Raw genomic sequence first — 144179 nt, forward strand, 5'->3', positions numbered from 1 at the left:
AGGGGGCGCTACAGTCGGGGAGTCACTTGTTGAGAAGGATCTGGGTGTACTTGTAAATCATAAACTAAATAACAGCATGCAATGTCAATCAGCTGCTTCAAAGGCCAGCAAGATATTGTCGTGTATTAAAAGAGGCATGGACTCGTGGGACAGGGATGTAATATTACCACTTTACAAAGCATTAGTGAGGCCTCATCTAGAATATGCAGTCCAGTTCTGGGCTCCAGTTCATAGAAAGGATGCCCTGGAGTTCCATGTAAAACCCCCTCAAAAAACAAGGGGGCACTCCCTCTGTCTGGAAAAAGAAAGGTTCAACCTGCAGAGGCGACAAGCCTTCTTTACTGTGAGAACAGTGAATTTATGGAATAGCATACCGCAGGAGCTGGTCACAGCAGGGACAGTAGATGGCTTTAAAAAAGGCTTAGATAATTTCCTAGAACAAAAAAATATTAGCTCCTATGTGAGAAATGTTTTACTTCCCCTTTCCCATCCCTTGGTTGAACTTGATGGACATGTGTCTTTTTTCAACCGTACAAACTATGTAACTATGTAACTGTGCGCATTAAATAATGCTATATTGTAATAGTTCAGACTTTTACGGATGCAGCAATACCAATTTTGTTAACTTTTTTTTATTTGTTACATTACTTTAGGTGGAAAATGTGTAAACTTTTAATATATTTTTTTTAGTACTAAAAACTTTTTTTCACTTTTTATTTACACACGTTCTTAGCCCCCCTAGGGGACTTGAACTAGCGATCGTTGGACTGCTGTTACAATACACTGCAATACTAATGTATGGCGGTATGTTGTCACTTTTTCAGGCTTCTGTTGAGCCTTGCAACAGACAGGTCTTAACAGAGGCAGAGTGTAGGTAGTCCTGTGGGCCTACATTAGGCCCCTGGGCAGCCATAACAACCGTTGTCAGCCCCTGATCTCATTGCGGGGGTGGGGGGGTGGGTGATGAGCTGTCGGAGGGGGCCACCCCCTCTTTTCAACGCCTCAGATGCTATTCAAACTGTTTCTACTATTTGCTATCTTCTATAAAATTCACCATTTGAACACCAATACTCTGGCGATGGGATGTTTCTCACACAGGTAAATTCTTTCTCTAATGTATTTATTTTAACTATGCCGGGCCGTTAAATTCCAGCTTGATTCTAACCTCTTTTTATCGTATTAATATTTATATATTTTTTTATGCTTCTAATTTTTTGGAAAATGTATCTGCATTGTATGTATCCCAGTTGGTTTTCTGTAGATTTTTTTCACATGTTTTTTTTGTATTTTTAACATGTTCACTTTGACCTCCACTGATGAGTCTATAAAAACTACCATTGTACCCACTGTTTCTTATGTGACCTGATGATAGGGTTAATCCATCCCCAAAACGTGTTGTCCAGTGGCGTAACTACCGCGGTAGCAGCCATAGCAGCTGCTACGGGGCCCGCGGCTTGAGGGGGCCCGTGCCGCCAGCCGACACGCCCCCCATATTCTCGGAGGCGCCGCTAGCAGCCGTTATGGCTGCTACAGCGGTAGCGCCGCTACTATGGGGCCCGCTCCGCCGAGCCTCCAACAAGTATGGGCCGGGCAACACAGGCCCTCTCATGCCTGTAGGCGTCGCTAGCACCGGAGGGGGCCCCGGTGCTAGCGTCAGCCAAATACATGCATTAGCACTGAATGGCCGGGCATGTTCAGCGATTGACGCTGATTGGCTAGCGGCGCGATTACGTCATCGCGCCACTTCCATGCTTGGAAGGCGCTGATTGACGGAGCAAGTCATTCTGCCCCGCCAATCAGCGTCATTGGATGACGCTTGTTCAGCTCCTGCAGACCCGCTCAGAAGAAAGCAGATCTGCATCGCGAGAGGACAGGCATGGGATCATGTGAGTATGTCAAGTTTTTGGTTTTTTTCTCATAAAACTGTGAGTGGCATTATATATAGTGGGGGCTCTAGCTACAGGGGGTTGTCTATATGTGGGCCACTATTTACAGGGGGGGTCTATATGTGGGGATGTGGGGCAGTAGCTACAGGGGTGGTCTGTATGTGGGGCACAATCTACAGGGGGGGTCTATATGTGGGGATGTGGGCCACTATATACAGAGGAGTCTATATGGGGATGTGGGCCACTATATACAGGGGGGTCTATATGTGGGGATGTGGGCCACTAAATACAGGGTGGGGTTTATATATAAGGATGTGGGCCACTATCTACAGGGGGGTCTTTACAAAAAGTAAATCCATTTGCAAATAAGTATGTATATATCTATTTTCCCCAAGGCAATTACCACAATTTTGTCAGACAATCAAGTCTTAGAAGAAAGAGTATATTTACATAGACAATTCAATGAGAAATATATAACAATAAATCACAAGATATCATTTTTCACTTCTACAGTTTGTGGATGATCAGCGGTGTGCTCACCAAAAAGAATCAAAACAAACTAACAAATAAAAAAAAAAGAATTGATTTTAAGGTTTGCTTCGGGGGTGTCAGGGAGTCAGTCCGAGGGCATTCTTAGAGCAATCGGACCGGGTCCCCACCAACCAAAAGCAAACCAAATATTCTAGTGGACATAAATGTCCTAATTGTCCCTATTATGGAGGAAATGTGTATCTTATTAGGAAATTTGATTTGAGGTGGCAGGGAGTTAGTCTGATGTCATATCCATGGCAGTATTACCGGGTCCCCACCAACCAAAACCAGACCTTGCAATTTACTTGACAAAAATTACCAAAATTGTCCATATTTTGGAGGAGATGTATATTTTATAGGAAGACTTATCTTCATATAGTTACTTCCTCTTTATGAGGCAAAGTCTTACGACACTTAAAGCGGAATCATTTCTTAAATATTGCAAGAATACTTAACCAGATAAACAATCAAAGAGAACTACCTTCTGCTTCAGGTCTCTATTTGCCGTCACGAGACGACACCCAGTCTGTTACTTCACAGTGCCTAACGCCTCTTCCATACATCTCCCACCTTTTCATCAGACGTCTATCTCTCTTTCCTCTTGTATCCTCTGGACGCTCTGTCTCCACCTTCTGGCCCTAACCTCTAGGAGCCGGTGTCTCCCTGTGTCACTGAACCTACACTTCAAGGGTTAGTCTTCACAGTCACAATTCCCTGCCTTTCAGGGATTAAGTATCTCAAGGGCAACCACTGTAGATTCTTCACAGGCCTGCCAATACAGGGATGTCTCTATCCCCCCACTGTGTTTGAGCACAGTACCACTTACCTGCCTGCTGGTCCCCACTTCCAGGATGATTATATCCACAGCCCAAGCAGACTTCTGGAGCTACCCCTCAGGCTGACACTAACCTGCCATCGGCACTTCAGCGATGGCCTACAGAGAACTTCATCGAGCCACCCTCCTCCACGTCCTGCCTGTCAGCCCCAGACTCTCCCAGTCTCCCAATAGCTCATAGTCTGCTCTGTGACACCTACTTCTTGGTTTTCCCTGGCAAAGCAGCCTCAATGTTTTTCTCACTGCTCACTGCAATCAGCAATCTCTAATTACAGCTCCGGTTAGGACTTCACCACCCCTCTGGCTCTTTATCCCACCAGTTGCAGCGTCCAACAACCCATAACGTCTAATTGTCATAAGCCACAGCTGGAAATCTATTTGGCAAAGGATGGATGGTCAATATAGGAATTTAGAATTCCTGCAGGCAGCATAGTAGCTGTAATTAGACGTATATGCCAAAAGATAAAAGTATATTGGGAAATTGCTATATAACTTTAATTGAGTGTAACTGCATAGTGTATTTTCACTTGCCATTGAAAAAGTCAAATTAAAGTTTCCTGCCATACAGAGTCAAGGTAAAGATTGCTACATCTGTATCTTGACTCAACGCAGGGGCGTAGCTAGGGGGGGCAGACGGGGCATGTGCACCGGGCGCAACATAGAGGGGGGCGCCAGCGCCACCTCCTCCTGCACTATAATTGTACCTGTGTCTATAGGACACAGGTACAATTAGAAGCAATGAATGGCTGGGTACGTTCCGTGCCCGGCTATTCAGTGCTTTTGTACCAGTGAAGCGACTGGTACCTTTTGTACCAGTGAAGCTTCCGTCGATGAAAGGCGCTGACTGACTGACAGGGAAAGTCATCCCGCACAGCCAATCGACGCCTATCATAGACGCTTCGTTCAACCCCCAGTAGACCTGCGCAGAAGAGAGCAGGTCTCCATTGCTGCCGGCCAGCGTGGGAGTGGGATTAGGGTGAGTTTGAATTGTTTGTTATTTTATTGTAATAAAAAAGTGTGTGTCTTTATCTATGGGGGTGGGGGTGGTTATTATTATTTAATGCACCTGTTCACTCTCCTTCATCAGCGTTTCTGACCTGTCTGTGTCTGTGTAAGTATGGCCTTTTTCTGTGTTTTTGTGCATATATGTCCCCTTGTTTTTATCGGTTTGGTTTGTATATCAGGAACAATAAGTTCCAGTTAGGGAGTTAGGGACTCGCAAGTCTGGGGATCCTTGTCGTGGATTGCGAGCTTGCGTCCTTTTGGCCAAAATGATTACTAATACCCCAGGTATTTTTCATTCTTACTGTTAAGGATCTGCCAGGCACAGCTTCTGTATCCACGCCCATAGGTAATCAGTCTGCACCTGCTTCTATGTCTGGGAGACTGACTCCATCTTCCACCACTCAGGATGGCAGGCTTAGGAGTGGGAGAGCCTATCATAGCCTGGCCAGACGGAGCTAGCTCCCGCCCTCTGTCTATTTATACCTGCCTTTTCTGTTCCTCCTTGCTTGTGATTCTTCTCATTTGGTTTCCTGGCCCTGCTGCAGCTTCTTGATCTATTTTGACCCTGCTTCATATTGACCCTGGCTTACTGACTACTCTCCTGGTCTGCGTTTGGTACTTCGTACACTCCTGGTTTGACTCGGCTTGTTCACTACTCTCCTGCTCTGCGTTTGGTACCTCGTACACTCCTGGTTTGACTCGGCTCGTTCACCTCTCTTGTTGCTCTCGGTGTTGCCGTGGGCAACTGCCCCTTTTCCCTTGCTTCTGTGTACCCTTGTCTGTTTGTCTGTCATGCACATATTGAGCGTAGGGACTGTCGCCCAGTTGTACCCCGTCGCCTAGGGCGGGTCGTTGCAAGTAGGCAGGGACTGAGTGGCGGGTAGATTAGGGCTCACTTGTCTGTTTCCTTACCCCCGTCATTACACTTACTTATATTTGCTTCTTTTGGACACAGCCGGGTCTTTGATGCTGGGAGAGTATGGTGTGCTGTTGTTTGGCATAGCAAGCAGGGTAGCCCGCTCAATGTATTATCAAGGCGTCACAAATAGGCTTTTACCTGGCTATACACGCTGCGCCTCATGACTTACACACTATCCCTCCATGTTTCACACACTTGCACCCCATTATTCATTTATTTCTATTTAGGCACTTTACTCATTACTGCCCCCTATATTTCACTTATATTATTATCACTTGCACATACACTATTCATGCACTATTCATGCACCACACGCCACTCCCCTCAATACTAGTGGGAGTGGCTATTATTATTTAATGCACCTGTTCACTCTCCTTCATCAGCGTTTCTGACCTGTCTGTGTCCATTTGTAAGTATGGCCTTTTTCTGTGTTTTTGTGTATTTATCTATGGGGGTGGCTTTATCTACAGGGGGGGCTTTATCTACAGGGGGGCTTTATCTACAGGGGGCTTTATCTATGGAGGGCTCTATCTACAGGGGGGCTATATACTAGGGTGGGCTATCTATGGAGCACCATATACAGGGGTGGGCTATATCTACAGGGGGCCTATATACAGGGTTGGGCTATATATGGAGCACTATATACAGGGGTGGGCTCTATCTACAGGGGGGGCTATATACTGGGGTGGGCTATCTCTGGAGCACCATATACAGGGGTGGGCTATATATACAGGGGGGCTATATACAGGGGTGGGCTATCTATGGAGCACTATATACAGGGGTGGGCTATATCTACAGGGGGGCTATATACAGGGGTGGGCTATCTATGGAGCACTATATACAGGGGCGGGCTATATCTACCGCGGGGGCTATATACAGGGGTGGGCTATATCTACAGGGGGCTATATACAGGGGTGTGATATCTATGGAGCACTATATACAGGGGTGGGCTATATCTATAGGGGGCTATATACAGGGGTGGGCTATCTATGGAGCACTATATACAGGGGTGGGTATATCTACCGGGGAGATATATACAGGGGTGGGCTATCTGTGGAGCACTATATACAGGGGTGGACTATATGTGGAGCACTATATACAGGGGTGGACTATATTAACAGGGGGCTATATACAGGTGTGGGCTATCTGTGGAGCACTATAGGGGGAGCTATTTGTGGGACACTATATACAGGGGTGGGCTATATGGGGGCACAATCTATGGGGGGCACTATCTACAGAGGGCTCTATGGGGGGCACTATCTATAGGGGGCACAGTGTGTGTGTGTGTGTGTGTGTGTGTGGGACACGATGTATGGTGCTATTATAATTAGAGGTGCAGTGTATGGCGCTATTATATTTAAGAGCGTAGTGTGTGGTATAATGAGAACTTTATCTTTGTTTATAGGTGTAGAAATGTTGGAAAAGTGAGAATCTGAAGACATCTGAGCGGCAAACTGCAGAAATGGGCTGTGACCGGGAGAAGTCATCATAGAGGTCTGGACCAGATGGAGAAAAAGAACTAGAATCTGAGATGTCACCGGTGAGTCACTTAATGTAAATGTTTATTCTGTCTCTAATCCGCACTGTATGATCTGCAGCGAGATGATTATGATATGATTTATTTTTTGTGAAACAGAAACTCCCAGCATATCCTTATCATTGTTCAGGCCATGCTGGGAGCTGTAGTTTTACGCCGTACATATCTATACGGCAGGGGTTGCACTAAATTGAGTTGTATTTGTGCTGGTGTTGTATTTATGTACTGAGCTTGGTTCTGGTGTTGTGTATAGAACTATATTGCTTGTAAAATGTACAAATGTTTTTATGCTAGAGTTACATAAAAAGAAATGTGGAAAATAAATGACACGTCATTTATTGGTAGAGAAAACAAACACGGCGAGGGGGAAGGAAATGTCGGGAAATAGGTGGGGGGGGGCGCCAAACTGAATCTTTGCCCCGGGTGCTGGAGAACCTAACTACGCCTCTGAATGCAACCTATACCTACTGCATGTAATTCCATTACCTGGACATATGGTCGGCCTTAGGGGTGTACGACCTGTGCCATTGCACAGGGCGCATCACTCCAGCAGGTGGAAGGGGGTGCTGTGCTGGCTCCCTTCCCCTGCTTGTTTCAGAAACGCCGGGGCCCGGCGACTCAGCAGCTTCCTTTCCGCCCGGGCGCTTCTTCTCTCAGTGGCATTGCTGCCGCTATAGAAGCCATAGTGGCTGCTAGCGGCAACACGGGCATGAGGGTGCCCATGCTGTCTGTCAGGAAGTCCCCACACTTGGCCGCCGGCGCCGCTAGCAGCCACTGTGGCTGCTACAGTGTTAGCGACGCCACATTCAATAGTATTTGCATCCTTAGGACAAAGATACTATTGAACACTATAGCAGGCCAAAGTGGTACCTCCCTGCTCTTCTATCTACTAACGCCACTGAAGGAGAGGAATCCCCGCGTGGCCGGGGATTCCGCTCCAGAACGGAACGCTTGATGTCTCTGTTCATATATAGACAGTGACATCAGAGGCAACTCCTGATGTGGAATCCCTGGCCACAGTGTTCACGATGGCTGGTGATTCGGTTCCAGGAAAAGCCCCTGATGTCACTGTGCATAAATGGAAAGAGACATCAAGTGCTTCGTCCAGGAGCGGAATCCCCGGCCGCAGGGGGATTCCGCTCCTTCAGGGAGCTACAGTGGCGCTATGTACAGGAAAAGGGGGTGCTATTTACAAGGGGGCTCTATGACACTTCCTAAGGGGGGGTGTGGCACTACCTACAGGGGGGGTGGCACTAACTACAGGGGATCTGTGTCACACTACCTACAGGGGGCTGTGTGGCACTACCTACAAGGGGGCTGTGTGGCACTACTTACAAGGGGGCTGTGTGGCACTACCTACAAGGGGCTGTGTGGCACTACCTACAAGGGGCTGTGTGGCACTAACTACAGGGGGCATATGTGAGTGGCGGGCTGATGGTCATTTTACTGTGAGTAGGGGGCTGATGGTAATTTTACTGTGAATGGCAGGCTGATGGACATTTTACTGTGAGTGGCGGGCTGATGGTCATTTACTGTAAGTGGCGGGCTGATGGTCATTTTACTGTGAGTGGGGGACTGATGGTCATTTTACTGTGAGTGGGGGGCTGATGGTAATTTTACTGTGAGTGGTTGTTTTATTGTGGGGGTGGGCCAATGGTTATTTTACTGTGAGTGGAGGGCTGATGGACTTCAAGTGGTTTCCACCTCTGACCTCCAATTGAAAATATGAGGCAGAAAATACCTTGTTTGGAGTGTGAGTGGCGGGCTGATGGTCATTTTACTGTGAGTGGAGGAGTGATGGTCATTTTACTGTGAGTGTTGTTTTTTTTGTGAGTGGCGGGCTGATGGTAATTTTACTGTGAGTGGGGGGTTGATGGTCATTTTACTTTGAATGAGGGGCTGATGGTCTTCAAGTGGTTTCCACCTCTGACCGCCAATTTAAATTAATAGGAGGCAGAAAATACCTGCGGTGCTCGTTTGGAGTGAGAGTGGCTGGCTGATGGTCATTTTACTGTGAGTGGGGGGCTGATGGTCATTTTACTGTAAGTGGGGGGCTAATGGCTATTTTATTGTTAGTGGCGGGCTGATGGTTATTTTACTGTGAGTGGAGGGCTGATGGTCATTTTACTGTGAGTGTTTTTTTTTATTGTGACTGGCGGGCTGATGGTAATTTTACTGTGAGTGGGGGGCTGATGGTCATTTTACTTTGAATGAGGGGCTGATGGTCTTCAAGTGGTTTCCACCTCTGACCGCCAATTTAAATTAATAGGAGGCAGAAAATACCTGCGGTGCTCGTTTGGAGTGAGAGTGGCTGGCTGATGGTCATTTTACTGTGAGTGGGGGGCTGATGGTAATTTTACTGTGAGAGGCGGGTTGATGGTCATTTTACTGTGAGTGGCAGGCGGATAGTCATTTTACTGTGAGTGGCGGGCTGATGGTCATTTTAAAGTGAGTGTTTTTTTTATTGTGAGTGGCGGGTTGATGGTAATTTTACTGTGAGTGGGGGGCTGATGGTCATTTTACTTTGAATGAGGGGCTGATGGTCTTCAAGTGGTTTCCACCTCTGACTGCCAATTTAAATTAATAGGAGGCAGAAAATACATGCGGTGAATGTTTGGAGTGAGAGTGGCTGGCTGATGGTCGTTTTACTGTGAGTGGGGGGCTGATGGTCATTTTACTGTGAATGGCAGGCTGATGGTCATTTTACTGTGAGTGGGGGGCTGATGGTCATTTTACAGAGAGTGGGGGGCTGATAGTCTTCAAGTGGTTTCCACTTCTGACCTCCAATTGAAATTAATACGAGGCAGAAAATACCTGCGGCGTTCGTTTTGGTGTTTTTTTGCTTGCGTCTTTTGCATTAGCTTCAACACCTTAAAGGGAATGTGTTGCCAGCAAAACATGTTTTTTTTTTTTTAGTTAAACAGTTGGATTCAATTTATAATATTTCCCAGCACTGGTCACTAGATGGAGCCATTCCCAAAATTGCAGCATTGCATGTGGTAAAGCAACCACATTGCTTTATGCTGCAAAATTGGGTAAAAATCCCTCGCTCTAGTGAGCTCTCAGAATCCCCCCCTCCTTTATCCTGGCTAGTGCCGAGAGAAACGAGGGGTTTGAACGGTCTAACCTCCTACACTGTGTGTCGCCATTTTTTGAGCTAACACACAGTGTAGTAGGTTTACATACAGTAGTAAACACACACTGAAACACGAACATACATAGAAATAACTTACCTGCTCCAGTCGCCGCTGCTCCCTCCGGTCCATGCGCTCCGTCTGCTGCCGCTGCTCCATGTGCACAAGTCCGGAAGCCGCGACCGGAAGTAGTAATCTTACTGTCCGGCCGCGACTTCCGGTCCACAGGAAAATGGCGCCGGACGGCGCGCATTTCAAATTGAACTGTGTGGGAGCGGCGCATGCGCCGTTCCCACACAGCGGCGTACACGATAGTGGATGGAACGGGCCCCGTTCGCAGTCCCTATGGGACTGGAGCTGCCGTATTCCATGTCTGTATGTGTCGTTAATTGGAAAAAAAAATGGCAGCCCCCATAGGGAAGAAAAAGTGTAAAAATAAAAAAAAGTAACACACAAACACACAAATTAATCCAAACGTTTTTAATAAAGCACTAACATCTTTAACATATTAAAAAAAATTTTGGGGTGACACTGTTCCTTTAAAAACACACCAAAAAAAAGTTAAATAACTCGGTCAATTCAAAATCTGCCTCAAAATTCCTGAGAAATAACACACAGACGCTGCTGGTATGCTCAAAATACTCCTCTGGGGGTTTATTGCCAAACGCAATTTCAATAATATCATTCAAAAGGGGTGTAAGCTTGAGGTTAACCAATCAGAGGCAATGTGACAATAACTCTTATTCTGCCAATAGCAGACCATAAGACTATTTCAAATACATAATTATAATTCTTCATTAAAATGCTGACATCAGGTAACACCTGGAAAGAAGCGTACAATAGAGTGGTGTTAGATGTTCTTACCCATGAAGGAGTTTGTTGCGATAACAACAAATAGTTGCAATTTATGTCTGGCCATTCAGCCAACCCGCTAGCCATGGATGCATGAAGACCACACAATGAACACAAAGAGATGACACATTTCTTTGAGACTTGAGCAGAACTATGTAGAGGAAAGGTCATTAAAATAATGGAGAATAAATATCTTCGTAATTCGGAATCCTGCTTGATAGTTCATAATGTGATTTAATACAGAGAATATAAGCAAATGCACCATCCTTCACAATACCCTGAGGGATTATGAGCCTGTTATTTTCTTGTTTTATATTTTACACTTTGGTGTCTAATACCAACAATCCCAAACAATAAGGTAGGATATACTATGCCATAAATGTCAGACTGGTTAGGGTCGACCACTGATCTTCAGAATAGGAGGACCCAGTCCGTGTTCCCAGTCAAGAGGTGTGAACATACAATGCTGTGAACAAGTATTTGCCCCTCACATGATTTCCGAATTCTTGCTAATTTGTTTGTTTCAGATCATCCAACTAATTTTAATCTAAGATAAAGACAACACGAGTAAACACAAAATGCAGCCTTGAAATGATAACTTCATTTATTGAGGCCAAGATTTATTCAAAACCTATATCACCCATGTGAAAAAGTAATTGCCCCCTAAACCTAATAACTGGTTGTGACCCGCTTGGCAGTAACAACTGTATTCAAATGTATATGATAACTTGTGATGAGTCTTTTTCATCGCTATGGCGGAATCTTGGTCCACTCTTCTTTGCAGAATTGTTTTAATTCGGCCATATTTGATAGTTTTCGAGCACGAACTGCCCGTTTCAGGTCTTGCCACAGCATCTCAATAGGATTCAAGTCAGGACTTTTAGATTCGGTCACTCCAAAACCTTAGGAAAATTAATCGAAGTGCATTATAAATATTATTTTTAGTAAATGTAGTATTTGGCTTTATTTAGAGTTCCCCACCATTTTCTTGGGGTAATAAGTCACACCCCCTTGTTATGACACTGTATATTCCTTATGGCCACTGCTCCCGTCCATAATATGGCCGAGGATGGAGGAGCATGTGACTGGATACGTCCCTCTGCATCCTCCATTGTAACACACTGTGCCTGCGCTAGTTTACAGGATGCACTGTGTTACAATGAAGGATGCAGAGCCATATTGGAGACCTCTAGTTAAGACTTTTAAAAGGGCACTCTGTCTGGGAGAATTATAAATGCTCATTTCAATGAGAGTTACGGAAATAGTGTAGTACAGTGAGCCTTGTTTCTGTAATTCCCGGCCACCTTACCACTGATTTTCCAGCGGCTGCCTCACCAGTTGGGATGGGAAGGTGAGACCAGCATCTATCAGACATTTACGGCACACCTGCGGCTATGCCATACTGTAAATGTCTAAGATAGCAATACCCCTTTAAAAGGATCACCTGAAAAAGTTGTCACAACTCATGTTCTTGTCTCTCTTTCCTAACTTCAAAGGTTAGGGTTTATTGCGTTATTGCGGTGTTGAGAACTGTGAGTGGAATTTACCAATGTTTCTACTCCAGTTTTCTAAAATGTGAAATTCTGAAATTGCGACTTCTGGGTAGTTTGCACCGACCTTGAAGCTTTTAAAAAAAAATTGGGCAGAGCTTAGTGGAAATGCGTTGGCCACCTGCAGCTTGACGCATTTATTAGAATTTACACCAGAAGCTGGTGTAATTTATAGTGGAAATAAACGTGAGCTACTGGCTGGTGTAGATCTCATTCAGTGGCTAATAGACTGCTGAAGATGCGACATATTTACTAAGAGTCATGTGCTTCTTAATAAATTTGTCATATCTTAGTGCTTAGTGTCCTTTTACACCGGCCAATTTTGGCTGTAACAACGAGTGGCGATCAACGAGACAGCTTACTAATCGGCGCTCGTTTGCTCCTTCACTTACAAGGCGCTATGAGCTGTAATGAATGGGGACGAGCACTCGTTACTACGATCGCTCATCCCCATGTATTACCATCATGTCAGCAGTACATCTCCCTGTTTACACAGGGAGATGTGCTGCCGACAACGATAATATTTTCTGTTGCAGAAACTATATGATCAGCTGGTGAACGAGTGCTCATCGGTTGATCGTTGCTCTGTTTACACAGGGCAATGATCGGGAATGAGCGTTCTGTGAATAATTGGGCCATGTAAAAGGGCCTTTACTCAAGCTAGATTCTTAATAGACTGGCAGAATCTTAAATAAATCTCTGCATGTCTTGATTTACTTGGTGCTGCAGAGTATAGAAACCTTTGCCAGGACTTCCCTTATTCTGGGAAATGACCACGTGATATCGGCATCAGAAGTGAACTCAAGTGTGTAGTCCAGTGGGTGGTACTACGCACTTGTGCTAAATCTGACTTGCGTGAAGCACCATAAGCAAAGCCATGGAAATGATTGTAGAAGGTAAGTGTCAACTGGGACTCGTGTAATTCTAATGCATACAGTATCTAAACGTTTATTCTTACTATAAGGGAAGTAATTAAAAACAGGCGTAGCTGATACACTAAACCAGACATCAGAATGCAGTTCAACAGCTTTGTAGTCTCTTATTTGTTTTCCTAATTTTCTTCGTCTCACCACTCTTAAAGGGACAATAAACCTAAAGTCTGCCTTAATCTACATGTGCTGTACAGATACATACAATTAATTGTTTCCCTGTATCAGCCGTTAAAGGAATATGAAAGTACTGTATATAGAAGGATTTGGGTGTAATTATTCATAATAAACTAAATTATGTCACACAATGCCAGTCTGTTGCATCAAAAGCTAACAAGATATTGTTTTGTATTTAAAAAGACATTGCTTCTAGAAAAGAAAGTATTTTTTTTACCCCCTTATAAAGCCCTGGTATGAAACTTGAATATCTAGTCTAATTTTGGGCACCAGTCCATAAAAAGAGAGCTGGAGAGAGTTCAGAGAAGAACAAACAAATTAACAAGATGTATGGAAGATTTCAGTTATGAAGAAAGGTTATCTAAACTAAATGTATTTACCCCAAAGAAGGAGGAGGCCGAGGGGGTTATATGATATCTTTATATAAATATGTAAATGGCCACTATAAAAACAATACAATAAGTTTTCATATTTGCAGATTGTACAGAGAACACAGGGTCTAGTACTGCGGTTAAAGGAAGTGCAATTTAATCACAAAGTGTGGAAAGAATTACTTTACTATTTGAACCATAAAGTAAGGCCCCATGCACACGAACGTGCTTTTGCGGTCATAATTCCCCCAAAAATCCACTGGTGAATTGCGGCCCCATTCATTTCTATGGGCCCATGCACACGACCGTGGTTTCCACTGTGCGTGCATGGCCCAGGAACCTGGACCGCAGAAAGAATGGACATGTCTTATTAAGGCCATGTTTTGCGGTCCAGGCTCATAGAAATAAATGCACGCGGCCATGTGCACAGCCCGTGACTTGCGGGCGGCCCGTGGGTGACCCACCACGGCCGTCCGACCCGAAAATCACGGCTGTGCACATGGCCTAAGGCTCTGTTCACAAATCCGTTACTTCTTTTCTCTCAGGCTTCAGTTGCTTTTTGATGGTCAGAGTAGTGTAGCATGCTGCAGTATTGTATCCAGCAAAAAAACAACTAATACTTGACAGAAACAGAACTGAGCCATTATGTTAGGCCCTGTTCACATCTGCGTTGGAGGCTCCGTTAGGGGCATCCGTAGCAGATTCCCCCAAAAATACCAGAAATAATAGCGCAGCATGCTGTGCTATTGCTTCCAGTAAATTAACGCCCCCCCCCCCCCCCCCGACGGAACCCATTAATGTCAATGGGCTCTGTCGGATGCCGGTTATCTCCATTGTTCAATGGAGCCTGCGCTTCTGGCATTTTCGTTGTTCTGCTCTTCTGACAGAGCAGAACAATGGAATGCCGAATACAGATGTGAACAGGGCCTATAGTCAATGGAAAAGAACGGATCAGTCATAACTGCTCATGGCGGATCTAACAGATCCATCATGGCCCCTGTAAAAATTAAATTTATGACGCAAGTCCGACACAGCCTTATGGAGCATGTTCCCACAGGATTTGGAAATAGCTATGTGTTTACGTCATAGTCACTACGCCATTTATAGAGCCACAGATGTAGTTTATGCTGATGCTGGTGCTGTAGTTCAGTTTTTATTTTCAATTTGTGGTGTTAGATGGGTATTTCTACCTGCTGGTGGCTTTGATAGTGAACCAAGTCCAGTGTTTAGCACAACTGGATTACTAGTGTTTTAAAATATCATAATATTTGAAATTGTGCCACCCTGTGGGAAGCGCAGCCATGTCTTTGAACTGCATAGTGGTATGGTCAGCAACTTTAGTTGCATATTGGTATGGTCAGCCAAAGCCCTTATTATTCCAGCCAAAGGCTGTCAGGGAATGCTGGAAATTATAGTTTTAGGACAGCTGATGTGCCAAAGATTGCTGACCCCATAGTCCACTGTCGTGTCCTGTTCTTTAGCAGCTAACCTGTCATCACAAAAGGTGTAGGGGTGCTGCGATTCCAATGCAAAAATTGCAATCAGAAAAAACAACTTTTTTGGGTTTAAAATTCATGAAACGTTAATACTCCCCCCCCCCCCCCCCCCCCCCGGCGTTGTCATAGCCGAGAAGCGCTTGCTTGGCTGTTTTCGTAACTCACATTGAACAGAATTGTTGTTACAGAAACAGCCTAGCAGCACTACTCATCTGTTTCTGGAATGCCATTGTACAGAATGGAATGAGTCGCACATGCGTGACCCTATCTCCACTAATCCACTCCCTCATTCTACGGCCAGCAGGTGTCGCACCAGGCGAAACAGGTATTGGGAGATCCCCGTTCTTAATATTGGTGCGGGTCTAAGAGGTGGGACCCGTATCTATCAGACATAAATGTCTAAGATGGAAAGAACCCTTTAAGGCAATCTATGTATCATTCCGTCTGTAACCCTATCCTAATCCTCTTCTCCCAGTACTCAGCAGCACCCAGGCTGCTAGATGAATTACCCTTATCCTACCCCTACCATAATCCTGCACTATAGCAACTGAGCAGTAGCTTCATGACTCAGCTGCACATAACACTAAGCTGCATTAATGAGGCTCTGTCACCACATTATAAGTGCCTCATCTCCTACATAATGTGATCGGCGCTGTAATGTAGGTAACAGTTGTTTTTATTTTGAAAAACGATCATTTTTGACAATTCTTTTTAATAATAATAGACAACTGGGCGTGTTTTTACTTTTTACCAATTGGGCGTTGTGAAGAGAAGTGTATGACGCTGACCAATCAGTGACCAATCAGCGTCATACACTTATCATTGTTCCAGCCCATTGTTACAGTGTGATTGTGAAGTGAAAGAAGCTGGGCTGGAACAATGAGAAGTGTATGACACTGATTGGTCACTGATTGGGCAGCCTCATACACTCCTCTGTACAACACTCAGTTGGTAAAAAGTAATAACACGCCAAGTTGTCTATTAAGTAGCTAATTAGCATAAATCTAAAATTTCTCATAACTTTGTATAAATTATCTACAGGGGGAAGGGTGGCACTATCTACAAAGGGTGTGTGACACTATCTACAGTGGGGCTGTATAGCACTGTCTACAGGGGGGCTGTATGGCACAATCTACAGGGAAGGGCTGTATAGCACAATATACAGGGGAGAGCTGTATAGCACAATCTACAGGGGAGGGCTTTATGGCACAATCTACAGGGCAGGGCTCTATGGCACAATCTACAGGGGAGGGCTGTATGGGACAATCTACAGGGGAGGGCTGTATGGCACAATCTACAGGGGGGCACTATATACAAGGGGGGCTGTGTGTGGCACCACGGGAAGGGGGGTTGGCCAAGTCAAAAGTTTGCTATGGATCCCAGTCTTTCCTAGTTACGCCCCTGCCTATACCTCTTATTGTTAACCCCTTAGTTACAGGGACAATTAGAGCCAGGTGGGGGAGGGTCGCATAGGTAAGCCTGAGTGAATGTTATTGTATTTCATATGTGTAATTAGGTACTTGGGTGGGTACTGGTATAGGAAATTATTGTATGGGTATTGTTAATTTATTGTTGATAGTGTTCCACGTGTAGTATTAGTATACTTAAAGGCTATGTACACCTTTGAAGACATTTATTTTTTTAATATACAGATCAGTCAGTGTGATTAGTGTAACTTTGTAAATAGATTTTATTAAAAATTCGTTTTACTTTTTGGAACTACAGGTGTTCTGTATTCTCTATACAGAACAGCTGTATTGCTTGTTTTACACTGAATCCGTCAGTCCCGCGGACCTGACGGGCCCTGTGTCTGCAAGTCGTGCGTATCTGTGACACGAAGGATCTACCGGTAAACGATCACATCTAAATTCATAACTTAGTGAAAGCAAACGATGAAAAGCAAACAATACAGCTGTTCTATATAGAGAACTATATCTCCAACGTAAAACAAATTTTTAATAAAAACAAATTAGAAAGTTACACTAAACATACTGACTGATCTATTTATTTAAAAAATAAATAAAAAAAAAGTGCCTTCAAAGGTGAACATAGCCTTTAATATATATTGAGAGTTATTATGTGTATTGAGGTATACTGATAGTACACCGTGTTTATATATATCGTGTCACATACTATGTTTTATATTTTGTGTTAGTAATAAACCTCGTTTCATTTACTATACACTTGTAATGTGAATCATCGCGTACAAACTTAGTTAGGCTTCGTTCACATCTGCGTCAGGGCTCCGTTCCGATATCCTGTCTGAGCTTTCCGTCAGAACGGAGCCCTGACTGACACAAACGGAAACCATAGGCGTTTCCATCACCATTGAATTTCACGGTGACGGATCCGGTGCGGATGGTTTCCGTTTGTCTCCGTTGTGCAGGGGTTCCGTCGTTTTGAGCATAGGATTTTCCATTATTATGTAAAGAAAACGTTATTACTTTAATAGGAAAGTTCTGCAACTTTTTAAAACACAAATTGCAATTTTCAATTCCCCACCTTTCTGGTGTTAGTAAATATTCTTGTTTACATGTAGAGGTGAAAAACTATCCCAAAAATGTGCACAGTTCATTAAACGGATTAGATGGATTGTAAATGTTCTTATTAACCCATAACTGATATGCGATAACAGCTGGATCCTGCGTGTCAGAGACTCCCTTTTTTTTTCTTCTTCTTTCTCTCTGTGTTTTTTTTTTACCTGGCTTCTCTGCTCTAACGAAGGACCTCCAACAGTATTTTGACACGGGAAAGTGAGGCTGGGGATGGAAAGGAGAAAAGGAAATTATGGAGTTGGTTCGCTCTCCAGAATCCCAATGGACATGGGTCCGGAGTAGAAATAAGAGACTCTAGCGAGGGCCAGGAATCCCCAGTTAGAAAATGAGTAGCCCGCCAGCGGATACCCAACTCTGAAATATGGGATCCAATAAGCCCGGTGTAAAAGAAGGGTGACCTAATATCGGAAGCATGGGGAGGGGGAAAAGTAGGTAGTAATTGGTTTTCTGTAGAGCTTTTGAGCATCGCCAAAGTAGGGGAGATTGTGGGATGAGAAGGGAAGAGTGGTGGGAAGTTGGGTAACCATGAAAAAATCTGGAGAGGCAATGTATAGAAATGGGATTCCATAGGGATCCAGAGTTTGGTGTCAGCATGACGATGCCAATCTACCAGCCTGTTGGGATGTGTGGCTTTGTAGTAAGCATACATGTCAGGTAGTCCAATTCCCCCTTGTTGTTTAGGTCTATATAGCAAGGATTTAGCTACTCTAGCTAGTTTGTTATTCCGCACGAATTTAGTAAAGAGGGAGGCAAGTACGTTAAAGAAATATGAAAAAGGGAATATGAATGGCCTGCAGCGGGTAAAGTATTCTAGGGAGAACATTCATTTTTAGTATCGAACAACGGCCGAACCACATGAAGGTACCTTGTGTCCACTTATTGAAGTCTTTTTTGACAGAGGATAGTAGTTGAGGAATGTTGGCTTGGTGCGGAGTAAGTTGAACCCCTAGGTATTGTAGTGTATTGTTTTTACGGGACAAATTGTACTTTCTAATGGCACTATATAATATTATGTGTGATGTACTGGGAAGCTGGAAAAAAAATCAGAATGGGGGGGATTTGGAAAAAAACAACAGTTCCGCCATTTTCTTATGGGTTTAGTTTTTACGGTGTTCACTGTACGGTGAAAATGATACATTATCTAAATTCTGCGTGTCAGTATGATCATGGTGATACCAAATTTAGATTGTTTTTGTTATGTTTTAGCACCTTTAAAAAATTGTAAACGTTTTATAAACACATTTTTTTTTTTAATTGCCATATTGTGACCCCCGTAACTTTTTTCTATTTCTGTGTATAGAGCTGTGTACGTCATCTTTTTGTATGGGAAAATATGCAGTTTTTACTGATAAAATTTTGGGGAATGTCTGTCTTTTTGATCAAAGTGGCAGATTCCACCATAAAAACTGAAACAATAGCGCAGCATGCCACGCTTTTGTTTCCGGTAAATCACTGACACCCTGATGGAAACCCGGCAGAACACATTAGAGTCAATGGGTTCTGTTGGATGCCGGTTGTCTCCATTGTTCAATGAAACCTCTGTTTCCGGCATTTGTTCTGACGGTGCAGAACAACAGAATGCTGAACACAGATGTGAACAGGGCAAGTAAGGTAGAAATTTGACTATTATAGGAATTTGTCTTTTATACACAAGTTGGAACTGAGATTGGGGCAGCGTGATCTTTAAAAAGTCCCTAATGCACATAAGTCTCTGGGTGAAATCAAGCCCATGTCAGAGCACTGCATGACAGCAATATGGACAGTGCCATCAATAGAAATCTACATTGATCAGGGAATAACATCATATCTCTAATTTCAAGGTCAAATGTATATATATTTACAATTCTTGAATATCTATTGCATTGATTTTACAGATGCAGGTAGAGACTCAGGTGTTTGTACAAGTGAAACTATTAAGAACTGTCATGGGAAATTCTTGGACGCTAAGCCTGCTGGCTCTGATGTACTCCTTGTTCATCCAATTACAGGTAATGAAAGTTTCTTGTTTCAAGTGCATTCTCAATATTAGATTGATCAAGTAGATTTGCTCCCTATTTAAAGTGTGACTGTTATTTTAAGACTTAAATAGGTTGTTCACTTTTGAAAGCCATTTTTTCATATACCCTATTTGGTAATTCTGAGTTAATAAAGGGGTGTCCACTGTTCAGGACTTCATCAATTGGCCAGAGTGGAGAGCGGTTATAAAGAAAGTCTTTTGCTCTCGAAGACCTGTCCTGTATTACACAGACAATTAATTGATATGAATGGACACTGTGTAATGCTTAATTCCTTCTGTGGTGGCGCTGTAGAGAACGGGGAATATGAATGGGGAGGGCCTGCAGCAGGTAAAGTATTCTACGGAATACATTAATTTTTAGTATCGAGCAACGGCCGAACCACATGAAGGTACCTTGTGTCCACTTATTGAAGTCTATTTTGACAGAGGACAGTAGTTGAGGAAAGTTGGCTTGGTGCGGAGTAAGTTGAACCCCTAGGAATTGTAGTGTAGATGGAGACCATTTGAATGGAAAAGAGGAGCACAGGGATGCAAGGGCCGACTGTGTTAGGGAAATATTAAGGGCTTCTGACTTCTGGAGGTTAATTTTATAGTTAGAGAGGGCTGTGTATTGGGATAGCTCAGAGATAAGATTAGGGAGAAAGATTAATGGCTTGGATAAGAAAAACAGGAGGTCATCAGCGTAGATGGCAATTTTATGTCCAGTGCTTTCAATTCTGACTACCGCAATGTCAACATTCTGGCGAATTAGTCTAAGGGAAGGTTTTAATGTTAGAATGAAAGTGAGAGGGGAAAGGGGACAGCACTGACGGGTACCATTTGTGATAGGAAAATAACCGGACAGTACGCCATTAACGTTTACGGTAGCAGAGGGGTTCGAGTAGAGACTACCAATCGATCAGAGGATGTTGGATCCAAGCCCTATATGTTTTAATGTGTGGGTAAGAAATTTCCAATCTACCTGGTCAAAAGCCTATTCGGCATCAGTGGATAGGAAGATAGCCGGGAAAGGTGAGATGTTTAGATAATGTAGCACATTTATGGCCCTAATAGTATTATCTCTGGCTTCTCTGGTGGGTATAAATCCAACCTGGTCTCGATGGATGATATGTTGTAGCAAGGGGGTAAGAGAGGTAGAGAGGACTTTAGCAAACAACTTAAGGTCTACACTCAGGAGGGAGATGGGTTTATAGTTCGAACATTGGGAATGATCTTTCGCTTCTTTTGGGATAACCAATATGTGTGCCCTGAGCATATCTGGTGGGAGAGAGACAGTCGAGGTAAGTGAATTATATGTAGAAAGAAAGTGATTGTGGAGGTCAGGGAGTAATGTTTTATAATATCATAATGTGAGGCCATTCGGACCTGGGGCTTTACCTGCTCGGGAGTCTTTTATAGCTAATTGGTTTTCGGGGATTGTCATAGGTTCCAGGGCCCTGGCTAATGTTTTACTCGGATTGTTGCCGAATTCAAAAAAGTGACGACGCATTTGACCAGGGAGGCTTTGGCATGAGAGAGGGATATGTCTTTAAGCTGTTCTCTGAGTTGGCAAAGTTCAATTCCAGTTTGCATGGCGAGGGACCTTTTATGAGCTTTCTCCAGAGTGCTAATTTTGGAAATTAAATCAGTAAACTGAGAGTTCCGCAGTCATTTGAGCCAAGAGCCATATTTAATAAAGGTTCCTCGATTAAAGCATTTATGTGTTTCCCAAACCACGGGGGAAGAGACATCCTGTGTTGTGTTACTGGAAAAGAACTCTTGGAGATCTTTACAAACACTATCCACCACAGTTTGGTCCTGTAGCAAACTTTCATTAACACGCCATTTCCAAGAACATGGTTGAGAGAACGGGAGAGACAGTGACATGGATATTAGAGAATGGTCTGAGAAGGTAATGGTGTCTATGTGAGCAGACTGACACAGGGAAAGGTAATTGTGGGTAGAGAATAAGTATTAAAAGCGTGAGCAGTCATCGGCATGGGCATGGGAGCAATGTGAGTAATCCCGCATGGACGGGTATAATAAGCACCATGCATCTATTAGTAGAAAGTGCTGTAGGGCGGGTTTGGCCTTTCAAAGGTAAACAAACGGTAGGTGAGAAGAGCCATTCGAGGTGTCAAGTAGAGGATCTAGAGCAGTGGCGGATTAAGTAGACCATGGGCCCTGGGCTGTTACCCAAACTTGGGCCCCCCTTCCTCACCGCCGCCCTGCCGCACCGTAACTATTTTTAACACTACTTTTTGGGGCAAGCATTAACAGTGTTACGATTCCCCTTGTCACAGGGCTGTGTCCCTACATACTGACAGTATCACACTGTGCAGGGACACATCCTCCTGACAAGGGGAATTGTCTATCAGTCCTGGACTGCAGAAAGACTTTTTGTGAAATACAAGGATTTCCTATAATAAACATGTCAGGAGAGGTGACAGATTCTCTATAAATCTAGTGACTCACAGGTGACGACGTAGTTTTTTTCCTCTTCTCCATCCAGTCCAGACTTCATGACCACTTTTCCCAGCCATTTCTGCAGAATTTGCCACTCAGATGTCTTTGGCTCCTCACTTTTCCAACATTTCCACACCTATAAACAAAGATAATATTATAATGGTGCCACATACTGTGCCCCTAAATATAATAGCACCAAACACTGCACCCCTGAATAAAATACTACAAACACTGTGCCCCTAAATATTATAGCACCATAGACTGCGCCCATGAATATAATTGTGCCAAACACTGTAGATAGCACCACACACAGCCCCCTGTAAATAGCGCTACACAGTCCTCTCCCTCTGTAAATAGCGTCACATAGCCCTCCCCCTCTTGTATATAGTGCTACACAGCAATCCCCCTTAGATATAGTGATACACAGCGCTCCCTTCTATATAGTGCTATACAACAATTCCCCCTTGTATATTGTGCTACACAGCGTCTCCCCCCTTGGACCTGCAGCTCTTGTAATTGCTCAGTATAATGTCCCCCATAGCTGCCCCCACAGTATATTGCCACCCATAGCTGCCCCCACAGTATAATGCCTCATAGATGTGACACAGTATAATGCCCCATAGCTGCGACACAGTATAATGCCTCCATAGCTGCGACACAGTATAATGCCCCATAGCTGACACAGTATAATGCCCCATAGCTGACACAGTATATTGCCTCCATAGCTGCGACACAGTATAATGCCCCCATAGCTGTGACACATTATATTGCCCCCATAGCTGCTACACAGTATAATTCCCCATAGCTGACACAGTATAATGCCCCATAGCTGACACAGTATATTGCCTCCATAGCTGCGACACAGTATAATGCCCCCATAGCTGCGACACAGTATAATGCCCCATAGCTGACACAGTATAATGCCCCATAGCTGACACAGTATATTGCCTCCATAGCTGCGACACTGTATAATGCCCCCATAGCTGTGACACATTATATTGCCCCCATAGCTGCTACACAGTATAATTCCCCATAGCTGACACAGTATAATGCCCCATAGCTGACACATTATATTGCCTCCATAGCTGCTACACAGTATAATGCCTCCATAGCCGCAACACAGTATAATGCCCCATAGCTGACACAGTATAATGCCCCATAGCTGACACAGCATAATGCCCCATAGCTGACACAGTAGAATGCCCCATAGCTGACACAGTATAATGCCCCATAGCTGACACAGTATAATGCCCCATAGCTGACACAGCATAATTCCCCATAGCTGACACAGTATAATGCCCCATAGCTGACACAGTATAATGCCCCATAGCTGACACAGTATAATGCCCCATAGCTGACACAGTATAATGCCCCATAGCTGACACAGTATAATGCCCCATAGCTGACACAGTATAATGCCCCATAGCTGACACAGTATAATGCCCCCATAGCTGACACAGCATAATGCCCCATAGCTGACACAGCATAATGCCCCATAGCTGACACAGCATAATGCCCCATAGCTGACACAGTATAATGCCCCATAGCTGACACAGTATAATGCCCCATAGCTGACACAGTATAATGCCCCATAGCTGACACAGTATAATGCCCCATAGCTGACACAATATAATGCCCCATAGCTGACACAGTATAATGCCCCATAGAGGTGACACAGTATAATGCCCCATAGCTGACACAGTATAATGCCCCATAGAGGTGACACAGTATAATGCCCCATAGCTGACACAGCATAATGCCCCATATGTACGTACCTAATAAAAAAAGAAAACATAATTGCTTACCTATCCCGGTTCCCACGACGGTGGGGGATGCGATGCTTCTCCTCCTCTGCACTGTGCTTTGCTGTGAGTGACTCCGTGCAGGCAGGCGCGATGACGTCACTACATCGCGCCTGCCTGCACCGAGCCGCTCACGGCAGAGTGAATGCTGGAGCGAGGCTCCAGCATTCAACCAAACTGAATCTGCGTCCTGCGGATGCAGATTCAGTCGGAAGCAGGCAGCGCGGTAGCGCTGCATAGTTTTTTAAGTTTGTGTGCGGTTCGGGCCGCGATGGGCCCCCTGGCAGCCTCGGGCCCCGATGGGCCCCCTGGCAGCCTCGGGCCCCGGGCGACCGCCCGAAACGCCCACATTATAATCCGCCATTGATCTAGAGCCATGTTCAGGTCCCACTCCCTCTAGAAAATCATCAACATCCCTTAGCATGCTGTCTAGAAAATTAAACTGTCCAGTGTTGGGGAGACAGGCCGTACCAAATGTAAAAATAAAATCTGCCATCTTACCTTTGACAAAGGCAGCATCATGACGACAATCCATGTAAACCCATGGTGCAGTGCAAGCAATGAGGATTGAAACTCCTTTAGTTTTAGAGGCAGAAGAGCAGCTGTGGAAGACATCCGAAAATCATCTATCTGACAGTCTGGGGATCTGGTCTTGTCGGAAATGAGTTTCCTGCAGGAAGGCTACAGAAGCTCAATTCTTCCACAGGAGGTGAAGCAAGGAGGACCTCTTCTCAGGGATATTAAGACCCTGAACATTCAGGGACACCGTTGTGAGAAGATCCATCCATTCGTTAAGAGTGGAGAGGGAAAAAAGGGGGGGGGGGGAGTGTTAGAAATAGGAAAGAAAAAAGGACAGAAGGCAGTCCTGTGGGAACAGAGGAAAAAACCTAGAGATCAGAGACTTTTCAGCAGGAAATCCGGCAACTGGACAGTGTCTGATAGAATTGCCAGGAACGTAGAAGAATGAACGAAGCAGGTCACTCCATATTGAGATAGAATGCGGTTGCAAGAAGAAATTACAGTGCATAACATACATACATATATGAACCTGAGAACAAGTTAGAACAGCATACCAAAGGGGGGAGTATACACTGAAAGAGGGACAATGAGCAAGGTGATCGATAGGTAACAAAAACGTATACAGTAGGTGCTCCTCCATCATAGTGAGCTAAAGAAGAGGCAAATAGGAGAATCGTAATGGCCATTTTCTTAGGTAAAAATGAAAAGGGAGGGGGGCGTTGGGAAGGAAAAATCAGAAGAGCATACCACCAGGAAGTAAGCAAGTATAATCACAACGCATAACAGGATATTATAAGTCATGTATGCAATAGAAACACAGAGTAGATGAGAGGAATAAACAAGTGCATCATTAGAGCAACACACCAATAGGGAGGAGCATACACTTATAGAAGGACAACTAGCATTTGTGTAATGATACAATACCATAACTATACTTTAGGAGCTCCTTCAGCAAAGTTATCTATAATAAAGGCAAATGAGGGATTGGTAATGCCCATTTACAAAGGTAAAAATTGGAATGGATGGTGGGGTATGTAGGTAAAAATTGGAATGGGTGAAAGGTGGGGGTAGAAAGCGACAAAAATATGAGAGAATACTCGAAGGAATTAAGCAAAAATCGTCACAATGCAACACAGTATAATATAAGCCAAAAAAAGAACAGATTAATGTACCCAAACGTCAACCAGTCAGTCAGATTGAGCTGCACAAATCCATCCCATAGGAGAGTTCCTGAAAAAAACCCATCTGGCTAGGGGTGCAGTACCCACAAGATCATGTATGTACGGAACATGCGAAGACTCATGCCGTCGGAGGAGTAAGGAAGGCAATTGCATTGCGTAGGTCGTCCGGGGATCTGACTGTAAATTCATTGCCAGCTTTGCGTAAAATAATGTGGAAGGCATGTCCCCAATGGTAAGAAGCTCCCGCTTAATGGGTCTTATCCAGAATAGGTTTCACCAATCTACGCATATTGAGGGTGTACGGCGTGAGACAAACGGTAGCAGACTTATAGACGCACCTTCATGTGCAATGGAACCCATCTACCACGCTTTTAGGAGAAGAGCTTCTTTCTGCTGGTAAAAATGGACAAGGCAAAGAACATCATGTGGGCTGCTCCTATTCCAGTCTTAAATTCTAGAGACGCGGATTCTGTGAATTCTGCCGAGTTCGAGATCATCGTCCTCATTTAGGTCCAACATCCTGCGAAAAAGGGCAGTAACGGACCGCCATAACTCCGCATTACCCACCGATTCTGGGAGGCCTCTTATTTTTATAATATTGCAGCGGCCCCGATTCTCCAGATCATCTATTTGGAGAGTGGTGTTACACAGCAAGGTAGAGTGTGACTGTACGGTGGATGTGAGAGTGGATACGGAGTCTATCTAGGTCTTGGGTTCGTTGTTGAACCTGAGCCACTGCAGTTGAGATCTGTTGGACGGTCTGCTGAATGGTGGAGATACCTTTAGCATGGCATTCCTCTAGGCAGGTAAATTGGGCCTCTAAGTCCAAACGTGTAGATAGGGACTGTAGAATTTCCCGGAGTTCCGTGAGCAGCGGAATATCACCTGGAGCATCCTCAACATCTGCAGAATCGGAGAGTGATGATCCTTGATTTTGGGAGAGGAACATCGCTGGTATAGGTTGGCTGAGATTACATGGGCTGGGAGGCCTACGTGCAGGGTGTGGTCTGTTTGTCCACAGCGTGGGCGCCATGACAGGACAAAGAGAGGAAGGAAAATCTCCTGTAAAGTGATGGGAGACATGTGCTAATGAGGTATTTGGGGTTTAGGGTCCGTTTTTTTCCTCTTCGGCATGCTTTTGGAGAGAGCTAAGTGTTGAAAAGTCACTGCATATAAGCCGTGGTCTCGGAGCTCAAGAATAAAGCAACCTCACTCTGCCAAGTCCAAGCCATGCCCCTCTCTCTGTTTGTCTTTTCGTTCATGTCTTCTGTCAGAGGAACAGACAAATGGAAAGACAAACGGAAAGTATAGTTTCCATTTGCATTATCATTGATTTCATTATTTTTTTGTTTCAGTTTGATTCAGTTTGCCTCCGTTCTGCTAGGTTTCCGTTTTTCATAGAAACAATAGTGCAGCACAATATGCTATTGTTTCCGTGAAAAAAGCAGAAACCTAGCGGAACGGAGGCGAACTGGAACAAAAAAAATACTATTGAAATGGTATTGCAAATGGAAACTATACTTTTCGTTTGTCTGTTCCTCTGACAGAACAGATGAGCGGAAAGCCAAATAGAAGCCAGTGATGATGTGAATAGTCACCTTGTGTCATACTGGCTGTTGCAGCGGCTGCTAACTTCTCATATTCTTAAAAGGAATAACAGTAAGTCCTCATGCATACGGCTGTAGCTGTGTGCACGGTCCATGATTACGGCACGGACGGCCGAGGAGTGTCGTCTGCGGCCTGTCCACAAATCATGGACCATCCACATATTGATTTCAATGAGCCCAGACCGTAAATGCCATGACCTATTTTTTTGCGGTCCAGGCTCTAGGCAATACACGGTCCGTGTAAACCACGGTCATGTGCATGGGAGCATAGAAATGAATGCGTCCGCAATTCATCCGCATTTTTGCGAATGAATTGCGGACGCAAATACACGTTCGTGTGCATGAGGCCTAAAGATAAATAACGGTAACAGCAAGTAAATAGGGTGGATTATAATACGGAGAAAAAAAGATCTGCTGGAGTTTTCGTTCACACTCACAAAATTACCTTTTCTTTATGGATTTCTTTCTCTGGAAAACTCTGCAATCTCTGCAGTTAGCATGACAAATCTCATAACTTATTATATATTTCTAATTATATTGGGAAATATGGTTTATTTTATTTATGGCCAGTAGTATGCAGAACATTGATTTAAAGGCGATTAACCCATGCAGCACTTATAAAGTAAAATCGTCATTAATTTCATATAACTGCTTAAGCGTTTCAAACCTTTCTGTTTTCATAGCATGCTATGACTTCGAACCGAATGGTTCGAAACGCGTAAGCAGGTATGAGATCTCTCTATCCATCGTGTTAGCTTGCAACATGCACTCAATACAATATGGACTTAGTATTTATTGACGCTGACTCCTATCTCATCCCAGTGAGCTCTTACTCTCTTCATCCATATTGTAAGCATTGAAAACTTTTGATGGAGACACTGGATACTTTGTAGCATCAGCATTGATAAATTGAGTGTAAGGACACTTTCACAAAGCAGTATTTTGGTCAGTATTTTGCATCAGTATTTGTGAGCTGGAATCAGGAGTGGAACCCCCAGAAAAGTCTCCTTTGGCAATGGGCAACATTAATAGGCATAGTACAGAATCAGCCAACAGAAAAGAATAGTTGAGGGAAGTCGGCAGAAGTGCACTCATGGTTGGTAGAGCTGTTTTTCTCGTCCAAGATGCACCCGTGCTGGACGCGTTGTCACAGATCCCCCTCATAGACTAGAGTCTATGGTGCGGGATGTGTTACACGCAGTAAAATGTCCTATGACGTCCTATTTTTTCACGGATTCTTCACACGCTCTGTTGAAATAACGGTCGTGTGAACTGCCCCACTGAAATACATGAATCCATGTGACGGCCGTTGTTTTAATGGCCATCACACGGAAAAGATACACGTTCATCTGAACAGCCTATATAAATCAATGGTAATGCAAACGGAAACTATACTTTACGTTTGTCTTTCCGTTTGTCTGTTCCTCTGATAAACCACCCTAATAAACCACACCTAGTCTGTCAAGATAGTTTATAAGACTTCCTCCTACGCATAGTCCAAAAGGGTAACTAGCAGTCTTCAATGTCAGTCTACACATGCAGACTAACACGTTCACTAACCCTTTCAGGACCAGAAAATTTTTCATTTTTTTATGCTTTTGTTTTTTCCTCACTGCCTTCAAAAAGACAAATCTTTTTTATTTTTTCGTTGACATAGGCACATGAGGGCTTAATTTTTACGGGACAAATTGTACTTTCTAATGGCACTATATAATATTATGTGTGATGTACTGGGAAGCTGGAAAAAAAAAATCAGAAAGGGGTGGAATTGGAAAAAAACAGTTTCGCCATATTCTTATGGGTTTCGTTTTTACGGTGTTCACTATATGGTAAAAATGACACATTATCTTTATACTGCATGTCAGTACGATCAAGGTGATACCAAATTTTGATTGTTTTTGTTATGTTTTAGTACCTTTAAAATTTTTTAAAAATGTTAGAAATTTTTATTTTTTGCATTGCCATATTGTGACTCTTGTAACTTTTTTCTATTTCTGTTTATGGAGCTGTGTACGGTATCTTTTTAATATTTTTATAGTTCGGGCATTTTTGGACGTGGGAATACCTAATGTGTTTATGTTTATTTTTGTTTCTTTATTTGTATATGTTATCTAGGAAAAGGGGGGTGATTTGAATTGTTATAATTTTTTATTTTTTAAATATTTTGTAAAACTTTTTTCACATTCTATTTAGTCCTCCATAGGGGGCTTGAACCTGTGATCATTAGATTGCTTATGCCATAGACTGCAATATTACAGTATTGCAGTCTATGGCAAAATCAGTGCATTGCTATTGAAACCTGCCACAGCCAGGTCCCAAGAGCAATCTTCCTAGAGCAAGGCTGGGAGCATTTACACGACTCCCAGCTGCTATAGGTATACACTGGCTCCCGCGATCATGCCGTGTGGGAGCCGGTAACCGGCCACAAACACAAAATGAAAGTGAAAACTCCTCATATGCCGGTCGTCACACTAACACTGGCATATGAGGGGATAAACGCTTGCGCTCAGAGATGTCTCTGATCGCAGGCATTGCCGCTGGGTCCCTGCTGTGTAACACAGAAGAGACCCGGCGGATATGGTGCCATTTTTAAAGACCCTTTCAAGACGTAAATCGCCAGTGCAGCGCCGGGAAATGGTTAAAGAGGATGTCTCACCTCAAAGACTTTTCATATGCCCAATCAGAACAAATAGACATCATGGAATAAGAAGTGCTGCTGCTTTGGGCTTTCTCTGTGAGCAGAACTGGAGAGCTGCTAACAAAGAGCGGCTCACTCTGGTGAAACAGGCCCGTCCATCAAACATCCGATTTGATCCACAAAAAATGACTGTTTACATCACTTTATAAAAACAACATAATGTAATTGAATATGTGTAGATAATAAATGGTAAACAGATACTGTAAGAGTAAAAATAAACTACCTGCAAAAAGAGCCCCAAAAACAGTGGGGTGGTAAATTTACCAGTAAAGAAGATATTATAACGACACAACATCTGTTCTGGACATCAGACCAAGACACTAATATGTCTAACTGGTATTACTCAGGTGATTATAATATTGACATATTGTTCTTTACTAAGTTATTATAAGTTTATTATGTTTATTGTACACCTGTTTGCATAAACATTGGGAGCTGCTGTCCTTATCCTCATTATGGCCTAATTCACATGTGTATTAGAGGCTCTGTTAGGGGCAGATTCCACCAAAAAAAACTGAAACAATAGTGCAGCATGCCACGCTATTGTTTCCGGTAAACCACTGATACCCTGATGGAAACCCGGCAGAACAAATTAAAGTCAATGGGTTCTGTCGGGTACCGGTTGTTTCCGTTGTTTAAGGGAACCTCTGCTTCCGGCATTTGTTTTGACGGTGCAGAACAACAGAATGCTGAACACAGATGTGAAGAGGGCAAGCGAGGTAGAAATTTGACTATTATATAAATTTGTCTTTTATACACAAGTCGGACCTGAGATTGGAGCAGCGTGATCTTTAAAAAGCCCCTATTGCATGTAAGTCTCTGGGTGAAATCAAGCCCATGTTAGAGCACTGCATGACAGCAATATGGACAGTGCCATCAATAGAAATCTACATTGATCAGGGCATAACATCATATCTCTAATTTCAAGGTCAAATGTATATATATTTACATTTCTTGAATATCTATTGCATTGATATTACAGATGCAGATAGAGATTCAGGTGTTTGTACAAGTGGAGCTATTAAGAACTGTCCTGGGAAATTCTTGGAAGCTAACCCTGATGAGCCTGCTGGTTCTAATGTACTCCTTGTTCCTCCAATTAGAGGTAATGAAAGATTCTTGTTTCAAGTGCATTCTCAATATTAGATTGATCAAGTAGATTTCCTCCCTATTTAAAGTGTGACTGTTATTTTAAGAAATAGACTTAAATAGGTTGTTCACTTTTGAAAACCAATTTTTCATATACCCTATTTGGTAATTCTGAGTTAATAAAGGGGTGTCCACTGTTCAGGACTTCATCAATTGGCCAGAGTGGAGAGCGGTTATAAAGAAAGTCTTTTGCTCTCGAAGACCTGTCCTGTATTACACAGACAATTAATTGATATGAATGGACACTGTGTAATGCTTAATTTCTTCTGTGGTGGCGCTGTAGAGAATGGGGAATATGAATGGGGAGGGGCTGCAGCAGGTAAAGTATTCTACGGAATACATTAATTTTTAGTATCGAGCAACGGCTGAGCCACATGAAGGTACCTTGTGTCCACTTATTGAAGTATTTTTTGACAGAGGACAGTAGTTGAGGAAAGTTGGCTTGGTGCGGAGGAAGTTGAACCCCCAGGTATTGTAGTGTAGATGGAGACCATTTGAATGGAAAAGAGGAGCACAGGGAAGTAAGGCCCCACTGTGTTAGGAAAATATTAAGGGCTTCCTACTTCTGGAGGTTAATTTTATAGTTAGAGAGGGCTGTGTATTGGGATAGCTCAGAGATAAGATTAGGGAGAAAGATGAATGGTTTGGATAAGAAAAACAGGAGGTCATCAGCGTAGATGGCAATTTTATGCCCAGCATTTCCAATTCTGACTACCGCAATGTCAACATTCTGGCAAATAAGTCTAAGGGAAGGTTTTAATGTTAGAATGAAAACGAGAGGGGAAAGGGGACAGCACTGACGGGTACCATTTGTGATAGGAAAATAACCGGACAGTACGCCATTAACGCTTACGGCAGCAGAGGGGTTTGAGTAGAGACTACCAATCGATAGGATCATGTTGGATCTAAGCCCTATATGTTTCAATGTGTGGGTAAGAAATTTCCAATCTACCTGGTCAAAAGCCTATTCGGCATCAGTGGATAGGAAGATAGCCGGGGTAGGTGAGATGTTTAGATAATGTAGCACATTTATGGCCCTAGTAGTATTATCTCTGGCTTCTCTGGTGGGCATAAATCCAACCTGGTCTCGATGGATGATATTTTGTATCAAGGGGGTAAGAGAGGTAGAGAGGATTTTAGCAAACAACTTAAGGTCTACATTCAGGAGGGCGATGGGTCTATAGTTCGAACATTGGGAATGATCTTTCGCTTCTTTTGGGATAACCGATATGTGTGCCCCGAGCATATCTGGTGGAAGAGAGACAGTCGAGGTAAGTGAATTATATGTAGAAAGAAAGTGATTCTGGAGGTCAGGGAGGAATGTTTTATAATATCATAATGTGACCCCATCCGGACCTGAGGCTTTACCTGTTCGGGAGTCTTTTTTAGCTAATTGGTGTTCGGGGATTGTCATAGGTTCCAGGGAGTCCTGGGAGAGAGTGGGAAGGCCTGAGCTTTGTTGATAAGCGTATATGGAGAGTTGATCAGTAAGGGCTTGTGGAAGAAGGTTATGGATTAATATTATAAAGTGTGGAATAGTAATAATGGAAGGTGTCTGCTATGTGAGAGGAGAGTGTAAGTCTATGACCGTGTACATCAGAAATGTGAGGAATGAATGAATGCGCCCTCCGTAGGCACAGGGCCCTGGCTAAAGTTTTATTTGGCTTGTTGCCGAATTCAAAAAGTGACGACGGCATTTGACCAGGGAGGCTTTGGCATGAGAGAGGGATATGTCTTTAAGCTGTTCTCTGAGTTGGCAAAGTTCAGTTCCAGTATGCATGGCGAGAGACCTTTTATGAGCTTTCTCTAGAGTGCTAATTTTGGAAATTAAATCAGTAAACTGAGAGTTCTGCAGTCATTTGAGCCAAGAGCCATGTTTAATAAAGGTTCCTCAATTAAAGCATTTATGTGTTTCCCAAATCACGGGGGAAGAGACATCCTGTGTTAGTTTAGTCCTGTAGCAAACTTTCATTAAGACACCATTTCCAAGAACATGGTTGAGAGGACGGGAGAGACAGTGACATAGATATTAGAGCATGGTCTGAGAAGGTAATGGTTTCTATGTGAGCAGACTGACACAGGGAAAGGTAATTGTGGGAAAAGAATAAGTATTCAAAGCGTGAAAAGGAGTCATGGGCATGGGAGCAATGTGAGTAATCCCGCATGGACGGGTATAATAAGCACCATGCATCTATTAGTAGAAAGTGCTGTAGGGCGGTTTGGCCTTTCAAAGGGAAATAAATGGTAGCTGAGAAGAGCCATTCGAGGTGTCAAGTAGAGGATCAAGAGCCATGTTCAGGTCCCCCTAAGGACAACCACTCCCTCTAGAAAATCCTCAACATCCCTTAGCATGCTGTCTAGAAAATTAAACTGTCCAGTGTTGGAGAGACAGGCCGTACCAAACGTAAAAATAAAATCTGCCATCTTACCTTTGACAAAGAGGTAGCGTCCTGCAGCATCATGACGACAATCCATGTAAACCCATGGTGCAGTGCGAGCAATGAGGATTGAAAACTCCTTTAGTTTTAGAGTCAGAAGAGCAGCTCTGGAAGACATCGGGAAATTGTTTATCTGACAGTCTGGGGATCTGGTCTTGTCGGAAACGAGATTCCTGCAGGAAGGCTACAGAAGCTCAAATCTTCCACAGGAGGTGAAGCAAGGAGGACCTCTTCTCAGGAATATTAAGATCCTGAACATTCAGGGACACCGTTGTGAGAAGATCCATCCATTCATTAAGAGTGAAGAGGAAAAAAGGGGGGGGGGGGTGTTAGAAATAGGAAGGAAAAAAGGACTGAAGGCAGTCCTGTGGGAACAGAGGAAAAAACCTAGAGATCAGAGACTGTTCAGCGGGAAATCCGGCAACTGGACAGTGTCTGATAGAATTGTGAGGTACGTAGAAGAATGAACGAAGCAGGTCACTCCATATTGAGACAGAATGCGGTTGCAAGAAGAAATTACAGTGCATAACATACATACAGTATATGAACCTGAGAACTAGTTAGAACAGCATACCAAAGGGGGGAGTATACACTGAAAGAGGGACAATGAGCAAGGTGATCGATAGGTAACAAAAACGTATACAGTAGGAGCTCCTCCATAATAGTAAGCTAAAGAAGAGGCAAATAGGAGAATCGTAATGGCCATTTTCTTAGGTAAAAATGAGAACGGGAGGGGGGCGTTGGGAAGGAAAAAGCAGAAGAGCATACCACCAGGAGGTAAGCAAGTATAATCACAACGCATCACAGGATATTATAAGTCACGTATGCAATAGAAACGCCAGGTAGATGAGAGGAATAAACAAGTGCATCGTTAGAGCAACACACCAATAGGGAGGAGCATACACTTATAGAAGGACAACGAGCATTTGTGTAATGATACAATACCATAACTATACATTAGGAGCTCCTTCAGCAAAGTTATCTATAATAAAGGCAAATGAGGGATTGGTAATGCCCATTTACAAAGGTAAAAATTGGAATGGATGGTGGGGTACGTAGGTAAAAATGGGAATAGGTGGAAGGTGGGGGTAGGCAGGGACAAAAATATGAGAGAATACTCCAAGGAATTAAGCAAAAATCGTCACAATGCAAAACAGTATAATATAAGCCACGAATAAAATGCAAATAAAGGGTAAGCGAAAAGAAACGATTAATGTACCCAAACGTCAACCAGTCAGTCAGATTGAGCTGAACAAATCCATCCCAGAGGAGAGTTCCTGAAAAAAATCAAGATCATGTATGTACGGAACATGCGAAGACTCATGCCGTCGGAGGAGTAAGGAAGGCAAATGCATCGCGTAGGTTGTCCGAGGATCTGACTGTAAATTCATTGCCAGCTTTGCGTAAAATAATGTGGAAGGCATGTCCCCAATGATAAGAAGCTTCCGCTTAATGAGTCTTATGCAGAATAGGTTTCACCAATCTACGCATATTGAGAGTGTGCGGCGTGAGACATCCGGTAGCAGACTTATAAACGCACCTTCATGTGCAATGGGACCCATCTCCCACGCTTTTAGGAGAAGAGCTTCTTTCTGCTGGTAAAAATGGACGAGGCAAAGAACATCATGTGGGCTGCTCCTATTACGGTCTTAAATTCTAGAGACATAGATTCTGTGAATTCTGCCGAGTTCGAGATCATCGTCCTCATTTAGGTCCAACATCCGGCGAAACAGGGCAGTAACGGACCGCCATAACTCCGCATTACTCACCGATTCTGGGAGGCCTCTTAGTTTGATATTATTGCAGCGGCCCCGATTCTCCAGATCATCTATTTGGAGAGTGGTGTCATGCAGCAAGGTAGAGTGTGACTGTACGGTGGATGTGAGAGTGGATACGGAGCCTATCTAGGTCTTGGATTCGTTGTTGAACTTGAACCACTGCAGTAGAGATCTGCTGGACGGTCTGCTGAATGGTGGAGATACCTTTAGCATGGCATTCCTCTAGGCGGGTAAATTGGGCCTCTAAGTCCACACGTGTAGATAGGGCCTGTAGAATTTCCCGGAGTTCCGTGAGCAGCGGAACATCACCCGGAGCATCCTCAACATCAGCGGAGTCGGAGTATGATGATCCTGGATTTTGGGAGAGGAACATAGCTGGTATAGGTTGGCTGAGATGACATGGGCTGAAAGGCCTCCGTGCAAGTTGTGGTCTATTTGTCGCAGCGTGGGCGCCATGACAGGACGAGGAGAGGAAGGAGAATCTCCTGTAAAGTGATGGAAGACATGTGCTTACGAGGTATTTGGGGTGGCTGGAGGTTTATGGTCCGGTTTTTTCCTCTTCGGCATGCTTTTGGAGAGAGGTAAGTGTCGAAAAGTCACTGCATATAAGCCGTGGTCTCGTAGCTCAAGAAGAAAGCAACCTCACTCCGCCATGTCCAAGCCATGCCCCTCTCTCCGTTTGTCTTTTCGTTCATATCTTCTGTCAGAGGAACAGACAAATGGAAAGACAAACGGAAAGTATAATTTCCGTTTGCATTATCGTTGATTTAATAATTTTTTTGTTTCAGTTTGATTCAGTTTGCCTCCGTTCTGCTAGGTTTCCGTTTTTCATGGAAACAATAGTGCAGCACAATACACTATTTTTTCCGTGAAAAAAAGCAGAAACCTAGCGGAACGGAGGCAAACTGGAGGAAAAAAAATACTATTGAAATGGTATTGCAAATGGAAACTATACTTTTCATTTGTCTTTTCCTCTGACAGAACAGATGAACGGAAAGCCAAATAGAAGCCAGTGATGATGTGAATAGTCACCTTGTGTCATACTGGCTGTTGCAGCGGCTGCTAACTTCTCATATTCTTAAAAGGAATAATAGTGAGGCCTCATGCATACGGCTGTAGCTGTGTGCACGGTCCGTGATTACGGCACGGACGTCCGTGGAGTGTCATCTGCGGCCTGTCCTCAAATCATGGACCATCCACACCTTGATTTCAATGAGCCCAGAACGTAAATGCGGCCTGTATTATGACATGTCCTATTTTTTGCGTCCAGGCTCTGGGCAATTCACGGTCTGTGTAAACCACGGTCGTGTGCATGGGAGCAAAGAAATTAATGTGTCCGCAAAAATGCGGCTGAATTGCGGACGCAAATGCACGTTCGTGTGCATGAGGCCTAAAGTTAAATAACGGTAACAGCAAGTAAATAGGGTGGATTATAATACAGAGAAAAAAAGATCTGCTGGAGTTTTCGTTCACACTCACAAAATTACCTTTTCTTTATGGATTTCTTTCTCTGGAAAACTCTGCAATCTCTGCAGTTAGCATGACAAATCTCATAACTTATTATATATTTCTAATTATATTGGGAAATATGGTTTATTTTATTTATGGCCAGTAGTATGCAGAACATTGATTTAAAGGCGATTAACCCATGCAGCACTTATAAAGTAAAATCGTCATTAATTTCATATAACTGCTTAAGCGTTTCAAACCTTTCTGTTTTTATAGCATGCTATGACTTAGATCCGAATGGTTCGAAACGCGTAAGCAGGTATGAGATCTCTCTATCCATCGTGTTAGCTTGCAACAAGCACTCGATACAATATGAACTTAGTATTTATTGATGCTGAGTCCTATCTCATCCCAGTGAGCTCTTACGCTCTTCGTCCATATTGTAAGCATTGAAAACTTTTGATGGAGACACTGGATACTTTGTAGCTTCAGCATTGATAAATTCAGTGTAAGGCCACTTTCACACAGCAGTATTTTGGTCAGTATTTGTGAGCTGAAACCAGGAGTGGAACCCCCAGAAAAGTCTCCTTTGGCAATGGGCAACATTAATAGGCGTAGTACAGAATCAGCAAACAGGAAAGAATAGTTGAGGGAAGTCGGCAGACGTGCACTCATGGTTGGTAGAGCTGTTTTTCACGTCCAAGGTGCACCCGTGCTGGATGCGTTGTCACAGATCCCCATAGACTAGAGTCTATGGTGCGGGATGCGTGACACGCAGCAAAATGTCCTATGACATGTCCTATTTTTTCACGGATTCTTCACACGCTCTGTTGAAACAATGGTCATGTGAACAGCCTCATTGAAATACATGAATCTGTGTGACGGCCATTGTTTTAACGGCCATCACACGGACAAGATACACGTTCATCTGTATGAGCCCTTAAAGTGCCTCTATAAATCAATGGTAATGTAAACGGAAACTGTACGTTCCGTTTGTCTTTCCGTTTGTCTGTTCCTCTGATAAACCACTCTAATAAACCACACCTAGTCTGTCAAGATAGTTTATAAGACTTCCTCCTACGCATAGTCCAAAAGGGTAGTAGTATTCAATGTCAGTCTACAAATGCAGACTAACACGTTCAGTAACCCTTTCAAGACAAGACAATTTTTTGTTTTTATGCTTTTGTTTTTTCCTCACTGCCTTCAAAAAAACATAACTTTTTTATTTTTTCGTTGACACAGGCATATGAGGGGTTAATTTTTACAGGACAAATTATACTTTCTAATGGCACTATATAATATTATGTGTGATGTACTGGGAAGCTGGAAAAAAAATAAGAATGCGGAGAATTGGAAAAAAACAACAGTTCCGCCATATTCTTATGGGTTTTGTTTTTTACGGTGTTCACTTTATGGTAATAATGACACGTTATTTTTATTCTGCATGTCAGTTCGATCAAGGTGATACCAAATTTAGATTGTTTTTGTTATGTTTTAGTACCTTTAAAAAATGAGAAAAGCTTTAGAAACAATTTTTTTTTTCATTGCCATATTGTGACTCTCTGAACTTTTTTCTATTACTGTATATAGAGCTGTGTACGGTATCTTTTTTATTGATATCATTTTGGGGACTGTCTAGCTTTTCAATCACTTTTTTTTTATTTTTTTGGGGGGGTTGAAGTGGCAAAAAATTTTTTTTGCCCATAAATACGTTTATATTTTTATAGTTTGGCCATTTTCGGACGTGGGAATACCTAATGTGTTTATGTTTATTTTTGTTTATTTATTTGTATATGTGATCTAGGAAAAGGGGGGGTGATTTGAGTTTTTATAATTTAAATTTTTTTTAAAAATTTTGTAAAACATTTTTCACATTCTTTTACATCTATTTTTTAGTCCTCCACAGGGGGCTTGAACCTGTGATCATTAGATTGCTTATGCCATAGACTGCAATATTACAGTATTGCAGTCTATGGAAAAATCAGTGCATTGCTATTGACATGCGACGCTATTGTTTCCGGTAAACCACTGACACCCTGATGGAAACCCGGCAGAACACATTAAAGTCAATGGGTTCTGTCGGGTACCGGTTGTCTCCGTTGTTCAATGGAACCTCCGCTTACGAAATTTGTTCTGACGGAGCAGAACAACAGAAAGCTGAACGCAGATGTGAACAGGTAGAAATTTGCCTATTATAGGAATTTGTCTTTTATACACAAGTCGGACCTGGGGTTCTGGGTGGAATCAAGTCTATGTCAGAGCACTGCATGACAGCAATATGGACAGTGCCATCAATAGAAATCTACATTGATCAGGGAATAACATCATATCTTAGATTTCAAGGTAAAATGTATATATATTTACATTTCTTTAATGTCTAATGCATTGATTTTACAGATGCATATAAAAACTCAGGTGTCTGTGTAAGTGGAACTATTGAGAACTGTCATGGGAAATTCTTGGAAGCTGAGCCTGCTGGTTCTAATGTAATCTTTGTTAATCCATGTTCAGGTAATGAAAGCTTCTTGTGTCAAGTGCATTCTCAATATTAGATTGATAGTTTATAGAGATCAAGTAGATTTGCTCACTATTTAAAGTGTGACTGTTATTTTAAGAAATAGACTTAAAGGTAATGTGTTGCCAGAAAAACATGTTTTGTTTTTTTTTAATTAAACATTTAGTGTGTAGGTGATTAAACATTGTTCAAATTTTTTTTTTTTTTCACGAGTCAGGAAATATTATAAATTAGATTCTAATTTATAATATTTCCCATCGCTGGTCACTAGATGGAGCTATTCCCAAAATTGCAGCATTGCAAAATTGGGTAAAAAGCCCTCGCTCTAGTGAGCTCTCAGCATCCCCCCCTCCTTTATCCTGGCTAGTGCCGGGATAAACGAGGGGTTTGAACGGTCTAACCTCCTACACTGTGTGTCGCCATTTTTTGAGCTAACACACAGTGTAGTAGGTTTACATACAGTAGTAAACGCACACAAACACGAACATACATTGAAATCTCTTACCTGCTCCTGCCGCCGCGGCTCCCTCCGGCCCGTCCGCTCCGTCTGATGCCGCTGGTCCAAGTGCACAAGTCCGGAAGCCGGGACCGGAAGTAGTAATCTTACTGTCCGGCCGCGACTTCCGGTCCACAGGAAAATGGCGCCGGACGGCGCCAATTTCAAATTGGACTGTGTGGGAGCGGCGCATGCGCAGTTCCCGCACAGACGGCGTACATGTTAGTGGATGGAACGGGTCCCGTTCGCAGTCCCTATGGGACTGTGGCTGCCGTATTCCATGTCTGTATGTGTCGTTAATCGACACATACAGAAATGGAAAAAAAAATGGCAGCCCCCATAGGGAAGAAAAAGTGTAAAAATAAAAAAAAGTAAAACACAAACACACAAATAATTATAAACGTTTTTAATAAAGCACTAACATCTTTAACATATTAAAAAAAAAAATCTGATGACACTGTTCCTTTAAAGAGATTGTTCCCTTTTGAAAACCTATTTTCATATACCCTATTTGGGAATTCTGAATTACTAAAGGGGTGTCCACTGTTCAGGACTTCATCAATTGGCCAGAGTGGAGAGCGGTTATAAAGAAAGTCTTTTGCTCTGGAAGACCTGTCCTGTCCTGCATTAGACAGACAATTCATTGATATGAATGGACACTGTGTAATGCTTAATTTCTCCTGTGGTGGCGCTGCAGGGAAACTGAACACTTACTGACATATTTCCCCACATATTACAGCAGATCGCTGGGGGTCCCAGCAGGGGGACAATATGATCGGCTTATTGTCAAGTGATCCTTCTAACAAGTAGGAATTGTCCAAAGCGAAAAACCCCTGCACTTAACTCTCCCAGGCCATGATGCAAAATCTGTAACAGGGATACCCCACACACAATTTACAGAAGCATGACTGAAACCTCTGTACCCTATAGTTTCACCCCTATCTAGTCAGGCAGAAACATGTAACATCTTCCCAGCCTCCTGACGTGCGACTGCTCTTGGATTCAGCAGACGACCCCTAGAGATACTGTAGGTATGATGTTAACGCTAAGCAGCATCATTCTGCAAGGATCTGTCTACTGAATGCAGATTCCAACAAGAGTAGACAGGCTGCAAGAGGGCTGGGAGGATCGAAACACACACAAAAGTAGGCAGGAGAAGATACTAATGAACGACATGACATATGTTGTTCTGCGTGGTTATACATCAATTTCCTAACTGACTGCTCCAAGACCCCTCAATTTCTTTCGAACCAGACCTTTTGCATCAAATACAATTTTGTGACAAATTTATAGATGTCACTCACTGGCGATACATGACCTGTCGAAATTAATTGGTATCAAGTCCCGTCCTTAGCACTAAATATACAGTGCAGATCATATACGGAGCTGTAATACAGCCATGTACAGGAGGCGTAAGAATTATTGGATTAACATCTTAAAACAAATGTGTGCATGTACTTTATTCTTTCTTTCAGACAATCAAATATTCGATCTTTACATATATAATAGTAGTGAACAAAGTGAAGGACCTCCGGTGGCGTTTTCTTTAAAATATAAAAATGAGAAATACTACATGAGCTGTAAAAAAGACCTAAACTTTTACTTCACGGTAAGACTGAGATAGATATGAGATTACTCTTAAATGGGTTGTCTTCCAGAAACAGCACCAGACATGACTTGTGTCTGGTATTGCAGCATGGCACCATTGAAGTGAATGGGGCTGAGCTGCAATACCATACAAAACTTGCAGACAGGTGTGGTACTGGTTTTTGAAGAAAGCAGCCATGTTTTTCTAATACTGGACAACCCCTTTAAATTGGACATACAGGGAACAATTTTTCTACATGTTAGATGAAAATTGGATATTATAAATCATACCTGCCTACATATCAAGACTATGGACACTTTTGGTGGATTTTTATTATTGAAATTGATGTATTTTAGCATAAAAAGCACTTTTGTAATTTGCTTTAATTAAAAATGTTGTACCGTTTCACTTCTGCAGTTTCTATGTATCAGTGCACATAGATCTTGCAGAGCGCTGTAGTCAGCGGAATCCTTCCGTGAGCTGGTCTGACGAGTCAGTCTGTAGTGTCTCCTGTGTGAACTTCTAAGACTAATACTAATAAAATCATTGTTGATCAACTTTGATTTTATCAGTATTATGCTCCTCATCTTCGAAATTGCAACACCAAGAAGAAAATGTTTTGGAATTGTGTAAATCACAGGATTGATAGGCAAGTTAATGACATGCAAATGATAAAAAGAAAATGGAAACAAAATATTCCAAATGTCTTGATTTATTTAGTATCGGGTATGAGCACCACGCACAGAAATGCACGCACTTACATGACTTAGCATACTATCAATGAGGTTATTAATGTTTGTCTAAGGAAAGTTATGCCACGCTGAATGCACTTGGGCACACAAATCATTAAGATTGGCTGCTAGAACACAAGTCCAGATACTCTGCAGGCCATGGTAGCACATTTAGGCCACGCAGGCTTCTCACAGTAGCACAAGCAACTTTCGGCTTGTTGTCCTTTTGAAAAACGTACCACTGTCTCCACGGCCAAATCAATGTAATGCCGAGCTGTTAGTGTACCTGAAATGAAGACTAGAGGGGTCCGGCTACCGTACATAATGCAACTCTACACTATAATACTGTGAGTAGGACCGGTGTGACGCTCCCTTGTGAAGGCCTCTTCATGGTTTTGCCCACGTGGTCTCCAGACCTATCATTGCGTCCGAGACAAAAGCGAAACTGATCGCTGAAGAAGACAGAACTCCATTCCAGCTTCCATTGCCATCTTGCTATGCACCATGATAGACTTTGAGAGCGGTGGCGTGTGGTCAATAGAAAACCTGTAGCTGGACGTCCAGCTCGTAGCCCAATGTCGTGAAAACCTCTAATGGTTTGTGTCGACACTGGTTGCCGCCCTAGGCTTGGGATGTGATGTCCAATTTCACTTGCAGTACAGAATGGATCACCACACCCCATTCTTCCAATCAGAAGATCCGTTCGTGCAGAGGTTCGCCTCTTCACATCTCTTGCTGTTATTCCGGTTTGTTGTTGTTCTCCCACCCTACGGGACATGCAACACTGTTCAGCACGGTGGCTCAGTGGGTAGCACTATTGCCATGCAGCTCTGGAGTCCATATGTGGGCACTATCTACAGAGGGTTGTATCTGCGGCACTACCTACAAGGGGAGCTAAATGTGAGGCACTATCTACAGAAGTGGGCTATATGTGGAGAACTATCTATTGGGGGACCTATTTGTAGGGCACTATCTACAGGGGTGGGCTATATGTGGGACACTATATACAGGGTACACTGGACATGGCAGAAGACACTGGAGGTGGCAGAAGACACTGGACATGGCAGAAGACACAGGACGTGGCAAACGACAATAGGTGCAGTAGGGCACGACTCCAACACTAAGAGCCTCAGGAACAAGAACACAGCACGAGATACAGGATACGGGTAACAGGGCACGGGTAACAATTGAAACGGGAAAACACTAAGGGACTATTTGCAAGACTCACATGGGAAACACTAACAACGTTCAGGCAAGAATCAGAAGGGCAGGGCCCTTCTTATAGTCCAGTAAATCATGTGTAGTTGATGATGATGATTGTCCACATGTGCACGTGCTGGCCCTTTAAGACCGGGCACCCTACGGGACACCTCAGACCGGAGCGGAAGTGAGTGCTGGCGTCTCCTAGGAAGGAGATGCGAGCCAGCGCTCACTGATCCATGGCTACGGGCGTCGGGAGGTGAGTAAACCCGACGGCCCACAGCCATGGACGCTACAGCAGCGAGATGATGGGTGGTATGATTTTTTTTTTGTGAAACAGCATCTCCCAGCATATCCTTACCATTGTTCGGGCCATGCTGGGAGCTGTAGTTTTATGCCGTACAAACCTATACGACAGGGGTTGCACTAAATTGAGCTGTATTTGTTATGGTGTTGTATATATGTACTGTGCTGGGTTCTGGGGCTGCATATATGTACTAAGCTTCGTTCTGGTGCTGTATATATGTACTGATCTTGGTTCTGATGCTGTATTTATGTACTGAGCTTTGTTCTGGTGCTGTATATATGTACTGATCTTGGTTCTGATGCTGTATTTATGTACTGAGCTTTGTTCTGGTGCTGTATTTATGTACTGACCTTGGTTCTGATATTGTACGTATGTACTGAGCTTTGTTCTGGTATTGTATATATGTACTGAGATTGGTTCCCGGGCTGTATACATGTACTAAGCTTTGTTCTGGTGCTGTATATATGTACTAATCTTGGTTCTGATGCTGTATTTATACACTGAGCTTTGTTCTGGTGCTGTATATATGTACTCATCTTGGTTCTGATGCTGTATTTATGTACTGAGCTTTGTTCTGGTGCTGTATTCATGTATTGACCTTTGTTCTGATATTGTACATATGTACTGAGCTTGTTTCTAGTATTGTATATATGTACTAAGCTTGGTTCTAGTGCTGTTTTTATGTACTGAGGTTGCTTCTGGTGCTGTATATACATCAGAGCTTGGTTCTAGTGCTGTATTTATGTACTGAGGTTGGTTCTGGTGCTGTATATATGTATTGAGCTTGGCTCTCATGCCGTATATACGTATGAGCTTGGTTCTAGTGCTGTATTTATGTACGGAGCTTGGTTGTGGTACTGTATATATATATGAGCTTGGTTCTGGAACCGTATATGTCAGCTTGGTTCTGGAGATATAATTATATAGGATATATTTATAATAACAAAATTGCAGGGCAGATCGAATTGTTTTCAATTCATTGTATATTTAATGAGAACCTGTCTGGTAGTTTTAACTCCTTGAACCGCCACCATGCGGTAATACATGACGTGACAATATTTCCAAATGTATGTTTTTTTCAGATGCAGCAAAATCGACAAAATCAACCTGAAGTGTCACATAGTCCTGCCTCCAAACCCTTTCCATGTTTGATTGACATCCCCCTGGATGATACAACTTTCTCGGATCAGCCATTGCCTTGTACTACTTGGAGGGCTCTGTGGCACTAAACACAAAGGGGAGCTGTGTGGAACTATACACATGGGGAGCTGTGTGGCACTATATACAAGGGGCTGTGTGGAACTACTAAGGGTGGCAGTGTGGCACTATCTACTAGGGGTAGGTGGGGGCGCTATAAACAAGTGGGTGTGACTGTCTACAGGGGGTTGTATGGCACAATCTTCAGGGGGCACTATCTATAAGGGGGGCTGTGTGTGGCACCTGGGGGAGCCCCAGTCAAGACCTTGCTATGGGGCCTAGTGTTTCCTAGTTACGCCCCTGGTGCTGACATCCCGGCCTAGGCGCGTAGCCATCTGCCAGAGTGATAAACAAAAGTCTCTCAGTTCAAGGATTCTGTCCCACTCAGTTTGCGACAAGTGGCGATAACTGGCACGTCGACGAACAGGATTCATCACACAATCATCCCACACCACTTAATCCAATTTTTGAGGTTTCATGTGGCTAAAACATGTTGCTTTCAATCTGGATTTTATACCCCTCTCACATGTGACAGATTGGAGATAGGTGCTTGAAAATGTGATCATTTTCAGATCTTAGCGACACTTGCTACTTCCTCAATTTGCATAATCTTGTGGTTTGCCCTTCTTGTTGTTGCAATTTCAATGTTGAGAAGTGTATATTCAGTATTACATAATAGTTTATTGGTATAATTATCCTAGGAGGCATTTACCATAATTGTCCATTTTCTCCAAAATCCAAAACAATCCCTAGAGACAAAAACCATCTGAGGTCCACCTGAATATTGGGGCCAATCCATAAGGTACCCCAAGGCTCTATTCATACGACAGAGTCCGAGTATCAGCCGATTTGCATCCGTTCTGTTTCCGTTCCATGCCGTTTTTCCGTTTATAAAAGGTGATTTTTACACATTTTGCATCCATTTTTTCCATGTCCGTTTTAACGGATGAATTTCATTTGTTAATTTTATGCGACAGAGTGCCCTCTGTAGCTATTGCCACACACGGTCCTCTGTAGCTAATGCCACACACTGCCCTCTGTAGCTAATGCCACACACAGGCCCCCTGTGGGTATTTCCCCACAGTCCCCCTATAGGTAGTGATCCACAGCCCCCCTGTAGGTAGTGCCCCACATCCCCCTGTAGGTAGTGCCCCACATCCCCCTGTAGGAAGTGCCCCACATCCCCCTTGTGCATAGCACCCTGTAGATGGGACACCCCATAGATGGCACCCCGGTATATGGCCCCCCCCCCCTTCTGCAGATAGCTCCAATGTGGGGGACCGCTCCAGGAGAATTCTCTGACTTCTCCTGGAGCGGAACCCCTGATGTCACTGTCGATATATTGACAGTGAAGTCAGGGACTTTTCCAAGAGCTTCGGTGGAAGCTGTGGCTGGGGATTATGGATTCCGCTCCTACAAGGAGCAGAAAAATCTCCTCCTCCTCCTCACATGCACTTTGCACTGTGAGGAAGAGAAGACAGCGTGTGGCAGAAAGCACGGCCGTCACTTGGATCACATCCAAGTGGCAGCCGTGCTTTACACGGCCCCATAGTCTTCCCTTAGCCGTCGCATGGCCGGGAATCCCTGTCTTGTGAAGAGAGCCTAAGGCATTCAGGGACACTAAGTACTATGCGCCTCAAAGGTTATTCGTTTTATCGATGTTATTACGAGGCATATACATCAAAAGGGGTCCCAGGTTGACAACAATATGAATTCAGCCAAAAGACTATCGATCCACATCAGGGGCGTAACTAGGAAAGACTGGGCCCCATAGCAAACTTTTGACTGGGGCCCCCCCTCCCCTGGGTGTCACACAACCCCCCCCTTGTAGATAGTGCCTTTTTTACAGCCCCCCCCTGTAGAGAACGCCATACAGCCCCCCTGTAGAGAACGCCATACAGCCCCCCTGTAGAGAACGCCATACAGCCCCCCCCTGTAGGGAACGCCATACAGCCCCCCCCCTGTAGAGAACGCCATACAGCCCCCCTGTAGGGAACGCCATACAGCGTCCCCCCTCCCAAAAAAATGCGACCTACAGTGTGTCCTACAAAATACATGTATCCCCTCTCCACAGGACAGGGGATACATGTGTGATCTCTGGCAGCGATAGGGAGAACGGGGGACTGAAAGTCCCCTGAACTTCTCCATGACAAACCTCTGACTATCCCCTATACATGTCCTGTGGAGAGGGGGAGGGGGATACATGTCTTTTGCTCTATTTTGCGCCTTCAGGACCAGACACCGTTTAGCCATTTTTAGCACGTGTTAGTTAAATGGCTCTAACTTTTTTATTTGTTGGGCTAACGACGTGATTTTTGCGACGTTTTTTCCATAGACAATGCAGGTTTAATTTTTTATCGTTTTTATACGCACCTTTTTTGCTATTTTAGAATTTTTATTCATAAAGTTTGAAAATAATAGTAAAAAAGTAAGCTTTTTTACATTTCAGCTATTTTTTTTTTGGTAATAACATAGTCTTACCCTAAAATAGACCTTTTATTTGTGATCGTCATTGTCTACCGTAAATCTTTATATATTACATGTCTATATTAGGGTAATTGGGTCAGCGCTAGCGTTACAAAAATGATTGGCGGGGGGAACGTTTTTTTTTTGGGGTGGGTATTTTATGTGTATTTATTATTTACATTTTTTTTGCACTTTACTTTATTCTTTTCTTATTACTATGGTCTGTCCCCCAAAGGTCAAAGAAGACCTTTGGGGAACTTTATATATTTTTTTTCTTTATTTTACACCATGTTTTTCCACTGTAACTGGGGTTGCACAGCAGCCCCAGTTACAGGGGAAATCAGCCCTCTCATAGTGACGATTGTCACTAATAAGGCTGTGCTGGGTCTAGTAAGACCCAGCAGCAGTCTGCCACTAACGGTACCCGGCGATCATGTGACCAGTCACATGATCACCGGGAGCAATAGAGACAGCGCCGCTGCTGCTGCCTCTATTCCTGTACACAGCGCGCATTCAGCGCTGTGTACAAGTGATCAGAGAAGACAGAAGCAGCGAAAGCTGCTTCTATCCTCTCCTCAGGGTCCCCGGCAGTCACTGACAGCCGGAGACCCGACATTCAGCTGCCCGATCGCGCGGGCAGCAAGTTAAAACCCGAGCCGTAGAAAGTCTATGGCTCGGGTTTTAAGGACCCTGACCGCTGGCCGTAAAAATACAGCCAGCGGTCGGGAACCAGTTAATGGCAGAGCGGGGAGATACCTCCCTGCTCTGCCGTAGTGTTCAGTGGCGTCCCGCTGTAGCAGCCATAGCGGCTGCTAGCGGAGCCTCCGGCCATGGTGGGGGCCCGTGCCGGCGGGCGACACGGGCCCCCTCATGCCGCGGGCCCCGTAGCAGCCGCTACTGCTGCTACGGCGGTAGTTACGCCACTGATCCACATATGTTCTTACCTTGAATCATAAATTATAAAGCTAGTGCCCCTTAGTGGCGGCTGCAAGTAGCCTTTGTGGAAGACTTTCCTGCCTATTTGTTACTTTCAATTGGCAACACTTGTTTGTACTATTTCAAATATCACGTTATGGCACATTGTCATTGAATCTATGTCTAATCTGGCAAAAAAGTGTTCCATGTAAGGTCAGCCTTAATATGCGAGATGCTGAATTAACACAGCCAGGGGTCATTGAAGTTCCTCTGTCTTCAGCTTTTAAAAATTGGAGCCTTCCATGACAAATTACCTGTTCTATTGATTTTGAATAGAAATTAAAAGAGAACCTAAAAGAAGTTAAGCTAAATAAGTACCCGCTGGTGATCAGCTGATATCCCTGGCACTCAGCTTTGTTTGCCTGGGGAAGCTGAGGGTGCAGAAGGAGAAATGTAGAACTACATGGGGCCCATTCAAATGGGAGGGCGACCATATAACACATGGTCACACTGTGTCATCTAGTGCAAGAGCCTCATGTGTGGAAACCCCATCCTAATAGGGCACTTGGACAGGGTTTGTCCTTATGACAACTCATTTCACATAAAGTTCATTATGACATATTTCTAGAAGTGTTAATGTACCATAGGGATGTATTCACACTTGCCAGTTTGTACGATGCTGAAGTTGGTTTCTTATTCGTCCAGTTTGTTATTCAGGGCTGAAGTTGGTTTCTTATTCAGCCGTTTCTTATCCGCATTGTATTTTTGTTTTTTAAGAATATATTAAATGGAAAACTTATATCAATAATAAAATATGTTGCACTAAGCTGCCAGAACTGAAAACACCTTAAAGCAGCCTAAAAACAAAAAGAGCTGGCACAAAAATGGGCATCAAAGTGGGCACTACAAAGTGTGATTTATAGGGTTAAAATTGTTTGGGCCACTCATTTCACACTGCCAACATACAGAGAATAATGCCCCGCATAAAATTCAGTAGAAGTCAGCCTGGCCCGAACAGGTTCTGGACATAAAAGCTGGCATCAAAATGGGTAAACGGACACTTTTTCCAGGTTTCAATAAGTAACTGTATATTTAAAGGGTTAAATGACTTTGGGACACACATTTCACACTTCCAACATACAGAGAGGAATGCCCCGCATCAAACTCAGTTGAAATCAGACTGATCCGAACAAGTTCTGGGCATGAAAGCTGGCATCAAAGTAAAAATGTTAAATTTTTACAGATTTTAATGAGTAACTGATGTTTTTGAAGGGTTAAATGACTTTGGGTCACACATTTCACCCTGCCAACATACAGAGAGGAATGTCTTGCATCAAAATCTGTTGAGATCAGCCTTACCAGAACAGGTTCTGGGCATGAAAGCTGGCATCAAAATGGGCAAATTGACAATTTTTACAGATTTGAATAAGTAACTGATGTTTTTGATGGGTTAAATGACTTTGGGTCACACATTTCACACTGCCAACATACAGAGAGGAATGTCCCGCATCAAAATCAGTTGATATCAGCCTGGCCTGAACAGGTTCTGTGCATGAAAGTTGGCATCAAAGTGGGAAAATAGACACTTTTCACAGATTTGAATAAGTAACTGGTGTTTTTAAAGGGTTAAATTACTTTGACCCACTCATTTCACACTGCCAACATACAGAGAGAAATGGCCCGCATCAAAATCTGTTGAAATGTGCCTGGCTCGAATAGGTTCTGGGCATGAAAGCTGGCATCAATGTGGGCAAATTGACACTTTTTCACAATTTGAATAAGTAACTGATGGTTTTGTATGGTTAAATGACTTTGGGCCACTCATTTCACCCTGCCAACATACAGAGAGGAATGCCCCACATCAAAATCAGTTGAACTGCTGTCATTTTAACTACCGTAATCTGTGCCTATGGGGGAAAAAGAAAAAAGTAAATGAGAAGACAGGCGAGACCCAGACAAACCTATTCAAGTCAAAGAAAAGTGTCCATCTTCACAATTTGTTACCAGCCTTGATGCCCACAACATGTTCAGGCCAGTCTGAACAATACTGAATATGATGAGGGGCATCCCCCTCTGTATGTTGGCAGTGTCAGATCAGTGACCCAAAGTAATTTAACCCTTTAAGAATACCACTTACTTATTGAAATCTAGAAAAATTGTCAATTTGCCCAATTTGATGCCAGTTTTCACGCTCAGAACCTGTTTGGGCCTGGCTGATCTGAACTGATTTTAATGTGGGGTATTCCTCTCTGTATGTAGGCAGTGTGAAATGTGTGGCCCAAAGTCATTTAACCCTTTAAAAATACCAGTTACCAAATCTGGAAAAGGTGTATGTCTAACCACTTTGATGCTAGCTTTCATGCCCAGAAACCACTTGGGCCAGGCTGAACTCTACTGACTTTGATGCGGGGCATTCCTCTCTGTATATTGGCAGTGTGAGATTAGTGTCCCAAAGTTGTCTAACCCTTCAAAAAAAACAGTAACTTATTCAAATCTGGAAAAAGTATCCGCCTACCCACTTTGATGACAGCTTTCATGTCCAGAACCTGTTCGGGCCAGTCTGATCTCTACTGATTTTGATGTGGGGCTTCCCTTTCTGGATGTTGGCACTGTAAAATGAGTGGCCCAAAATCATTTAACACGTGAAAAATATCAGTTACTTATTCAAATCTGGAAAAATTTAATTTTGCCCACTTTGATTCCAGCTATCAAGCCCAGAACCTGTTTGGCACAGTCTGATCTCAACTTATTTTAATGCGGGGCATTCCTGTCTGTATATTGGTAGTATGAGATTAGTGGCCCAAAGTTATTTAAACCTTCAAAAACACCAGTTACTTATTTAAATCTGGAAAAAGTATCTGTCTACCCACTTTCATACCAGCTTTCATGCTCAGAATCTGTTTGGGCCAGGCAGAACTCTGCTGATTTTTATGCAGGCAATCCTCTCTGTATGTTGGCAGTGTGAAATGAGTGGCCCAAAGTAATTTAACCCATCAAAAACACCAGTTACTTATTCAAATATGGAAAAAGTGTCCATCTACTCATTTTGATGACAGCTCTAATGCCAAGAACATGTTCGGGCCAAGCTGATCTCGACTGATTTTGATGCGGAACATTCCTCTCTGTATGTTGGCAGTGTGAGATCAGTGGCCCAAAGTCATTTAACCCTTCAAAAACATTGGTTACTTATTCAAATCTGTAAAAATCGGCAATTTGCCCACTTTGATGCCAACTTTCATACACAGAACATGTTTGGGCCAGGCTGAACTCTACTAACTTTGATGCGGAGCATTCCTGTCTGTATATTGGCAGTGTGAGATTAGTGGCCCAAAGTTATTTAAACCTTCAAAAACACCAGTTTCTTATTTAAATCTGGAAAAAGTATTCGTCTTGCCACTTTCATACCAGCTTTCATGCCCAGAAGCTGTTCGGGCCAGGCAGAACTCTACTAGCTTTGAAGCGGCGCATTCCTCTCTATATGTTGGCAGTGTAAAAAGAGTGGCCCAAAGTCATTTAACCCATCAAAAACATCCGTTACTTATTAAAATCTGTAAAAATTGTCAATTTGCCCACTTTGTTGCCAGCTTTCATGCCCAGAAGCTGTTCGGGCCAGGTAGAACTCCACTGATTTTTATGCGAGGCATTCCTCTCTGTATGTTGGCAGTGTGAAATGAGTGACCCAAAGTAATTTAACCTATCAAAAACATCAGTTACTTGTTCAAATCTGGAAAAATTGTCAATTAGCACTCTTTGATGCCAGCTTTCATGGCCAGAACCTGTTCGAGCCAGGCTGATCTCAAATGATTTTGATGTGCGGAATTTTTCTCTGTATGTTGGCATTGTGAGATCAGTGGCCCAAAGTCAATCAGCTCATCAAAAACACCAGTTACTTATTTAAATTTGGAAAAAGTGTCCGTCTACCCAATTTGATGCCAGCATTCATGCTCAGAATATGTTCGTGCCAGGCTGATCTCAACTGATTTTGATGCGGAACATTACTCTCTGTATGTTGGCAGTGTGAGATTAGTGGCCCAAAGTCATTTAACTCTTTAAAAATACCAGTTACTTATTCAAATCTGTAAAAATTGTCATATTGCCCATTTTGATGACAGCTTTTACGCCCAGAACCAGTACGGGCCAGGCTAATCTCGACTGATTTAGATGTGTGGCATTCCTCCTTCTATGTTGGCAGTGTGAGATTAGCGGCCCAAAGTCAATTAGGCCATCAAAAACCCCAGTTACTTATTCAAATCTGGAAAAAGTGTCCGTCTACCCACTTTGATGCCAGCTTTCATGCCCAGAACCTGTTTGGGCAAGTCAAGTGTGATCTCAACTTATTTTGATGCGGGGCATTCCTCTCTGTATGTTGGCAGTGTGAATTGTTAATTTTCACTTTGATGCCAGCTTTCATGCCCAGAACCTATTTGGGCCAGGCTGAATTCTACTGATTTTGATGCGGGCAATCCTCTCTGTATTTTGGCAGTGTGAGATTAGTGGCCCAAAGTCATTTAACCTTTCAAAAACATCAGTTACTTATTCAAATCGGGAAAATGTATCAGTCTACCCACTTTGATGCCAGCTTTCATGCCCATAAATGTTCAGGCCAGGCTGAACTCCACTGATTTTGATGCGGGGCATTCCTCCCTGTATGTTGGCAGTGTGAGATCAGTTGCCCAAATTAATTTAACACTATATATCACACTTTGTATTGCCCACTTGTTTTCACTTCTGGGCAGCTTAGTGCAACATACTTTATTATTAGTATAAGATTTCCCTTTAAGGCTGAGTTGACACAGAGTTTTTTGCAGGAGGAAATTTCTGCCTCAAAATTCCGTTTGAAATTTTGAGGCAGATTTTCCTCTGCCTGCATGCCGTTTGCAGCGATTTTCGCTGCGTTTTTCACGGCATTTTTTGCTCGCGCCCATTGAGTGCCCTGGGCAAAAACACCGCGAAATACGCTTTCTCTGCCTCCCATTGATGTCAATGGGAGGTCAGAGGCGTAATCGCCCGAAGATAGGGCATGACGCTTCTTTTTACCGCGAGCGTTTTTTACCGCTCGTGGTAAAAAAAGTGTCCATTTTCGGCCGTTTTTTGGAGCGTTTTCCGACACGGTTTCCGCGCCAAAAAAACTCTGTGTGAACTGGCCCTAATATGTTCATAAAAAAACAAAAATACTGAAAACTCGAATAAGAAACTGCTGAATAAGAAGCCAACTTCAGCATCGTCCGGTTTGTGGCATTTTTTTGCCCGGGTTATGCCTTGAAAAATGCCATAGGTAAGTACAGCCTTACTGTCTATTTACTGACATAATTTGACTCGTAAAAAACTTTAAGGACATTTCTAGATCTTTGTGTTATATTTTTGGAACGTCTTAGAGAAGGGGGTTTTCATCTCAGAAAAAGATGTCGTATCGCTAGGATATGCCATTACTTTCTGATCGGGAATGTCCAACTACCGGATCCCACTGATCCTGAGAATAAAGGGGCCACAGCGCTGGTTTAGCGCTATGGCACAGCTCTATTCACTGAACAGTATCCATTCTCAGGAGCGGTGAGGGTTCAGGCAGTTGATCCCCTCATCGAAAATAAACTGATATGCCAGCAGTTTTCTGATAACGGAAAACCCGTTTTGGTTACACAGGATTTAGAACATTGGTACTTTCTTCCAGAAACAGTAGCACACTTGCCCATAGGTTGTGTCTGGTACTGCAGCTAAATTCAAATGAATAGGGATGGGGTGCAATACCACACACACACCCAGTGGAGATATCGCACTGTTTTTGGAAGAAAGCAGCCATGTTTTTGTAATCCTTTACAATTTTTTTAACTCATCATCTTGTTAAATCAGAGACAATCTCAGAACTTAAAGTGTAGCTAAACATTCAACAAACTTCTGACATGTCATAGTGACATGTCAGAAGTTTGGATTGATGGGGGTCCGAGCACTGAGACCCCCACCAATCGCTGGAACAAAGCAGCTGAAGTGCTTGTGTGAGCGCTCAGCCGCTTCATGTCTGTTTGGCTTTTTCTGTGCTGTGTAATACTGAGGGAAATCTGCTGTTCTGCTGATGATATGCATAGGAAATAATTCTTATTTAGTTTTTATTTGTTTGTATTTTTCTAAGAACTGATAGGTCTTATTTAAAGAGGCTCTGTCACCAGATTGTCAAATCCCTATCTCCTATTGCATGTGATCGGCGCTGCAATGTAGATAACAGTAACGTTTTTTTTTTAAAAAACGTTCATTTTTGGCCAAGTTATGAGCAATTTTATATATATGCAAATGAGCTTTGAAATGGACAAGTGGGCGTGTTTGTATTCGTATGTCCAACTGGGCGTGTATTGTGTTTTTAACTGGCCGTGTTTATTTGTTTTACTAACTGGGCTTTGTGGAGAGAAGTGTATGATGCTGACGAATCAGTGACCAATCAGCATCATGCACTCCTCTCCATTAATTTACACAGCACATAGTGTTCTTACTAGAACGATGTGCAGCCACATACACAAGTGTCCTGATAATGAATACACATGACCTCCAGCCTGGACGTCATGTCTACTCAGAATTCTGACACTTCTGAATCCTTTCTGTGAGATTTCAGCAAGCCGCGCGTAATCTCGCGAGATTACGAGGTAAACGAGATTTTGTTTCCCTTGCTGGAAGTCTCACAGAAAGGATTCAGAAGTGTCAGGATTCTGAATACACATGACGTCCAGGCTGGAGGTCATGTGTATTCATTATCAGGACACTTGTGTATGTGGCTGCACATCGTTCTAGTAAGAACGATGCTGCTGTGTAAATTAATGGAGAGGAGTGCATGATGCTGATTGGTCACTAATTCGTAAACATCATACACTTCTCTCCACAAAGCCCAGTTAGTAAAACAAGTAAACACGCCCAGTTAAAAACACAATACACGCCCAGTTGGACATACGAATAAAAACACGCCCAGTTGTCCATTTCAAAGCTCATTTGCATATATATATAAAATAGCTCATAACTTGGCCAAAAATGAACGTTTTTTTTTAAAAAAAACACGTTACTGTTATCTACATTGCAGCGCCGATCACATGTAATAGGAGATAGGGGTTTGAGAATCTGGTGACAGAGCCTCTTTAAGCTGTTTTTAAAAAAATATATAAAACGGTAAACGCCCCTTAAATGGATACTAAACATAGAAAATGAGAATATATATACCAGCAATTGCAATACCAGCAATTGCCCCATTACTTTCCTCCCCAAAATCCTGTGTCTGGCTGTAAGACAACTGTCTGCAGCAGGAGCCCCCCCCCCCACTGCTTTGTCTACAGTATGACACAAGGAACATTAGGGCCTGCGTCTTATGTTAAGCCACATCCCCTCAATCGCTCACCAGTCCAAAGCGGAACAGGTCAGTAGGAAATTAACCTGTGTTCTCTGCAAGACATTTACAACAGTTTGTTTCAGGAAAAATGCAGAAAATCTGTTATTTGCTGTTATCATTTATTTCGACGCTTAGGTTTCTTTTAAAAAATTATACCACCCTTTAAGTGTTGATGGATAAAATGCATGAATAACATATACATTGTTTTAACCTTACAGAAAGGAGACTGCCCTAAGGCCATCAAAGGAAACCGCAGTGAGATCATCTTTTTTCAAAAAGAATTCAGTCAAGGTGACCACTCGGTCAAATTCCAATCATCTTTACAAACAGACTATTATTTATCTGTCAGCGGTGAATGTGATAGCCAGAAATTAATTCTCAAAAAACCATGTGAGGAGGTGGATGAAACACTAAAATTTTATGTATGTTAGAATATATATAAGTAGACAATATGATATGAATGGAAAATCCGTCCCAAAGGAGTTTGTGGTTTTCTGGCATAACAGTTATTTGTAATCTCACCATATGTCTCTTGTATCAGTAAAGACATTCAAGTAAATTCTGAAGTACAAAATAAAATTGTTCAGTAGCCCGCACCATATTACTTGAAGTGGGAGCAGCTTATTATTAGATGGCACATGCCACCCTTAACATATCTCCCTCGGTGTCTATAATGTACTAGACTAACTATACTGTAACTTGTTAGTTTGTTTAAATGTTGTCATTTTTTTGTTATAAAACGTTCTATTAATCACGGTCTTAATAATTTTTTTTGCATGCATTTTGTTCATCACTCATTAGCTTAATAATACTGTACAAATGGAAAGTGACGGGGGTACTAGTGGAAGGCAAATTGAAATTTTGCAATTAGTGTCAGACAGCTGCTGCAAAGGAAAATAAAATGTATGAGATACAACAAAAGAGGCCTAGTCGCACATGATAAGAACATAGTTTAACCCTTATATAAATTACTAGTCTGACCTCACAAGGAATACTGTTTTGAGTGCCTGGCTATAAGAGAGATGCAAGTTAAGTCTCTCTTCACGTCACTTTATGTAAACACATTCGGCGCATGCGCCAGGAAAGCATATGTCACGCTAACAGCTAATTCAGACGAACTGGATATACGTCCGTGCAACGCGTGTGATTTTCACGAGTCTATGGGGCAGTGCAGACATGTGCGTGATTTTTACGCAGCGTTGGTCCGCTGCGTAAAAGTCACGACATGTCCGTTCTTTGAGCGTTTTTCGCGCATCACGCACCCATTGAAGTCAATGGGTGCGTGAAAACCACGCATGCCACACGGAAGCACTTCCGTGGGACGCGTGTGATTCGCGCAACAGCTGTGAAAAGGATGAATGAAAACAGAAAAGCACCACATGCTTTTCTGTTTACATACATCCAAACGGAGTGTCATAATGATGGCGGCTGCGCGAAAAGCACGCAGCCGCACATCATATGGTGATGACACACGGAGCTGTTAAGTGCCTTTTGCGCAGGCATAACGCAGCATTTTTTGCGTGCGCAAAAAGCACACACTCATGTCAATCCGGCCTTAACCATAGGCCGCCATTCACCCAACGGAGGCCAAAAGAGTGTCCTTTTGTCCTCCGTCAGGGTGGTATGCGTTGGCTTTTCTTTTTTTTTTTTTAACAACACGTTACTGCACAGTGGGCCAACACAAAAAAACGTATGCCGCATAGTATGTATTTTTTTAACATATAGGCCAATGTTTGACGTATGCTACTGTGTGGCTTTACAGTGGAATACATTATCTCAAAGCATTACGTCGGAGGTATATGTCGGGGGATATATGTCGGGGTCAAGAAGGTCTTGCTCACAATCGGCATTCTGATTTATCCCAAAGGTGTTTGCTGGTGTTGAGGTCATTTTTTTTTATGATTATGTGTAGGTTAATCTATTTCCCCTTAATGCTACTTTGAGGGTCTCCCAGTAAAGAGTTGCACCATCCCAATGTTGTCCATTATTCTGGTCAAACTCCTCTATCCAACTAGTCATTAAACTAATAATGTTTTATCACGTAACGCCGCTGAAGGAATACGCCATTTATTCCAAACAGTCTTATGGCTTCCCATATCTATGAAAACCCCTACTGGATCATGATCTGATGAGGTTATATCATAGATGTGTGCTGACCTAAGCCTGGCTAAAAAAGATTTGGTAACATATATATAATCTAGCCATGAAAATACATTATGCACATTTGAGAAGGCGTACTCCCGATCCACTGGATGTTGAACTCTCTAAGTATCATTCAGTGAAGTATGTGACATAATTTCTAATAATGCTGTTTCCCCCTTAGGCTGAGTTCACACAGAGGTTTTTGCAGGAGGAAAATTCCGCCTGTAAAATCTGCTACGGGCATTTTTTGCACAGTGTTTTGTCAAAAACGCGTCAAAATATGCGTCGAGGCGTTTTATTTCCGTCTCCCACTGATTCAAATGGGTTTTGGAGGCGGAAACCATCTCAAGATAGTTCATGACGCTTCTTTTTGCTGCGAGGAGTTTTTTTCCGCTCGCGGTAAAAAACGCGTCAGCCTCCCATTGAAATCAATGGGAGGCATTTTCTGCCATTTTTGGCGCGTTTCCGACACAGTTTCCGCGGCAAAAAAACTCTGTGTGAACAGGGCCCTATTGTGTCTACCTATAGGATGTCTATCCTCATTAATCGACAATGACATTGTTAAAATCCCCTCCTACTATATTATGCAGTGATTTATCATTAGATATAGTTTTAACTAAATACCTAAAGAATACTGTGCCTCATTCGGTGCATACACACTATAAACAGTGAAGAATAAATACCCCACTTCCATTAACGCCCTCACCCATTTACCTTCTGTGTCATTATCACTTTTTATTCAATTTCCATCAAAGTGTGTAATGACGGGGAGGAAGACAGAAAGGTGAGCCCTAATCTACCCGCCACTCAGTCCCTGCCTACTTGCACGGCCCGTCCTAGGCGACGGCGTACAACTGGGCGACGGTCCCTATGCTCAATATGTGCACGACGGACATACAGACAAGGGTACACAGAAGCTAAGGGAAATGGGGCAGTTGCCCACGGCAACACCGTGAGCAACAGGCATAGTGAATGAGCCGAGTCAAACCAGGAGTGTACGACGTACCAAACGCAGAGCAGGAGCGTAGTAGTAAAGCCAGGGTCAAAATGAAGCCGAGGTCAATAATGATAGGAGCAGCAGAGCCAGGAAGCAGGAAAGAATCACAGGCAGAGACAAGCAGGAAATGAAGGTATAAATAGACCGAGGGCGGGAGCTAGAACCGTCTGGCCAAGCTGTGATAGGTTCTTCCACTCCTGAGCCTACCAGCCTGAGTGGTAGCAGATCGAGTCACTCTATCAGACTAAGGGGGGATTCACACGAACGTGTATTGGGTCCGTGCGGGCCGCGTGCTTTTCACGCGTCACGCACAGACCAATACAAGTCTATGGGGCAGTACAGACAGTCCGTGCTTTTTGCGCAGTGTTTGTCCGCTGCGCAAAAAGCGCGACATGCTCAATATCTCCGCGTATTTCGCGCATCACGCACCCATTGAAGTCACGCAGGTCGCACGGAAGCACTTCCGTGCTAACCGACTGAAACTGCGCACCAGCTGTCAAAAGGATGAATGTAAACAGAAAAGCACCACGTGCTTTTCTGTTTCCAAACATCCAAACGGAGTGTCTTTGAGATGAGCGAACCCGGACAACCGAACCGAACTTCACCGGGTTCGGCCGAACTCGTTTTGGCCGAACCCGGCAAAAAAATTTCCGGTACGCGACGTCAGGAGATAGTCACTGTCCAGGGTGCTGAAAGAGTTAAACTGTTTCAGCACCCTGGACAGTGACTTCCGATCCCAATATACATGAACGTGTAAAAAAATAAAGAAGTTCTGACTTACCGAGAACTCCCGGCTTCTTCCTCCAGTCTGACCTCCGGGATGACAATTCAGTCCAAGTGACAGCTCCAGCCAATCACAGGCCAAGCACAGGCTGCAGCGGTCACATGGACTGCCGCGTCATCCAGGGAGGTGGGGCCCGATGTCAAGAGAGGCGCGTCACCAAGGACGCGTCACCAAGGCAACGGCCTGGAGGGAAGTTCTCGGTAAGTACGAACTTTTTCTTTTTTTTAACAGGTTTCTCGATATTGTGATCGGCATTCACTGTCGAGGGTGCTGAAAGAGTTACTGCCGATCAGTTAACTCTTTCAGCACCCTGGACAGTGACTGACGTCGACTAGACTCATCTCTATGATGGCGGCTGCGCGAAAATCACGCAGCCGCGCATCATACACGGATGACACACGCAGCTGTCAAGTGGTTTTTGCGCGCGCAAAACGCAGCGTTTTTTGCGCGCGCAAAAATGCAACGTTCGTCTGAATCAGCCCTTAGGAGCAGGTGCAGACTGATTAACCACGGGCGTCGACACAGAAGCTGTGTCTGGCAGATCCTTTACAAAGTGCTTATCAAAATTGCCACTTTCTCCCTATAACTCTCCCAACCCAATCTCTCCTTAGTTTTAAGAGCTCCTTCTCACTCAAATGTACCTCCTGTACTACTGCTATATCGGTCTTCAATTTACTTAAAGAGGCTCTGTCACCAGATTTTGCAACCCCTATCTGCTATTGCAGCAGATAGGCGCTGCAATGTAGATTACAGTAACGTTTTTATTTTTAAAAAACGAGCATTTTTGGCCAAGTTATGACCATTTTTGTAGTTATGCAAATGAGGCTTGCAAAAATCCAAGTGGGTGTGTTTAAAAGTAAAAGTCCAAGTGGGCGTGTATTATGTGCGTACATCGGGGCGTTTTTAATACTTTTACTAGCTGGGCGCTCTGAAGAGAAGTAACATCCTCTTCTCTTCAGAACGCCCAGCTTCTGACAGTGCAGATCTGTGACGTCACTCACAGGTCCTGCATCGTGACGGCCACATCGGCACCAGAGGCTACAGTTGATTTTGCAGCAGCATCAGCGTTTGCAGGTAAGTCGATCTTACCTGCAAACACTGATGCTGCTGCAGAATCAACTGTAGCCTCTGGTGCCGATGTGGCCGTCACGATGCAGGACCTGTGAGTGACGTCACAGATCTGCACTGTCAGAAGCTGGGCGTTCTGAAGAGAAGAGGATGTTACTTCTCTTCAGAGCGCCCAGCTAGTGAAAGTATTAAAAACGCCCCGATGTACGCACATAATACACGCCCACTTGGACTTTTACTTTTAAACACACCCACTTGGACTTTTGCAAGCCTCATTTGCATAATTACAAAAATGGTCATAACTTGGCCAAAAATGCTCGTTTTTTAAAAATAAAAACGTTACTGTAATCTACATTGCAGCGCCTATCTGCTGCAATAGCAGATAGGGGTTGCAAAATCTGGTGACAGAGCCTCTTTAAGTGTCTTATTATTTTCTCTTTTTTGTTGATCGGGGTTGCTATCCCTTTAACATTCCATGAAACTATATGAACTATGGTATTTCAATATTCTGGTGCTCATGCCACCCACCCCCCACCCCCCCCTATTTTTTGTAGAGCTGCCTCACTTTTCATCAACTTCCTTCAGGAATTTGGAGGCAGATTTTTGACTTGCCTGCCCTCTCTTTGCAGCGTTTTTCAGCCATGGCCATTGAGCACCGTGGGCAAAACACGTCACGAAAACCGCTTTCTCTGCCTTTCATTGATGTCAATGGGAGGTCAGAGATTGAAACGCCTGAAGGGCATGACGCTTTATTTTCCCATGAGTATTTTTTTTCCGCTCGCATCCACTTCCTATTGAAATAAACATGAGGCGGTTTTTGGCGCGGTTTCGTGTCAAAAACCGTGACAAAAAACTCAGTATGCACTAGGCCTAAGAATCTTTGTGCAGTCTTCTCTTTTATTACATTCGTCTTCCTCCCTTCTACTATAGTTCCTTTGGAGATCTTTACGTTGATGCACACTTTTCTTCAATCCATTTTGGAGCTTTTACAGGATCTTCAGAGATTTTAACTGTCCCATCTTCATGAAATATTCTTAGGATTGCTGGGTACATTGAAGCGAACCTTATCTTATTTTGTATTAAGTTTGTGCAACTTGTTGAGAACAATCTTCTTTTACTTCTCATCTCCGCCGAATAAGGAAAATACAAATGTGACAAACATTTACAACTTCTACATGCAGATTACATTCAGAGCCACAATCCTGCACATATTGTAGGTAACAGTTCACATCTCGTTTTGTGCACAGGTTTGTGTTATACAGCGACACATACGTTATTAAACTTTAAAAAATCTATGCATCTGTAATATAGGCTTCCTTTTTCGTAGTTTACGTCGTATACGTTTTTATACACTTGTTTCTTTTCTTGCTTGTAAAAACGTATACGTTTTTTTTTGTTCTTGAGCCAAATCAAACTTTGTAAAGTCAAGATTTATAAAGTCAAAATATAAAAGGAAGAAGTCGGGAGTGGCTGCCGTGTTTTCTGGCACAAGTACTGAGGGTCAGGGCAGGGTTTTATCTCATAATCTGGGGAACTTCCCATATATGGTGACAAAAATACAAACGTAGGGCTTAAGATTGCATGTGTCATCCATATGCCGCCATTGACTTCAATACAATTAACCAGTTCAGGACCGGGCTATTTTGAGCCTTCAGGACCAGACACCGTTTAGCCCTTTTTAGCACGTGTTAGTTAAATGGCTTTAACTTTTTTATTTGTTGGGCTAACGACGTGATTTTTGCGATGTTTTTTTCCATAGACAATGCAGGTTTCTTTTTTTTTTTTTATCATTTTTATACACATCCTTTTTGCTATTTTAGAATTTTTATTCTCAAAGTTTGAAAATAATAGTAAAAAAATAAGCTTTTTTACTTTTCAGCAATTTTTTTTTGGGTAATAAAATAGTTTTACCCGAAAATAGACCTTTTATTTGTGATCGTCATTGTCTACCGTAAATTTTAATATATTACATGTGTATATTAGGGTAATTGGGTCAGCGCTAGCGTTACAACAATGATTGGCGGGGGGGACATTTTTTTGGGGTGGGTATTTTATGTGTATTTATTATTAAATTCTTTTGCACTTTACTTTACTATTTTTTTATTACTATGGTCTGTCCCTTAAAGGTCAAAAAAGACCTTTGGGGAACGTTATATTTTTTTTTTCTTTCTTTTACACCATGTTTTTCCACTGTAACTGGAGCTGCACAGCAGCCCCAGCTACAGGGGAAATCAGCCCTCTCATAGTGACAATTGTCACTAATAGGGCTGTGCTGGGTCTAGTAAGACCCATCAGCAGTCTGTCACTAATGGCACCCGGCGATCATGTGACCAGTCACATGATCACCGGGAGGAATAGAGACAGCGCCGCTGCTGCTGTCTCTATTCCTATACACAGCGTTCATTGAGCGCTGTGTACAAGTCATCAGAGAAGACAGAAGCAGCGAAAGCTGCTTCTATCTTCTCCTCAGGGTCCCCGGCAGTCACTGACAGCCGGAGACCCGACATTCAGCTGCCCGATTGCGCGGGCAGCAAGTTAAAACCCGAGCCGTAAAAAGTCTATGGCGTGAGTTTTAAGGACCCGTCCCTGACCGCTGGCCGTAAAAATACAGCCAGCGGTCGGGAACCAGTTGAAAACGTATAGTTGTGGTATACGTTTTGGAAAAATACTGAAAAGCTTAGACTACGCTTTTCAGGACATGAAAAAAAAAAAAGGATAGAACGTAAGCACACAACATGTACATACAAACTCCACTATTAGGGCATCCGTCCTGACCATAGACAACGTACACGCGGTGGTGCAGGTTTTCACACTGTTTTTTCATGTCCAAACATGCACGTCAGACGTACAGTAAAAACGAGATGTGAACGGAGCCTTACCTTCCCAGACACTTGTTCTCAGAATTACAATCATCACTATTGTGCAACCATCTGATTTTTGGTTTACTCAGACTCGTTTTTGTTTGTTCAGCACATTTGCAAGTGTATTTCTTCTGTGGTTTTAAAATCTTTGACTCACTAACTATTCTGAAATAAAAAGGTTTAGGGGAGTTCCCCAAATGAAAAGTTCTCACATGCTTCTAAGTGTAAAAAAGCATCGACACATTCATATAAAAAAGCGTGATGCAACAAATGACAACGATAGGAACGTCTGCTTCTGCAATGAATCTCCTACAATTATGGAAAAATATATAAAACTCCAACACGAGCGTTCAAAATAAAAAGTTCACATATAATCTGTCACATCACTTTCTTGCACACATTTCTTACTTCTTTCTGCTCAGTATTCTGCTCGTTTGTGTTAAATTCTACATTATATTGCAGTACTGTGCGGAAAACCAGTGTTAGATTATCACATTTTCTAGATTATAGGAATTTTAATGTATTTACATTTTAAATCCACCTTCATTCCACCGCCGTGGGTCTCCAGGAATCCTCGCTGTGCATTGTTTAAAATTCATTGCTTGTTGTCTATAATGACGTCACGTGACCATGGCGGCCAAGCGCTGTTATTTTATTACATCACCAAGACGGGCAGCAATCTGGCACTGGAATGATTTTTGGCCACTGCTGGATTAAAGGAGTACTTAGTTGCAGCACCTTTGGCAGCGATATCAGTCTCCAGTCTTCTTGTGAGGGTATGTTCACACGCAGTGACCAAAAGTGTCTGAAAATACGGAGCTGTTTTCAGGCTGAAAATGCTCCTGATTTTCAGATGTTTTTGTAGCAACTCGCATTTTTCACGGCGCATTTTACGGACATTTAATGGAGTCAATGAAAAACGGCTCCAAAAATGTCCCAAGAAGTGACATGCACTTCTTTTTCGCAGGCGTCTTGATACGCGCCGTATCTTGACAGCGACGCGTAAAATGACACCTCGTGGGAACAGAACACGTAAAACCCATTGCAAGCAAAGGGCAGATGTTTGTAGGCGTAATGGAGCAGTTTTTTCAAGCATAATTCGTTGCGTAAAACGCCCGAATTACGTCTGAAAACACTGCATGTGAACATACCCTTATAATGCGACAAGGTTTGCACACCTTGATTTGAGGATTTTCTGACATTCTTCTCTGCAGATCCTCCCAGGCTCTGTCAGGTTGGATGGGGACCATCGGTGGATAGCTATTTCAAGGTCTTTATAGAGATGTTCAAGTTAGAGCTCTGACTGGGCCACTCAAGGACATTCACAGAGTTGTCCCTATGGCCCTCATGTGTTGTCTTGGCTGTGTGCTTAGGGTCATTGTCTTGTTGGAAGGTGAACCTTCGGCCCAGTCTGAGGCCCAGAGCGCTCTGGATCAGGTGTTCATGAAGAAGATCTCTGTATTTTGCTCCATTCATCTCTCCCTCAACCCTGACCAGTCTCCCTGTCCCAGGTGGTGAAAAACACCCCACAGCATGACGCTTCCACCACCATGCTTCACTGTAGGGATGGTATTGGGCAGATGATGAGCAGTGGAGGCCAAAAAGTTCAACTCTAGGGTTTCATCAGACCACAGAATCTTGTTTAGCCCTCGTTTCCCAGATATCCTATTGAATGCGCACTAATATTGTAACGTATAACTTTATTGTAAATAACTAGAAGCATACAAATAAAGATTGACAGCGCAATGTGAACTGTCTCCATATGATGATGCTAATATTGCTCTGTAGTCTGTACCGTCTGAGTGCAGTCAAACCACCATCTCTGATGGCCGCACAAGGTAAGGCCTCATTTACACGAGCGTGTGCGTTTTGCGCGCGCAAAAAACGCTGCGTTTTGCGCGCGTTTGTATGGCGTATGCACTGCGTATACGCAGCCTTGTTGCGTTTTAAACGCGCGCACGACTAGCGTTTGCATCGCGCGTAAAAAACGCAGAGGGGATTAGTGGGACGGCCGCCTACAAATAGGCCAGCTGTCCCAACCCCTGCTTGCTGGTAGAAATCTATTTGCAAGGTTAATTCCGCCTCTGCAGAAACCACAGTGTTTGTTTTTCCCTTCAAATTGGAATCGCTTTGACACCCAACTATTATGGCTTCGCCAGCGCTGGCGCGTGTGCTTCTTCTCTGGATGATCTCACGTCGGTTTGGCCAGCGCCGACACATGCTGCAGCACCACACGCCTGGAAGAAGTCGCATTTGGGTTCACCCACTTGTGGCCCAACGTACAATAAAAGGGCATTTCCATACCCTGTTTGAGGACTTACGCCGGCATCCCGACAAATTTCGATCCTTCTGCCGCATGTCTGTGGCCACATTTGACCTTCTGCTTGAGCAAACTCGCTCTGGTCTCACCTTCCAGAATACGAACATGAGACGCTGCATTTCGCCCGAGGAACGTCTGCTTGTGACCTTGAGGTATGTATGAAGCTGCTATAACTTAGTCCATGCCGCTGTCTGCTTTACCAGCCCCCCACTAACATGTGTTCTTCCTTTCTTTTTCTTTCTCTTTATTTTGTAGATTTCTGGCCACAGGCAATTGTTATCATTCGTTGCATTTTGAATTTCTTTTGGGAGTGACCACCATTTCGTTCATTGTCACATCCACCTGTGTCGTGTTGTGGCAGAGTTTAAAGAGCACGGTCATGCCGCAGCCCACGACAGAACAGTGGCTAAGTATATCAGAGGGATTTCTTAGAGCTACTGAATTTCCAAATTGCATTGGTGCCCTTGACGGCAAACACATTCGTGTGAGAAAGCCCCCACGCAGTGGCTCGCAATACTATAACTACAAGCAGTATTTTTCCATGGTATTGTTAGCCTTGGCGGACACTAATTATTGTTTCACTATTGTTGACATTGGCTCGTATGGAAGCTCGGCAGATGCCCGCATATTCCGTACATCAAGAATGGGGAAGCGACTCGTGAATAGGCGACTGGGGTTGCCGGAACCCTCCATCCTCCCCGGCTCCAGCGGGCCCCCAATCCCGTATGTAATCGTGGCAGATGAGGGGTTCGCACTCACAAGGCAAGTCATGCGTCCCTTTCCAAGAAGGGGCTTGGATGACCGTAGGCGCATGTTCAATCTCCGCCTGGGCAGAGCTCGGCGATGTGTCGAATGTGCCTTTGGCATTATGTCGAACAGGTGGCGTGTCTTTCTGTCAACAATGCAATTGTCCATGCATAATGTCACACGTGTTATCCAAGCGGGTGTAGTTCTGCATAACTTCTGCCGCATTAATGATGCAAACTTTGATGCTGACTATATCATAACACACGCAGACACCACTGACAATGTCCCGGTGATTCCTCTAGGGCGATCTGTCTCCTCCGGCCTTCGAGTTCGTGATACTTTGGCGGCATATTTTGAGTGCCCATCTGGACCAGCACCGTGGGGGGCTGATGACCTGTGAAGGGGTGAATGTTCTTTTGACGCTTCACTACCGACCTGAGATGTGGGCATTTTTTGTTTTGTTTCTTTTGTGTGTTGGGGTTGGGGTAGGGACTCGCAAAACATGAGGACCCTTGACGCGGGTTGCGAGCTTATATCTCTCGGGGTTTGAGCAGGACTTTACACAGTTGGCGACTTACTTTGCCCATATATCCTGTTGTGCGGACTGCAGTTAGGGAACTCCAATTGCAAGTGTACTTATTTTGCTTCAGGGCCCATGGCAGGACCTAAACTTTGGAATCCCTTACAAGCCATGTCAAACCACGAGAGATTAACTAAAACCTCATATCACATGTCCATGCATTGGTCCAAAAGGCCAGAAGTGTGTGAGAGTGTAGGCTAAGGAAATGTGTGCCAAACCTTCTGTTGGGTGGTCGAAAAGAATAATAAAACGAAACAAAACCATGAACTTTTTTTTTTTTATTAAGGGATTCGGACCAATCCCAAATTTTTGGCAAAAAAAATAACACACCAACATGGTGTAACGAAATCCAAACGAAAAACAGGATCACACAATATACGTGGCCAGGCCTGCACCACACACAACAGTGCCGTCCAGAAATATTGGCACCAACACACTCAGAGGTGTTGGTATAGTTGGGCTGGGGAGGCATATGCCTGCATTTCAGCACCACTATGCTGGACCTGGAGCTGGGTAGGTTGTTCCTGGCCAGCATAGTGGTGCTGATGTGGTGGCTGGAATGTGGGCCCCGCAAAGTGGGGAGCCATAGGGCGCATGTATGGATGCGGACGGGCCATATGGGGAACAGGGTGAAATTGGCCAGGCACCTGGGCCGTGGGTGGCGGCATGTAAGTATTTCGCCACTGCTCGATTGCCGTGAAACACGGATGGGGATTGTGTGGCGGTCTGCAAGCGTCGATCAATGTGACGATCGACGCCTGCAGACGGCCCATAAGGTCCATCGGCACCAGGCGTAGGAGGGGCACAATGCTGCGGCCAAAGGCATCATTGCCATCCTCCTCTGCGGCTCGCCTCAAATACTCGAGTACCCGCGTATCCACCTGGGCAGATGTGGAGGGCTGTGGGGCACGAAGACGCCGACTGCGGGCTCGCACGGGCCGCTCCTGGGCTGGAGAGCCAACCGGCCGTTCTGACTGGCCTGGTGCGGGCTCCTGGGGTGTCGGCTCGGGGCTGGGTGGCAGGATATTGGGAGCAGGGGCTTCGGCCACAGACTCCCCCACGTCAGTCTCCTCTGCTGTATCCTCCAAATTGTCGGTGGTTCTACAAGGAGGCAAAAAATTATGAGTACAAAATCTAACAATGCCCACAACAACACGTTGACAGACAGGACCTGGACAAACACACAGTACACTCATGCAACGACATAAATGCTTACGTGCGCATATCCATGATGTCCTTCAGGAACATCAGCTGTTTTGTATAAATGTAGGGCCGTTTGCGAGATGCCCCATCTCCGCTGCGTCCCTTGTCACCCATCTCTCGCCTGAATTGATCACGGCAGCTCCGCCACCGTGTCTTGATATCTTGGACTGGTGTATGTAACAAAAACAAAACACGCCATCAGAACTATCACCTCTCACTACAAAATGAAGGGCCCTGCAATGGCAATGCGGTGGGACGTGCGAAGCACCTGCTCCACCAAAGTTTCTCGTGCTCATGTGCGCAATACACATACAGGGCCCAGGTTTTCTATAGGCATGACAGCCATTGACAGAAAATGCAAGGTACTCACCCAACCGAGTGCGGTCACGGGTTCGGCCTGTCTCCCACTCTTGCCCAAAGAGGTTTTTGGCCACCAACTCCCATGCGTCCTCCTTCACCGTCCTGTTGTGATACTCCTCACATCTGTTATCCCATATTGCTGGATGCTCCTGGATAAAAAGAATGAGGCGCTCCACATCCATCCCGCGCGGCATGGCTGTAGTATGTGGCTGTGAAATACTCCAAAATATCCCCAGACAACTCTCCTGGCACTGGCTAGTCTTGCCCCCTCGCACTTGAAAGGCAGGCACTTCCTGGTTTGGAGAAGCTTTGTGTAGCTTTATAGACTAATTAGAATGGACATAACAGCTCTTGCGTGTTTTTCGCGCATGCAACGCAGGACCGTCCGTGTGGCATGCGTTGTTTTCACGCACCCATTGAAGTCAATGGGTGCGTGTTGCGTGAAAAACGCAAGATTATAGAACATGTCGTGAGTTTTACGCAACGCACTCACGCAGCGCAAAATACACGCATCGTCTAAACAGCCCCATAGACTATTATAGGTGTGTACGACACGCGTGAAAAGCACGCGCGTCGCACGCGCGTATAATACGCTCGTGTAAACGAGGCCTAATAGACACAACTACATATACGTGAATGATACCCGAATGATAGTGAAATTTGACTATATAGCAAGTTCTCAAAGCAGATTATAAATTGACATTCTTCAACAGATCTTTTTGACCCTTTCAGGACTTGTGTTTTAGACGTTTATGACTAGAGCAAGATTTCACCTTTTGGATGTTTTCATAATCTACCCCAAAAGGTTTCATTTCCTTCTTTTGAGGAACACAGATCTTTCCTTTAAATCAAAATTGGAGTGGATATCAATCAATTTTAGTGTTTTTTGGGGAAGGGGGGCCCGGAAACAGGCAAAAAAAAAGTTTTTCTCATCGTTTCATGCTATGTTTGAAGGTATTGTTCAATAAATAATACTTACCCCAAATATGAATCCTCTAAGTCCCCGTGCATAGCAATGCCATGTATGTGTACACTATGTGATGTATGACGTCGCTATAGCCCTGAAGACAAAAACCCTAGTTTAGCTTTAAATGCATCTCCCTCCCTCAACTTTAGACGCAGCCTCTATACACGGGGGATAAACATCCAAGTAGAGAACATTTCTATTAAAGACGTAAAAGTAGATCGGGCCGGCGTAGAGAAGACTAAAATTGGTCACTAAGTAGAATTATTTTATGTTTTGCTGTAACATAGATTTTGCCTGCCAGGATCGTATTAATGCCCGACCTGACGTTCATGCAAAACACGTTTGTCTAAAAATAGTTGGTGTGGGTTTGGAGAGGAGTTTCATTTTATTTATTTTTTTTATTGTGTTCTCACCATAATTTTTACTGTATTTATTTTTTTAAAAAAATATATATTTTTTTTTTTTACAATGGAGGCACATGTTAGCAGGGAACATACTATGTGTTATTAAAGATCACTGATAACAGTGATCTAATGGGAACAGCCCATTATGTAAGTCACCAGTAATCTATATACACAGACGTGCAGAGAAGACAGAGATCGTGTTTTCTTTGCATGATTCCAACCCTTTTGCACAGGGAATCCCTGTGACGGCATTACTGACATCACAGAGTTCCCTAGCAGCCTCATAAATGCATTCGGGAACATATCACTCAACAGTAACGCTGTGATATTTTTTTTTGGGCGGGGGACAGGGTGCTGATTATTTCACTTCACTGTCACAGTACAGGATCAGGCTGGCAGAGAGTCCATGCCAGTAGCCTGTTCATTTTCATGCCAAGTGGGACGGGGCTGAGTAGTTTCCAGATCACAGTGTACATTTTTCTGCTGATGTTTGAGACGCTTCCTGGTAATATTCAGTTTCCGATATGTACATAAAATAAATGACTGAAACTTATCTAGGAATATAGCACCACCTACTGTCAATATAAGAAACTGCATATTTAGACTTTTCAGGCTTTTACAGATGGGATTTTAGACCAATTCTTAATCTTTTTTTACCTTAGAGGATCCCATGAAAAAAAACAAAAAAAAAACCAGTCTTCTCCTGAGGAGCCCCTGCATAGCGTGACGATGACAGCGGTCGCTGTATTTTGGGGAAACATGCTTTCGGGTGCTGAGGCTACACAGCAACTTCAGCTACAAGACAACGCCACTAGCAACAGTCATAGAATCAGCAGTCAAGGTGTGCATAAAAGCTCATCCTTCTCCTGCTCATAGTCATGGCGACACGTCCCTCCATTGTCGTGCGGTACGGTCTCCCAGGATGACGATGCAGTCGGCGATGGACCACTGCAGTTACATGGGATGAAATGTCATCCCAGGAGGCCGGGCTGGAAGAACACAAGAAAGCATTGATATGACAACGGCCGGGTTGTAAGTATAAGCATCAGCCACAAAAGTCGCAACACTTGGCTTTCTGCTGCGGGTTTTACATCTCCATTGAATTGGGAAAACTCAGTAGAAAAGCAACGAAAACGCAGCGTAAATAGACATGCTGCGGATTTAAAATCCGGACCGCAGTGAATTTATTAACGTTTTCGCTGCATTTATTATCCGCAGCGTGGGCATGAGATTTTCTAAACCTCATCCACTTTGCTGCCGCTGCAGAATTTCCACACAGAATTGCGTTGCGGAAACGCTGCAGCGTTTACGCTATGTGGAAACCCGGCCTTAGGTTATTACTCACATTTGTTGTATTTTTTGCCAATTTTGTTAAATCGTGGTGTTTTGTGCCATCATTTTTTTTTTTTTTTTTAAAGTATGAAAAATCCAGCACATATGAAAACGAAAGATTTTTTCCCTAACCGCCTAGCCTGTGCTACTATTCAGTGCGATTGTAAAACCCTCTTAATTCTTCAAAAATAAGAAATACCGGAGAAGCCCCTAAAAACCAGTAATGTGTTTGACCTGTGTGCTTTATTGCTGCAGTCTGCACAGTATGTAACTTGTGATGGCATGTCTGCACTCCTTCCTAACCTTTTGTGGTATATGTTAACCCTCTGAGCAGCAGGCCTTATAACTATGCAGACGCAGATCAGTTGTAAAGCATTGGTGCTCAGAGGGTTAACATAGCAGAAGAGATCATCGCTGCCTAGGTGAAGGAGCCGGCATCTGTGACAGGAACCGCCAGGCAACAAGCAGCCGCTGTAACCGGTGTCATTAAAGATTCCTTACAATGGGCTGCATTTCAGTGAAAAGACAGCTAAAAGCGTACAAAAATATATATGGCAGAAAAAAGTAAATACACCTTTAAAGGGTTGACTCATTAGGACAAGCCCTTTTTATGTGGAAACCGGACTGGCTCTCTGTTGATCAAGGCTTCAGAACGTGTGTGTTTCAAAGTCAGAGTTTTTCAATAAAATATAGGACCAAACACCATTGGGAACATTGCTAAACAATTTTTTTTTTTAGGAAGTGCGTCCTGGACATATCCTTGTATTTCCTGATTGGGTCCCTACAGATTGCGCACGTTACGCACTCACAGGCAGGTCCAAGTGAGCCGCTGGTTGCAATAGCTCTCCGCTCTGGCACATAGATGGGGGCCCAACCAGAGTCTCTACCTCTATGGTGTACATATGCCCTAAAAGGGCAACAGGGAAGGGGTTAAAACAAGCTGGTGAATATGTTTTCTTAATGTATAAGGTCAGTCTATCTTATGCAAAAAATAAAGCCCAAAACCCCTTTGTCTGTATCTTATTTATTTCCAGCATTTAAATCGGCATCCAGGCCCCGCTCATTGTAGTGCAGGAGACCTTCATTCATTTTAATGGGTTTCTTTAATGCAGAAATGAGTTAAGGATTGGAGTATACCTGTAGAACCGGACAATGAGGCCGTCTCCATCAGGAAGATATGAAATTACGTTGATCGGTTTGGCAGATTAAGAATTAAACTTTAAGCAAACGGACAATGGTAAGTGGAAAAGTAAAACTTTAACCCAACATGTGAGCAAGAATAGATTGTGGATTGTGTCTCTCTGGATATTCACGTCACGGCAAATCGGAGTTCATGTATTGTAAAAATCCAATATAGTAAATTGTGTTTAATGTTTTTCTGCAGAGAAGGGTCAATTTGTACAAACCAAACTGGACAGCATGTACTATAAGCAGCAAACAGATGTTTCCATCTTCATCCTTCTTCTGCCAGGTGGTTACTGTTGCTGCCCGCTTATCCCTCGAAGGCATAAAATACGAGTGCGGATATACATTCATGGGCAGAGCAAATCACAGGCTCCACAGCATTGCCACCGCTTTACAGATCCCCACATCGTGGTAGTTGAAATAGCAAAGCCCAGCAAATGTTAAGGATGAGAGAGCCAGCAGTCCAGTGTTGACCAGCTTAATCTTTGTATCTCCATGAACATAGTCAGTCATCACCTGCCCAAGACCCCTTAAAAACAAAACAAATACATATAGATTATACAAGTGTTTCTCACCCAAGTGAGATATTAATTTTTCTAAGCTAGTTTTCTGGTATAGAAAAGTCAGGAAAGGCACAAATTGCAGAAGTTGCAACTTTTGTGCCGTTTCTGCACTTTTCAAAAACATAGGCGGAGCTCAGCATGAGGGGCGGGGCCACAGACGTTACAAACATTTTTACTATGTAACCTGTGCTGTATTCTCTCAGTAAAATATTTAGTGGAAGGTTTCTTTACCAATGCCCGTGAAGGGTGATGGCTGCGGCCAGTGAATAGTCCATAGCAGCTCCAGGATACATATAAGCTGCAGGAAGAAGGCCTAGGAGAACCATGCTCACTGCTCTCTCTCCAGTCCAGTGGAGGGAGGCTGCTTTGGAGGAGGCTTTAAAATAACAAAAAAACACAATATATAAATCACTTTAAAAATAATTTCTCTTGATCTAGTAATAAAATTCAACATAAGAAATTTTTTAAAGGGTAGTTTGATCAAAACTTAATGCATTGTCCCAAATTAGCGAAGTGCGCCATCCCACAGGCCACGAGTTTTAATTATCTAGTTGTAAATCCAAAGTTCATGAACTTAGTTGTGATTGATAATAGCTGGATCCTGCCTGTCAGACACCCAGGACCAGCGCTCACCAAAGCCATCAGTCCCGCTGAACTAATGGAATCGGCTTTGACCGTAAGATGCAGTTTCTATGTATCCGGTGTCCAATATACATATAGCTCAAAAAGTGAAATTCAAAACTTGTTTAAAATAAATGAAACATTAAAAAAAAATTGCCTCTAAGGCCCTGTTCAAACAGAGATTTTTTGACGCGTTTGCCGCAGAAACCACGTTGGAAAATGCACCAATAGACGTCCGAAAACGCCTCCCATTGTTTTCAATGGGAGGCGGAGGCATTTTTTTCTTCCTGCGAGCGGTAAAACCGCTTAGTGGGAAAAAGAAGCGACATGCCCTATCTTTGGGCGTTTACGTCTCTGACCTCCCATTGACATTAATGGGAGGTAGGGAAAGCATTTGTTGCTGCGTTTTTGCCCGTAGCGCTCAATGGCCTCAATGGCAAAATGCATCAAGTGGCGTGCAGGCAGATAAAAATCTGCCTCAAAATTCAAGACGGAATTTTGAGCCAAAATTTTCTATCCGCAAAAAAAAAACTGTGTGAACAGGGCCTAATAGTTTACATAACCTTTAGAGCAGAACCTGCAGACAGTCATATAGATCTAGGCTCCCTGTGAGTATAACTTATGGTATGAGGCTTTCATCATGCCAAGTAACAAGGAGAAATGGGAGACTACTGTATGCTCATTATCTGTTATCTTATTCTGCCTCAAACAATGTTATTAAAATTAAATTTTTTCAGAACTCGGCATCAGTAAAGCGGATATTTGGAGCAGAGCCAAATCCAGTCCGGATGTACTGGACCATGTCTTATAGAGTGCCCTTTAGCACCTAGGCCTGCTTTCTGGAACTTAAAATGATGGGCAAATGGGCTAAGGAATCATACTGAGGTTAATTAAAGGACAATCACCTATTTTATAGTCCTGGTTCTTCCCCTTTATCACCTTACTGTCCAGTCACACACAGCACATTTACCTGATGAGCAGCTCCAGACACCTGACCCAGAGACTGAGGCCATGTGCACACAGGTGGGCTATGCTGCATAAAAGTACACCGCATATGCGACCTAGAACTCGCAGGAAATGCCAACCCAAAAATCTGCAGCACAATTTAGTGCAGTTTTCGTCAAGTGCGCAAAATAGAGCTGGAATTTATTTTTTTTAATAATTTGATACTTCCCTTTCCTGGCATTGCCATAGCGACACGTCCCTCTGTTCTTCCTGCAGTCCGGCCTCCTGTGATGACAATGCTACACAGCCTGTGATTGGGAGGAGATGAAACGTCATCCAAAGAGGTCAGGCTGCACGAAGAACAGCCCGGGGAACCAGGAGCCGACGCTATGACAACGCCAAAGGGGTAAGTACAGAATTTTTTTATTCTTTATGTTCACTACCAAAAGGTCAATTTTTAGAGACTTTTTTTTTTTTAATTTAAACGAGAAAAAAGGTTTGTGTTTTTTTCAGATTTGCGAATTTGGCGGCGGAATTTTAACTTTTCCGCTGCAAAAAATGTTAACATTTGCTATTTGTTGCGGCTCTTACCTCCCCTTTGAATTCAAGGGAGAAAAAAAACGACGACTCTGAAGCATAAATGGACATGCTGCGAATAAAAAAACAAAAAAAAAAACGCAGGTCAGTCTATGAACGTTTTCTCAGCGGATTTTTTCCGCAGCTGTGGATGACATTTGTTCAGATCTCATCCACTCTGCTGATACTGTAAAACGCTGCAGATTTTCTGCAATTAAATTGGTTGTGGAAAATCCGCAGCTAATCCACCCACTGTGAACATACCCGAAGTGTCCTCTTCCACAGCTCGATATGGGCCATAAGAACGAGCGCCAATCAACAAGCAAGCTAGTCAATCTGCGCTCGTTTGTTCTTTTACAATGAGCTATGATCGTTAGCGTATGGGGACGAATAACACTTGACAAGTCTCGTCACTACGATCATTCGTCCCAATGCATTTGCATGACACAGGCAGTTTACATGGGAAGATATGTTGCTGACTTGAAGCCATTTTATTGACCGCATAAACTAGCTGATCAGCCAGTGAACGAGCGTTTGCCCTTGTGAAAGGCATGAAAAAAATAAAATAAATCACTAAACATTTGAACTTATGTTTGTGGCCTTTGATGGCGCATCCATTGTTTCCCTACCCTTAATTGTAAGTGTTAGGCTCTGTTCAAATCTGCATTGGAGGCTCCGTTGCAAATTCCGTAGTTTTTGCCGGACAATTTTGTCTGGCAAAACTACGGACACCGTGGCGTAAACCGACAGAACCTATTAGGGTATGTGCACACGTAGTGTTTCAGGCGTATTTCTCGGTGTTTACGCCTCGAAAGACACAAGCAGAACGCCTACAAACATCTGCCCATTGATTTCAATGGGAAATACGGCGTTCTGTTCCGACGGGGCGTTTTTTTACGCCTTTTGGACTAAAAAACAGCCGTAAAAAAATGCAGCGAAAAACGTGAGTGGCTTAAAAAACTTCTGAAATCATGATCCGTTTTCTCTTGAAAACAGCTCCGTATTTTCAGACGTTTTTGATTTTGTGTGTGCACATACCCTTAAAGTCAATGGATTCTGTCAGGGACTGTTAGTGTCCCACACTTCTGGTATTTTACTTGTCCTGTTCCTATGATGGAATAGAACAATGGAACCCTGACGCAGATGTGAACAGACCCCTCTGGTCTCTGTGCGGTTTCTCTCGAAGGGTATGTGCACACAATGTTCTGTGCAGACGAGCGGTCATTTTACGCGTCGCTGTCAAAAGATGGCGCGTAAAATTACGCCCGCGTCAAAGAAGTGCAGGACACTTCTTGGGACGTAATTGGAGCCGTTTTTCATGGACTCCAATGAAAACCAGCTCCAATTACATCCGTAAAAGACGCCGCGAAAAACTCCATAACTCTTAAAAAACGCTTAACCCTTTGACTATTGGAGAGCAATGTGTCATGGGGTACCCATTGGCCCAGAAACTCGGTAGGTGGTGGCAGCGCGTTGTATATCTGGGGTGTATGGACTCTATCGGGGTGTGATTTATGCTGAATTTGCAACCCGAGTGTAAGGTGAGTGCAAGATTGCGTGAGTGGAAATGGATTAACCCCTAGCAGTCACACTCACGTCACATGGCTGGGAAGTATGTATGTGGCAAACTGTATGGCGTTATGTGTCCTCTCTGCTTGCATGGGCTCCTACCAGAGGCACCATGCCCTCCTCCTGTACTCCTGGCATAATATAGTATAAACCAAACACAACTGCATCCGAGATCAAATACTATTATAGACTTTTCAGCATACCATGGCGATTTTGGGACACTTGGTCTGGGAATGCTTGCAATGATGTTCTATCTCGTGGCAAAAACGCTGCTGGTCTTATTAACAAAGATTTACTAAAGGGAAAAGCTGAAATGAGAACACAGAAGCATTATAAACACAATATTACAAAACAGGCGCATAAACAGAGAAACAAAACCATTAGGGTATGTTCACACGGCCTATTTACGGACGTAATTCGGGCGTTTTTGGCCCGAATTACGTCTGAAAATAGCGCCTCAATAGCGCTGACAAACATCTGCCCATTGAAAGCAATGGGCAGACGTTTGTCTGTTCACACGAGGCGTAATTTACGCGCCGCTGTCAATTGACGGCGCGTAAATAGACGCCCGCGTAGAAGAAGTGACCTGTCACTTCTTTGGCCGTAATTGGAGCCGTTATTCATTGACTCCAATGAATAGCAGCGCTAATTACGGCCGTAATTGACGCGGCGTTCAAGCGCCTGCACATGCCGGTACGGCTGAAATTACGGGGATGTTTTCAGGCTGAAACATCCCCGTAATTTCAGCCGTTACGGACCCCCGCCGTGTGAACATACCCTTACAATGCAGGGCAGGACTCCCAACTATGTACATGTATTCAGTCTTCAAATAAATAAGACAAAACATGAAACCCATTCCCCCCCCCCCCCCCCCGCAAAAAAACAAAAAACCACAAGCTATAAAACTGCTCATACTTCAATTTATTTGGCGACAGAGCAACCGCCCTTTTTAAAAGCCTTTTGATATGTTACAGAGACATATCGGAAGCTTTGATCGGTGGGGGTTCGGATGCAGTTGAAAAAACCTGCATCCAAAAACCGCATCCGTTTTTTACTGCGATGGTGTAGGTTTTTCTTGGCAGTTGCAACAAAAATTGCAACTACATTGAAAAACAAACCAAATCACTGCAAAAACGCTCCTGATTTTTGGATTTTTAACCGCACCATCTGAATGGACCCTAAAGGCATGTTCACACTTATCTTCCTGCGTATTTCAGTGTATAAAAGGGTCGCATTACGCTCCGAAATACACCTCGAAAAGGCCTACAAACAGCTTTCCGCTATTTTCAACAATGATAAACTGTGTTGGTACCCGGCATAATTTGACACCGTTTTAAAAAAAAACAAAAAACACACCTGACCAAAAATACGCCTCGTAAAAAATAAGTCACTTCTTAGGCCCCATGCACACAACCGTAAAAACGCCCGTAATCACGGGCCCATAGACTTCTATTGGCCACGGGTACCTCCCCGTGTGCTTACGGGGAGGTGCCCGTGCCGTTGAAAAATATAGACCATGTCCTATTTCAGGCCGTAACAACGGCATGGGCAGGCCCATAGAAGTCTATGGGGCTCCCGTAATTACGGGTGACTACGTGTGTGCACCCGTAAATCACGGGAGCGTTGCTAGGCGACGTCAGTGGATAGTCACTGTCCAGGGTGCTGAAAGAGTTAAACGATCGGCAGTAACTCTTTCAGCACCAGGGACAGTGACTGCCGATCACAATATAGATTTAAAAAAAAAAAAAGACGTTCATACTTACCCAGAACTCCCTGCTTCTTCCTCCAGTCCGGCCTCCTGGGATGACGTTTCAGCCCATGTGACCGCTGCAGCCAATCACAGGCCAATCACTGGCTGCAGCGGTTACATGGACTGCAGCGTCATCCAGGGAGGTCGGGCTGGATGTCAAGAGAGGGACACGTCACCAAGACAACGGCCGGGTAAGTATGAATTTCTTTTACTTTTATTACGGAAAGGGCTGTCCATTCTCTCTACCCTGCACTGATAGAGGGAAGGGGCTGCCGATTAGTGCAGTGCAATTTTGCAGCCAAAAACATGCCCGTAAATACGGGTGACGCCGGACTCGTATTTACGCCAGTATTTGCGGGTGGACAAAAATACAGTCGTGTGCATGAGGCCTTAGGCTGGGTTTTTTGCAGCCAGAAAATCTGCCTCAAAATTCAGTTTGCAATTTTGAGACATATTTTCCTCTGGCTGCATGCCGATTTTTGCTGCGTTTTTCGCCCATGGCCATTGAGCTTTGCGGGCATAAAACGCAGCGAAATACGCTTTCTCTGCCTCCCATTGATGTCAATGGGAGGTCAGAGGCGTAAACGCCCGAAAACAGGTCATCTCCCTTCTTTTTCCCGCTCGCGGGAAAAAAATGCCTCCGCCTCCCATTGAAATCAATGGGAGGCATTTTTGGCCGCGTTTTTTCCAACACGGTTTCCGCGTCAAAAAAAATCATTGTGAACTAGCCCTTAAGGCGTTTTAGAAGCAGATTTTGTTTACATTTTAAATGGACAATGCCAAAAAGGCTTTGAAAAAAAAACACTTAAAAAATGCCCGGTTTTCATAGGCCGATTTCTTTTGCAATCAGCCTCGTATATTTCTACATCACAGATACGCCGTGTGAACCTACCCTAAGGCTGAAGACGGGCTCAGACATCCTACGTAAGCCAGTTTTCAACCTCAAGGTATGTTCACCCGCCTTGTTTTTAGCCGTTCTTCGAGCCATAAACGCCCTGAAAAACGGCTAGGCTAAATTCACAGTGGCTGACCGCCTCCAAACATCTGCCGATTGATTTCAATGGGAAAAACTGAGTTTCTATCCTACGGGGTGTTTTTTTACGCACCATTTGTAAAACCGCACGTAAAAAAAACGCCCCATAAAAAAGAAGTGCATGTCACTTCTTGAGTCATATTTGGACCCGTTTTTTATTGCCTCAATAGAAAAACAGCTCAGAAAACGGCCATAAAAAAAACGCATCAAAAAAACACTTGATGCTTAAAAAACGACTGAACATCAGGGGCTGTGTTCCCTTGAGAACAGCTCCGTATTTTATGGCCGTTTTTTATTTGCCTGTGAACATACCCTCAGGAGGACTGCTGATTTCAGATGAGCGCTTCTGCACATTCGTTTCAGCGACGGAGAGAGTCCCAACACCCGGCCCCTCACCGATCTAAAATTCTGATATGTCTCTATGACATATAAAAATATTTTTTTAAAGAGCATTTACTGTTTAGGTTCCCTGCAGAAGAATCCTGGGAAAACACTGCACCCTCTTTAAAAAAAAATAAAAACAAAAAGTTTTGACCGGATCCTATAAGGCTTTGTTCACACTGGTATCATGTATTCTGTTTTTACGGCTGTGAAGGATCCAAATAGTAACCAACCCTATTGACTTATAATTAGTCCTTTGGGGTTACAACAAGGCTTCTGTTGTTTTGACAGCAAGAAAAAATCCCTGACAGAATATCATAGCACAGGTGTGAACATGGACTAAAAATAATCATGACAACTGATGAAATCGGTGTATATATATATATATATATATATATATATATATATATATATATATATATATATATATATATATACACACACAAACTAGTATATTCAGTTCTCAGAATCTAAATTAAAAAAAAAAAAAAAAAAGAGTGCGTGACAAGTGACCATATTTTTTTAGCCAAGAATACAAAGGCGTCACACATCCTCTGAATGGTTCAGCATTTCACAGTCAGTGCTTTGTATTCAAGGGGTTTTCTGACTTCCCAGGATAAACCAATGTTCAGTTTAAAATCCACTCATATCCCGCTCTGCCTGTGCCGCAGTCCACTGCCGGTTATTTACTTCTGCTCAGCACAACAACAAGTTGTACGGACACATGACATCGGCAACCAACCGCCGTTATGTCACATATCCAGTATCACACATCATAACGATTCCCAAATAAACAAGCTATGCACCGGCGGTGCAGGAATAGAGTTGAATTGAATCCTTTCGCTGCCAGGGTTTTATGGCCAATTTTCACACTTTTGACATATTTTATGGGAGTAGTCCACCCAGCACTTTCCAAACATGAGCACCTTCATGCAATTTTGCATCAAACTGCAAGGTTTTGTAAAAAAAAATAAAAATGCATAAAAATTAATGTGCGTGGCTAAAAGTCTGACCCAAGCAGAACCTTAGATGAACAACTCCTTAAAATAAAAGCTCAAGTAGTGCAGATTTCATAGACCAAAAATCTCAGCAACACAGGGGCTGGTAAACATCTGAATTGACAAGTATGACGCCTCATGCACACGACCGTGTGAGCCGTTCGAGTACAATTTTCCAATATATTTTCTATGTTAATTCCTCTGTTTTTAAGATCTCTGCTTGCTGTTATTCAGTAGGAACATTCGTTGTTTACTTCCAGTAAATAAAATTCTGTCCATGGTCATGTGATGGACACACAGGTGCTGGGATCATTAGAAGACACAGCTCTGATACACATACTGTAACTGTAACGAGCCGTGCACCTGTGTGTCCATCACATGACCATGGACAGAATTTTATTTACTGGAAGTAAACAATGAATGTTATTAGGGCTCGGCAATCAATATATAAAAAAAAAAAAACTAAACCGAAAATCAGTGCAATCAACGCCATCCTGCGCATTTTGGTCTATTACATTTTTTTCGGTTTCAACTCTATATGCGTCCTCAGTTGAATCCAATGGTAGAGCAGGGAGCCGTGAGGTCCCTGCTCTACCAATCACTATGTATTGCCGGACGCTCACAGCTCGGCGCAGACAGGTGCGAAGCAGTGATGTCATTGCGCCGAGACACACAGACCGGAGGAGAAGAGGGATCTCCTCCACTGGTTGTTGGAACGGGGTAAGGCGAGTATATATTTTATTAGGCACTATTGGGGCGTGTGGAGGGCAGTTATTGGGGCATTATACCGTGTGGAGGGCATTATACCGTGTGGAGGGCAGTTATGGGGGCATTATACGGTGGGGAGGGCAGTTATGGGGGGCATTATACGGTGGGGAGGGCAGTTATGGGGGGCATTATACGGTGGGGAGGGCAGCTATGGGGCATTATACGGTGTGGAAGGCAGTTATGGGGCATTATACGGTGGGGAGGGCAGTTATGGGGGCATTATACGGTGGGGAGGGCAGTTATGGGGGCATTATACTGTGTGGAGGGCAGTTATGGGGCATTATACGGTGTGGAGGGCAGTTATGGGGCATTATACGGTGTGGAGGGCAGTTATGGGGCATTATACTGTGTGGAGGGCAGTTATGGGGCATTATACGGTGTGGAGGGCAGTTATGGGGCATTATACTGTGTGGAGGGCAGTTATGGGGCATTATACTGTGTGGAGGGCAGTTATGGGGCATTATATTGTGTGGAGGGCAGTTATGGGGCATTATACTGTGTGGAGGGCAGTTATGGGGCATTATACTGTGTAGAGGACAGTGTCAGGGGGTCTACTATATACAGTAGTATTCAGCAAGCTCAGGGCATAAATATTAATTCAATGGCGTAGCATAAAAATAGGGGTCGTGGCATAAATACTCGTTCCTTAATCGTAATCGAGGTTACATGTTCAATTAATCAGGATTTTGATTTAGGACATAAAAGCACAGCCCTAAACGTTACTACTGAATGATAACAAGCAGAGATCTTGAAAACTGTGGAATTAATACGGAAAATACATTGGAAAATTGTATAAGTTTTAATTATACAAAATAAAATATTAATTTTCTGAAAGGGAACAACCCCTTTAACAATACTTTAAAGACATGATACAGGGGTGCATACCTCCCAACTTTTTGGATGGTCAAAGAGGGACTCCTATGGCACATTGTGTGAAAGATCAATTATTTTATATATGTCTATACGAATAGTATTGAATTTAAATATTAGCAAAAAATCATCTTAATTCAGAACAAGTTGGAGCCTAATATACAGTTAAAGGGTAACTAAACGTTAAACTTCTGACATCTCGGAAGTTCTGATTGGTGGTGGTCTGAGCACGGAGACCCCACCAATTGCTAAAACGAAGCGGCAGAAGTGCTTGTGTGAGCGCTCAGCAGCTTCATTTCGGTTTCCGGAAGGCCGATGTATCGGAGTACGAGCTCATAGAATTTCTATTCTGTCCGTACACAGATACATGGATTGCCCGAAAAAGCCGAACAGACACGAAGCGGCTGAGCGCTCACACGAGCACTTCTGACGCTTCATGTTAGCGATCGGTAGGGGTCTCAGTGCTCGGACCCCCACAAATCAAAACCTCTGACATGTCACTATGAAGTTTATTGAATGTTTAGTTACCCTTTAAGAACCAGACTGATTGTTTCTAGAGCAACATAATAAGAATAATAATGCAAAAGCATATCCCAGGTCAAATAGAAGGGACATGAGTGAAAACTAGGGACAATCAGGAGGTATGGAGGTGTATGTGTTTTTCCATCCAAGGATACATAACAAATGGGCACTACCTACCAGCAACCAACTATACAACCCGTATAACCACTACAGCAGTGAAAGACAGAACATATAATGAAAATGTTGAAAAAAAACAAACATGCCACGTATGTTAAGTAATGAATAGTCGCGACACACTTGCAAATAAGATTACGGGATACACAGAACCGGGCTCACCTCTGCTTGCCCTGCACAGAGAGCCCACTTTCACCAGAGCCGCCATCTTGCCTGACACCCGACCAAGGTGACACTACGACCAGGAAGTGAAACAGAGGAGTTCCGCATCAACAAAACTTTATTACTACGAAGTGTCTGCATTATCTTTATTAGTCTTGTACACTTACTATAATACTACCGCTAGGCTGTGCACTGGTCACTCAAGCGAGACCTAAAACGAGTAACCAATCAAGAGAGGCAACCTCTGCCCCTCACTCAACCAATAGTAACTCAATGAAGCGTTTCACGCCTCGTTTTCGGCTTTACGCTTAGCGAATCAGAGTATGGCTTGAAAGAGTAGTAAAGAGTCAATCTGTCATACGGTGCACCGACAGCGGCTGAAGGTCGTAGTAGTAGCGAGAATGGCGGACTTTGCGTCGGACCTTGATTTGTCCAACGTGGGCGCCAGTCCTGCAGAGACGGCGGAGCTGCAGAGGATGCTGGCGGTGGAGCAGCAGAAGGCGCAGTTCACAGCTCAGGTAAGGCCGCCAGACACACGTGGGTAACAGTACATGTGCGGTTCTGCATGCAAGACAGCCAATTTTTGTTTTTATTTTAGTTTTTTCCAGCGATATTTTTTTGGGGTTTTTAGTTTATCATCTACAGCCGTATGAGGTCTTTTTTTTTTTTTTTTTGCAGTGTAAGTTGTAATTTTGAATGGCACTAAATGTACCATATAATGTGCTCGGAAACGGGAGATAAAAAAAAATATTGTGAGGTGGAATAAGAAACATACAGCGATTTCTCTATTGTTATTTGGGTTTTGTTTTTTATGGCACTTACGGCACCATAAAAACGCAATTGAGCGTTGGATCTGAGGGGGTTTAAATGCAGAGATCAGAGTTGTCTCCTATCTTGGATGTTGCAGGTGGGCAGCAGCTGTTTGACATAGCTGGTACCCGCTGCTTATGGTGCAGGCTCAGCTCCTAATTCTGCTCCATATTGTGATGGTGTACATCCAATGTAACAGTATATCGGATGTTGCCAAGGGGTTAATACTGCAGGCTATCGTTACAGACAATATCTTAAAAAGGTCTCATAAATTTTTAACTGGCCATGCCGTACCGCAGCAGGAAAATGCAGGCTACAATACTTACATGCTGACTATTAAAATGTTTGTTTAGTTGGTAACCATGGAGACATATAGTTATGCACAGGAACTGTATTTAAAAAAAATGGTATGATATTTTTATGCAAGACTATTGATGTATAGATGCTTCACCTATTATTGATGCAAGGTTGTTAAGGTGGAGCTATCATTTAACTAAACTTCTGTGATTCTAGTAACACAGAAGTTTTGATTGTTAGAGATGCTGAGTCTCCTATTGATCACTGAAGCGAAGGATCAGAAGTGTTGTACATGATCGTGGCGCTGTACAAGGGAAGAGAATCACTTCTAATAGTGATTGCTGAGACTAGAGAGTACAAGGCCCACAAAATACAAGGCCCACTGTATCGATGCAATAAAATAATTATGAGCCCAAAAATGGCTGGAGTCTTGTGTAGTGCAAAGAAGCCTCCTAGCTTTGTAACGCCAACTAAAAGTCATTCGCATTTAAAGGGGTTGCCCTAACCCATAAAATTTTCTAAAAACTGGCTTATAATAGTGTAAAATAATAAAAGCAGTAATGATCACCTTATCGATCTTCTGCCGCTCCTTCCGTGGTCCCCCCTCCATGGTTCTTCCTGCTCCAGTAATGACTTCTGGCTGTAGCAGTGACCTCAGTGTCGTCCGTACTGAAGCAGGAAGAACAGGGACTGATGGGAGACCAGGACAGCGATGGCAGGAGAGTAATCTGGTGATTATTACTTCTTTTGTTGTTTTACACCATAAGGGTCAGTTCACACTGAGTTTTTTGACGCGGGAACCGTGTCGGAAAACGCACCAAAAAACAACCGAAAATGTCTCCCATTGATTTCAATGGGAGGCGGAGGCGGTTTTTTCCCACGAGCGGAAATAACGGCTCGTGGGAAAAAGAAGGGACATGCCCTATCTTTGGGCGTTTACGTCTCTGACCTCCTATTGACATCAATGGGAGGCAGAGAAAGCGTATTTCGCTGTGTTTTTTGCCCACCGCAAGAAAACTGAATTTTCAGGCAGATTTTCTGCCTGCCAAAAACTCCATGTGAACCTTATAATCCGTTTTTAAGAAAATATAATGCATATGGACAGTCCCTTTTGTCGTCTTTGGAAATGTCTCGCAAATGAACAAAGGTTAATAATTTCTATGTTCTTCCCAGGTTCACAAATTTATGGACGTGTGCTGGGACAAATGTATCGACAAACCCGGATCAAAACTGGATTCAAGAACGGAGGGCTGCCTGGTCAACTGCGTGGAGCGTTTTATCGACACGACCCTATCCATTACCAATCGCTTCGCTCAAATTGTACAGAAAGGAACTTAATGACATTGATATACATGGACTCGGAGCCCCGCCAGTGACTGACATCCCTCTTTTGTAGTGGTGATAATTGTACCACCGTATCTTATTATTTTTCTTTCAAATTGATATAAACCTGCAGATACATGTTATTAAACTGTGCACTGCGCATGTACTGGGGCTTTTTATAATTTATTAGGATGCCCACCGCTTCAACAATTCAAGCGTTATAAGGAGATTTCAACCTAGAACTATCAATGCCGTTCCTATTTTTTGATGGTTGATTGATCATTGGCTTGGTGAATATGACACCGGTAGCTGCTGACTGTTTAGTGACATAAAAAACGAATACTAAGGAAAATTAGAGATAGGTGGCAGCCATTGGGGTAGTGCTACTAATACTTCCTTTAGTTTTTTTATCTACAGTTCTTAACCCCTTACCGCCGCAGCCCTTTTTCAGATTTTCATTTTTGTTTTTTCCTCCCCACCTTCCAAAAGCCATAACGTCTTTATTTTTCCGTCTATATAGTCCTATGAGGGCTTGATTTTTGAGGGATGTGTTGTAGGTTTTCGTATCACCATTTATTCTGCCATATAATGTACTAGGAAACGGGGAAATTTTTTTATTTGTGGGGTAAAAAATGAAAAAAAACAGCGAGTCCTCCATGTTTTTTTGCGCGCTGTTTTTACGGAATACACTGCAATTAAAAACAACATGTTAACTTTATTCTGTGGGTCAATACGATTACGGCGATACCAAATATATATAGTTTTTTCTATATTTTACTACTTTTACAAGTAAAAACCTATGTTTAAAAAAGAAAACTTATTTTGTGTCGCCAAATTCCAAGAGCCATAACTTTTTTTTTATTTTTCCATCGATTAAGTGGTATGAGGGCTTATTTTTTGCGGGATAAGCTGTAGTTTTTTAGAATACCATTTTGGTGTACATGCAACGGTTTGATCACTTTTTATTAAAAATTTTTTGTGTGAGATGAGGTGACCAAAAAACAGAGATTCTGGTGTTTACAAAATTTTTTTTTTGTACGGCGTTCACCGTGCGGGTTAAATAATTATATATTCTAATAGTTCAGACTTTTACGGATGCGGCGATACCAATTATGTTTATTTGTTTTTTTTTTTACTATGCTCTAGGGGAAAAGGGAGGTTTTTTTTGAACTTTTTAAATTTAACTAATTTTTACTTTTTTTTTTATTAGTCCCCCTAGGGGACTTCAACCAGCGATCGTTAGATCGCTTGCACGATATACTGCAATACTAATGTATTGCAGTATATCGTGATTCTGATAGGCATCTATTAAGCTTAATAGGTGCACAAAGATTGGGGGGCCTTCATTAGGCAGCCATAGCAACCATCGCCACCTAATTCAGTGTTTGCATGCCATACCTATGCGCACACACAGGTGAACTTTTCTCTATAGTAACCGCACCACGACTGGCTGCTACAATTCTCAACCTGCAACCTGTACAATGATACAGTAAGATGATGTGGTACAAACAACTTCCAGTATACCCTAAGCCCTTATTCACACGACAAGGTTTTCCGGACGTGTGACGGCCGTCAAAAAATGGGACATGCCCTATTCTCGGCCGTTCACCCGGCTCCCATAGAAGTCTATGGGGCTGGGTAATACACGGCCATCACTGGAATGTGCTCTAAGTGACAGCCGTGTCTTCCGTCGCTCGCTCTCTCCTCACAGTGCGAAGTGCATGTGAGGAGGAGGGTATGTCTTTTGCTCACTGTAGGAGCCTCGGCAACGCTGTGGCCAGGGATTGGGGATTCCGCTCTAGCAGAAGTCCCTGACTTCACTGTGTCCATATATGGACATTGAAGTCAGGGATTTCTCAAGTGGAATCCCCGGCGATGTGGCCGCTCCAGGATATATATGGACATTGAAGTCAGGGACTTCTCCTGGAACGGTGGTGCTATCTACAGACAGTTGGGGGGGGTGGAGAACTGTATAACTTTCGACAGGGGGCCTGTGTGCCACTATCGACAGGGGGGCCGTGGCAGTATCTACAGAGGGCAGTGTGTGGCATTATCTACAGAGGGAAGTGTGTGGCAAAAATTTACAAACGAAATTCATCCGAAACGGACAGGGATAAAAACGGATGCAAAATTGGTCAAAATCGGCCGTTAAAAACGGCAACACGGAACGGATGCAAACCGGCTGGGAAAAACGGCCGACACTCGGACCCTGCTGTGTGAATGAGGCCTTACACTGCAGACTATATAGGTGCACACAGAACGCATCAAACGCAGTCACTAGCCGGTTATACAACAATTCCATTCAGTGACGTCTTCTCTGATTGGAGTAATTCTCTTTCCTTTTCTTATACATCTGTGCCAGACCTCCGTGATGACTTCACTCTGCCATGACACTTCACTCCAGAGGTTGCCGCCCAGATGTCTTTGACTCCTCAATTTTGGAGCACGTCACCACAGCTACACAAACTCGTGTGTGTGTGTGTGTGTGTGTGTGTGTGTGTGTGTAGGTAGATAGATAGATAGATAGCAGCAGCACTCTATAGCAAATCCCAGTATAGTAACGGGTGCACATCAGGTAATGCTGATCCAAGGACCATGTAGTATATCGAAAAGAAATGGAGCAGCGCTCCAATATAAGCAAAAATAAAGTCATTTATTCAACCAATGCAGAGATGTGACTTTTCTGTCCAGCCTTAGGACTTTTCTCAAGCATAGTGATACCATTAACATATACGTGATATTTTAACGCATCTGTCTCATTTACATAATGAGTAACCATTACATCATTTAGCGGTTAGCGGGCTTATTATTGAGCCTCTATAAGGCCCGTCTTCGATTGGTGAGTGGCCCTGAAGTCCCATCCCTAACAGATTGCTGCATTTCTGATTATGTACTAATCAAATGATTATATGTTTATTGTACTGTTTATGTTTTTATTACTTTATTAATGTCACTGACACACATCTGCATTTGTTACACTGGATAACTTTTTACAATATATATATTTGGATAAACTATACATGCATGATGATGTAATGAATACTCATTATATAAATGAGACACATGCCTTTACATATCATGTATGTTAATTGTCACATTGATATATCACTTTGCTCGAGAAAAGTCCTAAGGCTGGACAGCAACGTTCCATCTCTGCATTGGTTGAATAAATCACTTACTTTGCTTATATTGGAGTGCTGCAGAATTTTTTTTCGATATATATATATATATACAGACACACACACACACACACACACACACACACACACACACACACACACACACACACACACACACACACACACACACACACTCTGCAATGTTCGTTGTGTAACAGTTTTTCTTCTGTTCTGCCGTTCTCTCAATCAGCCAATTTTTCCATTGATTTTATGGCCTTCATATAGCATCTAAAGGAGCTGATCTGACAAAAGACTACATTGGCAGCAGTAGTAAATCTGTCCCGATGATTCTATTTGAAGAGGAAATGTCCGCTCTCCTGACATGTCTGTTTTAGCAAATACCTGTATTCCCCATAAAATAATTTGGGAACATGTTTTCTTTAAACTCTGCATTGTGCTGTACCTCTGTTAGCCCTCCTGGAAATAAACGATTAAATTGTCAAAGTGGCATATCCCTACACAGTCTAACATAGTGGGCACTGATTGGACAGCGTCAGACTGTGTAGGGACATACTCCATTGACAAGGGGAATGGTAACACCCAGTTATCAATTTATTCCTAAATGTCTAGGGGGAATAATAGATAAACGGCACAATGCAGAGTTCTAACAAAATCTCAAGAATTGTTATTTTTTAAGAAAGTATTTACTAAATCAGACTTATTCGGAGAACAGACGGGTTCTCTTTAGTGTCTAACTTCAGATAATTTGAGAATAAGGGTATGTGCACACACACTAATTACGTCCGTAATTGACGGACGTATTTCGGCCGCAAGTACCGGACTGAACACAGTGCAGGGAGCCGGGCTCCAAGCATCATACTTATGTACGATGCTAGGAGTCCCTGCCTTGCTGCAGGACAACTGTCCCGTACTGTAATCATGTTTTCAGTACGGGACAGTTGTCCGGCAGCGAGGCAGGGACTCCTAGCGTCGTATATAACTATGATGCTAGGAGCCCGGCTCCCTGCACTGTGTTCGGTCCGGTACTTGCGGCCAAAATACGTCCGTCAATTACGGACGTAATTAGTGTGTGTGCACATACCCTAAGTGCAAATATTGATTCTTACTTATAAGTAAATGCTTAGTTACAATAAGTCACACTCAAATGTTATGTACGCCTTTTGAAATCTTAGACATTTTCATATATATATTTAAAAAAATATCAATGTGCTTGGTGCAACTTTATTTAAAATGTTTTTGAGATACAGCTGCTTTGTATGCTCTATACAGAGCAGCTGTATCCAACGCTGAAACCTGTATCCGTCAGGTTAGCGGGACTGACCAGTTCAGTGTCAGCGGGTCCACAGCTGTTACCGATCACATCTAAGTTCATAACGTAGATGTGATCAATTACAGGTGGATCTTGTGTGTCCGACACACAGGACCCGCTGACACTGAACTTGTCAGTGCCGCTGACCTGACGGATACAGTTTTCAGTGCTAGATACAACTGCTCTGTATACAGGATACAAAGCAGCGGGACTCAAAAAGTAAAAATAATTTTAAACAAAAACTAATTAGAAAGTTGAACCAAACACACTGATGTTTTTATTTAAAAATAAAATTTTTAAAAATATTGCTTCCAAAGGTTTACATAGCCTATAAGGCATCATTCATACTACTTTCAACCTCCGAGTTGTATGGAGCCTTAAATGTGGCACCCATATGGGGTCTATGCGGCCCTACTGTACAATCAAATACGTCCAATTTCATATAAAGACATACAGAGTTTTTGGGGTTTTCTAATTGGATTCATTGTGGAAAAAAAATGGTGGCATGCTCCATCGAATGTTGTGTTACAGTGGTACCATATGGTGGCACACAGTGAGTAATGGCTCTGTAGTATGGGTCCATGAGAAAAAAAAAATCTGTGGTATTGGATTTACAAAGAGGCACAGTATGGGCCCATAACTGGCTAAGGCCGCCGTAGTACTGATCTGTGCCACATGTATTCCTAACCCCTTGGAGACATGTGGCGTACAGTTATGGTGCTATGGTGTTTAGTGCCAAGCACCATAAACGTACGATGCAAGAATGGTGTGGGCACGAGAGCTGTGCAAGCAACATTCGCAGCAGGTGGCAGCTGTACACTGCTGCAACGGCCGGGATCAGGGTACGCCGATCCCGGCCATTTAACCCGTAACATGTCGCAGTCAATATCTAAGTGGTTAGACCGGTAAAGGGAACTCTCCATCACCCCAACGTCACATTCGCGTCTTGCTATGGCAGCCGGGGTCCTAAAGAAAGTCCCCAGTTCTGCCATGTGTGTACATGCCTATCAGGGTATGTTCACACGCAGTGTTTTTAGGCGTATTTCGGGGCGTAAACACCAAAATACGCCTGAAAAAACCGTACCTGAATGCCTACAAACATCTGCCCATTGAATTCAATGGGAAAAACTGCGTTTCCTTCACACGGCACATTTTTTTACTCTACCGTTTTTAAAAAACGGCGCGTAAAAAGGAGCATGTCACTTCTTGAGCCGTTGTTTTGTCAATAGAAAAACGTCTCAAAAAACGGGTAGAAAAAAATGACTCGAACGTTTTCAGCTTCAAAAATGGCTAAGGGTATGTTCACACGGCCTATTTACGGACGTAAATCGGGCGTTTTTGCCCCGAATTACGTCTGAAAATAGCGCCTCAATAGCGCTGACAAACATCTGCCCATTGAAAGCAATGGGCAGACGTTTGTCTGTTCACACGAGGCGTATATTTACGCGCCGCTGTCAAATGACGGCGCGTAAATAGACGCCCGCGTCAAAGAAGTGACCTGTCACTTCTTTGGCCGTAATTGGAGCCGTTATTCATTGACTCCAATGAATAGCAGCGCCAATTACGGCCGTAATTGACGCAGCGTTCAAGCGCCTGCACATGCCGTTACGGCTGAAATTACGGGGATGTTTTCAGGCTGAAACATCCCCGTAATTTCAGCCGTAACGGACGCCCTCGTGTGAACATACCCTTAAAATCAGAGGCTGTTTTCTCTGAAAACAGCTCTCTGTAATTTTCAGCTGTTTTTGACTCTGCATGTGAACATACCCTTAGGCCCTGCTTAAGGCTTCCTGTCAGTTACACAAAACTACAGCAGGGTATTAGTGAACCTAAAAAACAAAACAAAACCTTTTTCCTACAACGTGTTTTATTATGTATCAAAAGGTTCACAAAATTGGCGCCACCGCAACCGTAACAACCCGTACTATGAAATTAACACGTTATTGCATTTTTCTGTTCACCCCATCCCAAATAAAAGGTCATAGATAAGTCCTATGTAACCCAAAATGCTACCAGTGAAAACTACAACTCGTCCCACAAAAAACAAGCCCTCAAAGCTCAGTAAACCAAAAAAAAAAAGTTTTGGCTCTTACAAAAAGCTTTTATTTATTTTATTTTACAGTGTTTTTATTGTGGAAAAGGAAAATAAAAAATTTGGTATCACCGTAATTGTAACCACTTGCATACTAAGTAAATTATGTCTTTTTTTTTTTTCCATTCTTCTCCACAAAAAAAATATATAATTTTCTTTTAACTTCATTATATGTACCCTAAAATGGTGCCATTAAAAAATATAGCTCATCCCGCAAAAAAAACAAAAAAAAAAGAACAAGTCCTTATATGGCTATGTTGATGGAATAGTTCAAAACTTATAGTTCTCGGAACGTAGTAATGAAAAAATGAAAAAATCATTGTGTCATCAAGGCCCCACTGAAGCTATGCCTCTAATGTTCAGAGAGAATTCATGTTAATGATCAATTTCACATGCCAGTAATATGACTTGATTTTAGCATTCGTATTATTTCTGCTACCCCCAGACCTCCGCATGTGAAGTGAACCAAAATTATATCACTGTAGAACCCTATAGCGATCTTGGTTTGGTGGGAGTCCCAGTGTTATGTCCTGGTGAAAATGTCCTTACGTTGCACTTACGTACTTGGATGGTGTTTTTTATGCTAATTATATCTTTTTTGCCTTTTTCATTGAATCAATCAGTGATGGGTCCTGGTCCACGGCCCTCTTCTTAGCTTGAGTATATGTTGCTGCTGGTGTATATGTTGCGGTAGGAGTAGATCTTATATCTTGTGTGCCGCTTGCACTTAACTCTGACTCATCGCTGGACATAAGTTCTTGCAGTTGTTTTACTTGGAGGACACTGTTCATCTCATCCAGTTTAGCATGGAGACTATTCAGTCTGAGCTCCAAGATACTGTTGTGATCACTTGATGCTTTCTGGCTGGATAGAACTGTTTTCTGCAACTCTAGAGTGCTGCCCTTCACAAGATTGTACATTTTGTTCTGGATATTCAGACTCATGGCAATAGTCTTCTGCATGCTTTGTAGCATCTCAAAGATACTCTTTTGCTGAGCAACTAACTGATCCATCTGGGTCCCCAACTGTAGTCGGGACTCAGTGGAGATATTCTCCTTGGATGAATCTACTGTCTTGGTGATGGGAGAATCACGTGGCTCAGTTGTAGGCTGAGGCTCTTCATATGACTGTGAAATGAATTTATCCTGTTGGCTGGTACTTGGCAAGCAAGCCGATGGTGTAAGTGATTTGTTCTGACTGGGGAAGGAGTCATCTTCAGAATCAATAAAATAAGAGGGGGTCAACACGTGTTCATTGGAAGAAACACATTCTCCTTGAAAATAAACAGAAGTAATAGTTATGAACATCATATATGGTATTAATGAGACTTGGCTGAGATTGTTTCATGTAGAATAATAAAAAAAAAATATATGAAATAAATAACTACTCTGCTGTTTTTTCGTTATCTTTGTGTCCTACTTTAGAGATAAATAGTCTTAAAGGTGTTGTATGAGATTAGAACAAAGTAGATTAATTCAGGAATATTGGAATGAAACTGCATACAGAGCATTATCTGTGCATACAGTGTAGCTAACCTGTCTTATCTAGGCCTTCAGCAGTACAATAAAGCTGTCAACTGCCATTAAATCTCTCTAATGATAATGAGATAACTCTGCTGATGCTCTCCCAGCCTACACAGGAAAGCTGTGAAGTGAGCTGCAGGAAATGTCAGCATATTATAGTCTTCAGTGGCTAGTATAAAAACTGCCATATTTCAGGATTTTTTATATAGATGGTTATGTAAACAACACCTCGGAAAAAAAAAATTAAATACGTGATATAAATATGACATTTTTACGAAGATAATAAAATAAAAAGACAGGCATAAGTAGTTGTGACAGATATATCAGACATTTAAACAATTAGGACTTTGGGGGGTTGTGTGTATAAATTAGTCTAAAGGTAGACAATATTATTGCCTTCATTTTATAGCCTACACTGGAATCTAATTGGTTAGCATTGGTAATAACCCTTCTTTATCACCATCTTATGTATAACCTACCATAGTTTGTTCCTTGTCATGACAATGAATGATGATGGAGTTATGAATAAAATATAAAATATTTACCTATTTCCGATGAAGATTCATCATGTGTTTCATTTTTTTGGCCATCACTTGCTTCCATTTTAAATAACTAAGCGACCATTATCTGTCGTTTGGAGAACATTTCTGAAAGAGGCCTCATCTGACCACCCAGAGAAGAATGCATTTTCAAAGAATCAATAGTTTGCTTAATTTTCCTCTTATAGTCCATCCATCTCTTCTTGCATTCTACATGTGTGTGTCTCATGCCACCTACTTTATTAACCTCTTTCACAACCTCATCCCAGACCACTGCTTTGCTGGAGATGTTGAGAGGTTTAGGCCCAAATAATTGCTGAATGTGCACGAGGATTGTATCTACAAGTTTATGAACCTCCGGATCAGAAAACCTTTCCCTTCTTTTCCTGGGTGTTTGTACTGTTATTGATCCAGTAAGAGACATACTTTCTTCCTGCTGTTCTGTGTTGTTGGCGGCTGGGGTACAGACAAGTCTCCTTCCTCCTATAAGATACAATAAATGGCCCATGTAATGTAGTGTAAAGTTAAATCATATATACATACAGCAGTAATAATAATAGTTACACTACAGGGATGGTTGGCGTTCACGGGTCATGCACTCTATAAGCAGGGTACAGAGCAGTATGTCTATTGTCTTGCGGCATTGCCGCTGATTTTTACAGATTTTTTTAAACAGATTTTGCTGCAAATTAGCCACGGATTTTCTGCAAAATGAAACTTTTTACTTTCACTGATTTCCCAGGAAACTCTAACCAGAAACCATGGTTGGGGAGCACTGCTCTTAGATTTCATGAGCTCTCTGAAATCCGTGCTGATTCTGCCTGTTTTGAAAATGCCATTCACATGTTTTGTAACGTAATCTTTCATGGAGTTTCAGTCCAAAATCTGCAACAAATCTTCAGCATCAACATACCCTAAAAGTTGGAATAGGTTAGTTTAGGGATTCTTTGTGTTCCAGAAAGGGTAGGAATAACCTCCATAGGAGTGTTACAGGATCGGTAGGTATATAAGCAGATGAGACTGTGATGGTCAAATCAGACAAATATAGATGGATCAGGAAGATGGTATCTGTCAATATCTGTCATGAACGGACCTTCTAGAATTGCTTGTATGCAGAATTGCAGCTCTCGAAACATCTCATTTTTCATCCCACCCAAGTGAGCATAGTATTGTACTGCTGAAGTACAGTATAATACAAGCCGGGTAATTAATGTAGACTTACAAGCCTTATTACCTCTATGTTTTTTTCCACTAGTCCTAATTTTAATACTATCCGCTGCCATCCAGAGTTTAGAATTTTCCCCTCATAGAACTTAAAGGGGTTTTCTGGGACTTTTATAATGATTGCCTATCCTTTGGATAGGTCATCATTTTTTCGGTTGGTGGGGGTCCGACTCTTGGCACTCCTACCAGTCAGCTGACTGAAGGGGCTTTAGCCTCTTCATAGTTTAGCAGGCACCGCGCAGTACACTTTAGTAGCGGCTATGCTTGGGATTGCCGTTCAGGTCCCGTTCAGTGAAAAAAATAAGCAAAATACGCTGTGGAATAATTCCGGCCATCGGCTGGAAGATTCCTCCTCCCATTGGCTTCAATGGGAGGTTCACGTGCAACCCGTCTGAACATCGGGCAGGATGCTTCTTTTTCCCGCCAGCTGAAAAAAAATTCTTCCATGTGAACAGGGCTTTAGTCAGCTATGGCTGGGTTCACACGACCTATTTTCAGGCGTAAACGAGGCGTATTATGCCTTGTTTTACGCCTGAAAATAGGGCTACAATACGTCGGCAAACATCTGCCCATTCATTTGAATGGGTTTGCCGACGTACTGTGCAGACGACCTGTCATTTACGCGTCGTCGTTTGACAGCTGTCAAACGACGACGCGTAAATGGACTGCCTCGGCAAAGAAGTGCAGGGCACTTCTTTGACACGTAATTTGAGCTGTTCTTCATTGAACTCAATGAAGCACAGCTCAAGATTTACGAGCGTCTCAGACGGCTCGCAAAATGCGAGGAGGAGCATTTACGTGTGAAACGAGGCAGCTGTTAACAGTCTGTCTTTTCACACGTAAATGCCTCTCATCGTGTGAACATACCCTCAGTCCGACCCCCACTGATCTGATATTGATGACCTATTGCTAAGAATAGGCCATTAATGTAAAAGTCCCAGAGAACCCCTTTACATATGGAAGCATTATCTCTTTGTTAATGTAGAGAGTGATGAAAGCAGGTTAAAGTCATGGATTAATATGTTAAGTAAGAGATACAGAAACTCATCTTTTCTTCCTCAGTGGTTGTAAGCAGGTTCCTATTCCAGCAGGAGAACAGCCTGGTGACCTAACATCCAGGTCTGCTGTTTCCTGCTCTACCGGTAGATTGCAAGCTAATATTTGGACACTACTGAATTATAGATTGCTTTTACAGAAGTTTATTTAACATTTATTTCAACAGAAAGTCACCATACATGAGTGGCCACTGCATCAATGATGGTCGGCATGAGTCCACCAATCAAATCAATCCATTGCATGAATAAACAAAGAAGTAGAGGGATGTTTCTCTAATCCTGCTAGTAGAAGAGTACCTTAAAGAGTCCAGTATGTACATAGAAAGTATCAGAATGACCCCAGATTATTAATACCACTGTTGTTCAATGTCTGTCTCAATACATTTCCTCTGTTCAAATTTGGTTAAACAGGAGACCAAAAATAACACCAAAATAATGTAAGCCAATAGGAGATATCAAAAACTTCCCGACACCAAAATGGATAAATCAACATGAAAATCAGTTACATATATATCACACTCCTTATGTAAGAGATGAATCCCCATAAAACTGTCATTATGTGGACTCATGACCAGTTGCTATAAGGAGATTTAATTCCTATAACCCAGATAAAGTTCAGTCCCGCAGCGACTGCGCTTTTATTGCTTTGGCTTTGTGAAACTGGAATGGGAAGGTATGGCACATAAATGGGATTTCTTTAAGGGGTTCTCCACTACTGGACAACCGATGACCTATCCACCGGATAGGTTATCAGTATATGATCGGTGTGGGTCAGAAACCTGGACCCCGCACCGATCAGCTGTTTCGGTTGCGTGTGGGCACCAGATGTCATTGCACAGTATGCAGTATTCAGAACCGGATCAGTTGACCCTGCACATTGCATAGCGGCCATACTGCAGCTCTGCTCCTATTCACTTGAATAGGAGCAGAGCTGCAGCTCGGCCGCTATTCCGTGACCGGAGCCATCTGCTTCCAACATGGATGTCCGGTACCGGACCCCACAGATCATATAATGATGACCTATCTGGTGAATAGGTCATGAGTTGGTCGGTAGTAGACAACCCCTTTAAAGGTGCCAGTCACACAGTCAAATATTAATGTGATAATGCTGTATGACCCAAGTCCCATGCATATGGATGTTACACACACAGACACAACATGTAAGTTCAGTAGAGCCAATACGTTAATGTTACTGTGTGAATCAGGATGATCGTCTCTCAGCAGAATGATTCTCTATCTAATAGTTATCATGTTGAAATGCACCGGCCGAGGAGGATGCATTTTAAGACTCCTGAATGTGGCACCAAGAGAGCTTGTCCCTCCTGGACTGTGGGGAATTGGTCAGTGGGAATGCTGAAGTAGTGACATTTATGGTCTCACATTCCGTATCCGGGAAGTCCAACTGAAAATCCAGCTCTAGTTCTAACATCCAAGAACATCTCCATATGTAAATATCTATGTTCAGAAACTGGCAGGATTGGGATTTGTACTTCATATATATATATTTACATACCCCTCATACGCACAAAAAAACAACAACAAAGAAATCACAATACACAATTTAACATTGAACTTACGTCGTCTTCTTCATGGAGTTTAATGAAAACCAAGTCGTTCCTTTCACTTTCAGTCAGAATGAGTCATGATTTTATTACATGTTCACACCCAACACATAGCAAATTCTTCATTTATCGTATGTTCTTTGTACAGAACGAAACTTAGATATATCTGCTATGGAAATATACCTTATACCCCATAATACCAGGAATACTTTGAAACGTAATGACGGAACACTTTTTTTATTATCTCTTTACAGTGTTGGTATAGCTTAGGCTAAGTTCACGCTACCGTAAGTATACGTTTACCTCTGTTCCGTCAGGAGTTCTGCAGACTGCACTTTTGCTTGTCAAAGAAACAGAAACCTAGTGAACAGAGACAAACGGAAAGCAACTGAAACTAAAGAATTACCATTGAAATCAATAGTAATTCTCACGGAACCGTTGCTTTCCGTTTAATCTTTCGATCCCCTCGTCCTCTTACGGTAGTGTGAAGGAAGCCTTAACCTTTTTCATTACAAATGTGCTTTATTCTGTTGTAGTTTTGAACCACACAACTTTTCCAAAATATAAAATAAAATAAAATTGCATTTGTTTGTACACTGAATTTTAGGCTGTTTCTAAACTATAAGTTTTTTCCAGGTAATACTCCAGACATATATGTGGAAAGCATCTACAGGGCATAACAGGCCTGAAGTATGCCAAAAGAGTGTCCTTTAAAAATAAGCTCATATTGTATGTGTCAGCATACCCTTTTTTTTTTTACCGATTGTAAGACCTTGTTCACACATTGCAGATTTTGCATGTATTTTTCAAGTCAAAACCAGGAATAGAACCTAAACAGAAGAAATATATAACGGCAGACCTGGTAGGTCTGATCCAATTCTGGTTTGGCTTTAAAAATGCAATCAAAATCTGCAGAAAATCTTCACTGTGTGAACAAGGCCTGATAGCGAAGGCAGCTACACTGTTCCATAAAGATAGCTGAACAAAGGAACGGGTAGTGGGAAATGTAGTGTGTTACATCAATGTTAAAAATAAAAAATACTTTATTGAATAATTATTAAAAACAATGTTAGATGAAACAATGATGACGTTGTGCCAAAGTCCCCTAAATTGGCACACTAAGACAATATTATGTCTAAATTAATTGCTCCGTTTTATTAAAGATATATGTGTCTAGCCTCCCCCTGTGTATATGCGAGGAGGCTCTGTTAGGGTATGTGCACACACACTAATTACGTCCGTAATTGACGGACGTATTTCGGCCGCAAGTCCCGGACCGAACACAGTGCAGGGAGCCGGGCTCCTAGCATCATACTTATGTACGATGCTAGAAGTCCCTGCCTCGCTGCAGGACAACTGTCCCGTACTGTAAACATGATTATACTACGGGACAGTTGTCCGGCAGAGAGGCAGGGACTCCTAGCATCGTATATAAGTATGATGCTAGGAGCCCGGCTCCTTGCACTGTGTTCGGTCCGGGACTTGCGGCCGAAATACGTCCGTCAATTACGGACGTAATTAGTGTGTGTGCACATACCCTAATAGTCCCTAATCCAGAGATTAAAGTGTTAAATACTAGCAAATCGCTGTCCCCCTCAGTATCAATGACGAGACAGTCAACCTGCATATGACACTAAAGGTTCCTCCAACGGGCTGTAATTAAAGCCCTGCGGTGGAGAAATCCCTGCATCAATACAACCATATGGGTTGTATGTGCATGTGTCCTATGCAAGTGGACAAGGCTCTGCTATGTCAAGCTTATACATAGAGGACTAGTTAGCACGCAACAGTCTCAACTCTGCCGTGCCGTGTCCACTTGCATAGGACACATGCACATACAACCCATATGGTTGTATTGATGCAGGGATTTCTCCACCGCAGGGCTTTAATTACAGCCCGTTGGAGGAACCTTTAGTGTCATATGCAGGTTGACTGTCTCGTCATTGATACTGAGGGGGACAGCCATTTGCTAGTATTTAACACTTTAATCTCTGGATTAGGGACTATTACAGAGCCTCCTCGCATATACACAGGGGGAGGCTAGACACATATATCTTTAATAAAACGGAGCAATTAATTTAGACATAATATTGTCTTAGTGTGCCAATTTAGGGGACTTTGGCACAACGTCATCATTGTTTCATCTAACATTGTTTTTAATAATTATTCAATAAAGTATGTTTTATTTTTAACATTGATGTAACACACTACTTTTCCCACTCCCCGTTCCTTTGTTCATATATCGATAATTGGTGGTGTACACCTAGTGTGAATTACTCCAACATATTATATATAAAATTGTAAGAGGGTAATACCTATCTAAATATATCTCCATAAAGATAGCTGCTGCAAAACAAGTTTGTTTTATAATGCCAGTCAATGGGAGAATATGTCGGGAGTATATACTAACGTATATACCAAGCGTAGAGAAAAAAACAACATGTGGACACTGCCTTATCTATCATGATAGTGTTTTTTTTCTTCTTTTTCCCCTAAAATAGCTCTGGATAATTTTCCATTAAGGCTGCATGTGTTGTACCACATGTAAAAAATACAGGCAATTTTAACATGGGGTTTCCAATATCTCTGTTAGGCCAGATTCACACGAAAAACGGCTGCCATTTTTCACGTCCAAGCTGAACCTGAGTCTATCGAGGGATCTGTTAAAACGGAAGAAAATAGGATATGTTCTATTTTTTAACGGACCATTCACACGGTCCATTGAAACAACGGCCATGTGAACGGCCCCATTGAAATACATGCGTCCGTGTGGCGGCTGTTGTTTTAACGGCCATCACACAGACGTATCTACGTTCATGTGAATAAGCCCTTAGTACCACATCTACACCATGTGTTTTAGTAAAATGCAACCTTTTCTAAAACACCTTAAGATCAGGATCACACACAAAGTTTTGATGCAGTTTTTGATGCCGTTTTCTACTTAGTTTTTTTTTTAGCCAAACACAGGAGTGTTTGCAATACTCCCCAAAGCGACCTGCTGACTATCCTTCCCTCACATCGTCTCTTTCCATGCACAGCTACTTGATCTCTCCCAGACTGCCATCTTTTTATTAAATTCTTTTAGCCGCCCCTTTAGATCTCTTCCTACCTTCAAAAAAAATGCTGAACGTTTCATTCTCTCTACCATGGTGATGTATCTACAAATAACCACTTCTCATGTCCCAAGTCTCTGTATGCATTTTTTTTGAGTTTGACTTTGGACCTTGCAATATTTATTGTACAAAGTAGGCATAATAATAATAATAATAATAATAATAATAATAATAATAATAATAATAATAATAATATAATAATAATAATAATAATACTAACACATAGATTGCAGGTGAGTTTTTATAGATTTGTTTTATTGCATGTATATGAGTATTCTATGCATTGTCACTGGCAGACATGGCAGATTAGTGCTGTGTATATTTTGGCTGTGAGGGATCACGCTGCACACCTCAAACGAAATGTATTTAGATAATTATGCCCAGACAATGGTGGGGTTTTAGCAATTCCTACAACTTTGATCCTCTCGGGGGTTCCAAATCCAATCTTCTTCTAATCCACTACTAACCATGCCACAGTATTGAGGCACCCATGCACTGCCACTAGAGGGATCTTAATGCATACTATTTTATTATTAAGTTCAATGTATAAACAGTTTGCATAAGGGTCAGTTCATAAGGCGGATATTGCGTGGCGGGTCCTGTCGCAAAATCCGCCACAGAATTATTCTTGTAGTCGGCAGGAAAATTCCTCCTCCCATTGACTTCAATGACAGTTTCGGGCGGAAAAAATCAGGTAGTGGGAAAAAGAAGCGTCCGACTCCCATTGAAATGAATGGGAGGAAAAATTCCGCCGTGTGGACAGGGCCCTAAGCTCAGCCTCATTTATGGAGTTAACAAAATCAACAAAGAATAGAAATCAAAGAATAGGTTAACCGTATTGTTATCATATGACAAATCAGACATCACAAGCTTTTGTCTCTGTTATAAAACATCATGTATTAATAGAATGTATTACATATTATAATATCATTGTAAACAATTCACAAAATCAACATTAAACTACTATTACTGTACCAAATGCTTTAATAAATGGTAATTTTGCTGTCTTTATCACGTCTTTATTATTTGTTTTGTTTTTTTGTCAACTGGAATACATAGTTACATAGTACAATTAATAAAAATACATATGTCCATCAAGTTCAACCATGGGATGGTAGAAAGGGAAGGGATATGGGTAAACTATACAACTTTGTTTGACCTTTATTGATCCAGAGGTAAGACTAAGACCCCATGCACATGACCGTAAAAGTCTTCCGTAATTGCGGACCACAATTATGGTCCACAATTACGGACCCATTCACTCCTATTGTCCACGGACACCTTCCCATTTATTTACGGGAAGGTGTCCGGGCCGTAGAAGTGTGCCGCAAAACATAGGACATGTCCTATCTCTTGCTTTTTACGGGCCGTGCTCCCATACCTTGTGGGCGGCTGTCCGCGGGCGGCCGTGCCCGCAGTTGCGGCCCGTGATTACTGGCACGGTCTAGTGCATGGGGCCTAAGTAACGATAAAGAAAAAAACATAAGGCATGAACCAATCTGTACTAAAAACAAAAAGTTTCCCTCCTGATCCCAAGTGGCGATCACACTGGATCAATATTCAAACAAGAATTCTACACATTGACATAAAAGCTGATATTTTATTCTAGGAAATTATCTGAGCCTTTTTTGCAGCCATCTACTGTCCCTGCTGAGACGGCTCCTGCGGTGACTATTCCATAGATTCACAGTTCTCACAGTAAAGAAGGCTTGTCGCCTCTGCAGGTTGAACCTTTTTTTCTCCAGACGGAGGGAGCTCCCCTTGTCTTTTGGGGGTGTTTTACATGGAACAGGATATCACCATATTTTTTGAATGGGCCATTTATATATTTATACAAGTTAATCATGTCCCCCATTTAATTTAATTATTTGAATCTTTCCTAATAATTACGTTTTTATTAACCAATCACGCTTGCCATTAGAGTATATATATATTTTTTATACAATACAGGGGGGTGCATAAGTAGGTATACAGTTTAAATAATAAGTAAATATAATAATAATAGGTATACAGTTTAACCCATTACCGACCAGCGTATAGTGTTTCTACGCCGGCTGTTAAGGGTAGTTCTTCTGAAGCGCTGCCTTTTCACGAGAAGTCTTCCCGTATCGGGCAGGGTGCTCCTGAGACAGCCTCGGGCTTAAGGGCATCAATTGGAGACCATTAGCAGTGGTCTTCGATCATGTTTAACCCCTCAGATGCGGCGGTCAATATCGATCGCCACATCTGAGTGGTTTTAGAGGGAGGGCGCTCAGCCTCTCACCTCACCTGCACCCTGCCATTGCAATCGCGAGTGCCAATGTTTTCTATGGCAGCCTAGGGGCCTATCATAAGCCCCCTGGTTTGCCTTTAGTAAATGCCTGTTAGTTCATGCCAAAGCAATGCCAGGGGCATGGCCTAACAGATGCCTGTCAGTTTTACACTGACACGCAATAATACACTGCAATACAGAAGTACTGCAGTGTATTATAAAAGCGATCAAAAGATCGCACAGTAAAGTCCCCTATTGGGACTAAAAAAAAAAAAAAAAAAAAGTTTAATAGTTTGTAATAAATAAACAGAAGTCCCAATTTAAAAAAAATTAAAAATCCACTTTAAAAGTTACACATATTTGGTATCGCCACGTCCGTAACGACCCCAACTATGAAACGATTGCATTATTTAAAATAAAATAAAAAACAATGCCGGCTTTGCTGTTTTCCAATAAAAACTACAAGTCGTTCCGCAAAAAAAAAAGCCCCCATACAGCTGCAACGGGGGAAAATTGAAGAAGTTATGGCGACACAAAAACAAATAATTTACAGAAAAAAGTGTTTACTGTGTAAAAGTAGTAAAACATAAAAAAAAATATATAAATTTGGTATCGCTGCAATCGTAACGACCCACTATTTTATTTATACCACCTGATAAACGGCGTAAATTTATAACACAAAAAAGTGTGGCAAAATTTCAGTTTTTTTCCTATTGCCCCATCAAAAAAAGTTAATAAAAGTTAATCGATAAATTATAAGTACCCCAAAAGTGATTAGAATATGTTTAAATAATTACATGTTTTCCGTACGGGACAGTAGTTCCGCGGAGAGGCAATGACACCTAGCGCCATAGATAACTATGATGCTAGGAGCCCGGCTCCTTGCAGTGTGTTCGGTCCGGGAAATGCGGCCGACGTATGGATCATATATCACGGACCAAACACGCTCGTGTGTGAGGCTCCTAAATAGTTTTGTCATAAAAAGATTTACTGTAGGCGTCCCTAGAGAGAGAATTGCCACATGCAAATTTTATACACTATGTCTGTTGTAAAAACTACTTATCGTATGTAGTCTGTATATAACCTTAGATAACGATAAGGATTTTATTGGTAAGGCCTTCTTCACACACAAACACCATGAATTTCGATTATTATTGTATTTTTGGTGAATTTTTTTTTGTTACATACGTAATATGTTTTTTTCTGGCATTTTTCAATTCCTATAGAGAAGCCTACGGATATACTGCCACCAAAAAAACGCCCTACCTAGAGCATGCTGTGTTTTGAGAAAAAAAAAACACTGACCCAAAAAGAGAAAAAAATTCCCATAAAAGGCGACAAAAACCCCCAGCATTGTTTGTAGTGCGTTTAATATTTCACTATAGACTTTCAAGTAAAATCTGGTCGCATCATTTTTCAATGAAAACGCTTTGTATGCAGCTCTTTTGTTTTTTTCGTGGCATTTAAATATGTTTTTTTGTGTTATATCAAAGCCTATAGTAAAATATATAAAATGCACTACATACAGCTGCGTTTTGGTTTGAGGCGTTCTTGATGCAGTTTTGTCAGTGGCGTTTTCTTTCAAAACGCAGCAGGCCCTGGGTATGGCATGTTTTTAAGGGTGTTTTTCCCATAGGATTCCCTATAGGACTTCAAAAAGGCCAGAAAAAACACGTTACATTTTAATAACGCTGATATTTTTAGAATTGTTTTTGTAATGAGGTAATTTAATGAGAGCCATTCGTTGTTGTGCCCCTGGTGGCAATTCGCTTGTGGGCACCCTCTTTGCTCGTTCAACTGCATACATGGTGATGCAGGGTGACGTTTCTGTGCCAAGGGTGTCCATATATGGACAGTGATGTTGGCTGAAGTGCTGGAGTCCCCAGGCAGAGCATTAGCTAATGCTCTGCTTGGGAACTCCAGCAATAAGAAACCCCTGAAGTCACTGACCATACAAAGTGTCACATTTCTTAAAAAATCAATATTAAATTAATGAGAATCTGTATAGATAACAGCGATTTAATGCCGTTTCTGCTTTTTAAACCTTGAACAGTTTATTGAAATGAGTTGTACAGGATTTGAAAATTACGCCAGCAATTTTTTCCCAGAAACTGCGCCACTTTTGTCCATGGGCTGTTTTTAATATTGCAGTTCAGCTTGGTTCTACCTAATGGGGCTGACCTACAATACCAGAAAATGGCCCAAGGACAAAAGAGGCAAATGTTTTTTTTTCTTATCCCGTACAATCCCGGATTACTTTTGGCCATATATGGCCATTTTACTAGAAATCACGTAATTTTCTAATTTATATATATTAAAATAATGCCCCCTTTAGTATTCCTTACATCTGCCCTGGATGGCCATGAGGCAAGAAATATTGCAGCTCCCCTCCCCATAAAGATACCTATAGCTTCATACATATGGCACTGTTATATGAAACTACGGAACAGGAGAAGCCTTGTACAGCCTAAAGGCCCTTTTACACCAGCTGATAATCGGTCCGATGCAGCAAGCGCCGATCAACGAGACATCATTGATCTGCGCTCGTTTGCTCCTGTCACACAGAGCTATGTATGGGGACGAGCGGCCGTTACTCCGATCGCTCATCCCCATACGTTATTATCATGTCGGCAGTGCGTCTCCCTGTTTACACAGGGAGATGTGCTGCCGACGATGATTATATTAAACTTTTTTTAAAATATACCATCAGCAGATAAACAAGCGTTTGCTCGTTCATCTGCTGATCGCTGCCCTGTTTACACAGGGAAATTATCGGCAACGTACGTTCTATGAACGATTGTCTACCCGATAATCGCCCAGTGTAAAACCCCCTTAAGCTATTATTTTCTGGAAGATTGAAAGTGATAAGACTAAAGATAGCCACACGGATGCTGTGGGGAGGCTTAAACAATATCCACCACCTTGATTCTTCTGGGGTCCCAAATACAATCTTCTTCTAGCCCACTTCCCACCATTCCACAATAGGCTGGCACCCAAGCAGTGTCGTAGCCGTTTTCATGCCATGTCTTTTGCATAGGGTGATCTTGATAATTAATCTTCTTGACCTTGCCCACATTCACTCTGAGCTTCAGGACAATCTGATATGTTTTGTCACCTAGAGGGTATCTCAGAGCTTTGTTCTTGTCTCTAGTGACGTAGACCCCTCTTCCCAGCATTCCATCCTCAGATTGCCTAAATCCAGTTTTGATGATTTCTGTAGCTGCAGAAAATGTGGTGCCGTGGTACATAACATAGATCCTTCCATCATTTGGCTGATCAGCACTTTGGAGAATCACTTCTTGAAATTCAGGCAAAGTCTCTTCTCCCCAAATATCTCCAGTGTAGTTTAAGGAATATCCAGAGTGAAATGCCATGATGACTATAATAAAGTAAGAGGATATAGTGAGTGGTAGGTATCATCAACCTATACAGCAATAGGTCCCCATATCTGCAATATACATGCAACATGTTCCATTTATAAACTTATAGTTGAATTGTATGATATGGTGGAGGTATGTAAGCTTAGTATATGTATGTCAGATCTGCATTGTGACTGGTCACCAAATACATCAAACTTCATGGCGGTTTTGTCGTTTACCTTGGGTTCTGTAAGAACGATGATTGTCACCTTCTTGAAATTCAGGCAAAGTCTCTTCTCCCCAAATATCTCCAGTGTAGTTTGAGGAATATCCAGAGTGAAATGCCATGATGACTATAATAAAGTAAGAGGATATAGTGAGTGGTAGGTATCATCAACCTATACAGCAATAGGTCCCCATATCTGCAATATACATGCAACATGTTCCATTTATAAACTTATAGTTGAATTGTATGATATGGTGGAGGTATGTAAGCTTAGTATATGTATGTCAGATCTGCATTGTGACTGGTCACCAAATACATCAAACTTCATGGCGGTTTTGTCGTTTACCTTGGGTTCTGTAAGAACGATGATTGTCACCTAAAAATACATAATGAACAATAAAGATAATCACACAGATAGCAACAAAGAAAGGAACAAGAGAGAATCTAACAAGGGGCCCACAATGGAATGGTGTATTTAGTTTTATGTTTGGTCTCACTGAGTCTTATTGAGGATATCAGTGCCCATATTACAGTGTTTCAGCCCCTGGACGTGAACAAGAACGTCGCACACTGGAATAAACCACTGGTGATTTATCCTCACCCTTTGAGTGCTACCTGCCTTCTTTTTTCTATTATACGTTTGTGGAGAAGACTGGGACCATACCCCTGGATTGGCATGCACCATGAAGATCTAAAAGGTACCAAGAGGCGTGCTGTTCCCATCTGTATTTTTCACATGTTAGGAGAGATGACAGGTTCTCTTTTAATTGGACTGAGCTGCAGTACCTGGCACAGACACAACTTCTTCATTGTGCTTATCGGTTGGGGTGCTTTGAGTCGGACCCCCACCGATCCCAAGTATAGGCCATCAAGTCTCAGAAAACTTTTGATACAAGTACAGCACTAAACTCTATATATCACTATATGACTATTGTAATATGAAATTGTAAAACTCTTGGTATGTACTCACCAGATGTTAGAGGAAGCAAGAACACTGCTGTTGTCCACACATCTCCACCTTATATTAACCTGCCAAACGTGCTACGTCTACAAACTTTTTTTTTTTTTACAGCTGAAAGGCTGAGATACATATTTACATAAAATTGTTGTAGAAGCACAAATGTTCATCAAGCTCAAGCAGGGGATGGGAGGACTTAATGGAGAAGAAAAACCCCAAAAAACATAATGATAGAAACAATAGTGCAACATGCTGCGCTTTTGTTTCCAGAAAAACGATGGACACCATGACAGTAACCAGACAGAACCCAATAGAGTCAATGGGTTTCGTTGAAGGGGGCCATCAAGCAACAGAATTGGCGCTTCTGGTATTTTCGTTTTTCTGCCCCTCTGCAGTGGAAACACCGAACACAGATTTGAACAGGCCTTAACGCTGCCTAAAGGCTATTTACACCTTTGAAAACGTTTGTTTTATTTTATTTATAAAAATGTGTAAGTGTGTTTGGTGCAACGTTCTAATTATTTTTTATTAAAAATAATTTAAACTTTTTCTGTATCCTGTATACAGAGCAGATGTATCTAGCGCTGAAACCTGTATCCAGGCAGGCGCGTACCTAAAGGTTCAGGGGTCCCGATGCAAAAGTTCTTCTAGGGCGCCACCAAATGTCAGGCAGCATATCTATAGGACTACGACCCCTATAGCGAAGTTACTGGGTATGATTACATAAAGTGGCTCAGCAGACTGTATTAGGTGTAGTTCACACTGAATTTTTTGCAGGCAAAAAATATCCTGCCTGAAAGGATTTTGAGGCAGACTTTCTTACCGCGGTTTTCGCAGTGGTTTTCACACGCGGGCAAAAAACGCAGCAAAAAATGCTTTTTATGTCTCCCATTTATTTCAATGGGAGGTCAGAGCAGAGGCAGAACCGTGGCAAGAAAGGACATGCCACTTTTTGTCCACGAGTGGCTAAAAGCCGCCCGGGAAAAAAAACGCCCCTGCCTACCATTGAATTCAATGGGAGGCCATTTCGGCCGTTTCTTTGGTGTTGATTCTAACGTGGTTTCTGCATCAAAATCAGTGCCAAAAAACTCTGTGTGAACTGGGCCTTACATATCATAGGATTAGATACATGGTTCAGAAGACTATCACGAATGATAGTTTTACATAGAGGGCCCAGAGGACAGTACCACCCATAATAGGCTTCGCTACAGGGACCAGCGGACATTATCACAAATGGTAGGCTTAGATACAGGGCCCAGTAGACAGTATCAAACATGTTAGGCTTAGATACAGGCAGGGCCATATTTAGAGTTGATTCTGCCCTAGGCACTTTTAGTGCTGACACCCCCCATAACTCAGTTCACTCTCAAGACACTTCAGTACAGTTAATGTGTGAGTAAGTGACAGCACAGCATGATCTTGCGAGATCACTATGTGCTGAGTATATGAATGGGGAGAAGTGTATGACGCTGATTGGTCACTGATTGGTCAGCGTCATACCCTCCTCTGTACAACACCCACTTGGTCAAAAGCTAAAACACGCCCAGTTGGGCATTAAAAAAGTAATTAGCATAAATCTAATATAGGTCATAACTTGGTCAAAATTTATAGTTTTTCTAAATAAAAAACACTGCTGTCACCTACATTACAGCGCCGATCATATTAGGTAGGAGATAGGGCACTTATAATGTGGTGACAGAGCCTCTTTGACCACAGAAAGGTCATACACAATCTGCAGTATGAAGAAGGGATTTTCCCATTGTAAATAACCCCTGCACTATATATCCTCTAACCCTTGCACTAAAACTGCTATCTTACCAATAATGTTTACAGCTCATATTCTTGAAGTGTAAAAGTTTATTTTAACGAATATTTCACATGCTCTATGATTTTATAACATTTTGTTTTACTAGAACATTCAGATTAGAGCACTGGTCCCCAACAAAACCAGTAACCGTCGCCCACCTACCATGTGCCATTTATAATACTGGTGTCTTCTTATGTGGTAGAAGGGCCTTTGAGCCCCCTCAGGCACCAGGGCCTTGGCTATGTAATGTTTCATTTCTCATATGGTGGCACTGAGGTTAAATGAACTTGCTGCAAGATTCGCACTCAAATACCTACTGATCACTAGGAGTCTAAGCAGCAGGACACACTGATTAGCGTATTGTCACGGAGTCCTCTAAAGGCCTGTTCACATTGGCGTTCGGGTTCCGTTCATTGTTCATTCAACCTTTCCGTCAGAGGAACCAATGAACGGAAAGCAGAACGGAAACTATATCAAAAGCAAAAGAGGTCCTCCACTCACACTACACTAATACACCGCAAAACCGATCCACCTTAGGGACTGTACTCCCTTCAACTCCAGCTTGTAGTAAAGGTGTGAGTGATCTTACTCTAGCAGTGCAGGGAAATACGTTTTTCAGGCCAAACCTCCTTCCAGACTTTTCTCCGTTCAGATAAAAAAAACAATCGGTCTCCCCGAATGCTTTCGCTCTACACTATAACAAAGTTTAAAATGGCCCAAACATAGTGTAACTCTGCAACTTCAGATGAACAGTTAAAACAAGGGGGTTTTAACCCCTTAATGACCGCTGATACGCCTTTTCACGGCGTTCATTACGGAGCTTTATTCTAGGCCACCGCCTTTTCACGGCGGCCTAATCAATGTCCTGCACGGGTGTCCCATGCAGGCTGCAGTGGGTGCTCGGCTGTCATGACAGCCAGGCTCCTGCTCCAACGGTAGCAATCGAAGTTTACTATAGTCATATATAGACTATAGACTATTGTAATATGAAATTGTAAAACTCTTGGTATGTACTCACCAGATGTCAGAGGAAGAAAGAATACTGCCTTTTTCCACACATCTCCACCTTATATTAACTTGCCAAACGTGCTACGTCTACAAACCTTTTTTTTTTTACAGCTGAAAGGCTGAGTTACATATTTACATAAAATAATTGTAGAAGGACAAATGTTCATCAAGCTCAACCAGGGGACGGCAGGAATTAATGCGCTTTTGTTTCCAGCAAAACGATGGACACCATGACAGTAACCAGACAGAACCCAATAGAGTCAATGGGTTCCGTTGGGGACCGATCGGGTCCATCATGCAACAGAATTGGCGCTTCTGGTATTTTCGTTGTTCTGCCCCTCTGCAGTGGAAACACCGAACACAGATGTGAACAGGCCTTAACTCTGCCTAAATTCTATTTACACCTTTGAAAACGTTTGTTTTATTTTTTTAAATAAAAATGTGTAAGTGTGTTTGCACCAAACACTCTTACACATTTTTATTAAATGATAGGATACAGAAAAAGTTAAAATAATTTTTAATAAAAACGAATTCGAAAGTTGCACCAACTTTCTAATTTGTTTTTTTTTTAAATGATTTTTACTTTTTCTGTACTCTGTATACAGAGCAGCTGTATCTAGCGCTGAAACCTGTATCCATTAGGCAGGAGCGTAGCTAAAGGCTCATGAGGCCCAATGCAAAAGTTCTTGTAGGGCCCCACCAAATTTACTTCATGGACGTCGGCCCACAGCTTTCAGCTGCATCTCTGGGTCTCCTAAGTGATCCAACGATGCAGCACTAGTAGTCAGGGGCATTGCTAAGGTCTGTCAGGGGCAATAGCCCCAATACAGACACCGTCCCCAAAAAGTATGTGTGTGTGTTTATATATATATATATATATATATATATATATATATATATATATATTTATATATGAGACAGCATATCTATAGGTCTACGACCCCCAATAGCAATGTTACAGGGTATGATTACATAAAGTGGCTCAGCAGACTGTATTAGGTGGCCCCCAGGCCTGCCATGGCTATATGCCTATTTGGCCGTGCCAGAGGCATGCCCTAATAGATGCCTATCCTTTTTATACTGACAGGCAGTAATGCTTTGGTATACTATACCAAAGCATTATATCTAAAGATCGCATAGTGAAGTCCTCTAGTGGAACTGAAAACATAATTAATGTGAAAAAAAAATAATAAAAGGTACACATAAAAAAAACAAAAACATTTCTTTCCCATAAAAGTAAAATAAAAACTACACATATATGGTATCCCCGCAATGGTAATCACCCAAAAAATAAAGTTAGCAGAATATTTAAAGAGGCTCTGTCACCATATTATAAGTGCCCTATCTCCTACCTAATCTGATAGGCGCTGTAATGTAGATAACAACAGTTTTTGTTTTTTTTAAAAACGTTTATTTTTGACCAAGCTATGACGATTTTTCGTTTTATGCTAATTTGTTCCAATTGGGCTTTTTTTTAAACTTTTGACCAAGTGGGCGTTGTAAAGAGAAGTGTATGATGCTGACCAATCAGTGACCAATCAGCGTCATACACTTCTCTTCATTCATGTCCAGCTGTACTCACAGCACAGCGTGATCTCGCGAGCAGCCCACCTCACATGGACCCAACCATGGATTTCACCTTAAGGGTATGAACACACACAGCGTAAACACTGCGGTTTTTCGCAACGAATTAATTGCAGAAGATCCACAGCGTATTACAAAAGCCGCAGTCTGGGTGAGATTTTGAAAAAAATGCACATAAATTGACCTGCGGTGCGGTTTCTTCAAACGCAGCATGTCAATTAATGCTGCGGAATCGCTGCTCTTCTGTTGCGGGTTTTCCCATTGAATTGAATGGGGTGATTAAACTCGTAACAAAGTGCTGTGTGTTGCGATATTTGCGGCGGGAATCACAGTGATTCCACTGCAAAAATCGCAAGTAAGAAAAAAAAAATTATAACGTTATACTCACCCAGAGTTACCACCTTCTTCTTCAGTCCGGCCTCCCTGCATGACGTTACAGGCCATGTGGCTGCTGCAGACAATCACAGACTGCTGCGGTCACATGGCCTGCAACGTCATGCAGGGAAGCCGGAGCCGACGTCAGAGGACGGAGGGGGTAAGTATGTGCGATAATTTACGTAGTGGAATTTACACCTGAAACAACGCACCACAGTGTGGTATGGGATTTCGGACGGCATTCCCTGCGGTGTTCAGGGCGGATACGCTGCGCAGCTTGACGCAGCGTATCCGCCCTGACTACGCTGTGTGTGTTTCCTACACTAACAGCTTCTTCCTGGGGCATCCGTTTCAATATGTTTCCATTTTTTTCCGTTCTGTAAATTTTCAGTTTTTTTCATTGAAACAATAGCTATTGTTTTCGTGAAAAAAACCTGAAACTTCATATAACAGAAATAAACTGAAACAAACAGAAACGGAAGCATTACCATTGAAATCAATGGTAATACAAACGGAAGCTATAGTTTCAGTTTATCGGTTCCTCTGACGGAAATGTTGAATGAAATCAATGAACGGAACCCGAACACTGATGTGAACCGGCCCTAATAAAAAGCTTGTTCAAAACTACCCCTTTATTGTCTTTTGTAGAGTTACATATGGATACAGGTCGTACTTAAAATTGACAGGGCCCCATAGCAAAAGTCAGAAAAGACCCCATAGAAAGAAAAACATACTTTTTTTCCTTGCACGCTGCTTAATTACGCTACTGAAATAATACTGTATACAAAGCCCAAATAATGTTGTAGTGTACATTGTGTTGTAGAATCGAAAGTTTTCCACTGTGTGATTGGGATTTTGAGAAAATTCATTCACAATAATCATTTATATTTTTGCTGCAAAAAACATGCATGGTGGGAACATACCCTTACTCCCCACATCACAAGGTTTATACAAAAACCTCACATCCACCACAAAACAAGGCCTGTAATCCCCCCTCACACAGTGCACAGAGCCCATACAATCCCGCCAATTTAACCCTTCCCTATAGTACACAAAATGTAAATAATAACACATATAATCCTGCCCCCCCCCCCCCCCCCTTACAGCACAGAGTATCTGAAGCAGTATTCCTTTCTCCTACTGTACTACACATGAACCTGCAAGCATCAGCCACTTACCAGCCCAGAGGTCTGCAGGAGACTGTTTCTGCTTCTCCAAGGTACTGGTGTGAAAGTCCAGCTTTCTCCTCCTCCTGGTATTCGTTTACTTACAGGAATGAGCTTGAGAGATCTAGTAGATGTTATATCTTTACCCTGCACAGGACTCCGTCACTGCAGTCAGAGCTTCCCTTTTTCTGATTGGTGGAGGTTAGCGGACAGGCTTTCTACCAATCACAGCTTCTGCAAAGCAAAGGCTGTAGCAGCTGCTCCGAGCGTGACATACAATTTCAGAGCTGCCCCTGAGCATCTGCATCCGCCTGCATGGGAAATATTTCATCTCTGTCTCTACCACCAATTGTCAGCCCACAATAAGGGGCCAGGGCCCCTTTTCCCAAGGGCCCCATAGTAGTTGCGGTAGGTACGCCACTGTGTATATAGTATGGTTAAAAAAGACAAATATCTATTAGTGCATAGTGCGCCGCTATGTAGATAGTATGGTAAAAAAAATAAAAAATGTCTATCATTGTATGGTGCGCCAGTGATTATAATAGAATTATACACTGTGCCTCTGAATCCACCACCACACACTGTGCCCCTGAATATTCGGCAAGACACTGTGCCTCTGAATATACCACTACACACTGTGCCGCTTATTATACTGCCACACACTGTGCCCTTGAATTTACCGCCACACACTGTGCACCTGTATATACCACCACACGCTGTTCCCTTAAATATACTACCACACTGTAATGTCCGTGGCTGTAGGTTGTCAGCTCCAACCTCCCTCTAACAGCTGCAGCCACGAGTCGGCAAGCGCTGGCCCCAACCTCCTCCTCAGAAGACGCCAGCGCTCGCGTCCACTCACCTCTGCCGGATTCCGTAGGGTGCAAGGGCACGCTGGTGCCCGCTCTTAAAGGGCCAGCATGCGCACAAGACCTCATGGACGATCTTTGAACCGTGAGTACCCTGGACTATAAGAGGGGTCCAGCCCCCTAGTTCTATGCCTGAGCGTTGTTGTGTTCCTTATAGTTTGTCTATGTGATGGCCTCCTAGTGTGTTTCCTGTTCCAGTCCCTGTCCCTGTACCTATTCTTGTTTCCAGTTCCTGTACCTAGCAATCCTTCCTGGTCTAGCACGGAGCTGTGCCAAAGTCGTGCTGCGCTGCATCCACGTCTGACCTGCTTCACCTCGTCTGACGTCCGCCTGCTACCTAAGTCCCAGCCGAGCCTGCCCTGCTGCTGTCTGAGCTGCCACAGGTACCTATAGAACTATAGACAATCACCTGCTCCCTGTTGGCCAGCTGCCTTACCGCCAAGGTCGATTCAAGACTATGACGACGTCACAGGAGATGCGAGCGGATATGCTCGACCTCTGGTCTTGACAGGACCAACTCCTCCAGGCGTTGAACATTCTAGCACGTTGGCAGGAGGCACAAGCTGCTATTCCTCCTACTACACCTCCTGGCAATATTGTTCCTCCTACTACACCTCCTGGCAATGTGGATCCTCAGTCTACACCTCTTGGCAGTATTGAACCACGTGTTTCTTTGCCACTTCCTGACCGCTGTGATGGAGAAGCAAGTACCTGTCGTGGTTTTCTTAATTCGGCCTGTATGCTAGGACTTTTTCGTCTGATGGTGCCATGGTCGCTTTCATCATTTTTCTCCTCTCCGGAAAGGCTCTTGCATAGGCGAACCCTATCTGGGAGAGACAAGGACCAGAGACCCGTGACTTCCCTGCCTTCCTCTGGACTTTTCGCATGGTGTTTTAGGAGCCTGGACGGGTCTCATCTGCAGCGGCCTCTTTGATTAACCTACGACAAGGAGAGACCTCCATGAGTGAGTACGCCATCCACTTCCGCACCCTGGCGGGAGGGCTCTTATGGCACAATGAGGCTCTGCATTCTGGCATGGATTATCTTCCAGAATTAAAGACAAACTTGCTGCCCGGGATCTGCCGTCTACCCTGGATGACCTCATCCTTCTGTCTGCCCGGATTGATATACGAATACGTGAACGCCTCCAAGATGTTCAATGGGAGAGAGCCCTTCCTAGTCTGGTTCCTACTTTGCAGCAACCCCTGCTGTCCCCCGATTTCGATCCTCATAAGAAGTCGGTAATAACGGACCAGTGTAACTTATCTACTCAAGAGAGACAACGCAGACGCACGTCTGGACTCTGTCTTTTTTGCGGTCTCGATGGTCATTTTGTGCGCCTGTGACCCCAAAAATCCCAAAACCTAGGGTTGCTTGAAGTGACGACCTTGGGTAAAGATGGACTTCCGTCTAAATTGTCCACTCCTGTGACAATAGTGTCCGGCGAGAGAACGCATCAGGTCTCTGCTTATCTGGACTCTGGATCCGCTGCTAATTTGATCCGCAGAGATCTGGTGGACCTTCTGCAATTGCCCACTACCCCTCTGGAGAGCCCGTTGACAGTTGCTTCCGTAAATGGACTACCCCTGCCAGACCCTGTTATAGCCGTGACCAAGCCGCTGAGGCTCCAAGTGGGAGTCCTTCACTCCGAACTTCTGTCGTTCTATGTCCTGCCCAAAGCTGTTAACCCTGTGTTGCTGGTCCTGCCTTGGCTCCGACTACATGCCCCAGTTCTGGACTGGAATTCTGGAGAGGTTCTCCAGTGAGACCCTGAGTGTCAAGGTCGATGCCTGGTCGATGCCTGGTGCGGATTCGTTCGGCTCAGCCTTCTCTGCTGCGGACATTGGCAGGATTGCCGGGTCATTATGCTGCCTTTTCGGACGTATTCAGCAAGAGGGAGGCGGAGACATTGCCCCCACATCGGGCATATGACTGCCCTATTGAACTGATCCCTGGTGCATCCCTTCCCCGTGGTAGGGTATATCCTCTCTCCTTGCCAGAGACAATGTCCATGTCCGCCTATGTGAAAGAGAACTTAGAAAGGGGCTTCATACGAAAGTCTTCCTCCCCGGCAGGAGCCGGGTTCTTCGTCAAAAAGAAAGATGGCTCTTTTCGTCCTTGCATCGACTACAGAGGTCTCAACCAGATCACGGTGAAGAATAAATATCCGTTGCCACTGATCTCCGAACTGTTTTATCGTATACGTGGTGCAATTTTTTTTTTCTAAACTAGACCTACGTGGGGCTTACAACCTAGTCCAGATTCGCCAGGGTGATGAATGGAAGACTGCATTTAACACCCGTGATGGACACTATGAGTATCTTGTAATGCCCTTCGGCCTGTGTAATGCCCCCGCGGTCTTCCAGGAGTTTGTGAATGACATTTTCCGTGACCTCCTCTATGTTTGTGTTGTAGTCTACCTTGACGACATCTTGATTTTCTCCCCAGATCCTATGACACACCAGAGACATGTCCGTCAGGTTCTGCTACATTTAAGGGAGAATCGTCTGTACACCAAGTTGGAGAAGTGCATACTTGACAAGGATGCTCTACCCTTCCTGGGCTACATCGTCTCAAATCGTGGTCTCGAGATGGGCCCTGAAAAGGTAAAGTCTGTCCTGGATTGACCACACCCTCAAGGCTTGAGGGCCATACAGCGCTTTTTGGGATTTGCTAATTTTTACAGGAAGTTTATTCCAAACTTCTCCTCACTGACTTCTCCCATCTCTAACCTTACTAAGAAGCGTATGAACGCCAAGGTGTGGACTCCCGAGGCAGAGTCCGCATTCAATAGCCTGAAGAGTGCCTTCACATCAGCCCCTATCCTCCATCATCCGGATGTCTCTCTGCAGTTCTCGTTAGAGGTGGACGCATCCTCTGTCGGTTCTGGTGAACTCCTATTCCAGAGAGGTCCTAAGGGCAAGTCAATGGTATGTGGATACTTTTCCAAGCTCTTCTCTTCCGCAGAACGCAACTACTCGATTGGGGATCGGGAGTTACTGGCCATCAAATTGGCTCTGGAGGAGTGGAGACATCTACTAGAGGGCGCAGCTCATCCGATCCTGATTTTTACGGACCACAAGAATCTGACCTACCTCCAGACGGCCCAACGGCTGAACCCTCGTCAGGCCAGGTGGTCACTGTTCTTTGCAAGTCTCCAGTTTGAGCTTCATTATCGCCCGGCCGACAAGAATGCGAGGGCCGATGCCTTGTTCAAGTCTTTCGAGACAGAAGACACCATTAAGAGTCCACAGAACATTATCGATCCATCTTGCATTGTCTCTGTCAATCCCCTGCAAATTGGGAACATTCCTCCAGGGAAGACTTTTGTGCGCCTGGCTGATCATGGAAGAATCCTCCGCTGGGGTCACTCCTCTAGACTGGCAGGTCACGCGGGGTTACGTAAGACCCGGGATTTGATTGCTCGTCATTTCTGGTGGCCCACTCTGCCCAAGGATATTGTGGACTTCGTTTCTTCCTGTGCTGTATGTGCAGCCAACAAGGCCACCCACTCCAGACCTGCTGGCCTGCTCCAGCCATTGCCTGTGCCCAATGCTCCCTGGCAGCATATAGCTATGGACTTTATCACGGACCTGCCTCTCTCTGCTGGATGCAGTGCTGTCTGGGTGGTGGTGGACCGATTCTCGAAGATGGCCCACTTCGTTCCTCTGACCGGTCTTCCTTCTGCTCCTCAGTTGGCCAAGTTATTTATCCAACGCGGCTTGCAGCATCATATTGTGTCTGATCGAGGGGTTCAGTTCACCTCGAGGTTCTGGAGAGCCCTCTGCGGACTTCTTGGCGTGAAGTTGGACTTTTCTTCTGCCTACCATCCTCAGTCTAAGGCCTCATGCACACGACCGTAGTGTTTTCTGGTCCGCAAATTCCAGGACCGTGTTCCGTGAAATGTCATCCGCAGTTCATCCGTATGTACTCCGCAGTTCATCCGTATGTAATCCGCAAAATGCGGATGAAAAAAAAAAAAAAGCAAATTTAAACAGGATGTCAAAAGCTTGCTCCAACCCCTTTAGAAGGTCACATGATCGCTCAGGAGCCATTTCCTTGTGCATTTTTCCTGATCTTTGCTTTGTGCGAGTTCTGTGAGATTGCGCTGCTGATTTAGCTGTGGTTTTTGTCAGTTCCTCACTGCGAAGATGTCTTCTGATGATGTGGATGATGTACTCCTGTACTGGCTCCTCTCCAGGCGATTTGGACAGCAACCACCAATGCTGGACGAAGAACCGAGGAGGAGGAGGAGATATTAGGTTCACCCCATTGTCTCCCAACGGCTTAGGAAGGGGCATTTTAACATGCTGTACTCAGACCTGCGGCAGCACCCGGACAAGTTCCTCAGCTACTGCCGTATGTCCGTTCAAACTTTTGACTGTCTGCTGGCGGACCTTCGTCCTGGACTCATCTTCCAGGACACCACCAGGAGACGTTGCATTTCTCCAGAGGAACGCCTGATCGTCACTCTGAGGTAAGAAAACCTAAATCCCCTTCTACGACATGTCTGTACCCTGCAAACAATATTAGTATACTTGTCCCCTGTTCATATTGCCGCCATGTCACCGTGCTGCAGATATTTTTCCTGTATGTGCATATTTTTATATATATATATATATATTTTTTTACAGATTTCTTGCCACCGGCAACTCCTTTGCATCGCTCCATTTCCATTTTCTGCTGGGGTGCTCCACTATTTCTAAGATTGTCAAGCTTACCTGCGAAGTCATCTGGCAGCAACTTCGAGCAGCAGTGATGCCAAAGCCCAAGCCTGAGGACTGGATTCGGATTGCCGATGGCTTCTTACAATCAGCACAGTTTCCCAACTGTGTTGGTGCGCTGGATGGTAAGCAAATCCGCGTAAAAAAGCCTGCTCACTCAGGGTCTCAGTATTTCAATTATAAACAGTTTTTCTCGGTGGTGCTGTTGGCCTTGGCTGACAGTGACTATCGGTTTATAATTGTCGATATTGGGGCCTATGGAAGCTCTGCGGATGCTGGCATCTTCAGGGCTTCCAGAATGGGTGAACGGCTTGCATCTAACCAGCTCGACCTTCCGGAACCTAGACACTTTCCAGGATCTACAGGACCACCAGCACCCTTTGTCATTGTGGGTGATGAAGGTTTCGGACTGTCCCCTCACCTGATGCGTCCATTCCCTAGGCGTGGCTTAGATGAACGGAGGCGCATTTTTAACTACCGCCTTACCCGTGCGAGACGGTATGTGGAGTGCGCCTTCGGAATTCTAAGCAGCAAGTGGCGTGTGTTCCAGAGCTCCATTCAGATGAATCCTGAAAATGTGACAAAGGTTATCCAAGCCTGTGTTGTCCTCCACAATTTTCTGAGGATTCATGAGTCGGCAGTGGACGCAGAGCTGAACCATTTCTCAACTAATTCCATCGCTTTGGACTACACACAACATGGAAGACCTGGAGTGTCTGGACTGGCAGTCCGTAATTTGTATACAGACTATTTTGTATCACCTGAGGGAGCAGTTCATTGGCAAAGGGATGTGCTTCGTCTGCCAAATTAAAATTTAATAGGGACTGTTGTATTTACTGTTTTTATGTTACAAATGTTAGTAGTTAAAGTTGCAGTAGTAGAGTAGGGACTCGCAAGAGAATGAGGACCCTTGACGCGGGTTGCGAGCTAATGTATTTCTGTCGTTTTTTTTTTTAAATTATGTATTAATTTAAAAAATAAAAATGTGATTCTTTGCATTCGGCCGAAATGCAAACCAATACCTCATTATGTTTTTCAATAATAAGAAATACAAACACATAATTAACTATAAACTTCTTTTATTCTTTGCACAAAACAGTGTCATGAAACAAAAACAAAACTATATAATTTTAACAAATTATAAATTATAAAATGATTGAGAAGGTGCAGGGTCATAATGGGGTCGTGGAACAGCCTCCCCCTGCTGCATGTGCCGATATTGCTGTTGCGAAGGTCCAGGCATGCCATACCCTGGACGATCTTCACTGAATAGTGGCATTGAGCCTTCATATGGTGACTGCCGACTGGCTTGAGCGGTTGCTGCAGGTGCTGGAGGGACAGAGCGGAAGGTGCTTCCATCACACCCCCGCCTATGAAACTCTATGGCATGATGGATTTCACGTGGGTCAGGATGTGTTGCAAAAATTTCGACCACTTCCATTAGGGCTGTTTGGCACCTGATCTGCCTCTCAATTGGCAATCTTTTTAGAATATTTGAAAGAGCGCGACAGAAGGTGCCCTCTTCGGTTTCTGTCGCTCTTTTCTCCAGGTGTTCTAAAACCCGCAAGTCGACCGCCTGCCTTGGCTCTGTACATGTTGGACCTTTATTGGCAGAACGTCGGCGTTTACCTCGGGGTATAATTTCGTCTTCCGGTTCCGTGGCACAGACTGGATTATCCACTGTTGTATTTTCAGCAGGCACTGGAGTGGAAGTGGACCTAGCAATACCCAAACCTACGTCAGCCTCTTCTATTTGAGTGGCATCAGAGTCTTCTGCCTCCAGATTATCCTTGGTTCTGTTGGAAAATGAAAACATAATGTTAGGGAATTTTAGTAGTAATTTAACATCATGTCTACAGCAGGGCAAATACACTATGTAAACATATGCATCTTATCCGATGGGCTGCCTAGAGGGAATTATGTGCTTGAATAGACCGTATAATTGGCCACACCAATACGTACTCTTTTAACATACTCACATGCATCACTACATGTAGGGGCGTAACTAGGAAAGACTGGGCCGCCTAGCAAACTTTTGACTGGGGCCCACCCTACACTGGGTGTCACACAACCCCCCCCCCCCTTGTAGATAGTGCCTTTTTTACAGCCCCCCCACCCCTGTAGATAACGCCATATAGCGCCCCACTGTACACTGTATGGCATTATCTACCGGGGGACTGTATGGCGTTATCTATAGGGGGACTGTATGGCGTTATCTATAGGGGGACTGTATGGCGTTATCTACAGAGAGGCCCCCTCCCCCCCCCATAAAAAATGCGACCTATAGTGTGTCCTACAAATACATGTGTGATCGCTGGCAGCGATAGGGAGAACGGGGGACTGAAAGTCCCCTGAAGTTCTACATGACTAACCTCTGAGTTCCGGCGTCTGCACAGCTCAATAAAAGAGAAAGGAGTGCTGGTTACGCATGCGCACAAGCGCGACCCTCGCTCCATTCATTTCTACGGAGCTGCGGACACAGGCCGGAAGTACGAGGTTTGTGATGGAGAAGTTCAGGGTACTTCAGTCCCCCGTTCTCCCTGTCAATGCCAGCGATAACACATGTATCCCCTATCCTGTGGATAGGGGATACATGTCTTTTGTTTAATGTCAGAGCGGGGAGATACCTACCTGCTCTGCCGTAGTGTTCAGTGGCGTCCCGCTGTAGCAGCCATAGCGGCTGCTAGCGGAGCCTCCGGACATGGTGGAGCCCCCTCATGCCGCGGTCCCCGTAGCAGTCGCTACGGCTGCTACGGCGGTAGTTACGCCACTGACTACATGGCCAGACTACAATGATCAAAGTATATAAGCAATACTTACGGGCCAACCTGCATGACATCCAGAAGGAACGACAGCTGTTTTGTGTACAGGTATGGTCTTTTTTTCTGCCGTCCGTCTCCGCTCTTCCCCTTGTCATTCAGCTCACGCTTAAATTGGTCACGGCATGTGTTCCATCGTGTTTTCACGTATTCAACTATGATATAAAATAAAACAATCACAGATCAACATATTTGAAGTGTACATTACTAGATCTTAGGAAATGTTGTTTTTTTGCTGAAAATGTTGGTGCAGATTTGGGGCGTTTACGCAACAAATCTGCACCAACATTTGCATATTTGACAGGTAATTGAGACGTTGCAGAAACGACTGCGTACTTGCCACAGTTTTCTGTTTTCTCATTTAATTCAACATCAATTCAACCACGTCTGCCCGTGCCCACACGACAGCTGAACGGCTGAAATTACGTTGATGTGTTCAGGAGAAAACGTCCACGTAATTTCAGCCGTAAAGGCATGTGCAGGCGCTTGAACGGGCGTAATTGGCGCTGCTTTTAATTGGAGTCAATGAATAACGTTTCCAATTACGGCACAAGAAGTGACAGCTCACTTCTTTGACGCGGGCGTATATTTACGCGCCGTAATTTGACAGGTGTGTAAATATACACCTCGCTTGAACACACAAACGTCAGCCCATTGCTTTCAATGGGCAGATGTTTGTCCACGCTACTGCAGCGTATTTAGCGGACGTACTTCAGGGCAAAAACCCCCGAATTACGTCCGTAATTAGTGTGTGTGAACATATCCTCATAGTGACATGTCACGTTTTCGTTTCAATAGTTTTTTTATTGTTTTCAAGCATAGAACAAGACAGTATATTCACATTACCTTGTGGAAAACAGTGACATGTCACGTTTTGATCGGTGGTGGTCCGAGCCATGAGACCCCCACAATCTCACGTGCACTTCTGCAGCTTCATTTCAGAGATTGGTGGGTGTTTCAGTGATCCAACCCCCACCAATCAAAACTTCAGGCATTTCATTATGACATGACATGACAGGAGTACTCAGAAACCGCATCAAGGTGTGAAACTTACCCATGCGTTTCTTTTGCACGTTCGTTGCCTTCTCCCACTCAGGATGCACCTCACTGCAGACCTCCTGCCAGGCCAGATCTTTCAGATTCCTGTCAGCATACTCTTCAAGGCGCTTATTCCATAGACAGGGCTTGTGCTGGACCAGGATGATTAGCTTCTCCACGCTAATTGAAGCCATGCTGCTCTCTGCTGCTCTCTGCTGCTTTCCTGCACTGTCTCCAGCCTTCACGACGACGGAACTCATTCCCGGTCGTCGCCTAGCAACACTTCCGCAAATCCGCAAACTGCGGATGACACACGGAGGTGTATCCGCATTTTCCACGGGCCCATTGACTTCTATTGGCATGTCCGCATCGAATTTGCGGCCCGTAATAAGACATGTCCTGAGTTTCTGCGGCACGGATGTGCGGACATGCGGAGACCCGTGAAAACACGGATAGTGTGTATGGGCCCATTGAAATGAATGGGTCCGCAATTCTCCCGTGGATTTGCGGGGGAATTGCGGACGCAAAAACACGGTCGTGTGCATGGGGCCTAATTGTCAGGTCGAGAGGATCAACCAGATTTTGAAGAACTACCTACGCCACTTCATCTCCAAGCAGCATGATGACTGGGTGCAGCTGCTCCCGTGGGCAGAGTTCTCCTACAATAATAACACCAGCGAGTCTACTAGGAATACACCGTTCTGCATTGTCTATGGTCAGCACCCAAGAAATCTTCTCACGGTGACTGATACTTCCGAGGTACCTGCAGCTGATTCCACGTTTAGAGACTTTTTGAAGATCTGGCAACAGACTCGATCCTCCATCCTAATGGCAGTGGACCGCATGTAACAGGAGACTGACACAAGGAGAAGACAGCCTCCTCGGTTTCTTCCTGGCACTAAGGTCTGGCTGTCATCCAGGAATATCTGACTGAGGGTGCCGTCATGTAAATTTCCCCCCAGGTTCCTCGGACCATTCGAGGTTCTGCAGCAGATCAATCCTGTCGCCTACAAGCTACGGCTGCCTACTACCCTCAGGAGTCCCAACTCCTTCCATGTCTCCCTCCTGAAACCTATGATCCTGAACCGCTATTCCAAGACTCCCAGCCCTGCGGTTGCCTCCAGCGGCCCCTCTGACATCTTTGAGGTCAAGGAGATCTTGGACACCAAGAGAGTGAGAGGAAAGACTTTTTATTTGGTGAATTGGAGGGGGTTTGGTCTTGAAGGGAGGTCCTGGGAGCCAGAGGAGCACCTCAATGCCCCTACTCTTCTGAAGAAGTTTCTCTCTCGCTCTGGTCCCAAGAAGAGGGGTCGTAAGAGGGGGGGATACTGTAATGTCCGTGACTGCAGGCTGTTGTCCTAATGCTGTCTGAGCTGTCACAGGTACCTATAGAACTATAGACAGTTACCTGTTCCCTGTTGTCCAGCTGCCTTACCGCCAAGGCTGTACGGCCCAGTGGGTCCGCAGACCCTGCGTGACACACAATGGACGTTTTGAAACACTCAACATTATTCCGATTGAGCATATTTCAATGGATGTCCCCAACAGATTTCATAGATTAAAACAAAGAGAGAATTATTGGATCTTCCAATTACAGACACTGAACCAGCGAGGTTTAAATGACATTTCTGAATCCTCCTTGGACTGATGCCTCATTACGCACCAATCCACACAGAAATCCATTTTTAGAACAAGAGGTGCATATATGTATCACATAATTTCGTTTATAACAACCTTTAGATTTCTTCTAGATGACTATCTTTGGTGCTCTACACCAAGATAAATATATATATAAGGCCGTTTCTCCAATTTTGTATACCTGCGTGTGTATATATACATATGTGTGTGCATGCATGTATGTATATACATGTGTATATATGTATTCTATCAGTTTCACCCATAGGTCATTTTTAATTTTCCTAGGAGACCACCCACCTAAATACTTTATACCCTAGAAAGTAACAATACTTACGATTTTTCTATTAATATACCATCGGGATCCCACCCCGCGGGTGGCCTTCTGGATAACAGAGACGCCCAAAAGTATTGTCTAAATATAAAACGGCCAGAGGTATAATTGTCTCATCTCCTTTTATACATGTACAATTCTCCTTTATAAATACTCCTATTCGTCTGTTATTTATGACAGCCAAGCACTACCGCTAATAGTAACAATGCGAACTTGACTCACAGCGCTATTTTCTGATCCCGTTAACATATATAATCTCTGTGTGTTCCAAACAAATTACTAAACAGAAACTGTGAAGAACCCCTTTTTTACTCATTTTTAACACTTTTAAATTCATATATATTTATATTTTTATGCGACAACCTTCCCTTCTGAGTATTGGTGAATGCCTGTACATTCGCCCTGCATTGCTGCCCTGGCTGTGAGGACACACGCTGGGGGTATTTGGCTGCTAGTCACACCTTGCGTGTACGTTTACCCGTCTTTTGTGCTTGAGTGTTTTTATCGTTTATACATGTATGGAAAAAGATTTTCATATTATTCCTACCAACATACAAACTAAGTAAAACCCCTGCTCGATAGGTCATTTTGTTGTTCATTACTTATTTATTATACTAACATTTGGCAATCTTTTTATACATTCATCTATGTTGTTTTATGCATTTAATTATATAGTTTTTATCAACCATTACTGCTTTTGTTCCCATAAGATATGTATTTCTAAACATATTTATTCTAATGAATCTCCAAATAATTATTTGAATGGTATTTTTTAAGACGCTCTATATGGACTGTAATCAATTGCAATCGTAACTATATGTATGTCAAATTATGAATGCCGATTTTTCTGAATTTGTTCAGGGTATTAACATCTATATCATCTTAATGTTCTTTCCCTCAGGTAAAATTAGTCATTATTTTTTCGCTAAACAACTTTTTAACCAATTCCCCGATATCTGTACTATCTATGACGTCATTTTCACCTTTTGACCTTTCCCCTGTATGACCTCCATTCCCTTCCTGTTTGTCCGACCCTTGCTAGTATATAAATAACCTCCCTGCATGTATATTTTATGGCCTGATGAAGACGCTGGTACAGTGTCGAAACGCGTAGCCTGTATGATTCAATAAAATATCTACTTACATCCGTATCTATCATCTTTGACCTACTTCAAAACCACCACGCAGCAGCGCCCTATAGGATCCTCCCTTTTGCCTTCTTTTTTCCACACACACACACACACACACACACACACACACACACACACACACACACACACACACACACACACTGTGCCTTTAAATATAATTTTGTCACACAATCTGCACATGGAATAAAATCGTATCACACACTGTGCCCCCTGAAAATTAGGCATCACATATACAGTGCTCAATACAAATATTGTAGAGAGTGTCACACACAGTGCCCCTGTAAATAGTGTGAAACACAGTGCCCCTGTAGAAAGTGCCACAAACAGTGCTTCTGTAAATAGTGCCATACACAGTGCCCCGTGTATATAGTATCACAGACACGGTCCTCCCTTTAGTTAAGGCCCTATTATACCGGCTGATGCAGCAAGCGCCGATCAACGAGGCATCGTTGATCGGCGCTCGTTTGTCCCTGTCACATAGACCTATGGATGAGGACGAGCGATCATTACTCTGATAGCTTGTCCCCATACATTATTATCATATCGGCAGCACGTCTCCCTGTTTACACAGGGAGATGTGCTGCCATCAATGATAATATTTAACTTTTTAAAAATTATATGATTAGCAAATGATTGAGCATTTGCGTGTTCATCTGCTGATTGCTGCTCTGTTTACACAGGGCAATTATCGGCAACGAGCGTTCTACTGTATGAACGCTCGTCTGCCCGATAATCACCCAGTGTAAAACCACCTTAGTGTCACACACAGTGTGTGCCTTTTAGATAGTGTCAAACACACAGTGCTCCTGTATAGAGCGTCACACACACAGTTCCCACTGTAGATATTGCCACAAGCAGTGCCCCCTACAGATCGTACCCTCTACAGATAGTGCCCACTGTAGTTAGTGCCATACACAGTGCCCCTTGTAAATAGTTTCTCTTGTAGATTGTGCCACACACAGTGCCCACTGTAGATAATGCCACATACAGTGCCCTCTATAGAGTGCTCCTGTAAATAATACACACTGTAGATAGCGTCACATAGTTCCCATTGTAGATAGTGCCGCATATACTGCCTCCTGTTGATAGTATCACACATTGTGCCACTTGTATATAGTGCCACACAGTGCCCCGCTGTATATAGTGCCATACACACATTGCCTCGTGTACATAGTGCCCCACAGTGCCCACTGTAAATAGTGTCACACATTATGCCCCCTGTAGATAATGCCACCTGTAGATAGTGCCACACATTGTCCCCTGTAGATAATGCCACACACAATGTACATCTAAAATAAATGAGAGTTAGTGTATCCACTTCCGTTTTTTACTAAAAAAACTGCCAAAAACAGCACCAAAAACTGCATTAAACCTGCATGTGTGATCCTGACCTTAGGCCAGTCTGCTTAAACGCTTGTTTGTCGGCTGATTACATATTTTATGCGGCGGTAAAAATCATTATTGTTGACAGCACATCTCCCCATGTAAACAGCGGATGTGCTGCTGACAATAATTCAAACTCTATGGGGACGACAATCTCAAATATCCCCATATATTACAATAACTGCTCCAGGGAAATAAAGCTAAACGGATCGGTATGCATTTTTGTCAATCGCCGCTTGTAAACTGGCAGAAATATGCAGGTGTAAAACCGCCCTAAAGATATTTTACACGGCCCGATGTGGGCCGTTTAAATGAGCGCCGATCAATAAGCCAGCTCGTTGAGCGGTTCTCGATTGCTCCTTTCACAAGGAGCTAGTATGGGGATGAGTGCTCGTTACTACGATCTCTCGTCCCCGTTGATTGCTATCATGTTGGCAGTAGGTCTCCCTGTTTACACAGGGAGATGTGCTGCTGACAACGATTAATATTTTCGCCATTTAAAACTATACAGTCAGCCGATGAACGAGCGTTTGCTGATCGTTGGCCTGTTTACACTGGGCAATTATTGGAAACGAGTGTTCTGTGAACTCTCGTTTGTCCGATATTTTTCCGCTGTAAAAGGGCCCTTAGTATCAGACAGATGTACTTTGACACAATGAGTCAAAGTATAGGATAGTCAGCCCTAAAGAATAACTGAGTTTCACTTCCTTTACAATTATCTCAGCTTTAGACTTTAGAATTCAACAATTCACATACTTTATGACACATACAGTTTAACTTATAAGGGAGGAAACAGTACTAGTATATACAGGAATTTTAAAATGCAGAAAAAGATATATCTATTTTAGGTTCTGCTTCTCATCAAATAGGAAAGCACCTTAAGCTGCCCCTAAAGTGAACTTATTTTTTCCTGCACATTTTCAATTGATTCATGATCGACCCAGTAGGCACAGAAATCTATCCATGGCAGCAGCTTCCTAGCCCACTGCAACCTTACGAGTCCTCTGCATTGTTGGGCACACAGCACAACAAAACCAGGTGAGCACCTGCCAGCATACCTAATTTCACACCACTCTATATATACATTTATCGCCTTATGTAGTGCCCTCTCTTTAATGTGTAAGCAGCGTGACTGACAGTTCTGCTTAGAAATCAGAAGAAAGTGGAGGTGGTAGTGCCTTAAGTTACATTATAGTCTATGGAGGTGACACTTGTACATGGAGCTGTAATGACTGACTATCGATATTGTCACTCTTGAAATTCCAGTTATTTCACCAGGGATTCTTTGTCTGGTTAGTTTCTATTTTTGTGGGAGAAAGTTGTTTAGGACGTATATTAAAAAGCAGGTATAAATGCAGACATAGAATACGTGACATAGACCGTGTAGACCATATTTACCTCAGTATTATGTCTGGATTGGCTCGATTTGTGTCTGTATTAATTTTCTAAGCTCAGTGTATAGTGAGTGATTTCTAAGCCATAATTAAAGGAGTTGTCCAGGCACAGACAATAATGACCTATCCACAGGATAGGTCATCAGTATATGATCTGTGGTGGGGGTCCGACAGCTGGACCCGCACCGATCTCTGGGCACTGGATGTCCATGCCGGAAGCAGATGGTTCCAATCACGGAATAGCGGCAGAGCACCCGGCACCTGGAGGCAGTTGGAGCAGCTGATCGGTGCAGGGTCTAGGTGTCTGACCCCCACCAATCATATACTGATGCGGATAGGTCATCAGTTGTCCGTGCCAGGACAACCCCTTTAAAGGGGTTGTGATATTTCTGGTTGCTTATATAGCACCAACATATTCTACAGCACTGTACGTGGTTTGCCACCATACAGTATACAGGAATGATGATCCCCATCATCTATAATGTTAATATTCATTTATAACTGGTATTACAGATAAAGCTTGCTTAGCAATGGGAATTCATATGGTTTAGGGGAAAAAATCAGGCGATGAGTAAGTTTCAGTTTATTATTTTACACCATCCCCTGCCCTGCTGTTGATTTTGAAAAGACCCAGTTAACCCCTTTAATTCCCTTATGGTTGCGCTCCAATGAAATTTAGTTTACAGCTGATCACAGGGGCTTCCAGCAAGGGGACACTGTGCAAAGATATTATTGTCAATGAGCCCTTCTAACAAGTGGGGATTGTCTAAACCAGAGAATCCCTTTAAAACGAAATTAGTTCTTAGGATAATCCAATAAAAAAATGTATATTGCAAAAAATGCACTGCACCAAAACTTGTCTATATAGGCAAGGTTACAGGGAGGTTTGTTGTACGATAGGGACTATAAAGTTTAAACTTATGGGAATTAAAGAGAAGGTTCACCTTGTAATATTTCCTAATATATGTATATTATATATGTTGCTCTCATGGATGTTCCCCCTGATGGCATGCAGTTGTCCACACCTCCCAACGTTCAAGTATCGCAACATTTTTGTTTTGTTTTAAGCCACGCCCAATCCCTTCCCATACACTCCCGATTCAGCCCACACAGTATCACACTCCCACACAGTATAATGCCCTCTAGCTGCCACTATACTGTATAATGCCCCCATAGCTGCCCCATACATTATAATGCCTCCATAGATGCACCCATACAGTATAAAGCCAACACAGGTGTCGCTATACAGCATAATGCCCCATAGCTGCCCCCATACAGTATAATGCCCCCATAGCTGCCCCCATTCAGTATAATGCCCCCTTAGCTGCCCCATACAGTACAATTCCCACACAGATGCCCCATACAGTATAATGCCCACACAGATGCCCCCATACAGTATAATGCCCCATAGCTGCCCCATTCATTTAATTTTTACTACAGACTGATGATATTTGAGAAACTTGTTGTACCAATCCTCCTTTCGGACATAATTTAAGGTTGTGACACAGATGAGGGCAATAAACAGGAGCACTATAGGTCAACATGATAGAGCCTGCAAGGGAACTGTAGACACGATGATGCGAAGAAATTATTAGATTTGTATACAATGATCTCACATATGCAGTAAAATCTGAGTGCAAATGTTGGAGCTTGTAAAGGGAAGTGTCCCCTAATACATATATATATGTAAGTATGTGTATAGATATATATATATGTGTATATAAAAAAATTAAAAATGTCAGCTGCACAACCTTTTTAGTCGTATGTGGGTGCCAGCCCGCCCAGGTCAGGGCTAACAGACCTGCTTGTAGTAAGATCCAAAAATCAGGCAGCACTCCAAGATATAAGCAAAGTAGAAAAAGGTGCTGTATTGGTCCATAGAAAACAAGACGTTTCAGCTCAACACAGGGGCCTTTTTCAAGTGAACAAATTCATGTCATGACCACACATATATAGGAGAACCAATATTGTAAAAAAGTAGTGCCAATAAAGTGCAAATACATATACAGAGTTGCCAAAAAGGTATATAATGAGTTAATATATGCAACTTTGGACAGGTAAAAATGCATTACAATCGTGCTGTCCAAACAGGACTTCAATGTGAAGCGTGATACATAATAAAAAAACAAAAAAAACAAATATATATATATATATAGATAGATAGATAATGTCATGTCTCATGAGCCAGGGCTGCACAACTAGGCAGGAAAATTAGTTATTGTCCTGTTTTGTTTGTACTCGATGGAGACAGGAGATACTGCTTTGATCTCCTGTCTCCATTTTAAACTTCCCGTGCGTGCAGGCTTTCGCTGGATTTCGCACACGATCTCGCGCGGGTGCTCATGAGTCGACCGGTGATATGTTATCACCATGCCGACCCATGTTAGCCGGTGGCGAGCACTACTCGCCCCTATTTACGATCGTACCGACAGGGTTTAAATAGCCCTGTGTCGGTACGCGCAGTAGAGCAGACTACCTCTCCACCGACGAGGAGCAGCTGGGACCTGCTTGCCTCCCACACCACCAACGTCAGCTCACCTGCTCCAGTCTCCTGCTCCTGCCTTGCAGACCTCTCAGGCTCCTGCTCCTGCTCCACCAACGACACGCTAAGTATCAATTTTTTTTATTATTACTCTCAGTGTATAAGTGAGAACCCCAGGTGGAATATACACACTTTGCCAGGCACTGACTTATAATACTATATATATATATATATATATATATATATATATATATATATATACATAGAGTTGCAAGAAAAATGTAAGTAAACCCTTTGGAATTACCTCGATTTCTGCAATCATTAATGAGGTTTTTCACCTTCTGACAACTGATGATCTATCCACCAGATACGTCATCAGTACATGATCTGTAGGGGTCTGACAACCGGCCCCCGCACAGATCAGCTGGTCCGGTGCCTCCATGCACCGGACGTACATTTTGGAAGCACTTAGCTCCGGCCACGAAATAGCGGCTGAGCTGCAGTACTGCAGCTCTGCTCCTAATCAAGTGAATAGGAGGGCACCTGCAGTTCGGCAGCACGGCCACTATGCTATGTACGGAGCCAACTGCTTCATGTATAGAATTATGTGCCCCGGAACGTGCCCCGCTATACAGCACTTTTCAAGGGCGTAAGCTGCACAATGTCATCATCACGCCACTTGCGTAGTTGATTGACAGGGCAAGGCGACAAGCCAATCAGCACCTTTCAACGGCGCAACGTTAATAGGCGCCGATTGGCCAGTCAGAATTAACTTGCCCTGCCACTCAACTCCTTTTAACAAAGCAAGTGGCATGATGACGTTATTGCGCCGCTTGCGTCATTGATTGACAGAGCAAGGCAGCCTGCCAATCCGCACCTTTCAACGCCGCAACGTTGAAAGGCAGATTGGTCGGGAAGAATGACTTGCCCTGCCACTCAGTGCCTTTGTTCAGCCCTAGCAGATCTGCTCAGAAAAGAGCAAGCCTGCATTGCAAGAGGACGACATGGGAACGGTTATAGGTGAGTATGTACACTTTTTTTTCTGTTAAAAGTGTGAGTTGATATATGTGGAGCACTATCTACAGGGGGGCTGCATGTGGGGGCTATATGTGGAGCACTATCTACAGGGGGTGGGGGCTATATGTGGAGCACTATCTACAGGGGTGGCCATATGTGGAGCACTATCTACAGAGGGGCCATATGTGGGGCACTATCTACAGGGGGCTGTATGTGGGGCATGTTATTAGTTTAGTTAGATTGTGTATGCCTATAATTGTGACTTTGTGCAGAAACCTATTTCATTCCAAAAGGTTCACTTACATTTTTCTTGCAACAATATGTTCCCCAGATGCCTCATGCTAGTGGCACCATACATGACCAGTATGACAAGTACACTTTCAAATGTATGCCAATGAATCCTAACAAAACCAATTCAATTATAATGTTATCTGTCAGGTTTCCATCTGACCGTTTCCACCATTTCTGACAGCCAGAATAGCTGTACAGCTACTATACAGACCTATATTACTCCAAGGTTACAGATTACAAACAAACCTTGTGTAGTCTGATACATCGGAGCAATAAGTAAAATGGCTGTAGTAATGGACATAAACCTCGAAAGGAACATTAAACCTAGATATGTATGATAATGTTTATAGATGATAGACTTGCCCCTACTGTTTGTCAGTCTTCAGGATTTTCTGCTTGCCCTTAAAATTGACAAAATCTTGCAGAGTAAACAGGTTTTAATGTCCTCCTGTTCTCTTCCATTTTTGGCTGGCAGAAGGGATGGGGCTTGACGTGCGAGTAGGGTTTAAAAACTCTTGAAATCAATTTTAGAAATGCTTTCTATGGATTACAGAGTAGTTGAAATAGTCGGGGAAGTTCCTGCTGCAATGGTTAATTTCCTGGAACATAAATGGAAGATTTCTTTATATATTTATCAGTTTTAATTGCAATATAAGACAAAATAGGATCAACTGAAAAAAGGAGATTAAAGGAAACCTGTCAGCTGCTGTTGTTTACCAAACTTGTCCGAGCATTTGGTATGTCTTGTGATACTCTGTGCCCACATACATTTTGATTGATTTATATTACCTTGTTTGTCCAGATAAACTACTTCATTGCCATATGCAAATGACTGCAAGTGCCACTTGGGCGGTCCATTTCCCCGCAAGTGCTCCTGTCCTTGCCATTTTAGCCTACATAACTTTACCCCCTTGCTCAAGATTGACATTGGCATGCCATGACCACATCACTCTCATATTTACTGAAGTCTCGCATGTGCCAGGGGTGTAGCTAGGGGGGGCAGGTGTGGCACGTGCCTCAAGCGCAACTAGGAGGGAAGGTACGGGGGGCGCCAATGCTCTGGCTGGGTATCCGCTCCTAGAGGGAGCCCCTGACGTCCCTGCCATATATGGACAGTGACGTCAGGGGCTCCTCCTGGAGTGGAATCCCCGACGTTCTGGCCGGGGATTCCACTCCCAGAGAGAGCATCAATGGTACTATCTATAGAGAGGAGGAAGGGTGTAGCACTTTCTACAGGGGGGGGGGGGTTTGTGGTAATATCTACACAGAGGTGTGTGTAGCACTGTCTACAAAGGGGGCTGTGTGGCTTTATCCACAAGGGGGGGCACTATCTGCAGGTGCTGTATTTGGCACTATGTACAAGGGGGCTGTGGCACTATCTACTAGGAGGGGAGTGTGGCAGTATCTACAAGTGGTGTGTGTGGCCCTATCTACAGGGGTGTGTGTTTGGCACTATCTACAAGAGGGATGTGTGGCACTATCTTCTAGGGGGAGAGTATGGCAATATCTACAGGGAGGGCTGTGTGGCACTATCTACAAGGGGGGTTGTGTGGCAGTATATACAAGGAGTGGACTGTGTGGCAGTATCTACAAGGCGAAACTGTGTGGCACTATCTACAGGGGGCCTGTGTAGCAATACCGTCAAGGGGAGTCTGTGTGGCATTATCTACAGGAGGGGCTGTGTGGTACTATCTACAAGGGGGGCTGTGTGGCATTATCTATAAGGGGGCTGTGCGGCAGTATCTACAAGGGGGAGCTGTGTGGCAGTATCTACAAGGGATAGCTGTGTGGTACTATCTACAGGAGTGCTGTGTGGCACTCTCTACAGAGGGGACTATGTGGCAGTATCTACAAGGGGGGTCTGTGGCCCTATCTACAGGGGAGGTGTGTGGCAGTATCTACAGGGGGGGCTGTGTGGCACTATCTACAAGGGGGGCTGTGCGCCAGTATCTACAAGGTTGTCTGTGGCATTATCTATAGAGGGTTGTGTGGCACTGTCTACAAGGGGGGTTGTGTGGCACTGTCTACAAGAGGAGGCTGTCACCATATGTGACCATATAGTCTCATTAGCCTGAGTTATACAATCTGTTTTAGTCAGGCACACTGACCCTGTTAATTTATTTTCTAGCGAAAGCAAACATGTCGAGGGAAAAGGAGATGTCACGAAAGAGGTTTGGGGGGGGGGGGGGGGATTCGACCAAACTGAATCTTTGCCCTGGGTGCAAAAGAACCTAGCTACGCCTCTGGCACGTGCTATCATTCCTATAGAAAGTATTGGAATTATACACAGCTATTCATACTGACACGCTCTCAGTGAGTATGTTGCTCCACTGTAAAGTACCCAGCAAAGAAAGTGTCAAAAGAGATGGACACAGCACTGACGTCATCAGCGCTGGTCCATCCAAGGGACTCAGATGGGCGGAGAGTGCGTTTCTCAGACTTGCAGATAATGCCATACATATGCAAGTCTGAGAGAGCAGCGGCCATTTTGGTTCCAGGACAACGGTCACCAGAACGAGTGAACGGAGCCAGAGGCAGACAAGGGAAGCACACATGGTAAGGTAAGTTAACTATAATTTTGACATTTTTAATATAAAAAAAAATTCAACTGGAGAGTCGCTTTAAATGTTACTTTATTATATGTTTTCTTTTATGTACTTGCATTATTCAGCCAAGCCTGATGAAGGCATCTGGTTGATCCCGTTAGAAGTTTTGTTATATTCTCACCTGATAAATAGGTCCTGATCTTTAGCAGAATTCTATCTTTTTGCTTGACTTCTTTGCATTGTCTTTTTTTAGACCCAAGTTCTTGGTTAAGAACAGCAGTGGTAACCAGTACAAAATAGTATTTCACTATACAACAGAATCAGGTGAGTGAAAATGATCTCATTAGATGTATGTGATTATACTTTATAGGTTGCTCCCATACATGTGTAATATGTCATTTTTGCATCCGTATAACAGCCACAATCTCCAGACCTCCCACAGTTCTGCTGAACTGGAGTTATATCATCATAGACTCCTATGCAGCAACCAACTGCGTACAACAAAATGTTGCTTCAAAGTTCTAAACAGTTGTGGTAGGATTATTTCCTCCCACCAAATATGGATCTTCCATTTGTCCTACTTCTGTCTCCCTCTCTAAAGAAAGGAATTGTCCAATTTGAAACAAAACAAAAAAACATTTCAGATTGCAGGTCTCCTTGGACAATCTGATTGTGGGGGGTTTGTATTGTTATGGGCTCCTACTGCTGTGGGCCTCTGTTATCATTGGTCACCTGCTGCAAGAATTTAATAACCCCTTCACGTCAGCCATACGGCTATATACGTTCCAACTGCTTAAGCCACGTGCTGTTGTCCCGGATATAAAGATTGGCAGGTTGGAACAAGCTATAATGTTTGCAGCGCTGCTTCAGTGTAAGCAGCGCTGCACTTTCCTGTCTACTGACTCTCTCCTCAATGGAGTCCCTGGCCAGAACATCGCAAGCGCTTTGGCCGGGGACTCCTTGGGAAAACCCTTGACGTCACTGTCCATAAATAGACAGTGATGTTAGGGGCTTTAACTTGCCGGAATCCCCGACCAGAGTGTCTGCAACGGGATTATAGTGTGAGGTGGCATGATGTATTGTAGTCGGTCCCCTCTAGTCTTAATTTCAGGTACGCTAACATCTTGGCTTTACATTGATTTGGTCGTGAAACCAGTGGTACGGCCATTTCTCCAAAGAGTCCCAGAAGCCATTTTTCAACAGGACAACGCAGGCCGCATAGGTCGGCAATTGCAAATGGAGCTGCCAGCAGCCTTCTCGATGATTTGCGTGCCAAAGTGCATTCATTGTGGCATAACATTCCTCAGACAAACATTAATAACCTCATTGACATCATGCCAAGGCGTATAAGTGCGTGTATTTCTGCGTGTGGTGCTCACACTCAATACTGAATAAATCATAATGTTTGGAATATTTTAATTCCATTTTTTTTATCATTTTCATATCATTAATGTGCCTATCGATCCTGTGATTTCCACAATTCAAAAACTTTTCCTTCTTGGTGTTGCAAGTTCAATGTTGAAGAGTGTATACTCACATTTTTAGTGATTTGTCTGCTCATAATAAAAACAAAAAATATGGAATCTATTAAACTAATCTAGAAAATAAAAGCTTTATGTCTTGTAAAAAAAAAAAAAAAGTAGAAATAAGATATTCAAAGCGGTTGCCAATATATTATCATTTAAAGAAGTGCATATCAGAAATGGAAAATGTGACCTGGACACAGGGGCATCAATAACCCTTGGTCATGAAAGGGATAATGAAGCTACATCTTTATATTGTTGCAAGACTTGTTTGATATTTTCTTCTTTGAAATCAGAACTATAATGGGGCAGATTTACTTGTCTCTGAGTCTAGAAAGTGTCCAAAAAATCTTGGTACAAATTGGTGCAGTTTAGCGGAGTACTGATATTTGCACTGTTTCCCTAGCAAAGGGCATGGTTTACTGAGAAAGGGTCGTGGCTCGTTAGAAATGGGGCGTGGCCTATTATGAACCAAAAATGGGCAAAAAGCTGGCCCAAAATTGAGGTGCAAAATAAGCCAAACCAAAGTGGTATAAGGAAAAGAAAAGTGCCTAAAAGGTTATTCAAGATGCACAAAATTTTTTATGCACTACTGTGATCAATTTGGCTCATTTTGTGACACTAACTGTTATACAACATTAGTGAATGTGGGCCAATGTGTTGGGATTTGATGATCCTTCCATCTTGCTGCACATTAACACAATACATTTCTTTCTAGGTTGCAGGTTATCATTCCCACACTTGAATTCCTTTTGGAGAAATGGCACAAGTATATCCTGGAAGAAGGTCCTATACCATGTATCATGGGACAACTGTAGATGCAGCTAATAGTATCATTAAGGATGGATTTAAAGTTTCTGAAGATGGGATGTTAGGGAGAGGTGTCTATGTTAGTAGGAGTATAGAAAAGGCTTCAAGATATCCACTTCATAAGACAGGTCAGGGTGTGGTTTTGGTGCTTTCTGTCAGGGTGGGAAAGGTTAAAAAAATCGACAGTCAGAATCACCCACTGCGGCTCACCTGGCATGATCATGGGTATGACTCTGCTTGGGTTCCTCCTGGATGTGGAATGGTGAAAAGTAACTTGGAAGAGGACTGTATTTATGACCCTCAGAGGATCAGAGTGACCGATGTTGTTAATGCTGTTCCTCAATAGATCAGTCCTTTAAGACAATTAATTGCCAGTAAAGGCCAAACCACATAACATAATAATAATTTTAAATAATAGTACCAACCTAATTCCCCTAATTCCAAAACGATCTGTAGATAATCCTGTAAAATTATAGACATCCTACATACTTTATATAGCTAGAGTTGCCTCCTCGTCGGTATTCTACCGGTCCAGCCTGCATTTAAAGGAAGAGGCCGGTGTCGGTATTATATTTTCACTGGCATTTCTTTTAACCCCTTAAGGACGCAGCCTAGTTTTGGCCTTAAGGCTCAGAGCCCATTTTTCAAATCTGACATATTTCACTTTATGTGGTAATAACGTCGGAATGCTTAAACCTACCCAAGCGATTCTGAGATTGTTTTCTCGTGACACATTGGGCTTCATGTTCGTGGTAAAATTTGGTCGATATATTCAGTGTTTATTGGTGAAAAATTGCAAAATGTAGAGAAAATTTTGAAAAAATTGCATTTTTCTGAATTTAAATGCATCTGCTTGTAAAACAGACGGTTATACCACCCAAAATAGTTACTAGTTCACATTTCCCATATGTCTACTTTAGATTGGCATAGTTTTTTGAACATTTTTTTATTTTTCTTGGACGTTACAAGGCTTAGAACATAAACAGCAATTTCTCATATTTTTAAGAAAATTTCAAAAGCCTTTTTTTTAAGGTACCTCTTGAGTTCTGAAGTGGCTTTGTGGGGCCTATGTATTAGAAACCCTGATAAAACACCCCATTTTAAAAACTAGACCCCTCAAAGTATTCAAAACAGCAGTTAGAAAGTTTTTTAACCCTTCAGGCATTTCACAGGAATTAAAGCAAAGTGGAGGTGAAATTTGCAAATTTCATTTTTCTTGCTGAATTTCAATTTTATTCATTTTTTTTTCTGTAACACAGAAGGTTTTACCAGAGAAACACTACTAAATATGTATTCTCCAGATTCTGCAGTTTTTAGAAATGTCCCACATGTGGCCCTACTGCGCTCGTGGACTAAAACACAAGCCCTAGAAGCAAAGAAGCACCTAGTGCATTTTGAGGCCCCTTTTTTATTAGAATATATTTTAGGCAGCATGCCAGGTTTGAAGAGGTGTTGAGGTGTCAAAACAGTAGGAATCCCCCAATAGTGACCCCATTTTGGAAACTACACCCCTCAAGGAATTCATTTAGGGTTGTTGTTACCATTTTGACCGCACAGTTTTTTCACAGCACGTATTTGAATTGGGCTCTGAAATGAAAAAAATGTCATTTTTTCCAATAAAATGTCATTTGTGATCAAAATTTCTTATTTTCACAAGGAACAAAATACCCCATTTTGTTGCCCAATTTGTCCTTAGTGTGGCAATACCCCATTTGTGGTGATAAACTGCCGTTTGGGCCCATGGGAGGGCTCAGAAGGAAAGGAGCGCTATATGTTTGTTGGAGTCCAGATTTTGTTGGATTGGTTTTCGGGTGCCATGTCGCATTTGCAGAGCCTCAGAGGTATCAAAGCAATGGAAACCCACCAAAAGTGACCCCATTTTGGAAACTACACCCCTCAAGGAATTCATTTATGGTTGTTGTTAGCATTTTGACCACACAGTTTTTTCACAGCATCTATTTCAATTGGGCTGTGACATTAAAAAAATGACATTTTTTCCAATAAGATGTAATTTTTTACCAAAATTTCTTATTTTCACAGGGAACAAAATACTCAATTTTGTTGCCCAATTTCTCCTGAGTGCATCAATACCCCATTTGTGGCAATAAACTGCCGTTTGGGCCCATGGGAGGCCTCAGAAAGGAAGGAGCGCTGTGTGTTCTTTGGAGTACAGATTTTGCTGGTTTGGTTTTCGGGTGCCATGTCGCATTTGCAGAGCCCCAGAGGTATCAAAGCAATGGAAACCCACCAGAAGTGACCCCATTTTGGAAACTACACCCCTCAAGGAATTCATTTATGGGTAATGTGACCATTTAGACTCCATAGTTTCTTCACAGAACTAATTTGAATTGGGCTGGGAATTAAAAAAATATATATTTTTTCCAATAATATGTCATTTTAGCTCAAAAATTCTTATTTTCACAAGAAATAAAATACTCCATTCTGTTGCCCAATTTGTCCTGAGTGCGGCAATACCCCATTTGTGGTGATAAACTGCCGTTTGGGCCCATGGGAGGGCTCAGAAGGAAAGGAGCGCTGTGTGTTCTTTGGAGTCCAGATTTTGCTGGATTGGTTTTCGGGTGCCATGTCGCATTTGCAGAGCCCCAGAGGTATCAAAGCAATAGAAACCAACCACAAATGACCCCATTTTGGAAACTACACCCCTCAAGGACTTCATTTATGGGTGTTGTGACCATTTTGACCCCATAGTTTTTTCACAGAACTTATTTGAATTGGGCTGGGAATGAAAACAAAATTATTTTTTTCAAATAATATGTAGTTATGGCTGAAAATTTCTTATTTTCACAAGAAACAAAATACCCCATTCTGTTGCGCAATTTGTTCTGAGGGCCGCAATACCCCATTTGTTGTGATAAACTGCCATTTGGGCCCATGGGAGGGCTCAGAAGGAAAGGACCACCATTTGGCCTACTGGGGATTTTCTAGTGCGAAGTCATGTATGCAGAAGCCCCTGAGGTACCAGAACAGTTGAAACCCCCAAGAAGTGACCCCGTTTTAAAAACTACACCCTTAAGGCATTCATCTACATGTGTAGTGAGCATTTTGACCGGAGACCTACACCCCATAAACTGTAATGTGGGTTCTCCCGGGTATGGCAATACCCTACATGTGGCTGTTATCAGCTGCCTGGACACACAGCAGGGATCAGAGGGGAAAGACGAGGGGGGATAAGCTGTGTGGAGTGCATCAGGGTAAGTAAAATTGGGGTAAATTATAAACCAAGGGATGTATGATAAATTTTAAAACACTTTCATACAGAGCTCTGGTTATTCGGGACACGTGTCACATTGATATATTGTGTCCTCCCTTACCCCCTCTTATAGCAGACTTTGCACCTCTTTTGACTTTTTCCCTTCTTGCCAGTTTGGGGAACTTCTCCTGGAAAGTGTTGCCCTGGTACGATGCGTGTGGGCTCGCTTCCAGAAGTACTGGGTGCCCCCCCCCCTTCTTGGTCCCTAAAGATTAGGTTCTTGATAATCACCTCTTGAAATTCCAGGAAAGTTCCCGTCTGGCCTGCACATCGACGTAGCATGTACGCATTGCATTGTACAATGCCATCTGTATGATGTGCCCGGCCAGCTTCTTATACCACACCGCATGGCGCTGTAGGGCTTCAGGGCTTGATCTTACAAGTCCATCCCTCCCATGTACCTATTGTAGTCCAGGATGCAGTCTGGTTTGGGGGTGGCCTTTCCTTCATATATCCTAAACCTGTAGGTATACCCTGATGCACTCTCACAGCTTATACATCTTCACGCCATACCTTGCCCTCTTACCCGGCAGGTACTCGCGGAATTGAACCCTCCCTTTAAAATGTACCAGGGACTCATCAATAGAAATACACTTCTCAGGGGTGTATGCTTGGGAAAACCGGGCACTGGAACGGTCTAATAGGGGTCTCCGTTTATACAAACGGTCAAAACTGGGGTCATCTCGGGGTGGGCACGGCTCATTATCAGTATAATGTAAGAAGCGAAGTATTGCCTCATTTATTTATTTTTTTAGGTTCCAGTTCAGTTCTGAAGTTGCTTTGAGGGGCCCATATATTAGAAACCCCTATCAAACACCCCATTTTAGAAACTAGACCCCTCAAAGTATCCACAACAGCATTTAGAAAGTTTATGAACCCTTTAGGTGTTTCACGGGAATTTAGAGCAAAGTAGAGGTGAAATTTACATTTTTTTTTTTGTCAGAAAATCCTCTTTATACCATTTTTTTTATAACACAAAAGGATTTATCAGAGAAACGCAAATTAATACGTATTGCCCAGATTCTGCAGTTTTGAGAAATATCCCACATGTGGCCCTCGTGCGGTAATGGCCTGAAGCACCGGCCTCCGAAGCAAAGGAGCACCTAGTGGATTTTGAAGCATCTTTTTTATTAGGCACCATGTCCGGTTTGAAGAGGTCTTGTGGTGCCAAAACATTGGGAACCCCCCAAAAGTGACCCCAATTTGGAAACTAGACCCCTTGAGGAATCCATTGTAGTTTTCTTGGGGTGCATGCGGCTTTTTGATCAGTTTTTATTCTATTTTTAGGTGGCGTGGTGACTAAAAAACAGCAATTGTACGATTGTTTTTTTTTTCGTTTTTTTTTTCCGCGTTCACCGTGCGCTATAAATGACATATTCACTTTATTCTGCGGGGCGATACGATTACGGCGATACCAGATGTTTATAGGTTTTTTTTATGTCTTATGGCGTTTGCACAATAAAATAAGTTTTGTAAACAATCATTCACTTTTTGTGTTACCTTATTCTAAGAGCCATAAAGTTTTTATTTTTCAATCAATAAAGCCGTGCGAGGACTTATTTTTTGCGGAACGAACTGTAGTTTCGATCAGTACCATTTTTAGGTACATGCGACTTTTTGATCTCTTTTTATTCCATTTTTTGGGAGGTGAAGTGACCAAAGAATTGTGATTGTGGTTCGGTTTATTATTTATTTTTTTTACGGCGTTCACCGTGCGGGATAAATAATGAAATAATTTTGTAGTTCAGGCCGTTACGGACGCGGCGATACCAATTATGTATAGTTTATTTGTTTGTTTATATATTTTTATTAATAATAAAGGACTGATAAGGGAAAAAGGGGGATTTTTACTTTTAATACTTTTAAATCTTTTATTTTCTTATTTTTACACAACTTTTTTTAACTTTTTTTTTACTTTATTACTTTGTCCCACTAGGGGACATGAGGGCAGGAGGCCCTGATCGCTATTCTAATACACTGCACTACATGCGTAGTGCAGTGTATTAGAACTGTCAGCTACTCACTGACAGCAAGCATAGTGGGTCCTGACGTTGTCAGGACCCACTAGGCTTCCGTCTATGGCATCGCCGGACGCCATTGTTTGGTGTCCGGTTGCCATAGTCACCATCGCCGGCCGCTATCGCGTAGCAGGCCGGCGATGGCAGCTTAACCCCTAAAAAGCCGCGATCTCTATAGAACGCGGCTTTTAAGGGGTTAATCAGCGGGGACACAGCGATCGGTCCCCGCTGTAGGAGCTGTGACAGCTGCTGAACAAGACAGCAGCGTCACAGCTCCTGTATGTGTCGGGAGGACGGCCGAAACGGCCGTTACTCCCGTGACGTACTATTACGTCATGGAGCGCGAACGATACAGCTGCCATGACGTAATAGTACGTCAAGGAGCGGGAAGGGGTTAATTTTTCAGTCGATATAGCCATATGAGCGCTACGTTTTTCATGGCAACGTTTATTGTACCGCATAATGTACTGGGAAGCTGAAAAAAATATATTTGTGAGGTGGAATGGGCTGTAGTGTTCACCGATACCATTTTGGGGTACACACTACATTTTGATCACTTTTTTGGAGTGGAAGGGTGACCAAAAAACATCAATTTGCGTGTTTTATATATATTTGTTTTTTTATGGCATTCACCGA

At 43.2% G+C, this 144179-nt stretch overlaps 4 protein-coding genes across 6 annotated transcripts; 2 read left to right on the plus strand and 2 right to left on the minus strand.

Annotated features, from left to right (window-relative positions):
* Positions 1-13073: 13073 nt before the first annotated feature.
* On the plus strand, positions 13074-56376 carry IL18 (interleukin 18). 3 transcript variants are annotated; one of them, XM_075838780.1, is made up of 6 exons: positions 13074-13145; positions 19652-19765; positions 31029-31151; positions 39258-39371; positions 41347-41480; positions 55854-56376. In XM_075838780.1, the coding sequence occupies exons 1-6, from the start codon at positions 13127-13129 to the stop codon at positions 56064-56066; spliced, it is 717 nt and encodes a 238-aa protein (XP_075694895.1). In that variant the 5' UTR covers positions 13074-13126; the 3' UTR covers positions 56067-56376. The 3 variants fall into 3 exon arrangements, with proteins under 3 accessions (XP_075694895.1, XP_075694896.1, XP_075694897.1); XM_075838781.1 differs by lacking the exon at positions 31029-31151; XM_075838782.1 differs by lacking the exon at positions 41347-41480 and having other exon boundaries at positions 55854-55923.
* An 11103-nt stretch (positions 56377-67479) lies between these two features.
* Positions 67480-69267, minus strand: LOC142661397 (uncharacterized). The gene is made up of 2 exons (XM_075838784.1): positions 68351-69267; positions 67480-68235 (listed from the first exon to the last, which is right to left on the minus strand). Exons 1-2 carry the CDS (start codon positions 68449-68451, stop codon positions 67572-67574), a joined length of 765 nt encoding a protein of 254 aa, XP_075694899.1. The 5' UTR covers positions 68452-69267; the 3' UTR covers positions 67480-67571.
* Positions 69268-72408: 3141 nt separating this feature from the next.
* SDHD (succinate dehydrogenase complex subunit D) lies at positions 72409-83625 on the minus strand. Its single transcript, XM_075839752.1, has 4 exons — positions 83518-83625; positions 77063-77167; positions 73380-73524; positions 72409-73114 (listed from the first exon to the last, which is right to left on the minus strand). The coding sequence occupies exons 1-4, from the start codon at positions 83561-83563 to the stop codon at positions 72949-72951; spliced, it is 462 nt and encodes a 153-aa protein (XP_075695867.1). The 5' UTR covers positions 83564-83625; the 3' UTR covers positions 72409-72948.
* Positions 83626-83753: 128 nt separating this feature from the next.
* Positions 83754-86113, plus strand: TIMM8B (translocase of inner mitochondrial membrane 8 homolog B). The gene is made up of 2 exons (XM_075839753.1): positions 83754-84035; positions 85798-86113. The coding sequence occupies exons 1-2, from the start codon at positions 83919-83921 to the stop codon at positions 85960-85962; spliced, it is 282 nt and encodes a 93-aa protein (XP_075695868.1). The 5' UTR covers positions 83754-83918; the 3' UTR covers positions 85963-86113.
* The last annotated feature ends 58066 nt before the right edge of the window (positions 86114-144179 follow it).

Source organism: Rhinoderma darwinii, chromosome 10 (genome assembly GCF_050947455.1).
Source record: "Rhinoderma darwinii isolate aRhiDar2 chromosome 10, aRhiDar2.hap1, whole genome shotgun sequence".
NCBI lineage: Eukaryota > Metazoa > Chordata > Amphibia > Anura > Rhinodermatidae > Rhinoderma > Rhinoderma darwinii.

Bases quoted from the DNA above. Each gene is read 5' to 3' on its own strand.
- IL18 (XM_075838780.1), top strand. The intron at 19,766-31,028 runs GTAATGAAAGTT...TTGATATTACAG, and splicing joins CCTTGTTCATCCAATTACAG to ATGCAGATAGAGATTCAGGT. The intron at 41,481-55,853 runs GTAAGACTGAGA...TTAACCTTACAG, and splicing joins ACCTAAACTTTTACTTCACG to AAAGGAGACTGCCCTAAGGC.
- LOC142661397 (XM_075838784.1), bottom strand. From the start codon at position 68,451: ATGGGTGACAAGGGACGCAGCGGAGATGGGGCATCTCGCAAACGGCCC. The intron at 68,236-68,350 runs GTAAGCATTTAT...GCCTCCTTGTAG, and splicing joins GACATCATGGATATGCGCAC to AACCACCGACAATTTGGAGG.
- SDHD (XM_075839752.1), bottom strand. From the start codon at position 83,563: ATGGCGGCTCTGGTGAAAGTGGGCTCTCTGTGCAGGGCAAGCAGAG. The intron at 77,168-83,517 runs GTGAGCCCGGTT...TTCTCATTTCAG, and splicing joins TCTGTGCAGGGCAAGCAGAG to CTTTTCCCTTTAGTAAATCT. The intron at 73,115-73,379 runs GTAAAGAAACCT...TTTGTTTTTAAG, and splicing joins ATCACCCTTCACGGGCATTG to GGGTCTTGGGCAGGTGATGA.
- TIMM8B (XM_075839753.1), top strand. From the start codon at position 83,919: ATGGCGGACTTTGCGTCGGACCTTGATTTGTCCAACGTGGGCGCCAGT. The intron at 84,036-85,797 runs GTAAGGCCGCCA...TGTTCTTCCCAG, and splicing joins AGGCGCAGTTCACAGCTCAG to GTTCACAAATTTATGGACGT.